Source organism: Lynx rufus, unplaced genomic scaffold (assembly GCF_022079265.1).
Source record: "Lynx rufus isolate CCGP_SWC_20201006 ecotype Redwood Valley unplaced genomic scaffold, mLynRuf1.p SCAF_9, whole genome shotgun sequence".
Taxonomy (NCBI): Eukaryota; Metazoa; Chordata; class Mammalia; order Carnivora; family Felidae; genus Lynx; species Lynx rufus.
This window is the reverse complement of record NW_025814897.1, coordinates 41,984,848-42,129,026: the sequence shown is the minus strand read 5'-3', so window position 1 is coordinate 42,129,026 and position 144,179 is coordinate 41,984,848.

Below are 144,179 nucleotides of genomic sequence, written 5' to 3'. Positions count from 1 at the left end.
AACAGCCAGAGAGAATGTGGAAAAGTGGAAGTAGCTGCAGGGACTGAACAAAAAAGGGAGAAAGGAGAAAGGAAAGGGTTTAAATTCCATTAAGACTCTATAAACAGGGGAAGTGCAGAGTCTGAAACTCCACAGCTCGATACCTGGCGGTGCTCTGATGACAAGGACGAATCCCCAGGAACAGAGTGGGGTTTGGGAGGTCCTTAGGGCACATGGGGAGAAGTGGTTCTACTGCTGGAAGGACATTTGGTAGAGGCTGTGCAGTCACCCAACAGGCAAAGGTCCCAGTGGACCCCAGAGACAACCACATTCCCTGGTGCTGGAACAAGGACATTAAGGGTAAAGCCTGGTGCCAGATGTGTGTTGTGATATTCCATAAACCCTGAAATGCTGCTGCTACACAATTGCGTGAACTCTTTCCGGGGCGGGCTGGCATCCAGCTGCAGTTTCTGGGCATCAGCAGCAGCACAGTCCTGCGAATGCTCCTGGGAGTGGGCGAGCACCCTGCCATTGCTCACTGAGACCCTCCCCTAGAAGGTCTGAGTGAGTCAAAGCCGCAGTCCCTCAGAAGTGAGGGGTTGGGAAACAAAGTCCAGTTTGAGATAAAACTCAGGAGGGAGGTGCCACCTGACAGCCTAATGGCTTAGTCACAGACAGTGTAGAAGCAGGGAGCAGACAGAAGCTGGAGACAAAGGAGGGATATTTGATTGCCAGTCGTGAAGAACAGAGTTCCCGATACTAGAGGAACTAGTAGCTGGATGACGCCAGCTGGGTAGCTGGGTGACGCCATTTTCACCCCTCCAATGTATGCCCATACATGCCTACATGCACCACAGGAATCCACCCCAGTAAGCTAAGCAGCGCCATCTAGTGGAGAAGGGAGCAGTTACACTAAACTCCACCCAACTGGGCCAACAGCGCTCTTGACAAACACAAGTCATTCCACCTGCTTAGTTTACAGACTATAAAGTGCTTCATAGATTGACTTCTACAGGAACTCAGATGTAATTTCAATGGTACTTCATTCTGTTTGCTGGTCCTTTTCAATTTTTTTTCTTTTTCTTTTCTGTTCCTATTCTTGCATACAGAAAGAGAAAATATCTATTTTTTCCATTTTTATTAAAAATTTTCTTTAATTCTTTTCTACTATGCTTTTTACTTTTGTGTAATTTTTTAAAATTCTATTTTATTTTCATCATTTCATTTTATTGTATTCATTTTTTCAAATGTTCAAATGTTTTTCTTTTTGTTTTTTTCTTTTTTTTCCTTTCTTATCTTTCCCTTTTATCTCAAATCTATCTAGCTTCATTCAACAACCAGACCAAAAAATACCTAGGATCTAGCATCCTTTATTTGATTTCTTTGTGTTGTTTTTAATTTTTTAATCAATTTTTTTTTACATTTTTTTATTCTATTTCTTCCTCCAAAATGACCAAACAAAGGAATTCACCCCAAAAGAAAAAAGAGGAAGAAATGGCAGCCAGGGACTTAATCAACACAGATACAAGCAAGATGTCTGAACCAGAATTTAGAATCACAATAATAAGAATACTAGCTGGGGTTGAAAATAGATTAGAATCCATTTCTGTGGGGTTGAAAGAAGTAAAAGCCAGTCAGAATGAAATAAAAAATGCTATAATGGAGATGCAATCTCAAATGGATGCCATGGTGGCAAATATGGATTAGGCACAGCAGCAAATCAGCAATACAGAGGACAAACTTATGGAGAATAATGAAGCAGAGAAAAAGAGGGAGACTAAGGCAAATGAGCATGAAATAAAATTTAGAGAACTCAGTGACTCATTAAAAAGGAATAACATCAGAATGATAGGGGTCCCAGAAGATGAAGAGAGAGAAAGGGGGGTAGAAGGGTTATGTGAGCAAATCATAGCAGAAAACTTTCTTACCTGGGGAAAGACACAGACATCAAAATCCAGGAAGCACAGAGGACTCCCATTAGATTTGACAAAAACTGACCATCACCAATGCATATCATAGTCAAATTCACAAAATACTCAGGCAAGGAAAGAATCATGAAAGCAGCAGTGGAAAAAGTCCTTAACCTACAAGGGAAGACAGATCAGGTCTGCAGCAGACCTAGCCACAGAAACTTGGAAGGGCAGAAAGGAGTGGCAGGATATATCCAATGTACTGAATCAGAAAAATATGCAGCTAAAAATTCTTTGTTGAGCAAGACTGTCATTCAAAATAGAAGGAGAAATTAAAACTTTCCCAGACAAACAAAAATTAAGGAGTTTGTGACCACTAAACCAGCCTTGCAAGAAATTTTAAGGGGGACTCTCTGAGGGTAGAAAAGAAAAAAAAATCAAATAAACAAACAAAAAAACCCATAAGACCAAAAACAACAAAGACTAGGAAGGACCAGAGAACACCACAAGAAACTCTAATACTACAGGCGACATAATGACAATAAATACATTTCTCACAGTACTCACTCTAAATGTGAATGCTCTAAACACTCCAATCAAAAGACATAGGGTAACAGAATGGATAAGAAAACAAGATCCATCTCTATTCTGTTTACAAGAGACCCACTTTAGACCTAAAGACACCTTCAGATTGAAAGTAAGGGGATGGAGAACCATCTATCATGCTAATGGTCACCAAAAGGAAGCTGGAGTAGCCATATTGATAACACACAATCTAGATTTTAAAATAAAGGCTGTAACAAGAGATGAAGAAGGGCATTATATCATAATTAAGGGGTCTAGCCACAAAGAAGATCTAACAATTGTAAACATTTATGCTCCAAACATGGAAGACCCCAAGTATATAAGTCAATTAATCATAAACATAAAAAAAAACTTATTCGTAATAATACCATAGTAGTAGGGGACTTCAATACACCACTTACAACAATGGACAGATCATCCAAGATTTTTTTATTAGCGCTTATTCATTTCTGAGTGACAGAGTGACACGGAGCGCAAATGAGGGAGGGACAGAGAGAAAGGGAGACACAGATTGCAAGGCAATCTAAGCCATTAGCACAGAGCCTGATGCAGGGTTTGAATTCACGAACCATGAGATCACGACCTGAGCCGAAGTCAGACACTCAACCAACTGAGCCACCCAGGCACCCCAATGGACAGATCACCTAAACAGAAAATCAACAAGGAAACAATGTCTTTGAATGACACACTGGACCAGATGGACTTAACAGATATATTCAGAACATTTCATCTTAAAGCAGTGGAATGTACATTCTTCTCCAGTGCACATGGAACATTCTCCAGAATAGATCACATTCTGGGACACAAATCAGCCCTCCACAAGTACAAAAATATCAAGATCACACTGTACATATTTCCAGACCACACTGCTATGAAACTTGAAATCAACCACAAGAAAAAGTTTGGAAAGATAACAAATACTTGGAGACTAAAGAATATCCTACTAAAGAATGAATGGGCTAACCAAAAAATTAAAAAGGAAATTAAAAACTACATGGAATGCAATGAAAATGATAACACCACAACCCAAAACACAACAAAGGTGGTTATAAGAGGAAAGTATATAGCGATCCAGGCCTTCCTGAAAAGGAAGAAAGTCTTCATATACACAATCTAAACTTATACCTAAAAGTGCTGGAAAAAGAACAGAAAATAAAACCCCAAACCAGCAGAATACAGGAAATAATAAAGATTGGAGCAGAAATCAATGCTTTCAGAGAAAAAAAAAAACCAAAAACAAACAAACACAAGTAGAATAGATCAGAGAAACCAGAAGCTGGTTCTTTGAAAGAATTAACAAAATTGATCAAATTAATAGTTTGATCAAAAAGATGAAGAAAAGGACTCAAATAAATAAAATCAAGAATAAAAGAGGAGCGATCACAACCAACACAGCAGAAATAAAAACAATAATAAGAGAATATTATGAGCAATTATACAACCAAAAAATGGGCAATCTGGAAGAAATGGACAAATTCATAGAAACATATAAACTATCAAAACTGAAACAGGAAGAAATAGAAAATTTGAACAGACTCACAACCAGTAAAGAAATCAAATTTGTAATGAAAAATCTCCCAAAAAACCAGAGTCCAGGGCCAGATGGCTTTCCATGGAAATTCTAGCAAACATTTAAGAAAGAATTAACACCTATTCTCTTGAAGCAGTTCAAAAAATAGACATGCAAGGAAAACTTCCAAACTCTTTCTGTAAAGCCAGCATTACCTTGATTCCAAAACCAGACAAAGACCCCCACTAAAAAGGGGAAATATAGACCAATTTCCCTGATGAACGTGGAAGAAAAAATCGTCAACAAGATATTAGCCAACCAGATCCAACAATACATTAAAAAAAAATTATTCACCACAACCAAGTGGGATTTATACCTGGGATCTGGGACTGGTTCTATATCCGCAATACAATCAGTGTGATACATCACATCAATAAAAGAAAGGACAAGAACCATATGATCCTCTCAATAGATGCAGAGAAAGCATTTGACAAAATACAGCAGCCTTTCTAGGTAAAAACCCTCAAGAAAGTAGGGATAGAAGGATCAGACCTCAAGATCATAATATGAAAAACCCAATGCTAACATCGTCCTCAATGAGGAAAAACTGAAAGCTTTCCCCCTAATGTCAGGAACAAGACAGGGATGTCCACTCTTGCCACTGTTATTAAATATAGTATTGGAAGTCTTAGCCTCAGCAATCAGACAACATAAAAGTATAGAAGGTATCCAAAAGGCCAGGAAGAAGTCAAACTTTCACTTTTCGCATATGACACTCCATATGGAAAACCCAAAGATTCTACCAAAAAACTGCTAGAACTGATTCATGAATTCAGCAAAGTCGCAGGATATAAAGTCAATGCACAGAGATGGGTTGCAATTCTATATTCCAATAATGAAGCAACAGAAAGTGAAATCTACATTTTCACTGTAATCCCTATCAAAATAACACCAGCATTTTTCAGAGAGCTAGAACAAACAATCCTAAAATTTGTATGGAACCAGAAAAGACCCCAAATAGCAAAACAATCTTGAAAAAGAAAACTGAAGCTGGAGGCCTCACAATCCCAGACTTCAAGACCTATTACAAAGCTGTAATCATCAAGACAGTATGGTACTGGCACAAGAACAGACACTCAGATTAATGGAACAGAATAGAGAACCCAGAAATGGACCCACAAATGTATGGCCAACTAATCTTTGACAAAGCCGGAAAGAATATCCAATGGAATCAAGACAGTCTCTTCAGCAAGTGGTGCTGAGAAAACTGGACAGCGACACACAGAAGAATGAACCTGGACCACTTTCTTACACCATACACAAAAATAAACTCAAAATGGATGAAACACCTAAATGCAAGACAGGAAGCCATCAAAATCCTCGAGGAGAATGCAAGCAAAAACCTCTTTGACCTCGGTCATAGCAACTTCTTACTCAAGACATCTCCAGAGGCAAGGGAAACAAAAGCAAAAATGAACTACTGGGACCTCATCAAGATAAAAAGCTTCTGCACAGCAAAAGTAACAATCAGCAAAACTGAAAGGCAACTGACAGAATGGATGAAGATATTTGCGAACAACATATCAGATAAAGGGTTAGTATCCAAAATCCATAAAGAATTTATCAAACTAAGCACCCAAAAACCAAATAATCCAGTGAAGATATGGGCAAAAGACATGAATGGACACTTCTCCGAAGAAGACATCCAGATGGAAAGCCTTGACAGAATTTGAAAAACTATCATTTAGCAAACCCTAACGACATAATTCATTTAGGCAAAAGTTATCAATGGATGGTAAGATGAAATGTTGATAGAGAATTTCATAATGAAGGGATAAAGCTGTTACCACCAGAACACACAGACCAATCTTAACCTCACTAATAGTGGGACAACCTGACACTGTGCCTCGTGCTGTGATGCGATCTCAAGTACATGGCCTCATTCATTTGGAAAAAATCCAATCAAGACTTTTAAGCTATTTTCTAATTTACAAAAAATTAAAAAAAAAAAAGAAAGAAAGGAAAAGAAAAAAGGGTGAGAGAGAAAGGAGAAACAAGTGAAAGCACAATGTAGCAGTCAAATTCCTCCTGTGAGGCATTCTACAGCAAAATTACCATATACACTCAGTACATCATTGGTATGGTAAAATATGGAGGTGTCAATAGAGAGAGGCACAGCTCCAAATTAAAGGAGAGTAAAGAGAAATAATGGGGCTCCTGAGTGGCTCTGTCAGTTAAGAGTCTTACTCCTGATTTTGGTTCAGGTCATGATCTTGCAGTTTGAGCCCTGTGTCAGGGTCCACACTAATGGTGCAGAGCCTGCTTGGGATTTTGTCTTTCTCCTCTCTCTCTCTCTGCCCCTCCCCTTTCTCTCTTTCTGTTTCTTTCTCTCGAAATAAATAAACTTTTTTTTTAAAAAAAGAGAGAAATAATAATCAAATACAATGTTTGTAATGGATTTGAATTCTCAGTCCAATATGATAGCTGTAAAAGATCATATTTAAAAAAGGAAGTTTAATAAAAACTAAATAGTACATATACCAAAGAAACACTAACTTTGTTGAGTGGAGTAATAGCTTCTAGAGTTACATACTCAGCAAGGAGAAGTGATATAATACAAGATCTGAGATTTGCATTTATTTCAGCAATAAATAAATAAATAAGCACCCAAAAATGAGATGGGTAGATAGAATTGTAAGCATGGGAGCTTCTTAATACTTATTAAATATGACTGATGGGTATATGAGTGTTCAGTGCACTATCCTCTCCACTTTTATGTGTATTTGGATATTTTCATATAAAATATATAATAAAATTTTAGATTATTAAATATTAGATCCTGTCATCCTCTTCCTTAAAGGCCCCCAATGAGTTTGTGTTAGGATGAAAAGAAATTTAAAGTCCTGGACTGTGGCCTCCTTCCTAAGTTTATCTGCCATACTCCTTTACTCACCAGCCTCTTCAGGTATCCCAGTTTCCGTATTTTCCTTCAAACACAACCGAGCATGGTTTCTTCTTAGGGGAGAAGTTTAATATCAAACATTTGAATAAATTTAAATGAAACTGGTAGATTATTTTTAAAAACAAGAGACACAGGATTTGAAAGAAGAGTCCCAGAAGACCTCAGATCAATTTTGTTCCTTATTTCTTTCCATCTTTCATTGTCTCTCAGCCCCAAAGAGTGATGCTCCTGCTTCTCTTTAAAAACACTGACTTTAAAAAAAGCAGATTTTTTAAAGCACAGACATGGTTAGGAGTAGAAAAGGTGAACAGATTTTTGTCAGTGACACAGAAATAACTATCATCCAAAAATCCAGGTTAACATCTTGAATAATGGGCATAGTTTATTATTGGGTTTTGGGTATTTGAATTAAAAAATTCTGATGTACCTTGAAATATATTTTAAACAAAGATGGTAGCAAATGTTTTGAGCCCATGACCCAGTGCATGTCCCCAGATGTACACCATCCAGAGGCCTAGAGTTATCTATGCCAGTGCATCTGGGAAACTAGACCTACAACATACACTGTTCTCCAAGAAATGAAAATATATGGGAATGAAAATTGTGGGTGACATTTAGAAGTAATCTCTTAAATACTGTGATAACTGTTGAAATGGATAGACTAGAAAGCTTATGTAACAATGAGTGCACAAACATGAGATCTCAGCTCTGACTGCTTGTAAGGTCTGATATTCCATATAGCATTATAATTGCTTTACATTTCTCCTCATTTGCCACATGCCCTAAAAAAAATCAATAGAAGAGATTTGCTGTAACAGGGGTTAAGGAACTTGCTCTTACTGATTGAATTACTCCATGAGAATCTACCTCCTCAAGCTATTATAAAACCAAGTTAATAACATTGACTAAGTGACAACTGTATATGAGGCAACTTTGCGATTCATATTATTATAACCCACTTTTCTTTTGGGAAAAATGTTTTTCAGTTCTTCTTTGATATTATCTGATAAAATAACACATTTTTCTCAAATTAAAATGAGTGAGAGATGTAGCTATGACACTTCTCTCCGATTTTTTTTTAAATTAAATTGCCATATTGCTAAAGTTCTAATTCTCTTTAATTAAATAACCATTAAAAGGATTCAAGTTGACTATTCAAAAAACTCTAACAGATGTGAAACGGATTTGTTAATCTGGAGATCAGCACTAATGGCCATGTCATTACTGTCATTTGTATTCATTTGCCATTTAAAATTAGAGGACTGTCCACTGCAGTTGGATTCCGAGTGGCACATACCCACTTTATAGGCTCCTGTGTAACTGACAGTTGGAACCGCAAAGCAACTGACAATTTTTCTTCTCTTTGACAGCACTCAGCATATGGTGCCCAAAGATTTTTGTGGATTTTTGCTTCAACATCGAAAGTAACAGCAAAGCTATAAAAATATTTATCTGCCCACTACTAAATGTCTGTAATGGAGCCAGAGACCTTACCTGCCATAATTACTGAAAATCTGTCTACGAGCAATCTGTGGACTAGCACGGTACAGGCTTTGAGCCTTCCCCAAAGCCATGCTATTCTTTGTAAATACAACCAAAGTGGATTTATAGAAGGGTTCAGTGTCCCCAGCAAGACTGAACTCTTACCCTTGGCAGCAGTTAAAGGATGGAGAAGGGAAAGACACCCCAAGTTTTATTTAAGTCCTGATTTCTACTAGTCTGTACAAGCTTAGGTAGAGATAGACAGGTGAATCATTTCACTTGGACCACCCAATAAGATGAAAAAGATTTTCAAATTTACTTTTATTGATTGTGGGTAGGTCAGGAGTTTACATGGATGTCCACCTAGACGGTCAATTGAGTTTTTAATCATGAATTGGTGTGGGACTGCTGCTTGCATTGAATCATGGGGATTCCCCTTTTCAAGTTCCCATATGGATTTCATATACAAAATCTAATGGTGTTTGTAAGAGCTAGATTTTAAAGTCAGAACTAGAGTTTGAATCCTAGTTCCACTATTTTCCAGTAGTATATTTTGGGGGCCTTAGCTTCTGCAAGCTCTGTTTTCTCATTTGTAAAATGGGAATGATAAGCACAAATAACTGTATGGTTGCCATAAAAATGAAGTAAAAAATGTATATGAAACTATTAACCTGTGCTTCTTCAATTGTTTAGTTGTTCAATAGAACTGAGTTATTTTTTTTAATCCTCACATACTCATCTAATAAAAGAGAAGAAATCCTGCCTTTTCATCAAAAAGAAGTTCCAAGTCTTCTCCTCAGTAGTATCTTCACTATCTTAGGAATAAAAGAATCTCTTTTATCTGCAGGTATCTCTCAAAGAATATGTCCTTCCTTCTTCTGATAATATCTTAGAGGGTTTGCTCGTTTTGTTTTGTTGTTTAGTTTTGTTTATCTTCTGTACTTGTAGCCAAGCATCTCAGGGATACCCACCTTACTTCCAGCTCTAGAATTTGTCTGTTTAGATTAAAGGTAGAAGAACATGAAGCAATACGGTATAGAGATTGAGTACAGATTCAATTACTTGACCTGGCTGATTCACATGCTCGTTTCCTGACTCTGAGAAAATTACTTAACCTCTCCCTTTCTTCATTTCTTCAGCTTTAAAAAGGTGAGTAATAATAATAGCCATATTGTAGTTAGATTTTGGAGAATTAAACCCATTTGAAGCACACAGAACACTGTCTGCAGCCAGTAAGTGCTCCATGATTGTTGCCAGTGTTACTAGGTAACCCATCTCTCCTACTTACACATGAGTCAGAAGTGGGCACTTGACCCATTTATGGACAACAAAATAAGAAGGAATATCTGTTGGGAAGTCTGAGTGGGAAGTTTCTTCGCTACTGACACTGAATCACATGAAGAAAGAATCCCTTATTTTCCCTCTACACATTGTCACTTGTGGCTATAACACTTGTAGCCATCTTGCTCCTAGTATGAGATTAAAGGCAATTACTGAGGTTCAGGGGTATAAAAAAGCTTGTTACACCTGCCCAGATAGTGCATCTCCTTAGACTTTAACTCCATTTCAGCTGGGGTTTCTATCCTAATTTAAATATAAAGTCTGTGCTATTGTCACAGGCTCTCTTGCATTTTATTGTTTGTGTATAATTTCCACCCCCTCCATTCTCACTCCCACCACCAGTAGCTTGAAAACTCTCTGAAAGAAGGAAGAATGGCCTGGTAAATGTGCACAGGCTTTGGAACCGGATAGCTTTGGGTAGATATTTTGTCTCTACCACTTCTATGCTATAAAAGCTTGAAAGATTTACTTAAGCTTTCTGAACCCCAGTTTCTTCATTTCCATGTTGAGGAAAATAAGATCTACTTTGCAAGGTTTTCTGGTAATGAGATGATGTATATGCAAAATGTCTACAAGTGCTTGCCCCTGATTTGGCACTCAATAAATGTCATTTCTATTTTGCCTTGTCCCTTATAATTTGCATCCTTTTCTGCCTTACTTCTGGTAGGTACTCAACAAATACTATCCCTTGCAGCCAGAGTTGCTGTTTCTAATTTTTGCATTAAGACTGCAATAATAGCATTATCAATTTAGGAGCATCTTTCTGTAACATATGTGAAGCCGGGTATCAATGAGGCCAGTGTAGACAAGAGTGAGGATGCAGTTCCAGACATTTCTTTTTTTCTTTTTTCTTTTTCCTTATTTTTTTCTTTAGAGAGAGAGAGAGAGAGAGAGAGAGAGAGAGAGAGAGAGAGCAGGGGAAAGGGGCAGAAGGAGAGAATCTTAAGCAGACTCCATGCTCAGCACAGAACCTGATGTGGGGCTTGATCCCATGACCCTAGGATCATGACCTGAGCTGAAATCAAGAGCCAGATGTTCAACTGACTGAGGCACCCAGGTGCCCCCCAGACATTTCATAATGTCATGCTCCCTCCTGGCCACATATCTGAATCCTCCCTAGCAATCAAGGCCCACTTCCAATCTTTTCTCCTTGGTGAAACTTTCCCTGGATCTTTGATCCACAATTCCCTCCCCTGGGAATTCTGGAGTTGCTACACTCTCATTTACAACCTAGCAGTTTGTGTCAGTTTATTAGACATCTCTTAACTTGTGTACAACTTATATTCACAACTAGACAAATTTGAAGGCACATTATCACTTTGATTTCTAGCTCCTGATTGTACTTAGTGATAGTTGTTTACTTATTCAGCAAGAATAATTGTCATATGTAGAGAGCTTTCCTAATTAAAGTTACTACTATATCTACTACTGGTGAGGGTTATCACTATTTAGTAAATGAGGAAACAGACTCAGAGGGAATAAGCAACCTGTTTATGATTATACATCTAACTAGAATCCTAGTTGTTCTCCAGGGAACTTGGCCTGGTGGATGGTTCACTGACTTGACTTCAGACATACCACATTCCCATGCACTCTTAATTCCCAATTCAGAGAAGTATGATAGAATGCAAGTTAAAGGGAGTGATGTTGAATCCATTCTAATTATTTTCAGTCAATGATTTACAAACTTCGCTACTTTATTAGTCACAAGAAAGTATTTATGATTTAGCTTGCAAATGATGGCAACATACCGATGCTTCACCACATCTGTTTTGCAAACCATTGCTCTAGAGCACATAGGCTGGGCACAAGAATTTCTGCCTGCGAATTAGGAGGAGAAGCTAATGTCTGGCATCTACAAGAGAAAGCCATGCTTTACTTTTTACTAACTTTGCCATTCTTGGGGATTTCCATCCATTTGATTGATTTTCTTTTGAAAGCCAATTATGCATTGGTGAGAATTCTCCAAATGTCCAGGTGACATTATAAGATAGTAAAAAAATAGTCAAAATTAACCAGGAATTGATGATCAAAAACCCTGTTGATATAATAATCATAAAACACTGCTGGAGCTCAAGCCAAGATTCTGTTTATCTTAATTACTCATGGGTGCGGGATGATGGAGGACCCATTACTACACAAGCTTTTGCGATTGCTGCAGCAGGGGAAGAGGACATGGTAGGTTGCACAGTGGCTCTTTGTGTATTTGCACAAGTGATGTCTACAGTCCTGTTCACATGGAATAGGCCAAAGCAAATCACGAGGCCTCACCTAACTTCAAAGGTTATGCAAAGGCTATTTGTGAACAGCCCTAATGAATATCACAAAGACACGTCCAGTTTCAAAACTCTTTCTATTATAAGCTGTACAGAAATCAAGAAGGCCAACAACCAAAGTTATCATTATAACCTTTAATTATATTATTCAATATTATAATAATATTTAATTATAATATATTTAATAATATAATAATTATAATATTTAACTATATTATAACCTTGGTTATAATAATAACAAATATTTGACATATATGCATTTATATATGAAAACTGGAAGTTATTATATAACTATATATATAGTATACATGTATATATGTATATATATAAAGTTTCTACTTCCCATTCTCTAGATGCTCCAACACACACACACACACACACACACACACACACACACACATTTATTTGCTCTTCAGCTCCTTACAAATGGCATCATTCTCTGCCTCACTTATCTTACATCACTTCTACTTTATTCAGCATTTGTAACCACAGCTACTTTCTTTCAGTTCGTTGGATACATCACGCTACTTTCTGCTTTAGATCCTATACGTCTGATGTTGCCTCACCCAGAATGCTCTTTACACATACATTCATCTAGCTGATCACTGTCCATCTTCAAAGACAAACGTTGAGTTTTTCTCCACAGAAGGTTTTCTTAGCTTCTAAAACTAGATTATGTTGCTCTAACTTTTTCATTGAAATGTTTTTTTGAATGTCACTTTTCACAACAGTGAGTACCTGACAATTATGTGGATAGCTAACATTCTATCTCCTTCTGCACTTAAAAATAATTTGCCACAACATGTCCAGTATCTAGGACAATACCTGGTACAAAATTATGTGTTAAATATTTTGCTGAACTAACCAAGATTTCTTGGCCACCTATGAATGCTCTTTCTTTCAGAATTAAATCTCAGATAGATCTTGGTCCTTCCCTTGGTTTCTGGTCTTATAAAAGAAACTATCTAAGCAATTAGAATGGGGTTTCGGAGATACTGACAGCTAAGTTTCCCCTTGAACCTAGTGACAGGAATTTCAGGTGATTAGGACTTTATATTGTATTTCACCAGAGTAAGTTTCAAATGATTTATACTCTCAAGCCCTCAGGATAGACACAACAGGATTACATTTCCCTGTTCTTTTTTTCATTCTCCCAACATTTGGCAAAAGATTCAGAGTATCACCATAACTACCAACTCCCCCGTCTCTTTCACGGCTGGGCGCGGAATTGCTGTATTCACTTTAAAATCTAATCCCAGGATTTATATAGTCCCTGACCTCTTCCTATGCATTTCATTCCGCTGATCTCACAAAATCCAGCTTGGGGTGGGTTCCTGGGCTTCTTGATTTTCTTCTCTAGAGAATGTCCTTGTTACATTGTAACTCTCAAACCATAGTACAGACAGCTGTGCTTCTCTCTAAATTCTAAATGTATTGAGCAAATTCCTATGCTAAACAAATTCAAAAGCAGCAATATGGCAAGATTTTATTAGATAGCACAGGACAGACTCTTCCCTACTTCCTCCAAAAAAGACAAACAAATGAGAACTGAATTTAATATGTTATGTTCCTGGCATTGATTTGCCCATCTAGTCTACTTCCTTCCATCTTCCTTTTTACTTTGCTGTTTTACTTAATATCACTAAAATAATTTTCTCTGGGTTGAATTTTGTTAACCCAATCACAAACAATGAACCGCAGGAATTTGCCTGTGTATACAAATTAGGTAATGCAAAGCTTCTTGCATCACCTCAAAGTCCAAAATCTAACCTAACATCTCAAGCCCCCAGTTCCAATGACTACTTACCTTTGATCACATAGAACTTGTTCAGAGTGAGTGGTTAGTCACTTGATTGCTCTCTAAAGACCTCATTCCTTTCTCTGTCACTGGCTTGGTTTTCTCTTTGGTCTTTTGATTGTGGCCTTGTCTCAACATCATTTAAAAACAGTCATTTAAAAATGTAGTTGACATTGAGAGATAAGATCTTATATTTGTCGAACATGAGAAAAAGTGTATCCTACAGAGAATATACATCCATCTCCAGTTTGGAGACATGCCTGCCAGGAAGCCAGGAACTGTCCATCGTCAGCCCTTAGGGAGGTCCTGCCAGCTTTGACTCTGTGACTTTCCTCTTTTTGAGCTCCATAACTGCTAACCAACAGTGTTGTCTCTCATGTACCTTCTCTTTTTCATATAATTTAATGCCGTTAGTTTTATGGGAGCCAACGGTGACTATGGCTGTGCATATTTATTCAAAGTGGCCTACATAAAATGATTCATATTTCTTTTTTATAGTTTACTTTATTAGAACTATATTAGTTTTTCACTTCTTAGATCTTCATGGGGAAAGAGGTGATGGTTGAAGTAAAGGTAGATGGGAATAAAATTGGAAAATCTGAGTATTTTATTTTTCTCTTCACGGATATTGTTACAACCTCAATCAACTACCACCTATACTATTGCAACAGCCTCTTAAACTACAGTAACTTCTCTTTACTTTTTACATTTTATTTTATTGTGTAAAGTATGCCACACATGAGATCTAACCTTTTAAGAAAGTTTTAATTGTAAAATATAGTATTGTTAATTAAGGGACAATGCACAGATCTCTAGAACTTATGCATGGTGCATAACTCAGACTTTATGTCCACTGATTAGCTAAAATAGCCTCTCTTGCTAAAGGCTATCCTATAAAAATATTGACCTTTGTAAAGCATCTCCCCGATCTAGTCATTTTGTTGCTCAAAAACCTTTTCTGGATGACTGTTAGCTACTGCAGTGGTTTTCAAATGTTGTTCTTAGACCAATAGCATCAGTATCACCGAGGAATTTGGTAGAAATACAAATTCTCAGATTCTACTCTAGCTCTACTCAATCAGAAACTCAGGGGTGGGGCCCAGCAATCTGTCTCAGCAAGCCCTGTAGATGATTCCAATGCTCACCCAAGTATGAGAACCACTAGACCAAGGCATAATCTAAATTGCTAAAAATGCCATTTAATTCCTAAGTGGCAATGATATCAACCCACATTCGAGCTTCATTCCACAAACCATACGATGCATTTCCCAAGCACTGATAAAATGACAAGACTTTCTACTTCTAACATACGCGGTGTCTTTTCTCCTGTCCTACATTTTGCTTAAACTATTCCTTTGCTACGAGATTTCCTCACCACACCCTCTCTTAAAACCACCAGTAGCAATAACTTTGCTTCTGTACATTTTATTCTTCAAGGCCCTGTCTGAAAAGTGCCCTCCTTTTTAAGACTTTCCTGATGCCCCCTCCATCAAACATGATCTTTTCCTCATTTTCATCTTCAAAATCCCTTTATGGCATGCATTGCACTTTAGATTCTAAAACGTCTTACTTCCATTGTTGTTACCATATCCAGAAGGCTCTGACATGTAGACCTGTATCCTATCCACCTGGATTCTGCTGCAGTGATTTGCACATAGGGCAGATCAGTTGCAAGTATCTTTTTTTTCCTACATAGAATATTTCTCTATAAGCCCGTTTTGACAACTTCAGACCTGGTACTTCCTGCAAACCATGTACTCTCCTCGTGAGTCACATTTTCTAGAACTCTCCATTAAGTTGCAGTGGAATGGAATACACCCTGAGTTTAGATTTTACAGACCTGCTTTCAAATTCCAGACTCATAGCCCCTTGCTGGTGACTTCAGGAAAGTTCCGTACTTCTCTGTATCTCATTTTTTAAAGTTTATATACTTATTTTGAGAGAGAGGAGAGAGAGAGATAGAGAGAGAGAGAGAGAGAGAGAGGGAGAATCTCAAGCAGGTTCTTCCCTGTCAGCACAGAGCCTGATGCAGGGCTGAAACTCACTAACCACGAGATCATGACCTGAGCCAAAATCAAGAGTCAGACACTTAACTAACTCAACTACCCAGACACCCCTCTGCATCTCATTTCTAAAATGGGGCTAATATTACCTACCTCATAGAATTATTGTGAAGATTATATTCCACATAATATACATAAATCATGTAAACAAATAATAGCTACTATTATAAAATGTTCACCTAAAGCCATAGAACCTAATGATTATCGAAGTTCACATAACTGATAAATAACTGAGACAGAATTGGAAATTACATATTACTTTTGTACTTTGTTTCTGTCTTCTGTGTAGAAAAGAAAAGCGGGGGTCGGTGCGGGGGAGGGTGGGGAATAAAATGCAGGCTAAATATTACCTCAGGCTAAAGAGTATCTGAGTCAGAACACAGGCTGCACTAAAGGTGGTTCTTCCAAACATCACTGAATAGTTGATAATTCTCTTAGCCATTCTCATAAATGAACATACACAATAGGACACTTTTCCACGTCTACAAAACCATCATAAGATATACACACCTAGGGGCACCTGGGTGGCTCAGTCAGTTAAGCGTCTGACTTTGGTTCAGGTCATGATCTCATGGTTTGTGAGTTCGAGCCCCGTGTCAGGCTCTGTACTGACAGCTCGGAGCCTAGAGCCTGCTTCAGATTCTGTGTCTCCCTCACTCTGCCTCTCCCCAACTCTCACTCTGTCTCTGTCTCTCAAAAAATAAATAATAAAAATATTAAGGTATATACACCTAAAATGACTTCCTCATGATCAAGTGGCTAACTCTTATCTCCTAGGTTCTCACCTAGGCACTAGCATCCCTGTCCAGCGCTACATACTTACCTTGCTTACTCCAAGATAATGTACTTTCCCTCCCCTCTGAACATGATTTCCATGGCTACCTACCACACTTCAATGAAATAGGCTTTCCAAATAATGTAACAGATAAAACAGACTTTGGAACATGTTACCGACTGCTTTGGTAACTTACTTGACAATAAACATCAATGTTTACTTAAATAAATCTTCAAGGGGAAATGGATCAGTCCTCTGAATGTGTGTGCATGTGTGTTTACATGAAAAGTTTTATCAGAATCTGCAACTGTCAAATTCTAATTTTAATGTCTAATGGAGTTTCTCACTATACTATTATATGGCCTCTGAAAGTCACTAAGAGAAACAATGAGGATCTTCTCCCAATTACATCATGTTACTTGTATTGTGTTCTGTTCTTCTTAATGAAATCAGACATTTCTGAGATGTTGATTAGTTCTGCCTTGTATCATTTTTCCTTCAGTATTTTTTGTCAATGAGATTTTGAATTATATATTTAGAAATTACTTAATTTGCTTCTAACCCTTTTATTCACAGCTAGCTATGGCTATGTTCAGTGACTATAATTGTACATATTTGATTCATCATGTATATATTGTAGTTCAGCTCACTGTTATACAAGTATATTGAAAAGTTAAAATCTATCCTAAAATTGGACTTCTCTTGCATGGCAGATATAAGAATAAGAGGATGGCAGAAGTCTAAAGGATTTCCGTCTTGGTCTGAATATATGTGTGTGTGTATGAGAGAGAGAGAGAGAGAGAGAGAGAGAGAGAGAGAGAAGGAGGGAAGGAAGGAGGGACGGAGGAAGATGGAGAGGGATATCACTATGGTTTCTCCAATTTTGTGACATTGAAGGACTTGAAAGAGAAATGCCAATTAACACTGTAGCAGTAGTTAGCCACTGTTGCATAACAAATCACCCTGAAATTTAGTAGCTGTAAGCAACAATTATTCATTATTATTAATATGTCTACACATTTTGGGGGAGGATGTTGGTTGAGCTAAGCTGGGTTCACCTAAATGGCTTTACTTTAAGCCATAGATCTAGCTGAATTTCGTTTCTTTCAGAAGTTTGGGCTCAGGGTTACTTCATATCTGATCATTTGGGCCCCTGATAAAGAGGCAGAAATCTTCAGTGTGTGACTTTTCATGAAGGTGAAAATCAAGAGTGAAAGCAGAAACACATGAGTCTTTTAAGGTCTGAGCTCAAAGCTGGAACATTGTCATTTCTACCTCATTCTGTTGGTCAAAGCAAGCCTCATGAGAAAATCAAACTCAAGGGATGGGGAGATATTTTCTGCTCCTTTAGTTGGAGGCACTACAAGTTTCATGACAAAGGGCGTGGATAAAGGGAGTGTTAAAGAATTGAGACCAGTAATGCAATCTACCACATGTTCTCTTATATTTACATAATGATGTTAAGTATTTAATTTGCCTAAAATATATCTTTTTCCTAAATATGGTTATTTAGGCCATCCTTAATATGGACTCATTGTTTCATAAACCCAATAGCTGTCCCTGAAAGCTATTTGGTTAAAAAAAATGGCTGCAATCTTCCATTGGTGAAAGGAAGATAAATTACATGGAGCATTTATCCTCCTTCGCTCCCTCAGAGCAGATATCCTATCTTATGCTCTTTTCTAGAAGTATAGCTCTACTAGTGAGGAATTAGAAGCCAGATCTTTTAAATAGCTTGAGGCTTATTTAAATGTATCAGGTAACAACATAGAAGCCTGGTTTCAAATATTGGTCCTGTCACTTACCAATTACGTGACCTTGATTATTTAGACCCTCTGGCTTCAGAGTCTTCATTTATAAAATGTATGTTCTGATACCTACTTGGCAGATTGATATAAGGATTAATGAGATAATTTTATAAAACACCTGGAATAATACCTAATACATAGTAGTATTCAATAAAGATAAATGTTCTTAGGCTGAAGTGAACTTGACCTATCATGAGCAACTATGAAGAGTGTGTACTGATATTAATGTAGCAGGCACAAATTTTGAAGCCATCTTAAGCATATAATGATATAATTTCCTTTTATTTTTATTAATGCCATTGATGTCATTTATTCTATAAATGTATATGGACTGCCTTCTATGTACCATGTACTATGTTCTAAGAATTACAGACACAACAAAGAATGAAATGGACCAAAATATCTTGCCCTCAAAGCGGAAAAGACAGGTAATAAGCAATATATGCATATGTTCATATACATATTTTTATATATATGCATATATCTAACATACACACATAATAATTATATTATTTATTTTACCATTTCCATGTACAAATCAGTACATGATTTGTATGGATACCTGCCAAGATTTGATGAAATATCCCTTCCAAATATTGGAGCAGAGAAAGTAGAACTTGAAACATATTAGTGAATAGATTGCTTTGATAACTTACATGACAAGAAAAAATCAAATTTTTTAACTTAAATAAATCAAGTGTTACAGAAAAAAAATAAAACAGGAAAGGAATATATAGAAAATTTTTGGGTGAGAGGATGTAATTAGATAAAATGACTGGACGAAAATCCTTGAATTTTCTTTCTTAATCAGAGGGTTAGGTTGTTTAAGGTAGGAGCTCTTAATTTGAAGTGCATAAGTTTCTTAGACAGAACATCACTGGTTTTGAATAGCACTGAAACACCTCTGAAGTTAGAAACAGGATTTTGTGTCCCATGACCCTCCTCTCCTAGCCCTAGAGACAGATTCCATGGCTTTCATGAGATATTTAAAAGGCTTGCGGTAAAAACATTTAAGATCCAGTTTCTGTAGTTCAGTAATGTTGCCTATAACCACTAACGCTAAAGCAGTAATCATAATGTGATACTTAAATGTATCAAATTAACATATTTAACACCTTAAACTTCCACAATGTTATATGTCAGTTATATCTCAATTTTTAAAAATTTTATTAAGTAGTATTCATGTAGGCAATAGTCATAGATGCAAATCACTCTTGAGGATGAGCTATATTTAATTCTTACTTTTGTGTGCTGTATCTGATCATATAATAGGCATCTGTGCTGGGCTCCAATCATCCCCTCCCCCCAGGAGGGTTTACACCAAAAACCAAGCAGGAATACAACTCATCTGTAGGGAGGGCTTACTAAATGGAGAGTTCTTGGGACCGAAGAGACCTAAACTCTGCCCTCAAGGAGATACTGACATTCAAAAATAATTAGAATACAATGTAATAAGTGCTAGAGTAATGTAATAAATAAGGAGTTATACATCTTTTCTTTCTTCCATTCAGGAATGCTGGCCCTAAATTTTTCACACAGCTCTTAGGACTTATACAATGTGTATAAGTATTATTTAGCCTCTCTATACAGAGTCCAGATCAGTCTTAGACACAATAACAACTTAATTTTATAATGTATGTTACTGTTTGCAAAGTTTCTTTGGATATATTGCCTTATTTGGGATGAAGAAACAAAGATGCAGAAAAGCTGGCCAAAAGTCACACAATCACGAAAATGTTGTAACCAATGAAATCTCCACAAAAAATATTGTCCAAATCGTAAATTGAAGGAATAAAAAATACCTCTGAGGCTATGCAGTCGGTTGGGTTTATTTTTAAAACAGGGTTACAGGGCACCTGGTTGGCTCAGTCAGTTAAGCGGCAGACTCTTGGTTTCAGCTCAGGTCATGATCCACAGTTTGAGTTTGAGCCGTGAGTCAGGCTCTGTGCTGACAGTGCAAAGCCTGTTTGGGATTCTCTCTCTCCCTCTCTTTTTGTGCCTTCCTCCACTCTCAAAATAAATAAAGAATTTAAAAATAAATAAATAAATAAAAGGTTACTTAGTTACATGTTAGTATTTAGCATTGAAATGTCCTAACATTAAATGGTTACATGTCAGATGAATTCTGCTGCTAGAATGATATGATCAAAACAGTTTTCATATCAATTTACCAAATCCTCTGGGTAAAAATACTATTATTATTTAGGGTACTTCCCTTTTTCTTAAGCTCTTCTCCTCAAATGGCTTTTGTCTATTTCCAGGGTACTTTATCCTGAAATCTGACATCTGAGGTGCCGATTGCTTTTCTTTGATAATTTTCTGAATATTTTCTTCCATCGGACTTGGTTTGTTTTTAAACCTGCTACAATCACCATAAAGAGAGTCTTTAAACACATAATAATTTTTCTTTGAATAGCCAGTTCCATCACCCATTTTAGTATATCATCCTACTTAATGGCACTTAAGGAAGTCTGACAATCTTTCAAGTTTAATATTATTATCAAAATTCAGAGCTTTATTCATCTCAGGCTCCCTTTGGTTTTGTTGGGAAGGGTGGTGGTGGAGAGAAGGCCACTGGTAAGATACCTGTGCCTTCTTCTAATGAGACTTACCAAGTCTCATTTATTGTTCATTTTGAATCCTGACAGGCACAGCAGGTCACATCAGAGGTGAATATTGAATCTCAAGCAAGCCTCAGAAAAATCAAAGAGAAGAGTGAAGATTCTTCTAGTATTAGATGCTTTTGCCAAGTAATTATTGTTTTCTTCCCATATTTTCCTAATTTCAAGGGCAGCATTTATTTTTTGGGCAAGATCCTGGTACCCTTTGAGTTTAATACTGAATTGTGATGTTCAGAAAGATGCCAGACATAAAGATCGATAACACAAAAAAATAATCCATCTAATCCGGTAATAATATCAGCTGATTTTACAGAAATAATAATAATATTCAACAATAATCAGAGCATTCCATATGCCAACCATCGTACTAAATCTGTTCTAATAATGGTATCGGTCATTGCTGTAATGCTTCAACCTCTGGAATTTCAGGCTTTCTAATCTAATCACAATGGATACGTTTTTCATGAAGCCAGAAGAGCTGAAGGTCAGTATACAGAAATTCGAGTCATCAGATACCAGAATATACACCCTAAATATTCCCTGTTAGTTTGTCACCACGACCATGAAATGTCTGATCTCCACTTTTAATTAATTAACTAATTTATTTATTTATTAAATGGTTATTTAGTTATTTATTTTGAGGGGGTGAGGGACAGAGAGAGAGGGAGGGAGAGAATCCCAAGCAGTCTCCATGCTGTCAGTGCAGAGCCCAATGCGGGGCTCCATCTCAGGAACTGTGAGGTCATGACCTAAGCCGAAATCAAGAGTTGGCCACTTAACCAACCGAGCCACCCATGCGACCCTAGTATCTATCTTTTAAATTTCCAGTCAGCCTTCATTCTTAAATTTAAAAGTTTGAAAAAAAAGTTATTTAGTGGTACTAGTGATGTTCATGATATATTGTCAGAGAAAATTTACACTGTATATATGAAGCATTTTAACATAACTATCCCTGAGGTATTGGGATAGTAGAAGGTTTATTTATTTGTATTGCATTTTTTAATTTTTATGTAACAAACATGAATTATTAGTGTAAATTTATTTATTTATTTATTTATTTATTTATTTATTTATTTAAGGAAAAGTATTCTACATAAGCAAAATCTAAGACAAAATAGAGTCAGCACATTGCAGTAGTTACAAGAATGAGTTCTGGAGCCAGACTGCCCAAATTTGAAGTCCAGCTTTGCTGTGTGACATGGGCTATTGCTTTACCTTTCTGTTTCTTGGTTGCTTTATCATTGGGACTAGTGAAACTATCATAGGATTATTATGCAGTTTAAATGAGATAAATTAACTCTGCATAGTGTGTTGTACACAGCAATTGTATTATAAAATCAATTATCATTGTAAGATAAAATAGTGAGTGTGGTATGAATAAAGGTATAAAATGCATTCCTACTTCTTCTTTCCCACCTACCCCCAAAGTAGCATCTTTGCAAGACTGTTAAAATATCTGAGATGTCCATCACTAACGTTGAATTATATTGGTATAAGATGCTAAGTCTCTAAGAGGCTCATATGTACAATGCAAGTATTTGCATTTATGTATGTATGTATGTTTTTATGTATGTATGTATGTTTTTATGTATGTATGTATGTATGTATGTATGTATGTATGTATTTAAATTTTAGTTAGTTACCATGCTGTGAAACATTGATTTCAGAAGAATTCAGTGATTCATCACTTATATACAACATCCAGTGCTCATTGTAACAAGCGCCCTCCTTAATACCCATTGCCAATCCAGCCCCCCAGCCACCTGCCTCCATCAACCCTCAGTTTGTTCTCTACCATTAAGAGTCTCCTTGGTTTGTTTGCCTTTTTTTTCCTTTTTTCCCCCACTTCCCATTATGTTCATCTGTTTTGTTTCTTGAATTCCACATATGACTGAAATCATATGATATTTGTCTTTTTCTGATTGACTTATTTCACTTAACATAATACATTCTAGCTCTACCCATGTCATTGCAAATGGTAAGATTTCATTCTTTTTGATGGCTAACATTCCACCGTATACTACACTTTTATCCATTCATCAGTCAATGGACATTTGGGGTGTCTCCATAGTTTGGCTATTGTTGATAATGCTGCTATAGCAATTGGGGTGCATGTAGCCCTTTGAATCTGTATTTTTGTACCCTTTGGGTAAATATCTATTAATGCAATTGCTGGATCATAGGGAAGTTCTATTTTTAGTTTTTGAGGAACCTCCATACTGTTTTCCAGAGTGGCTGCACCAGTGTGCATTCCCACCAGCAGTGCAAGGGAGTTCTAATGCATGTATTTCTAAAGAAAAAATATTTTACACTTCCCATGGTTTTATGCAGTGCAACTCTACCTGGGCTTAGAAACAGAAGTTTTGGACTTTGGTTCCAAGGCTGCCTTTGTGCAGTTATGACACTGAAAGCAAGTCACTGTCTCATGATGCTTCAGTACTCATCATTCAAGAAAATAATTCTATGTCACAGAGTTATTTTAATATCATTTCATAGGTATTTATAAAGAAAAAAACTTAGAATTTTTAGAAAATATGATATTTTCATGAGTCGAGGAAAGAAAAAGTGTCTTTTAAAAAAAGCACAAACTATAATAGAAAAGATTAATATATCTTGCCATTTGAAAATGAAATATTCTATCTGTCAAAAGACAAGAGAAGTGAAATAAGATATTAAGTTACAGATATGAGATATCACATAGCCAACAAAATAGTTTAATACAACATACAGGAAGATTTCATTAAAATAAATAATGAATAGCTCAGCTTTTAAAAATACACAATATTTGTGAATAAGCATTCTGATAGTAATTCAACTCATCAAAAAAACCACACACAAATCTTATTAGCAATCATAAAGATAACGCAAATGTAAACATTAAAGATTCTCAGTTAGCTTTTTCAAAAATTAAAACCGACAAACTAAATTCTAGTGAGGATATGGGGGAAAGGGATGCTTATTTACTGCTAATGGCAATATCAATTGGTAACCTGGTAGAGCATAGGGGCAGCACAAGAGTTGAAAATGCCCATAAACTTTTCACGTAGCAATTCTACTTGGATGAAAATTATGTGTTAGGAAGCTACAATCAAGGATGTCCATTTTTCTCTATCACAAAAATCCCCTACCTGTCCTCCAATAGAATTGATAAATATCCTATGTCTGATTCCTATGATGGAATATTACACACGAGTTAAAACAAATGAACCATACTACAGATACCAACATGGATAAATCCATAATATTGAATGAAAATAAGCAAATTATAAATAGTAAAATATTGACTTCATGTAAAATTTTACTTCATGTAAAAATTGAACATAAAAACAATATTGTGTCCTGTGTGTGGACACGTATTAATACAGTAGAAGTACAATAACAGACCTAAGAATGATATATGTTAATTTTGTGGTTGTAGATACTTCTGTAGACAACTATGCCAAGTTATCCCTGGCTTGCTAAAAGATTTTTAGTTTTGTTTGCTTTATCATGGTTGGAAATTAAATTTTGTCAGACATACTTTTTGGCAATAATCATGATGATGCCACAGTATTTTTCCCCTCTCCATCACAAATGTTGCAGAATTGTCCTAATATGTTATTTCCCAAGGTGAAGTGGCTCTCACATTGGTATTGATGGTTGCTGCATATGTGTTCAAACGGTTGAACTGTTAGCTTGTTTCTTTGTTACAGGCTTAATATTTTAAGAAGTATCTTATCCATCAAAATTAATAAGCAACAGTGATTATGATTTCCCTTTCTCCAACTGTTCTCATCGAGTTATGTTAACATTTAGGAAGTGTTCCCTTTTTTATTTTTCTACTTTGTGAAACAGTTTATGTAAAATGAGGATTACTTGTGCTTGAATGTTTGATAGCCCTAGCCTATGAAACTGTGGTTAAAAAGAAATAAGCATACACTTTATAATATTTAATTAAATACTACTTAGAGTAAAAAGAAATGAATGATGGATACATGAAATAATATAGATGGATCTCAAATATACTTATGGTGAGTGGAAGGAGTATTCCACAACAGAGTACATACAATGAGACTCCATTTATATAAAGTATTGTATGGTGAGAAAAAAATCAAGAAAGTTGATTTAGAACATGGGTGGCAGGATTCATTGGGAAAAGTCATGAGAGAACTTTCTGAGATAGCAGGGACATAATATTCTATATACTAATAGGGGTGGGGTTTCACAGTTGTATGAATTTGCCAAAAAGATTTAAGATTTATGGATTCTATTGTTTGTAAATTTTACATTGGAGAAACGAAGCTGTAAAACTACTGAACTTTAGTTAATGATATGTATTCTGAAATATGAAGTGTACTGATGTCTGCAATTTACTTCAGCATGAATCAAAAATAAGATGGAATGATGGGTAGGGAGAAAAATTGATGGATGTATATGTGGAAAAACAAGTATTATCAATTTTAATGGCAGAACCAAAGAGGTCGGTAGATGAGGATTTTCTGTTTACCTTTTCCATATGTTCAAAACCTTTCATAATAAAATGTTGAGAACAAAAAACCTTGATATTTTAAAATGTTCCACCACTAAGAGCTTTAGTGCTACTTTACCACTCTGGTTTTGCCTATCTTTTTCCATGTTGGTTCCTGAAAATTCCCCTTTATTTATTCCAAAGACAGTCATATATTTTAAAAGGTCTTTTGGGGTGTCTGAGTGGTTCAGTCAGTTAAGCTACCTATTCTTGATTTCAGTTCAGGTCCTGATCTCACAGTTCATGAGTTCAAGCCCTGCATCAGGCCCTCTGCTGGCAGTGCAGAGCCTGCTTGGGATTCTCTCTCTCTGCCCCTCACCACTTGTTTTTTCTCTCTCTCTCTCTCAAAATAAATAACTAAACTTAAAAAAATAAAAAGATCTTTTAAGCTTTTCAAGCATAGATAAAACATCCACAGTTTGAGGAATTTTCAGAGTATGTCGTACCTTATTTCTCTAGAGAAGGAACAATATTTAATCTGTTAAAATATACTTATTTGGCAATCTCTATTTGATAAATGAACTATATGTTATTGTACTCTTAGAAGTTAATTCAGCCACCCTCCCCCTTTTTAAAATTATGGACTCATCTTTGTAGTGTCCCCTCACCCCTTCCACTGAAGAATTCTCTTGCAGGCTGGATTTTCAATGTTGTGGTGGTTCTAATGTTTGCTCCTTCCAGTCACCAAATGGGTACCTCTGGTGTTTATGTTAACATTTATGATTATCTGGGTCACTTGTGTGGTATAAAACGCATGTGAAAGAATTGCCTTTGATTTTGATTTCTCACCCAAAAGCACTGCTGTGCTGAAGGGTCTATTTTTATCACAAAACTCCTTCCCTGAAATGCAGTTCCTCAAACATGTTAGACTTTTGCGTGTGCTTTGATACCATCTCACCAATACGGGGACCCAAATCCTTGTCCTTGTCTTTTCAATTCAAACTCCTGTGTTACTGGCAATTATTACCTCCCAAAGGACAACATCAGTATCAATTCTCGCCTTGATTATGCTGTGATTCAGTTTTCAGTACATCACTGGTATTTGATTTCTGATCTTTTGGGGAGATCAACTATGCTTTAAAAATAATATTATAAAATATAACTTAAGAAAGTTAGGCATTTCTAATGTTCTTCATGTTACCTTCATCTGTCATCATTTCAGAGCTCCAATTTCCAGGCACCCTTTAGCCAACTGCAACAAAGCCACTACCCCAATCACTCTCTAGGAAATACTGTTTGTTAAGGATACCATGTTGATAGATGCAATAGTCACTCTCTGCACTCCTCTTATTTGACCACTGAGTAGCTTTTGGTGGAGCTGACAACACCAACCGTCTTGAAACACCTTCATCTCTAGGTCTTTGTGACATTCCTTCTCTTTGGTTTTCTTCCATTTAACTCTGGCTGATCTTTCTAAATATCGTTTACTGACTCTTTTTCCCTATTCCATTTCTGAATGTTGAATGGCTCTAGGACTCAAACTGAAGTATTTTATTTTTCTTTGTCTATACCCTCACTGGGTTTTAAAGATGCTAGCTTGCACATCTTATACAGCTTTGATCTCTCCTCTTAGACTCAACTGATAGTAAACCATATAATTTATACATCCAAATTTGCTATAATTACAACTTCAACTTAAAATACCAAAAGCCTATCATTTTACATTCTCACTACAACTTTTAGTGCCTGTGTGCTTCCAATCTCTTCCTATATCACAACCTCTTAGGAGTCATTCTTAATTTTTTATCTTCCTATACTTCACACATCCTATTCACCCACTGCCCTATCATTTTTACCTGCCTTCAAAATATTGTATGTCCATAACCACACACTTTTCCTCATTTCCACAGATATCATACAGGTCTAGGTATCACATCTTTTATCTGAATTATTACAATGGTTTCCTTTAATCAACCAACCACGTAAGAGAAAGAATGAGTATTTTAAATCAGAAAATCGTATTATATTATCTCAACATTTTTATGCCCTTTAATCATTTCCTGAATTTAGATGAAAATACATGACCTACTCAGTACTCTAATTTCATTCCACGCTACACTCCCTCCATCTTCCTTGATGATGCTCCAGTCATACTGGTCTAATGTTCCAAGAATACGCCTGGCTTCTTTCTGCTTTCAGACAGACCCATATACATTTCCAATGATCACCTAGGGAGGCAGCACAGCGTCTGATTGAGAACCAAAGAAATGGCTATTATATTCTATAGGCAAAAATGAATTTCATCTCTCCAAACACCTTGTTATGGTTGATAAAATTATGTATGTGTAAGAAGATACGGAGGCTCAGGAAAAGCAAACGATTTGCCTGATAAGTGGTTAATGAAATATCAAATGGGGATCTTCAGGACTCCAAAACACATACTTCTGAACAAATGCCCATAATATATATGAAACAAAGCAATGTTAACAGCCATAGGTGTTAAAATGAATGAGATAACATCTGATTCTAGGGTTCAGGCAATGCTTCTTAGAAAAAGGGGGATTTAACCTGACACTTGAGAAAGAGTTAAAAGTTTAGAAAATCTAACCAATAGAATGATGTAATTCAGACAGAGGGAATATCACCAGCATATGTGTATGTGTGTGTGTGTGTATACATATATATGTATACATATACATATATACACTATATATAGTGTACATATATATTATATATATATATATATATATATATATATGTAGTAGATTCTAAGAAAATAAACAATCCTATTTAACTATTGCATGCAGGGAAGTACTGGAAGGTTTCTTGGAAACACAGGAGATTAGGACAATATTATGTAAAATCTTAAGGAATTTGTACTTGGGTCATTAGTCCACCATCAATGAGCTAACTGTACAGAACAGAAGAATCAAAGGAGAAAACAATTAGTCAACTCTTGACCACTGATCAGTAAAAGTCCCCAAGGAAACGTCAAGCTTTCCTCCTGCTATAAATGAAGAAGACAAGGGGATTCAGTTTCAGGCAGTCTGTGCTTGAATTCATGTTTACTCAATTTGCTGTGTAGTTTGTGTAACTTGATTTCCTTATATGTATGATGGTTTCGTGAGAATTTTATATTCTGATGGAACATAGAAATCAGCCAATAAACTATAGCTATCGTTATAGATATTATTTAGGTTATTTTTTTTCTTGGAGAGCAAGCTGAGTTTCATGGCAGAATTTATGAATGCTTTTAGATATGTGGTGCACAGGACAACATTTGGTTCTGCATATGAATTCTGTAATGCTATCTCATAGAATAACTAGACACTGCCAACAATTAGACCTAACACCATATATATGTGTGTGTATGTGGACATTTGTGTTGGAGTGCTAGCTATCAGCTCACTGCAGAACATTCTGGCTTTTTTGATGATTTTGAATGATGTTTGAGTTGAAATATACCAACAAAAATTTCACAGTCTCCATTTCAACTAAGAAACAGTCCCAACAGAACATTCTCTACACATTGCCTTCCCTGAACCTTATTGACACCATCAGGAGCTCTAGTGAAATAAAATTAGCTGTTTGGATTTTTTCCATAGCCTTGCTTATTAGGCCAGATGTTTTATGCTAAGCTATTTTAAGACATAAGAAGTAAAGCAGAAGGTTAATAAATTGCCTACAAAACTCAGGCTAAATATTTCTGAAAGCTTTCCTCACCAATCAACTTTAGGGACTGAAATCTCTGGATTATATTGATTATCCAAATTCCACTTGACTTTTGTCCAGTAATCTTGAGCTAGGTTCTCATTTGAATATGAAATAAAGAAAGGATAGTGAATAATTATTAAGCCTCAATTATATAGCCCATTTTGGTTAAATATCTTCATGTCTTTTATGCAGTACTCAAGCATTCCATAGAAACCCAATGAGATTAATTGACAAAATATTTGGAATAAGAATAATAAAAACTACGGTGACTTTATTTGTTCCTAGTTCTGTGTTAAGTGCTTTAGGAGGTCATGAGGCTATTGAGCTCTAGAGCTGTATTTCAAACAGAGATCTGTTTAACCCCACTTGGATTTTCCATTCTTCCTCAAGTGGAATTTCAGTTATGCTCTATTTTAAAATCAAGAGGCAAGTATTTATTGCCCAGTGGATATTTAAAGACTATGTAAGAAAATAAATGCAAACAAAGTAACTACAAGGCCTGACCCATATTAGAAATTCAATAAATGATTGCTTACTTATGCATTTGTTAATTACTAAATACTACACAAATAGAAGATACTGATAATTAGTCCTATGCCTCAAAAATGATCCCTATTTATTAACAGCCAAGAACTAAACCACTACTGATTGAGCACTCACTCACCATGTACCAGGTGCTTGGCCCTTGTTGTGTAAATCCTGAAAGATGAATGTTAATTATCTTTCTTCAGATAAGGAAACTGAGTTTCAGGGAAGAAACTGAGAGCCCTTACACAGAGTAACTGGGGCTTGTCACCAGGTCTATCCACCTGCAAAGTTGCTGTCTTTCCATATCTATTTGACTTCCCTTCTTTTACAACAAAAGCCTAACCTGACAAGCTTATTCAAGGATTTTATACAGGGCTAACTTTGGTACAGCTTGCCTTTCACTGATTTAAGAGCTGCTTTCCTGCCTTGCATTCAGAATCACTGAGTTCTTAATGAAGAACCCACTGAGAACTAAAAATTATAGCAGGAAATATTTCCTTTTTATTATATCAATGAGTTACATATATGGTAGTGGCAATTCATGGAGGGAAATATCCTTAGAAAACAGCGTGATTGCTTCAAGGATTCTGACACTCAGTTGTTTAACAGAAGTGATATCTAATATACAAGTAATTAAGGATGCTTTCCAAAATATTTCTCGAAAAATGACTTTCTGACTCACACATTGTTTTTCTATCTTTCCAGTCCTATATATTCTCACATCCTGAATGGCACAGTGGAGAGAGAGTTAGATTAGCACTCCCTCCTATGCACACTCAGAATACCTTATATTTCTCTCATCACAGCACCAATTTGTCTTCCTACTTGCCTGAAGGAACTTCCACAATTTAAGCTGTGCAAGAACAGTGTCCATGTCTGTCTTATATTATGTTCCTAGGAACTCATGTTTTACAACTCCTCCCTATTTTTGAAATAAATAAGAATAGTCTCACCAATTTCTGAGAACCCCAAATGGTATTGGCATAATGGTATTTCCTGATTCAGACCTACTAAATCCAGGTCATTAATTCTTGTGTTCCTCAAATTATGAGCTAGTTCCACCTGATAAATTATAGCCACATCTAGGATAATTTCAAAGACAGAATTCTATATTCCAATAGTCACATATAATGATGTCACTCTTTTATCTTTTACATCTATGGGGTGAGAGTAATAATCATTCCTAATGCAGTAGACATCAGAGACATCCAGTCAGTTGTGATCTAAGAGGTCTGAATTCACACTAAGAAAATCCCATATCCCTTTAGACTTTCTCAATACAGTGTCCCAGAATTCATCCTTCATGCCACGCAGCAAGAGGGACAGAGTCTGCAAAAGAAACAAAGAAGAGAAAGAGAAAGAGAACTAATAACTTTCTTGAACCTATAGAATAGCCATGCCTGGATCCAGAAAGCCATATGCAGTTTTTTTTTTATACTAGTTATGAGAACAATTATTTTTTCCTAATTAAATCATTTCAATTTGATTTCTATCACTTGAAAGCAGAAAGTATAAACTAAATCTCCTGCCTCTTTCCTTCTGAAAATACCTACAATAAAATGTAGACTAGCTATTCAGACTTGAGCCTGTCTTTTATGGATTCAGTTAAATATGAGCTTCTGTCAAAGATAAAATGCATTTATCAAAGTCTTAGGACTTGAGGCCAAAGAGGATAAAGAAATCAGCAACAATTGCCCCCTATCAACAAGAAACTTCCAATTAGAGAAGAAAGCCAGACTCACATATATAAACCAACCAGAGAAACATGTGAGGAATGTGGGACAGTATTATATATTTTAATGCATTTATTAACAGGAGAAGTGTCCAACGTTCAATGCTCAGGAATAGTGGTGAGCTCCTTATCTTGTAAATACATTTCCATCCCCTCATAATCACATGATAACCATCTATAAGGGATGAAGTCTTCTTTCTAAATAAAAATTCAAAATACCTCAAAAAAAGATGTCACCTAGTTTTAGAATTTAATTGTATTTTGGTGCAAGATTAGGAAATAGGTTTTCTCCTTAGCACTAAATATGAGCAATTGATACATATTGCCTGATGCATCCAATTGAAGAGGATTTTGATGACACAGCCAGCATAAGCGATAAAAATTATCAAGATTGATGATAATGTCTGGAATTGGGTAACAATGGTTAGGATACTATTTATTATTCTTCCCTTAGTGTGAATGTATTTGTCAACTCCTTTCCTGAGAGCAAGTTTTGATTAATGAAGTGGCAAAGAGAGTAAGAAGCCACTCAAGACAGACAGGCCTAGAAGGGAGTAAAAAATAGAGAAAGTTAAAGTATATGAGTAAAGAACAACTTTATTTCATAATTTTCCTTAGGAAAAATACTTGTTCTAATTCAGAAAAGGAAAAAAAATCCTTTAAAAAGAAAAATAAGTTAAAGAAAGAAAGTTATAGTTATATTTATAAATATTTAAAGAAGTTATATAAAAAAGAAGTTATATTTATATTTATTTATATTATAGTTATATTTCCAAGTATAAGAGAAAGCATGTGGTCAACTCCACCATACTGTTTCCTCCCCATTCTTCATGTTCCCATTCTGATTTTTGGCAAGTTTATACCTTCCTCCTCTTTTTTAATTTCTTGTGAGCCTTCTGAAAAAAGCTTAAGTATAAACTGTTCCTGGCCAGAAAAAAATTCCCCCAGCCAACCAGTCTCCCAAAGCAGAAAGCCAGGAATTAGCAAGCTTTAGACTTCAGATATAAAGATAAAGTAACATAGACTAGGAAATATTTCTGAATATATTTATTTCATTGTGGTGCTGCATGCCCTTTCTTTGCCAATAATTTAAATCTTTATAACACCAGTCATGTAGCTTCATCTTTCAATCACAATTCCTTGTTGAGAGAATCATAAAAATTATAAAAGGAAAGTATGATGAATTAATCAAAGCAATTTTTGTAATTAATTTCATAAAGGTAAAATGATTACTCCCAATCAACTTTTTAAGTCAACAATTAATCATCTTATAACCTGTGCATCTTGTCTACCACAAGGTAAAATTTTGGTGAAGATTTTACATCTGTGCAAGACTGTATAAAACTGCTCTTCCTATTATAGAAAACTTATATATATTTTCCAAAGAAATAGTTCTAAGAAATAAGTATAAAAAACAAAACAAAACAAAAATAGAACATGTACATTTTTCTAAGATCCTCTTCTCGTAGCACTCTGACAAAAAAATCACATAATATGAAGTTCTATATTCTCTGTCACATGTATATCTTGCCAGACAAAGCCAACACAAGGCGGCTCATCAGGTCATTCATTCCCAGCCCTCCCTGGTTAAAAAAAAAAAAAAAAAAAAATATATATATATATATATATATATATATATATATAATATATGTAATGTATATTATATATTTATATATTTTATACATTTAAATATATAAAAATATATTTTATATATATATGTGTGTGTATATATATATATATATATATATATATACACACACACTTATGTATATATAAAGAAGGGAGAAGCCAAGATGGCAGAACAGCATGGAAGTTTCTTTTGTGTGTCACGTCCATGAAATACAGCCACATCAACACTAAACCATCCTATACACCTAGAAAACTGATTTGAGGATTAACACAACAATCTGTACAACCTGAACCCCAGAACTCAGCAGGTATGCAGACAGAGAGGTGAACTGGGGGAGAGAGAAGCTGCTGAGGGCAGGAAGCTGTTTTCCTTGAAGAGAGGAAGGACACGGGGGGAGAGTATGGAAAAGGATCCCCCCCAAAAGCAGCTGGAGAGAAAGTGGAAAAGTGGAAACAGCCACAGGGAATGAACTAAAAAGGGAGAAAGGAGAAAGGAGAGGGTTTAAATTCCATTAAGACTCTATAAACAGGGGGAGCTCAGAGTATGAAACTCTGCAGCTCTGATACCTGGTGGTGCTGGGGTGAGAAGGGCGAATCCCCTGGAATAGAGTGAAGTCTGGGGGGGGACTTCAGGCTACACAGGGAGATGTGGTTCCCCTGCTGGGAGGTCATTTGGTAGAGGCTGTGTGCCCCACCTCCACAGGCAAAGGCCCCAGTTGACTTCAGAGAACAACCACATTTGCTGGTGCTGGAACAAAGTCGTTTAAGGTGAAGCCTGGTGCAGGATGTGTGTGGTGATTTTCCATAAACCCTGAAATGTTGCTGTTACACAATCAGGTTAACTTTTTCTGGGGCAGGCTGGCACCCAGCCACAGTCTCAGGGCATCGGCAGTAGGACAGTCCCACGAATGTTCCTGGGTGTGGCTGGCACCCAGCCATTACTCAGTGAGACCTTCCTGCAGAGGGACAGAACAGGTCAAAGCTGCAGTCCCTCATAAGTGAGGGGTCGGAAAAACACAGCTGCATCTAGATTAAACTCAGGAGGGAGGTGCCGCCTGGCAACATGATGGCTTGGTCAAGGATGGTGTAAAAGCAGGGAGTAGACAGAAGCCAGAGAAAAAGGGCAGGTGCATGATTGCTGTTCTGGGAGAACAGAGTTCTGATACTAGAGACTGGGTAGCTGGGTGACACCATTTTCACTGCAATGGCATATGCGCATACACAGCTACAAGCAGCACAACAATACACTCCAGTAAGCTACACAGCGCTATCTAGTGAAGAATGGAGCCGTTACACTAAGCTCCACCCAACAGGACCAACCTCACTCTTCAGGAACACCACAATTCTCTCCACCTGCTTAGTTAACAGACTATAAACTGCTTCATAGTTTGACTTCTAGGAGAAAACGATGTAATTTTCAATTGTATTTCAGTCTCTTCGCTGGCCTATCTATTCAATTTTCTTTTTTTTCTTTTTCATTTCTTTTCTTTATTTTGAATACAGAAAGAGAAAAAATATTTTTATTTTCATTTTTTTAAAAATATTTTTAATTTTTTTCTACTATATTTTTTACTTTTTGTAAATTTTTAAAATTCTATTTTACTTCCATCTTTTCATTTCATTCTATACCACTGTATTCATTTGTTCAAATTTTCAAAGGTTTTCTTTTTCCTCTTTTTTCTATAATCTATCAAATCTCTTTCAACACCCAGACTAAAACACACCAAGGATCAGGCATCATTTATTTGATTTTTTGGAGTGTATGTTGTTTTTAATTTTTTTTTAATTTTTTTACCTTATTGTTTTTCTTCCTTCAAAATGACAAGACAAAGGAATTCACCCCAAAAGAAAGAGCAGGAAAAAAAGACAGCCAGGGATTTAACTAACACAGATACAAGCAAGAAGTCTAAACAAAAATTTAGAATCGTGATGATAAGAATACTAGCTGGAATCGCAAATAAATTAGAATCATTTTCTGCGGAGATAAAAGAAGTAAAAGCTAGTCAGGATGAAATTAAAAAATACTATAATTGACCTGCAATCTCGAATGGTTGCAGCAGCAGCAAGGATGGATGAGGCAGAGCAGCGAATCAGTAATACAGAGGAAAAACTTATGGAGAATAATGAAGCAGAAAAAAATGAAGGAGACTAAGGCAAAAGAGCATGATTTTAGAATTAAAGGAATCAGTGACTCATTAAAAAGAAACAACATCAGCATCATAGGGGTCCCAGAAGATGAAGAGAGAGAAAAGTGGTAGAAGGGTTATGTGAGCAAATCACAGCAGAAAACATTCCTAACCTGGGGAAACATACAGACATCAAAATCCAGGAGGCACAGAGGACTCCCATTAGATTCAACAAAAACCGACCATCACCAACACATATGACAGTCAAATTCACAAAATACTTGGGCAAGGAATGAATCATGAAAGCAGCAAGGGAAACAGGTCCTTAACCTACAAGGGAAGACAGATCAGGTTTACAGCAGACCTATCCACAGAAACTTGGCAGGCCAGAAAGGAGTGGCAGGGTCTATTCAATGTGCTAAATCCAAAAAAAAAAAAAATGCAGTCAAGAATTCTATATTGAGCAAGGCTGTCATTCAAAATGGAAGGAGAGATTAATAGTTTCCCAAACAAAAATTAAAGGAGTTCGTGACCACTAAACCAGCCCTGCAAGAAATTTTAAAGGGCACTCTCTGAGGGGAGAAAAGATGATAAGTAAATACATACATACATACATACATACATACATACATACATACAAAAAGCAACAAAGACTAGAAAGGACCAGAGAATACCACCAGACACTCCAACTTTACAAGAAAAATAATGGCAATAAATTAATATCTTTCAGTATTCACTCTAAATGTCAATGGACTAAATGCTCCAATCAAAAGACATAGGGTAACAGAATGTATAAGAAAACAAGATCTATCTAAATGCTGTTTACAAGAGACCCACTTTAGATCTAAAGACACCTTCAGATTGAAAGTAAGGGGATGGAGAACCATCTATTATGCTAAGCCAGAGTAGCCATACTTATATCAGACAATCTACACTTTAAAATAAAGACTATAACAAGAGATGAAGAAGGGCATTATATCATAATTAAAGGTTCTATCCACCAAGAAGACCTAAATATTGTAAACATTTATGCTTCAAATGTGGATACACCCAGATACATAAGTCAATTAATCACAAACATAAATAAAATCATTGATAACAACAGTATTATAGTAGGGGACTTGAACACCCCACTTACAACAATGGACAGATCATCTAATCAGAAAATTGACAAGGAAATAATGACTTTGAGTGACATGCTGCACCAGATGGACCTCTCATATATATTGAGAACATTTCATCCTAAAGCAACAGAATATACAATTCTTCTCTAATGCACATGGGACATTCTCCATAATAGGTCACATACTTGGACACAAATCAGCCCTCAACAAGTACAAAAAGATCAAGGTCATATCATGCATATTTTCAGACCACAACACTATGAAACACAATCACAGGAAAAATTTGGGAAATGTAACAAATAATTGGAGACTAAAAAACATCCTACTAAAGAATGAATGGGCTAACTAAGAAGTTAAAGAGGAAATTAAAAAGTACATAAAAGCCAATGAAAATGATAACATCACAGCCCTAAACCTCTGGGATGCAGAAAAGGTGGTAATAAAGAGGAAAGTATGTAGCAATCTAGGCCTTCCTAAGAAGGAAGAAAGGTCTCAGATATACAACCTAACCTGACACATTTAAGACCTGGAAAAAGAACAGCAAATAAAACCCCAAACCATCAGAAGACAGGAAATAATAAAGATTAGAGCAGAAACAATGCTATCAAAACCAAAAAATCAGTACAACAGATCAATGAGATCAGAAGCAAGCTCTTTGAAAGAATTAACAAAATTGATAAACCACTAGCCAGTTTGATCAAAAAGTAAAAGGAAAGGACCCAAATAAATAAAATCAAGAATGAAGGAGGGAGATCACAACCAACACAACAGAAATAAAAACCATAACAAGAGATTAATATGAGCAATTATACACCAATAAAATGGGCAATCTTGAAGAAATGGAAAAATTCATGGAAACATATAAAGTACCAAAACTGAAACAGGAAGAAATAGAAAATTTGACCTGACCAACAACCAGTAAAGAAATCAAATTTGTAATAAAAAATCTCCAAAAAACAAGAATCCAGGGCCAGATGGCTTTCCAGGGGAATCTACCAAACATTTAAGGAAGAGTTAACACCTATTCTCTTGAAGCTGTTCTAAAAAAATAGAAATGGAAGGAAAACTTCCAAACTCTTTCTGTAAAGCCAGCATTACCTTGATTCCAAAAACAGGCAAAGACCCCACTAAAAAGGAGAACGATAGGCCAATTTCCCTGATGAACACAGATGCAAAAATCCTCAACAAGATATTAGCCAACTGGATCCAACAATACATTAAAAAAATCATTCACCACGACCAAGTGGGATTTATACCTGGGATGCAGGGCTGGTTCAGTACCTGTAAAACAATCAATGTGATTCATCACATCAATAAAAGAAAGGACAAGAACCACATGATTGTCTCAATAGGTGCAGGGAAAACATTTGACAAAATACAGCATCCTTTCTTTATAAAAACCCTCAAGAAAGTGGGGATAGAAGGATCAGACCTCGAGATCATAAAAGCCATACACAAAAGACCCAATGCTAATATCATCCTCAATGGGGAAAAACTGACAGTTTTCCCCCTAAGGTCAGGAACAAGGCAGGGGTATCCACTCTCACCACTGTTATTGAACATAGTATTGGAAGTCTTAGCCTCAGAAATCATACAAACAAACAAATAGAAGGCATCCAAATCAGCCAGGCAGAGGTCAAACTCTCACTTTTCACAGATGACATGATAGTCTCTATGGAAAATCCAAATGATGCCACCAAACAACTGCGAGAAGTGATCCAAGATTCAATAAGTTTCAGGATATAAAATCAATGCACAGAAATCAGTTGCATTCCTATACATTGACAATGAAGGAACAGAAAGAGAAATCAAGTATAGATCTCATTTACAATTGCATCAAAAACCATAAAATACCTAGGAATAAATCTAACCAAAGAGGTGAAAAATCTATACACTAAAAACTATAGAAAGCGTATGAAAGAAATTGAAGAACACCTAAAAAATGGAAAATTATTCCATGTTCCTGGACAGGAAGAACAAATAATGTTAAAATGTCAATACTACCCAAAACAATCTACATACTCAATGCAATAGCTATTGAAATAAGACCAGCATTCTTCAAAGAGCTAGAACAAACAATCCTAAAATTTGTATAGAAGCAGAAAAGACCCTGAGTAGCCAAAGCAATCTTGAACAAGAAAACCAAAGCAAGAGGCATCACAATCCCAGACTTCAAGCTGTATTACAAAGCTGTAATCATCAAGACAGTATGGTACTGACACAAAAACAGACACTCAGATCAATGGGACAGAATAGAGAACCCAGAATGGACCCACAAATGTATGGCCAACTAATTTTTGACAAAGCAGGAAAAAGTATCCAATGGAATAAAGACAGTCTCTTCAGCAAATGGTGCTAGCAAAACTGGACAGCGACATGCAGAAAAATGAACCTGGACCACTTTCTTACACCATACACAAAAATAAACTCACAGTGGATGAAAGACCTAAATGCAAGACAGGAAGCCATCAAAATCCTAGAGGAGAATGCAACCAAAAACCTCTTTGACCTCTGCCATAGCAACTTCTTACTCAAGACATCTCCAGAGGCAAGGGAAACAAAAGCAAAAATGAACTATTGGGACCTCATCAAAATAAAAAGCTTCTGCACAGCAAAGGAAACAATCAGCAAAACTAAAAGGCAACTGACAGAATGGGAGAAGATATTTGCAAATGACATATCAGATAAAGGGTTAGTATCCAAACAATCAGCAAAACTAAAAGGCAACTGACAGAATGGGAGAAGATATTTGCAAATGACATATCAGATAAAGGGTTAGTATCCAAAATCCATAAAGAATTTATCAAGAACTTATAAAAAATTTATGCAGGTAAGAATGTGGAGAAAGAGGATCCCTTTTGCACTGCTGGTGGGAATGCAAACTGGTGCCGCTACTCTGGAACACTGTATGGAGGCTCTTCAAAAAAATTAAAAACAGAAATACCCTACGACCCAGAAGTTGCACTACTAGGTATTTATCCAAGGGATACAGGTATGCTGTTTCAAAGGGGTACATGCACCCCAATGTGGGTGCATCAACAATAGCCAAAGTATGGGAAGAGCCCAAATGTCCAGTGATGGATGAATAAAGAAGATGTGAGATATATATATATATATATATATATATATATATATATCCATACACACACACACACACATACACACACACACATACACACACACACACATACACACACACACACACACACACACACACACACACACACACCATGGAGTATTACTCGGCAATCAAAAAGAATGAAATCTTGTCATTTGTAACTACGTGGATGGAAGTAGAGGGTATTACACTAAGCGAAATTAGTCAGAGAAAGACAAAAATCATATGACTTCACTCATATGAGGACTTCAAGACACAGAACAGATCAACACAAGGGAAGGGAAGCAAAAATAATATAAAAATAGGGACAGGGACAATACATAAGTGGCTCTTAAATATGGAGAAGAAACAAAGGATTACTGGAGGGATTGTGGGAGGGGGAGATGGGCTAAATGGGTAAGGGGCACTAAGCAATCTAGTCCTGAAATCTGTTGCACTATATGCTAACTAATTTGTATGTAAATTTTAAAAGTAAAAAATAATTTTTTAACGTTTATTTTTGAGACAGAGAGAGACAGAGCATGAACGGGGGAGGGTCAGAGAGAGGGAGACGCAGAATCTGAAACAGGCTCCAGGCTCTGAGCAGTCAGCACAGAGCCCCACGCGGGGCTCGAAGTCACGGACCGCGAGATCTTGACCTGAGCCGAAGTCGGCCACCCAACCGACTGAGCCACCCAGGTGCCCCGTAAAAAATAAATTTTTAAAAAAATTAAGAAAACCACCAAGAGGGTTTCAACTGGAAAATAATAGCAGATTACATAACATGAGTGAATTAAATGTGTCATTAACTTAAAAAAAAGAAAAAGGAAGAGAATATTCAGAGGAAAATTGTTATGAAGGAGAACATAGGCATGAAGCAGTAGTTATAGTGGATGAGGAGTTAAAGGAAACATTTTGTCTTGATTTGTTTTAATGTTGGGTGTTGCTTAAACTTTTTAAATGTTTTATTTATTTTTGAGAGAGCACAACTGGAGGAGGGGCAGAGAGAGGGGGGGAACAGGGGATCTGAAGCAGGCTCTGTGCTAAAAGCAGAGAGCCTGAGGTGGGTCTTGAACTCAGGAACTGTGAGGTCATGACCTGAGCCAAAGTCGATCGCTCAACCAACTGATTGCAATTTTTGCAATGATGGCAGTGACCACATGGAGATAGACCATTGATAAAACAGGAGAGGAGATCATTGGAATAAAGTCTTACCGTAGGTGACAAAGATTAGATCCAGTGAAGAAGGGAAAGATTCGAACTCAACAGGAACAGTTCATCTCTTCTAACAGGGGGGAAAGCAGAATTTGTGGAAACAGTTGCAAGTAGGTTAGCATATTTGGTGGTGACAAGTTAGAGAGATTATCTTCTGACTGCTTGTATTCTTCTCCATGAAAGTAAACAAATAAAGACAAAAAACAAAAACACCTAGATGTGGAGTTGATTAAGAAATTAAAAAATAAAAAAGTTTGAAATGCCAGAAGAAGGTGTAAAACAGCCTTCTCATAAAGTAGATAATAAATTGGCTGGTCAAATGCAATCGTATTTCTAAATAGTGCCCAAGGTGTTCTTCATTTTTTCGGTCATCAGTCTAAAGTGTTATCAATCAGCAAGTATCTATCTTCAGCTTCTCTATGCTCATGAATATAATTGAATGGAACCAGGTTGAGATTTTACAAAGAGAAAACCAAAGGAGAGAGGAACAAGTAAGTTGAGAACTATGCTAGGGAGTAAATATAGTGATAGACTAATTAAGTGTAAGGTACACAAAGTGAAGAGAACATGAATAATAGAAAGCAAAAAAGTGAAAGGGGCCAAGTGAACAGAAGTCAAGTGTGAGTGGAATACTTTCTAGAATTGGAGAACTATAAAGATAGGAGGTAGAGATCAAAGAATGGGGAACTAGAATATCAAGATTTGGGGGCAACAGTACAGCTATTCTTGATGGCCAGGGAGTGCGTGGCTAGGATAGGATGAGCAAAGGGATCATCAGAAATTGGATTTCAAGGAACTGATTATCCAGAGTGTTAGATTAATGCATATTGAGATTAAAATGGATACAGTAATATAGAGGAAACATCAAGTAAAGTATTGAAATTTTCATGAAAGATGGAATGAATATGAGATCATGGGTAACTGAAATCTCTGATAGCATAAACTTTAAAGGAACTAGTATTTTATGTATGTATGTATTTATCTATCTATCTCTAACCGCATCTCTATTTGTTTGTTTGCTTGTTTGGTCATAGAGAGGATTAATTGAAAAGCAGTAAGAAGCAATGTGAATCCCCCACCTCCACTCCAGGCCCTGTGTTGATTTCGGACATGAGGGGGAAAACAAAAACAAAAACATCTCTCTCTCAAGAGGATTCCAGGGAAGGTTTTCTGGGTGTGGCCAAGTTAGAAAAAGATGAAGGGAATATATATGCAATCTTTAATCCCAGGGCTTTAGCTCAATTCCTAAAACTGATTTTTCAAAGCTTGGGAGTTTTCCCACTTTTGAAATTGTCATTCAGTAGACATGGAAAGAGGACATTCTAAATAGTGCATTTTTGCTAAATATATCCTTTTTCCTTTAAGCTGGCAGAATACAGAGGGTGATCCTACCATCAGCCCATTTGTCTTGCTGTGTGATGGAGATTTCTCCCTCTAAAATTGAATTTGTGGGAATCGCTTATAAATGTATCCTGGGAACAATTTTGATTAAATCCAAATAAATGATAAATAGCATGCTTAAGTCCATTTATATTTATTTCTCCTTTGTTAACCATGTTTGGCAACACCTCAAAATTTAGTGCTATCTGCAAATTTCATTAGCAGGCAATTTATTCCCCCCTGGAGATGATTAATAAAGATGGAAAATAAAACCTGACCTCATGCCAAAGCTCCTGCAGCCCCCCTACTAGCCACTTCCTCACAACTGGACGCACTCCCATTTATCACCACCTTTCTTTGTACCGGCTCAGCCAGCACGCCAAATGATGTGACAGTGTGCACATCCAAGCCAACACAAAACAGGTTGGAACACTAACTTTCCTGGGACACTCCACTAAATGCTTCAACTACTGCCCCAATAAAACACAGATTGTATTTCACAATGCTACTAGCTTTGTCCCTCTGCAAACAGACATAATGTTTGGCATTGCTTATTTTTATAAGTCCATCTAGCCATATTATTCAGTCCATTGTTCTCTGGGTGTTTATAGATTTCCTTTCAATATCTGGGACTTAAAGAAAAAACTAAATACTGACATCACACATATCATATCACTCTGATTACTTTCTTCTGTTTGAAGTTTTGCACCCTGTCTGCTTTCCCTCAATTGCCTGGCATTATTCCAGTTTTTAATGATATTTCAAATATTCTTCTAAGGAGCTTAACAAATGTCAGCCCACTTTTCCTGCTTTCAAGTGATTATGAGTTAGACTCTTCTGATATTAATATTCGCTAAGTTCAGCTTAAATGTAGCCATGAGATCAAGTGGATCTGCTTGATTTCTTTATTCCCCCCCCCACACTTATATCTTTTGTTGAGGAATTTTTGCATAATTCATGGAATCAGTTGTGAAATTTGTCTGATTTGACCGTTAAAATTTAGAACATTAGGTTAACCTTTAATTTTTCAAGTTTATTTTCTTATTAAGTAGCATAGTCTGTATTTTTACACAGCAAATCAAAAGTCAATTTGAACTATTCCCTGCAAACCTTATTCAAAAACCAGTTCACCATCAAACGCACTTTAACTTCAGTAACTAGAATGTTGTTTTGCTTTTTGTTTTTGTTTTTGGCTTTGTTTTCCTGTTCATTTTGCTCATTTAACCTAAAACTTCACTATTATATATATATCAGAGAAAATATGTTAGGGCTCCAAACTAGTCTAAGAAAATATTCCAAAATTTGTTAGTTTTATGTAAACACTGAGGCAAACTAAAAATTCCTTCAATTCCTTGTTAATTATTGCTAATAAAGTAATAATTTCTTTAGAATTATTTTGTACAACTCTCTAAAATACCTGCTTTAAGGAAAACATGAATATTGGCAAATAGCTTTTACAACTCTTACTGGTAGCGTATATTTGATCATTTTGATAAGGACAGAAAGAAGTTGAGTATTCTATCACCTCTGAAAATTAAATGTGAACTTTTAAATAAAGAATAATTTATATTTCCCCATAGTACTAGAGCAACATCTTGTTAGACTATTAATACATGTACCAGACATCCCACAGCTTGTTTAAGTATAACTGGATTTTCCTACACGTTTGACAATTTTTGAAGAAATACCAATATAGTTAAAAATAAATGTTTCATTTATAAACGTTGATATATAGATGTTTTAATATTCCCCGTTCATTTTTCTCATAGACTAAAGCAGATAGCATGCTGATGGGAACAAGTATCTGTCTGACCGTTCATCATTCAGATCCTAAGAGTTGCAACATTATCAGGAAAAATAAAAGCCAACAGGACATGAAGAAATTTACTAAATAACTGATTACTTAAAAAAAATTGTTTCTAATATAGGTACCCTCATACTGGAAAGAACACTGATAATTGAGCTGATGTGAAGGTTTGTATTTGTTTTTTAGACTAGGTCTCCTCAAAGTATAAATAATATTTCCATGGTCAGGGTTACATTAGGGACCTGCAAGAAGGGATGAAAATGAGCAAAACAAAATTCCAGGAAATAGGAGTATTTGAGGCTGAAGGGCCAGATCGAAGTATTGTAGTTGAGTCTGTCTGGAACGAAAGTTTGAAAGCCATGTGTGAGGGTGTTGAGTAGCAATCCAAGAAGTTGGTTTTTATGAAGAGAAGTTTGAACCTACTGAAGGATTTAAGCAAAATTATATGAATAGAGTTGAGCTGAAGAACAATTTATTTACCACAGAATGGAGTCTGGCTGAGAAAAGAAAGAGATATGAGGCAGGGAACTAGTTAAATAATTATTGCAAAAGCCCAGGCCCCAAGTAATCATTATACTTTAACAAACATGTACCCAGCCTCTACTGTCTGTCAGAATCACTTCAAGGTGATCAGAATATCAAAGGAAAGAAACAGAACAAAATTCCTGACCTCATAGAGCTTCCATTCCAGCAGCAGGAGGCAGACAATAAACAAAACAACAATAAATGAGTAAATTATATAGTGTGTGAAGAGGTGTTAAGTGGTTTGGGAAAAAATAAACAAGGATAGAGATGATGTATGAGATAGGAAATGGAGGGAATTATTTTAAGTAAGTCACAGTAGGCTTCATAGAGAAGGGAACATTTGAGGAAAACCTTGAGTGAGTAGGTGACAGGGATATCTGGAAACATGTTCCAGGCAGAGGAACAATCTGGGGAGAGAGGTTCAGGCAGAAGGGTACCAGAATATTCAAAGGAGAAACAGGAAGCCAGCATAGCTGGGATAAAGTGATTTAAGAGAAGGAGAAAATGAGATATTGGAGGCAACTTGGTAAGATTGAATAGGGTTTTACAGGGCATTTTAAGCCTACCTTTTGCTCTGAGGGGAATGGGGAGCTATTGGAATGCTTCAGCAGAGGAATAACATAATCTTATTTATGTTTTAAATGAATAAATATATTTTAAAGAAATAGTTGTTTTAAGAAAATAATTATTTTTTTAAAATTTCTTAATGTTTCTTTTTTTCTTATTTTTGAGAGAGAGAGAAAGACTGAGCACAAGCTGGGAAGGGGCAGAGAGAGAGGAAGACACAGAATCTGAAGCAGGCTCCAGGCTCTGAGCTGTCAGCACAGAGCCCGATGTGTCGCTGGAACTTGGAACCACAAGGTCATGACCTGAGCCCACTATTGGATGCTTAACTCACAGAGCCACCCAGGTGCCCCAGAAAATAATTATATTTTAAATAAATCGTTATGTTTTAAGAAAATAACTATGACAAATACTGTGAAGATAGTCTCTCAGGCAGGGCACAAGCAGAAGCCAGGAGACCTATTGCAAAAACAAAGGTTAAAATACAGAGGTGAGTTGGATGAGGCTGTTAGCAGTGGAGAAGGTGAGAAGCAGTAACAAGGACCTGAATTGGGATGGCATCAACATAAATGGCAAGGTCTGAGCTAAATGAAGATTGATAGGGCTTATTAACTGTAAATATGCGATGGGGGTGAGGGAGTATTTTATCTCAACTCTCAGTTTTTCATTCAGAGCTCTGCATCGCCCTTCATAGAAACAGGCAAGGGGGAGAAGGGCTAGTTTGAAGGAAGAACAGCTGGTTTTAATCACACTGAACATGAGAAGTTAGTGAACTCTAGCAGTGTGCAGAACTCAGAGAAGATGGTGAAAAAATATATATTTATGTAATTACGAACAGATCCAGGTGTTGTGGGACCTGAAACATCAATTCAGGGGGAGGCATCTTTAAGAAAAATAGAGGAATTCTGCATATACACAGTTCTGTTTGGGATTTTAAAAGTGACCCACGAAAATGAGAGGTACAGAAACTCAAACATCCACACAATTCCTTCAAGCAATACTGTAGAATGGTTGAAACCTTAAAGGAGTGAATTAGGACTGAATCTTACTTTGGGAGAAAATGAGAGAAGATACTCTCGAAAAGCAAAGAAGGTGGGAAAAGAACGAAATGTCACTGAATTCCAGGTTTTCAATTTCAGGAACTAGAGGTGGCTGGAATGGCCACACATTTATAAATATCTGTATGACAAGATGCTGGGAGCCTGTCACTACAGGACACAGTGATGAGGAGGCTACTTCAGAGGACTCTGGTACAAGGGCAATGAATGATCCAGAAGCCAAAAATGTAGAGAACACTCATTTAAGAGATTTATTCACATCATTACCTGATTTTCTTGTTTCTCATAAGTATAGGCCTATCATAAACTAATTGCTACTTAATGACTGAGTATGAAAGCATACTGACTCTGTAAATACATTAATATTTTTACCCATGAAAGGCAATTTAGCACATGTGAGACCAAGGGTCTCTAATTCTCCCAAAGACTTTTACATGCAGCTGAATCTATGTCTTTGAGTAATTCATTTGAATTTACTGAGAGATAGCCTCTTTTTTTTTTCTTTTTCTTTTTCCAGGCCAGCTTGTTTCCAGGTCACTTAGCTCAAGAAATAAGGGGTAGTGGGGGGGGGGGGGAGTCTTTCATTGTTTCTTATTTACACAATTAAACAAGCTTTATTAAAAGTAAGTTTTATTAATTTCCAAAATTTTCTAATTGTCTAAGCGTTTGGTGTAGGAAAAATCAAATATCCTAAAACTACACTTTTAGTTCATTGTTTGTCTTGTGAATTTTAGTGATCTGATAACTTTACAGACACTTTTGTCTGTGTTGTGCTTTAAGGTAGAACAACCTAATAGTTATTTTAGTATTTATGAGTCAATTAAAATATTACTGAATAATAAAGACTAAATGCAAAGTTTTATTTTTCAGATAGGATATGAATTTGAAAATAGTTTCTGTAACAAACACACACACACACACACACACACACACACACACACACATTCCAAGTCTATGAGAACTGTATTTTGTCTTGCCTGAATTTTTCTAGGGAAGAAAAAAAATGCTTAAAACTTATTAAACCAGAAAACTCTTTTTCTTGAGAGAGAGAGAGAGAGAGAGAGAGCGCGCACAAGAGAGCACACAGGGGAGAAGGGCAGAGGGAAAAACAGAGAGAATCTTAAGCAGGCTCCACGTTGATTATGGAGCCCAACACCAGGCTTGATCTCACAACGCAGGGATGATGATCTGAGCTGATATCAAGAGTTGGACACTCAAGCCACGCAGGAGCTCCAAGAAAACTCCTTTTTAAGAGACGTTTCAGGGGTGCCTGGGTGGCTCAGTCGGTTGAGCGTCCGACTTCACCTCAGGTCACGATCTCGCGGTTCGTGAGTTCGAGCCCCGCATCGGGCTCTGGGCTGATGGCTCAGAGCCTGGAGCCTGCTTCCAATTCTGTCTCTCCCTCTCTCTCTACCCCTCCCTCGTTCATGCTCTGTCTCTCTCTCTCTCTGTCCCAAAAATAAATAAACGTTAAAAAAAATAAATAAATAATAGACATTTCACTTTCCCAATTGCTTATAAAAACAATACATTATCTTAGCTTCTCTATTTTTCAAACTTGATCCCAAAATTCAGGACTAAATCAACAATTATTGTCAGAGTGTATAAAGACTCCTCTAGAAAGTAATATTTTGGTAAGTAATGTGCCCTCATCTTCCTGAGGCTAGAACTGTATTGAAATAATTCAATACCAATAATTCTTTGGTATCACCAACAGAAACTACCTATTTTTGACACTCAGATATAGAAAACAAACTTGTGATAGTAGAAGAAAAGAGTATGCCATTGAGAGGTCTTAGTGTGAATACAGGGCTCTCTACTGACTACCTGGGTGACTTTAGGCATGGCATCTTACCTTCCAGAATCCTGTTCATCCCATCGTTAAAGTAAGCAAAGTGAGAATAACTATGCCTACTTTACAAGAGTTGAGTTCATATATGCCCAATGTTGGCACATAAGTCAAGTAGCATTTTGAAACCAGTATGAATGAAATACTGAGGAAAAATTATAATGCCTTTTTTAAATTTCATAAAATTGTAGGTAAAACTAATATGAATTATTTTGTACTTTTTTCTTCATTTTTTTGTCTTCCCTCTAGGCCTGTGTTGCTACTGAAGTGTCTTCAGGACTCTGTAGGAAGGAATTGTCTTAAACATCTAGTTTATCCATTTTCTAATATTTTCTCCCATTCAGAGGTACTACTTTTTTCATGAACCAAGTAACCTTCTCACCTAACCCAAATTAAAAACTTGATCTATAATAATTATTATGCTAAAGTAGAAATGACTCATATCTTCAAATGCTATCTCTTAGCAGGTCACCAAGATGCAAACTAAATAATAAAATTAAAAATACTGGATTTCAAAAAAGAAACACTCTAGAAGTTATTTATTCTCACAGTCTCTGCTCCCTGATCTGGCAGTCAGGCATGAACTGACTACAATCTGGTGCTCACTGTCAACACTGATATGAAACAACATCTTATTAGTAAATTAGATGACCACTTGTCATTCCTTATTTACATGCCAGGGGAAAATAAATAAATTAATAAATCCTCTTGCCAACTGAATTATGTAATTACAATACAATTAATATTAAAGTTTTGGGAATAAATACGAGCAACTCTTGGTAGACATGCAAATCAGCACTCAATATCCTAGGACCAAGTGAGTCCATTTCCCTAGAATATTAGAGTCTCATAAAAGAATGAGTCTGTTCAGAATATCTTACTGTACATATTTCTATTTTTTCTCTCCTAGTATTTCAGAAGTCTATATTTGTGGTACTTGCTCACGGATCTAAGTACAAGGAATCCACAGAGGTCTAGAAAGGCTAAAGTTATTTAGGTAAGTGGGCAAGAGAAGAAAGCGAAAGTTTTTAAAGGAAAGAAAGGGAAGATGGATTATGGGCGAAGAAATAGGTCAAGAGGAATTTTAGAAGCTGAAATGTGTGAAATAATTTATATATGCCCGACTCAGTGGTCACAGGAGATATTCCATAAAGCTGTTGGCATTTTTCAAGATGTTTTAGAAGAACATGGGCTCTTTCATTATCATTTTTTTTTTAGACTACTTCTTTTCTTTCAAAACAATAAAATTTAATGATAAAGCAATTATAATCAAAAGTTTCACAGCATTTGTTAGAAAACATTTTCCCAAGAATATTGTTCAGTTTCTGGCACTTGTAGCAATAATTAAATTACAAATGATAAATATGACATCATTGGATATGTATTTACCAAAAAGAAGTTGTTACAAAAGCAACTGTATAACTGTATAACTAAAGTCACAGTCTGTGGACAGATAATATCGTATCTTCAGCCTGAAAAAATACTGAACAACAGTTTTGACCCCATTAGACAAAAATACATTCACAAGTGTAATGCTTGGAGGAAAAGTTCAAGATGTAACAGGACATTGGCATGGTTTAAGACTGTGAGAGTTGAGGGGCACCTAGGTGGCTCAGTCAGGCATCTTGACTCCTGATTTCCATTCAGGTCATGATCTCACAGTTCAAACCCTGCATCGGGCTCTGTGCTGACAGCATGGAGCCTGCTCGGGACTCTCTCTCTCTCTCTCTCTCTCTCTCTCTCTCTCTCTCTCTGTCTCTCAAAATCTCTCTCTAAAAATAAATAAATAAACTTTAAAAAAAAGGACTGTGAGAGTTTAAACAATCACCAGTAAGGTGAAGAAGTTCAATCAGTTTAACATCACCACCACCAACAAGCCTTCTATAACTTCCTCTCAATAAATAAGACAAATGAAAAAGTTAACTGGAGTTTAGAAATGAGGTGTGCAGACAGCAAGAGAAAAGGGAGGAAAAGCAGTAAAAAGATTTTTTTAAAAATCTTCAAATTCCAAGACATACTTTCTAATCCTGAGAAAAGGGCATTGCTACTTTTGGATCTTGCCCCAAAACCTTCCCAGACAATTGCAATTATCAAGATGTAACCCCACCTCTTGCCTCAAAACTCCATTTCCGTCTGCTTTGTCTCAGTTTTCTTTTTTCTTTTTTCTTTCCCTTTCTGTAAAATCTTTTTTTTAAATTTAAATCCAAGTGAGTTAACATATAGTGTAATAATAATTTCAGGAATAGAATTTAGTGATTCATCCCTTACATATAACATCACTTACATGCTCATTCCAACAAGTGTTCTCCTTAGTGCCATTGTCCATTTAGCCCATCCCCCCACCCAACACCCCACCAGTAGCCCTCAGTTTGTTCTGTGTATTTAAGAGTCTTTTATGGTTTGTCTACCTCTCTGTTTTTATATTATTTTTGCTTCCCTTCCCGTATGTTCATTTATTTTGTATCTTAAATTCCACATATGAGTGAAATCATATGACATCTCTCTTTCTCTGACTGACTTATTTCATTTAGCATAATACACTCTAGTTCCATCCATGTTGTTGCAAATGGCAAGTTTTATTCTTTTTGATTGCTGAGTAATATTCCATTGCATGTTTTTATATATATATATATATATATGTATATATGTATATACATATATATACCACATATATATATACATATACATATATATATACCATATATATATATATATATGTATATATATATTTATATATATACCACATCTTTATCCATTCATCAGTTGATGGACTTTTGGCTCTTTCCATACTTTGGCTATTGTCAATAGCACTGCTACAAATATTGGTGTGCATGTGCCCCTTCGAATCAGCACTCCTGTATCCACTGGATAAATACCTAGTAGTATAATTGCTGGGTCATGGGGTAATTCTGTTTTTAATTTTTTGAGGAACCTCCATACTGTTTTCCAGAGTGGCTGCACCAGTTTGTATTCCCACCAGCAGTGCAAAAGTGTTCCTCTTTCTCCTCATGCTCACCTGCATCTACTGTTTCCTGAGTTGTTGATTTTAGCCATTCTGATGGGTGTGAGATGGTATCTCATTGTGGTATTGATTTGCATTTCCCTGATGATGAGTGATGTTGAGTATGTTTTCATGTGCCTGTTAGCCATCTGGATGTCTTCTTTGGAGAAGTGTCTATTCATGTCTTTTGCCCATTTCTTCACTGGATTATTTGTTTTCTGGGTGTTGATTTTGATAAGTTCTTTATAGATTTTGGATATTAACCCTTTTTCTGATATGTCATTTGCAAATAACTTCTCTCATTTCATTGGTTGTCTTTCAGTTTGGCTGATTGTTTCTTTTGCTGTGCAGAAGCTTTTTATCTTGATGAGGTTCCAGTAGTTCATTTTTGCTTGTGTTTCCCTTGCCTCTGGAGACATGTTGAGTAAGAAGTTGCTGCTGCCAAGGTAAAAGAGGTTTTTGCCTGCTTTCTCCTCAAGGATTTTGATGGCTTCCTGTCTTACATTTAGGTCTTTTCTCCATTTTGAGTTTATTTTTGTGTATGGTGTAAGAAAGTGGTCCAGGTTCATTCTTTTGCATGTCGCTGTCCAGTTTTCTCAGCACCACTTGCTGAAGAGACTGTCTGTATTCCATTGGAAATTCTTTCCTGTTTTGTTAAAGATTAGTTGGCCATATGTTTCTGGGTCAATTTCTGCATTCTCTATTCTGTTCCATTGTTCTGTGTGTCTGTTTTTGTGCCAGTACATACTGTCTTGATGATTACAGCTTTGTAATACAGCTTGAAGTCTGGGATTCTGATGCCTCTAGCTTTGGTTTTCTTTTTCAGGATTGCTTTGCCTATTCAGGGTCTTTTCTTGTTCCATACAGATTTTGTTGTTGTTGTTATCATTTTAAATGCTAACTTGTCTTAGTTTTATTAAATATATATCTAGTTATCAGCTAAATTTGACTTTACTGAGTATAAACTGGCATAAACATATCACAGTTTCTTTTACATTCAGGTCATTAAAAATGGAATTTGCACTGCCTGGACCACATTCCTTCCTCCTCCATCTGCAATGGTTATTTCTTACTTTTTCCCCAAGGCCCTGACTTAATCTTTGAAAACCCTCCTTAGCAACACCTAGCCTCATAATACACATACACACACACCCTTTGCATCCCAAATCTGGGTTAGGTATCTTCCCTTGTATTCAGAATATCCCGTATCATTGCACCCTCACATATTCATAGCCTTTTTCATAATACATTGTAGTTGCCTGGAAATCTATATATCATGTCTCAATTTATTCTTCCTTTAAAAAAATTCTAAGCTATCCAAGGACAAGGATCAATTTTTATCTTGCATCATTTTGACTAGAACCAAGCATAGTGCCTAACACACATAAGCATTTAGTAAATATTTATTGAATGAATCAATGATTGGCTTAATGAATGAATGACTGGATGAACTGCCCTGCATTTCCCTGCTCACTTCAAGAAACTATGGAGAACTATTTACAACTGGAGAAGTGACATATGTCAAATTTATCCCAAAACATTTCCTCAATACAAAAGTTTGAGAACATTCTTTTTCTACCACAGCACTGGCCATCTCAGAGCATGATTAATTTCCTGAGAGTCAGAGGTCATGAAATTTTTGAAAAGGCGGACCAAATGAGCTACCTGATCTGCTCATTGAGAATCTCTGCTGTATAGGAAAAAATGAGGCACCCATTGTTATCCCAGAGACAGATGGATGGACATCCATATATAAGTGGAGCTATAGTAGCTACTCTCAGACTCTGCCTGAGCAAGTCCAAATGGATCCCCAAAATCAAATGATATTTTACTAAACATGGCTCTTTGCTATAGATAGCTTCCTCAATTTTAGGTTGCATTGGAAGTTATACACATTGGTTTTATTTTGTCGAAGATTTGCTTTACTTGACATTTTACTGTCCACAGGGTTCCTGTCAAAAATGTTCCTGCTACAACTATGATGTGTATTTGCATGATGGCTGAATGTTATTTTTTTGCATTTGAGAAACTAATTAAATATCCTGCTTCTCTGAATTCTGAGTAATTAATGAAGTGTGTAAGAATTAGCAGCTGGAGGTAGCACACTGTGATTTTTTTCCTCTCTCATTGTCCACAGTAAGAGCTTAAAATAAACAGGAGTCATTTATTATTTGCTTTACTTTAAGCTTTAATTTTTTTTTAAATGCAAGAGGAATGGAAAGATAAAGCAACCCAGTTGTTAGTTCAGTTCCCTAGTTCAATGAGGATCAGCACTATCATGAGTGACTCCATGTTGGTGGATAACTGAATAGGTGCTATCACCAGAAAGTGCCACATCAACAGCATGTGCCATAGAGAAGTGAGAAAAGGTGTGCCTTCTTTCGCTGTGAATTTGCAACCAGAAACTGAAATTTTGTATATCTAAGTTGCTGGTTCTCAAAATTCTCTGTATGTGTGGGAAAAAGAGACACTAAAGTCAGAAAGTAAAAGCACTATCCTCAAATAGATATTTGTGGATTATTCTACCCTGTAGGAACCCTGAATTTCCAGTGTGTCCAATAGAAATCAGTGTGTTTAGTGTTATAGCCCCTTTCTTCCTCTGTGCATGTACAGTTCCTACTTATTCCAATTCTCACCTCCTGTCAAGATTCCAAAGCTAGAATCCCAATCCACTCACTTTCTTAAGTGAACCAGTTCTTCCAATCTTTTTCCAAGGAGTCCCTATCCATGTTGCAAGACTTTTTACAGAAATAATTTTAATCTTGCTTCCTATGGTGGGTTAACTATTGATCTCATTCAGAAGAACTTTTTCTCATGAATATTCTCATTGGAAAATTTCACACTAGGAAACAATTCTAAGGGAAATCATGAACAAGGCAATTTTCTATGGTCTTCTCCAAACCAGTTTCAGCCTAGGAGCATTACATTTTCCTGTTAATAATATCAATGTGTTTTGGTTCTTGTGAATTTTAATTGTTCCAAGATATTTCCATAGGAGAGAACACTAAACACTGAAATGTTTCTTTCTTCCAAATGACAGCTGCCTAATTTACCTTCTTATGTATGAGTGAAACAATATAGCAAAAAAAAAAAAAAAGTTGAGTTGAATTGAGTTGAGGAGTGCCCAAAGATACCAGAAGTCTAATAAGACTAGGAAAGTGTTCTGATTTACACAAGGTGCCTAAACGTTTATGTTAATATTAACCTCTTAGAATAAAACCTCAACTCTGCAAATGTCACTGCTTTCTAAGGTTCAGGGAAGTTCAACACAAAAAAAAGTAGATTCTCTGCAGAAATAAAAGGAATTATAAATTAACTCTGATTGAAGAACCTTTTCCCTGCCTTGAAAATTGCTGAAGCTCCTCCCTTCAAGGAACTACAGTGGGCTTCCTGTCCTTCACTTGATGTGATGTTAATTATATACCTGTCAGCCTACCTACTCTATTTAGAAGGCAAGTTGCACATTCTCCAACAACCCACCACTTAGTTCTCTTCCAATTTTTAAATAGTGCTGACTGGTACTTTTTAATTAAGATTTGACAGTTGAAATTTGCATTCCAAAAGCTTATTGAATTCTATGGAACAAGATTGCCTATTTTGTTCTACACGGGTGCATGTACATGCACGCATGCACACACACACACTCACACACACACACACACACACACACAGACACACACAAAATCCAGTCATTCTTAAGCCACTTTGTTGAATGTACAAGTAGGCTTATCCTGCCTGGGTCTTCAATAGCATAAGTTCTGCAGACTGTAGGCAATTTGGCCTTTAAACCTCTGTAAATTGGCATTTGCAATTTGATGTTCTGTGAATATAGTGTAATTTGGAATAGTAGGGAATTTGTGTGTTAAATACTTGTTCTTGTCCTAGTCATTATTAATTTATATTAACTACAAGCGAAGAAATTAGTTGCAGCTTACTGAACTTTACGCTCATAACTCTGCAGCTAATGCTGAGATTTTGATATGTATTAAGTGCTAGAGACTAATAACTAAATAAATAAACTAAACTTTTAATTTACAGAAGGAAACCTATACACTTGGAAAATTATGTTAAAACCAGTTATTATTTTCAATAACTATGTTTTTAAATACCATTTCTTCTAAAAAAAGCTTACTTTATTAACATCAATGAACTTATTTTCTAGATATTTTAATAGATAAAATCAACATCAATTTTCAAATTCACTTCTTGTCATTAATGCTGACAGAAGAAATGAATTTTTCAAAGCCTATAGGATTTTTAAATATTTTCTACTATATAAATTAAAAATATCATATTATATATCATAAGCATTATGCTGGTGCAAATGACAGAATTTAACATATTTTTGAGAAGCACATTTGTGCTATTTACCACAAAAGGAATTGATTTCTAAATTATATATAAATATGTAATTCTACTTACGCTTTAAGGAGTCTATGCATATAAAAATAAAGTAATTAATCAAAACAACTGATTTTGAGAAGTCATTGTGAAGTCTATTCATCTCAAATTATAGAAACTTCCTTTGGTCCCAATCTACTAGATGTCAGCAAGGGGAGGAAAGGTAATTTGGATACAGGAGGAGTCTTTGTTTCCTAAAATATCTATCAACTTCACTTAACCACATCAAGCAAAATTGTATAATATAGGTCAAGACAAGTTTCTTAGGTGCCTTTTTCTAATATAATAATTAAACCTAAGTATGTTCAACATTGAAATTTTTAACATACTACTGAATGATGAAACTCTCTAGAGCATTGTGAAAGGTTTCAAAGCCTACACAACATAATTTCAAAAAGTCCAGAAAACATTATAAAAAAATGTTGACACATGAAGAACCAGAGATATTTTACCAATTCCCTGAAGGAAAGTCAATCAACAGATGCTAACCCTGAGATAATGCAAATGGGGAATTATCAGCATACCAGCCTGCTAAGACTCTCATAACAGCGTGGGCAGACTAAACAGTTTGTTTACTCACAATTCCATAGCCTAGAAGTCCAAGATCAAGGTGCTGTCAAAGTTAGTATCTAGGCATTCTCTTCCTGGCTTGTAGATGGCTGGTTTTCACTGTGTCCCCACGTGGTTTTTCTTCTGTGTGCATGCAGAGACATAGAAATCTCTGGTATCTCTTCCTATTAATTACCAGGACACTAGTCCTATCAGAGTAGGGCCCCCGCCCTTAAGATTTTGTTTAACTTAATTAGTTCCCTAAAGGCCCTATTCCCAAATAAAGTCACATGGGGGAGTTAGGGTTTGAATAGATGGATTTTGAGGAAACTCAATTCAGTCCATAACAATTACACAAAAGTTTAAAGCAACTATAAAAGCTATACTTCATGAAGTAAAGGAAAATACATTTGAAATAATTGGGAAAAATAGAAGTTCTTAAAAGGAATAAAAATTATTTGAAAAAGAACCAATCAGAAATTTTACACTGAAAAGTACAATTTCTTATATAACAAAACAAAAAATTATAATAGTACAGGTTTAAATAACAGAATTGAAATGACAGAGGAAACTCACCATGAAATTGGAAGTAGGATAGAATTGTCCAATCTGAAGAATAGAGAAAATATTAGAAAATAAATAAAGCCAAGGAACTATAGCATTGTATCATTAATGTCCCAGAATGAAAGGAGAAATTGGTGTACATAAAAATGTGTGAATAAATAATGTTTGAAAACATTTCAAACTTAGTGAAAGATCTACATTTAACGATTCAAGAAGCTCAACACATAGTAAGCACAACAAGAAGTAAATTTTTCTCAGATACTTTAAATTCAAACACTGAGGCGCACATATGTGGCTCGGTCATTTAAGCATACATCTCTTGGTTTGGGCTCAGTTTGAGCACAGCATTAGGCTTTGTGCTGACAGTGCAGGGCCTGCTTGGGATTCTCTTTCTCCCTCTCTCTCTGCCTCTCCTCTGCTTGCCCACTGTCTCTCTCTCTCTCTCTCTCTCTCTTTCTCTCTCTCTCTCTCTCTCTCTCTTTCTCTCTCTCTCTCTCTCTCTCTCCAAATAAATAAACTTAAAAAAAATTTATTTTTTATTTTTTTTTTTTTAAATTTTTTTTTTCAACGTTTATTTATTTTTGGGACAGAGAGAGACAGAGCATGAACGGGGGAGGGGCAGAGAGAGAAGGAAACACAGAATCGGAAACAGGCTCCAGGCTCCGAGCCATCAGCCCAGAGCCTGACGCGGGGCTCAAACTCACGGACCGCGAGATCGTGACCTGGCTGAAGTTGGACGCTTAACCAACTGCACCACCCAGGCGCCCCAAAAAATTTTTAAATAAAATAAACTTAAACACTGAAAAACAAATACAAAGACAAATATCTTGAAAGCACTTAGATAAAAGCAATATATTACATATGGGGGAAGACTACTTTAAAACTATGGATTTCTTACCAAGAACTTAGAAGTCATGTAATAACATCTTTAAAGTTCTGGGAAAAAGTTGTCAACCCAGGATTCTGTACTCAAAGATAGTATCTTTTGGGAATGAAGGAAAAAATCAAGACATCCTTGGATGACAGAAAATTGAGAGAACTTTTAACCAGTAGGCCTGCTCTGAAGGAAATGTTAAAGAAAGTTCTTCAGACTGAAACTGAATGATGCAAGAGGGAAACAAAGACTATCAAAAATGAAAGGCAAGCAATAGAAATGCTTAATATCTGAATAAATATTAAAGTCTATTTTCTCCCTTTAATTTCTTTAAAATATGGATGAGTTCAGAATGTATAAATATTAATGCTTTATTATAACATTTTTTAAGTATGTAAGGGGAATACATATGACAACTATAACATGGGGATATTAGGAAACTTACAGGTTATAAGGCATCTATAGTTTATTGATAAAATTGATAAAAATGTTAACTCTAAATAGATTGTGGAAGTTTAAACATGTATATTGTAATTCATCACTCAGTGACAAAAAAATAGATATAGCCAAAACCCAACAAATAAATTAAAATGTACTAAAACACTCAAATTTTCAAAAAGAAGTTAGAAAAAGGAAAACAGAACCATTAAATTTGGAGAAAACAGAAAAGAAGTAAAATTTTAAATTATATCAAAAATTAAATTAGATGTAAGTGTTCTAAATAAAACAATTAAAATAGAGATTGTCAGATTGGATTAAAAACAATATCTATATCTATATATATCTATCTTAAAGAGATAATTAAATAATAAAATAATAAAGTGAATATATCATGAAAACAATATTCAAAAGACAGTTGTAATGGCTAGATGAATATCAAATAAAGCAGACTTCAGCACAGGAATATTACCAGCAATAAAGAGGTACTTTGCATACTGATAAAGGGTTCGGTATAACAAGAAAACACAATAATCCTGAACGTATATGTACCTAACAACAGAGTTTCAAAATACATGAATCCAAAAGAACTCAAAGGAGAAATACACACTTCTCTAGGTAATAGATACAACAAGTTGACAGAACATCAATCAGGATAAAAACACATAAGCAGAATTATCAACCACCTTGTCCTCATTAATACTTATAAAACATTCCACCCACAGATTATACCTTATTTTTAAGTGCACCTGGAATAGTTACCAAATCTGACAATAACTCGGGGCCATAATCCAAACCCGAACAAATTTAAAAGAATTGAAATTATGTAAAGTATATTTCTGATCATGACATAATTTATCTAGAAATCAGTAACATAAAAAATATCTGAACACTTTCCAAGTAGTTAGAAATTAAAACGTACATTCCTTAAAAATCTCATGCATCAAATAGCCTCAAAGGAAATTAGAAAATATATTAAACTGAAAAAAAAAAGAGAGAGAGTAGAACATATCAAAATGGTGGGAAGCAGCCTAAGCAGTGCTTGAAGAGATATGTATAGCATTAATTGCTTGTATTAGAAAAGACAAAAGGTCTCAAATCAATAATTTAAACTTTAGAAAACAGAAGACAAATTAAATGCAAAGCAAGCAGAACTGAAATAATATATAGAAAATAATATAATTAAAAACTAAAAATAAAGAGGGAAAATCAATGAAACCAAACAATATTTTGAAGACATTGATAAAATTCATAAACCTCGAGCCAGACTGTCAAAAAAAAAAAAAAGAGAGAAGACGCCAATTACCAAATTTAGGAATGAAAGAGGAAATGTCAAAAGACATCCCACAGACATTAAAAAGGTGATTAAGAAATACTAAGAAAAATTCCATGATCATTAATTCACACAGATAAACTGAGCCAGTTTCTTGAAGGATAAAACCTATAAAAACTTATTCAGAAAAAGATTTATAATATGAATAATACTACAGATATTAAGTAAAATGAATTTGTACTTAAAAACATTCTGACAAAGAAAATTCCTAGATGATTTTATTTGCAATTCTGCCAAACACTTAAGGAAAAAATAATACCAATTATGCCAAACTCACCCAGAAACCAGAAAAGAGTAAAATATTTACGAATTTATTTTGTGAGGCCAGGATTTTCCTGACACCAAAATCAGCCATAACGTAACAATTAAAGTAAGTGCACCAACTACATACCCAAATCTCTCATGAATAAAAGGGCAAATTTCTTCAACCTAATATTAGCACATGATCCAACAAACATAACTTTAATGTCATGACCAAATGGGGCTTTCCCAGGAAAGCGAGGTTGTTTCAAACTCAATCAATGTAACTCACCTTACAAATAAGTTAATGTATATTTATAATCATTCCATCATACAGAAATATCACTTTATGAAATCCATTCATGATAACACACACACATACACACACACTTAGTAGAATAAGAATGGAAAGAATTTCTTTAATATTTTAAAACACATCCTGAATAATTCAAAAAGTTATATGCACCCTTATGTTTATTGCATTATTTACAATATCCAAACCACAGAAGCAGCCCAAAGTGTCTACTGATAGAGGAATGGATAAAGATGGTGTGGTATGTAGGTATGTATACATATATACACATACACACACAATGGAGTACACACACACACACACACACACACACACACACATAATGAAATCCTGCCATTTGCAACAACATGGGTAGAAGTAGAAGGTATAATGGTAAGTGAAATGAGTCAGCCAGAGAAAGACAAATACCATATGATTTCACTCATATGTGGAATTTAAGAAACAAAACAAGCAAAAAACAAACAAATAAACAAAAAGAGAGAAACCAAAAATCAGACTGTTATCTATAGAGAACAAGCTCTTAGTTACGGGGGGGGGGGATGGGTGAAACACATGAGGATTAAGACTGCACTTATCATGATGAGCACTGAGTAATGTATAGAATCACTGAATCACTATATTGTACACCTGAAGGTAATATAGCACTGTATGTTAACTCTACTGGAATTAAAACACACACACACACACACACACACACACACACACACACATCCACAACATCTAATAGCTAATATGATGTTTAATAGTTAAATGTTGAATTTTATCCCCCTAAAACAAGGAATAAGGCAAAGATACCTGGTTATCTTGTTTGTTTGTTTGTTTGTTTGTTTGTTTGTTTGTTTTGGTCTTTTGTTTTTGTTTTTGAGAGAGAGAGAGAGAGAGAGAGAGAGAGAGAGAGAGCACGTGCAGTGGAGGGACAGAAGGAGAGGGAGAGAGAATCTTAAGCAGGCTTCACACTCAGCATGAAGCCTGATGTGGGGCTCCACATGAAGCCTGGAGCCCCTATGCAGGGCTTGATCTCACAATTGCGAGATCATGACCTGAGCTGAAATCCTGAGTCAGAAGTTTAGGGACTAAGCCACCCAGATGCCCCAGCAAGGTTATCTTTTTTCATCACCTCTAGTCAACATCTCACTGAAAGTCTTAGCCATGCATGAGGACAACAAAAAGAACAAAAATGCAGGCAGTTTCCACAGGGAGAAATAAAAACATCTTTATTTATGGGTCACATGATTATTTATACAGAAAATCCCACGGAATCTACCAAAACAAACAAACAAACAAACAAACAAACAAAAAACAAAAAAAACAAAAAAAACAAAAAAAAAAACCCACCTCATAGAATAATATATCTAGGTTGCAAGATTCAAGACATGTATAGTCTTTCTACATACTAGCAATAAACAATTAGAAATTGAACTTAAAGAAAGCATACCACTGAATATAGTACCAAAACAATGAAATACTGGGCTATGAATCTAACACAATATGTGCCAGATATGAATACTAGAATCAACAAAATTTTAAGACATCATATTTTTAAGATGTTAATTTCCTGTATTAGTCAGTGTTTTCCAAAGAAATCAAACCAGTAATGTGTGTGGGGGGGGGGGTGTGGAGACAGAGAGAGAGAGAGAGAGAGAGAGAGAGAGCACAAGACTTATTTAGGGTAGTTAAACATGAGAAGTTGACTCATGTAATTATAGAGGCTGGCAAATCGACAATCTACCAGGTGGGTAGGTACTCTGGAGATCCAGGGAAAGTTCACTGTTGCAGTTCCAGTCCAAAGACTAAATGCTGGCAGAATTCCTTCTTGCTTAGGGGAATTCATGTTTTTGTTTTACTCAGACCTTTACTTAATCAGATGAGGCCCATCCACTTTGGGAGAACAATTTGCTTTACTCAAAGCCCACCAATTTAAATGTTAATCTCATCCAAAAACATCTTCATCTTCACAGAAACATCCAAAATGATAAATTGATGATTTACAGGGGCACCTGGGTGGCTCAGTCCGTTAAGTGTCCAACTTCAGCTCAGGTCATGATTTCTCAGTTCATGGGTTTGAGCCCTGCATCTGGCTCTGTGCTGACAGCTTGGAGCCTAGAGCCTGCTTCATATTCTGTGTCTCCTTCTCTCTACCCCTCCCTGCTTGCACTCTGCCTGTCTGTCTCTCTCTCTCTCTCTCTCTCTCTCTCTCTCTCAAAAATAAGTAAACGTTAAAAGAAAATTTTTAATGATGTTTGACAAAATATCTGGACATTGTGGCCCAGCCAAGATGACATATATAATTAAGCACCACAGCCCCCAAATTGGTCTATAGATTCAAAATAATTCCAACCATTTTCTAGGGAGTCTTTTATGGGGGAGGGGCATAAAATGATTATAACATTTATTTGGAAAAGTAAAGATCCTAGAGTAGCTAAAATAACTTTAAAAATAAATATTTTGGGGGCGCCTGGGTGGCGCAGTCGGTTAAGCGTCCGACTTCAGCCAGGTCACGATCTCGCGCTCCGTGAGTTCGAGCCCCGCGTCGGGCTCTGGGCTGATGGCTCAGAGCCTGGAGCCTGTTTCCAATTCTGTGTCTCCCTCTCTCTCTGCCCCTCGCCCGTTCATGCTCTGTCTCTCTCTGTCCCAAAAATAAATAAACGTTGAAAAAAAAAAATTTTAAAAAATAAAAAAAATAAAAAAAAAATAAAAAAAAAATAAATATTTTGGAAGGTTTAACTACCCTATTTAAAGACTGAATATGATGATATTCACAATTACAATAGTGTGGTATTTGCAGAAGTCTAGATACATACTGAAACAAGGCAGAACAGACTCCAGTCATAGACTCACACATATAGGGTTAATTGATTGTTAATAAAAGATGATAATTCAATGGGGAGACAGGATAATCTTTTTTGAGAAATTTTGCTGGACCAATTTGAGAGCTATGTGAGAAAGAAAAAAAAAAGAAAGGAAGGAAGGAAGGAAGGAAGGAAGGAAGGAAGGGGAAAGAGAGAAAAAAATGAAAGAAAGAAGGAAAGAAAGAAAGAAAGAAAGAAAGAAAGAAAGAAAGAAAGAAAAAGAAAGAGAAAGAAATAAAGAGAAACAGAAGGAGGGAGGAAGGAAGGAGACAGAAAGGGAGAGAGAGAGAAAGGAGGGGAGGGAGAGAAGGGAGAGAGATAAAGGGGGAGGGAGAAAGAGAGGAAGAAAGGGAGTGAAGAGGGGGAGGGAGTGAAGGAGAGGAAGGAAGAAAGAATAAACAAAAAAGTCAATCCATACTACTCACCTTATAAAAAAATTAACTGAACATTGATTATAGACCAAAGTCTAAAACCGAAAAATCTCAAAAATCTGGAATAAAACACAAGATAAAATACTTGTGACTTTGGATTAGGTAACTATTTCTTGGATATGATACCCAAATCACAATCCATAAAAGGAAAAGAAAATTTATAAGTTGGACTTCATCAAAATTTAAAAAGTACCTGTGAGGAACAAGAAAAGACCCCAAATAGCCAAAGCAATCTTGAAAAAGAAAACCAAAGCAGGAGGCATCCCAATCCCAGACTTCAAGCTATACTACAAAGCTGTAATCATCAAGATAGTATGGTACTGGCACAAGAACAGACACTCAGATCAATGGAACAGAATAGAGAACCCAGAATGGACCCACAAATGTATGGCCAACTAATCTTTGACAAAGCAGGAAAGAATATCCAATGGAATAAAGACAGTCTCTTCAGCAAATGGTGCTAGCAAAACTGGACAGCGCCATGCAGCAGAATGAACCTGGACCACTTTCTTACACCATACACAAAAATAAACTCACAGTGGATGAAAGACCTCAATGTAAGACAGGAAGCCATCAAAATCCTAGAGGAGAAAGCAGGCCAAAACCTCTTTGATCGTGCCTGCAGCAATTTCTTACTCAAGACATCTCCAGAGGCAAGGGAAACAAAAGCAAAAATGAACTACTGGGACCTCCTCAAAATAAAAAGCTTCTGCACAGCAGGGGGAAACAATCAGCAAAACTAAAAGGCAACCAACAGAATGAGAGAAGATACTTGCAATGACATATCAGATAAAGGGTTAGTATCCAAAATCTACAAAGAAGTTATCAAACTCAACACCCAAAAAACAAATAATCCAGTGAAGAAATGGGCACAAGACATGAATAGACACTTCTCCAAAGAAGACATGCAGATGGCCAAACAACCCATGAAAAAACGCTCCACATCACTCATCATCAGGGAAATACAAATCAAAACCACAAAGAGATACCACCTTATACCTGTCAGAATGGCTAACATTAACAACTCAGGCAACAACAGATGTTGGCAAGGATGCGGAGAAAGAGGGTCTCTTTTGCACTGTGGGAATGCAAGCTAGTGCAGCCACTCTGTAAAACAGTATGGAGGTTTCTCAAAAAACTAAAAATAGAACTACCCTGCGACCCAGCAATTGCACTACTAGGCATTTATCCAAGGGATATAGGTGTGCTGTTTTGAAGGGACACATGCACCCCCATGTTTATAGCAGCACTATCAACAATAGCCAAAGTATGGAAAGAGCCCAAATGTCCATCGATGGATGATTGGATAAAGAAAATGTAGTATATATATATATACATATATATATATATATATATATATACATATATATATATACACACATATATATATGTATACACACACACACACACACACACAATGGAGTATTACTCAGCAATCAAAAAGAATGAAATCTTGTCATTTGCAACCACGTGGATGGAACTGGAGGGTATTATGCTAAATGAAATTAGTCAGTCAGAGAAAGACAAAAATCATATGACTTCACTCATATGAGGACTTTAAGAGACAAAACAGATGAACATAAGGGAAGGCAAACAAAAATAACATAAAAACAGGGAGGAGGACAAAACAAAAGAGACTCATAAATATGGAGAACAAACTGAGGGTTGCTGGAGGGGTTGTGGGAGGGGGATGGGATAAATGGGTAAGGGGCATTAAGGAATCTACTGAAATTGTTGCTTCACTATATACTAACTAATTGGATGTAAATTTTTAAAAATAAAAAATAAAGTTAAATCAAAAATAAAAATAAAAAATAAATAAATAAATAAATAAATAAATAAATAAATAAATAAAAAGTACCTGTGAAAACATGATTAAGGAATGAAAAGAGAAGGCTAGCAAATACGAGAAAATATTCACCAAACACATACCTGATAAAGGGCTTTTACACAGTCTCCACATCATTAAGCACTAAGGGAAGGCAACTTATTAGAATGGATAAATTAAAAAGAAAAACGTGACAATACAAAATGCTGAGGAAGAATCTCTCATCATACCAGTGCGAATACAAAATGCTACAGACATTTTGGAAAACAATTTAGCATTGTCATATAATGCTAAGCCTTTTCTTATCATATGATCCAGCAATCCCATGCTATGTATTTACATGAAAGGAATAACTTGTCTATGAATGTTTATCATGGCTTTATTCATAATGACCCCCAAATGAAAACAACCCAAAATATCCTTCATTAATAAATGGATAAAGAAAATGTAGTTGAGTCACACATTCAACAACAAATAGGAAATGACTGATCTATGCCACAATAAGTATGTGTTACTATAAGTAAAAGAGGCTAGACACAAAAGGCTACATACTGCATGATTTCATCATATAACATCTGTAAAAGGCAAATTTGTAGTTACAGAAAATAAATCTGTGGTTGCCAGAGGCTGAAATTTTGGTAGTGGCTGATTTTCAAAGGTTACATCATGAGTGTTTGTGTGAGTAGTTTCACAATTGGATGAATTTGTCAAAACCACAGAACTCTTCATCAAAAAGGTAAATTTTACTCCATTAAAATAAAATGATGAGTTAAATATACTAAAATAAAAAAAATAGATCAGTGATGGACTCTCCCTTTCAGATATTTCATCTTAATTAGTCTGGGTGTAATGCCCAGGCATTTAGTAGTATTTTTAGTAGTTTTTTGTTTGTTTGTTTGTTTGTTTTTTAAACTCTTTTTTCTTATGATTTTTACAAGAATGCAAGGGAAAGTTATTATTTAATTTTCCTTCACAGATGCTGGATTGGGATCCCCAGAGCACATTCAGATGCCAAGAGCACAAAAATCACAGGTATAGACCAGTGATACCTTGGGGCACAAGATAGATCCTGAGCTGGAAGTCAGAGGACCTGTGTTTGTAATTCTAGCTCTGTCACCTACTTGCGGTCTGTTCTTGGCCAAAGTAACATGTCAGCTCAGTGGTGTACTTGCTCTGTATCTAACATGAGGGGTTTGACCTAGAGAGCTCTCCACTCTCTTCCACCTCTGACATCCTACAGTACAGGAGCTCAAGATTTGAGCCCTAGATTGGCCCTTAATTTGATGTGCTTTCAAATAGTCACTTAATTCTTCTGAAGCTCAGATTCTTCATCTGTTGTATTGGAAAAGGGAAATGTGATAAAAGGACAATATAAAAGAGTGGAGGGAAAACTGCACACTTGCTCTCTCTGTGATCCCAGCATCTAGTAAAATAGCAACTTCTATTCTCTTGAAGATAATCAGTAGAAACCACTAACTACCCTCTCCACTTTTCACTGGCTTCTCCCACAGCAGTAAGAATGATGTATCTACTTGCTAAAATGGCAAAAGACTGATAGTCATCCACATTTTTCTATTGTGGGGAGGATAAAATGCTAAAGATCAATTGTAAAGGGGACCCTTCCTCTCATGGGCTCTCTGTTCTCACCTCCATATGCCTCACTTCACCATTCTCTTCTCAGATGGTTGCTGACCCAATTCTCCCCACAGGCAGGTCTCAACTTTTAGGCTGAGGGTGAAAGTAAAGGAGTATGAGAAAGCCCTTTTGGGCCACAAAACATGGTGAACAAATAACTACTTAATAGCTGGATTTCTGGGATGAGGGGAGCTCTGAATTGTAGTATCTTCTAAATCCCACAGAGTAAATAGTCCTGCTGTGGCCAATTTCCAGTTACCAAAATGATGTCACTGAATGTGGAGTTGGGAAGAGATGTATTATTGGTTCTTAGGAACCAATCCCTCTAGCACAGCACTAGCTACAGACCCAAGTCACGTAGTTCAATCAGATTTTACAAGCAATAAAGCTGATACTTGGAAATTACACTGATAACCATTTCTCACTAATCAGATTCCCAAATATGCAAAAGCTTGCAAATATCCTTTGTTTGTGAGGCTGTGTTCCTAATTGTTGCTTTGAGTGCAAAATAGCATGAACCCATGTTGAGGGAACTTTAACAATATCCATGAGGAATACGTAAGTATTCATCCTTAAATAACTAAACTCCTTTACAATGGTAGAAGTTTGTTGGTCAACCGGATATTTATATATTCCAAAGTATTACAGATCATTTTTAAACTGTAAATGGAAAAATTTATCTTTAAAATGGAAAAAAAAATATATATATAATATACACATACATATCAGATATCACTTTAATTAACTGATCAAAATAATATTGCTAGGAATGGAAGAATCTGAAATCATAGGCCTTCTGACATGAGGCGCTGAAAAGAACACATCTACCTATATAGAATTCCTGCTAGAAGGAGATGAGAATAAATTGAATTAGTGCTTTTGATTGTATTTCAACTTTTTTAAGCCATTAAGGATTTTATTTGGACAATTGATATGACTTTTTGAATTGGCTTAATGAATTAATACTTGTGGTCATGTATGAGAATATTCTTTTTTTTTAAGTGTATTGATTCATTTTGAGAAAGAGAGAATCCCCAGCAGGCTCTGTGCTGTCAGTGCAGAGCCCGACATGGAGATCAATCCCACAAACGATGAGATTGTGACCAGAGCTGAGGTCAAGAGCTGGACGCTTCACTGACTGAGCCACCGAGGCACCCTGAGAATATTCTCCTTAGGAGATACACACGGAAATAGTTAGGTGTGAGGTGTCATGTCTGCAACTTACTTTGAAGTAGTTTAGAAAAAAATAGTATGAATACATATACATAACAAAATGAATGAGAGATAAAGCAAACCTAGCAATTTATTAATAATTATTGAACTGAGGTAAAGGGAATACATACTAGTGTACATTGAACTATTCTTTTAAATGCTTTGTAACTTTGATACTTTTCAATATAATTTTTTTTCAAAATAAAAGTTGAGAAGAATATAATTAAACCTGAGATCAAATATACGTATGTACATATGCATATGTTTGTTATAGTGTAATGAAACAAAATGGTGCAAACTCAATTTCAGGATTAGGAACGTGACTGAATGAATTATGATTTCTGTGTGATGGATACAGCAGTTCATCTGATGGTACATTTTTTTATTTACTGTCATGTCCTTTAGGTGTTTGGATTTCAAATAATTTGAATTTTCTTCCTTATCTCTTTTTTCTGTTTTTTTTTTGCCTGAAATGTTTGTTTTGTTGCGAATTTAAAAATTGAAATCTGGGGATTCTGGGAAGATGGCGGCGTAGGAGGACTCTGGGCTCACCGCGCGTCCTGCTGATCACCTAGATTCCACCTACACCTGCCTAAATAACCCAGAAAACCGCCAGAGGATTAGCAGAACAGAGTCACCAGACCCAAGTGCAGACGAGAGGCCCACGGAAGAGGGTAGGAAGGGCGGCGAGGCGGTGCGCGCTCCACGAACTGGCGGGAGGGAGCCGGGGCGGAGGGGCGGCTCGCCGGCCAAGCAGAGCCCCCGAGTCCGGCTTGCAAAAGCGGAGGGGCCTGACGGACTGTGTTCCGACAGCAAGCGCGACTTAGCGTCTGGGAGGTCATAAGTTAACAGCTCTGCTCGGAAAGCGGGAAGGCTGGAGGACAAAGGGAGGGTGAGCTGCGGAGCCCCCGGACGACAGAGCTCAGTTTGGCGGGGAACAAAGGCGCTAGCCAGCGCCATCTCCCCCGCCCATCCCCCAGCCAAAATCCCAAAGGGAACCGGCTCCGGCCAGGGAAATTGCTCGCTCCGCGCGAACACCCAACTCTGTGCTTCTGCGGAGCCAAACCTCCGGCAGCGATCTGACTCCCTCCGGCTGCCACAGGGCCCCTCCTGAAGTGGATCACCTAAGGAGAAGCGAGCTAAGCCTGCCCCCCCTGCCGCCATGCACCTTGCCTTCCCACCCCAGCTAATACGCCAGATCCCCAGCATCACAAGCCTGGCAGTGTGCAAGTAGCCCAGACGGGCCACGCCACCCCACAGTGAATCCCGCCCCTAGGAGAGGGGAAGAGAAGGCACACACCAGTCTGACTGTGGCCCCAGCGGTGGGCTGGGGGCAGACATCAGGTCGGACTGCGGCCCCGCCCACCAACTCCAGTTATACACCACAGCACAGGGGAAGTGCCCTGCAGGCCCTCAACACACCAGGGACTATCCAAAATGACCAAGCGGAAGAATTCCCCTCAGAAGAATCTCCAGGAAATAACAACAGCTAATGAGCTGATCAAAAAGGATTTAAATAATATAACAGAAAGTGAATTTAGAATAATAGTCATAAAATTAATCGCTGGGCTGGAAAACAGCATACAGGACAGCAGAGAATCTCTTGCTACAGAGATCAAGGGACTAAGGAACAGTCACGAGGAGCTGAAAAACGCTTTAAAGGAAATGCAAAACAAAATGCAAACCACCACGGCTCGGATGGAAGAGGCAGAGGAGAGAATAGGTGAACTAGAAGATAAAGTTATGGAAAAAGAGGAAGCTGAGAAAAAGAGAGAGAAAAAACTCCAGGAGTATGAGGGGAAAATTAGAGAACTAAGTGATACACTAAAAAGAAATAATATACGCATAATTGGTATCCCAGAGGAGGAAGAGAGAGGGAAAGGTGCTGAAGGGGTACTTGAAGAAATAATAGCTGAGAACTTCCCTGAACTGGGGAAGGAAAAAGGCATTGAAATCCAAGAGGCACAGAGAACTCCCTTCAGACGTAACTTGAATCGATCTTCTGCACGACATATCATAGTGAAACTGGCAAAATACAAGGATCAAGAGAAAATTCTGAAAGCAGCAAGGGGTAAACGTGCCCTCACATATAAAGGGAGACCTATAAGACTCGTGACTGATCTCTCTTTTGAAACTTGGCAGGCCAGAAAGAATTGGCACGAGATTTTCAGGGTGCTAGACAGCAAAAATATGCAGCCGAGAATCCTTTATCCAGCAAGTCTGTCATTTAGAATAGAAGGAGAGATAAAGGTCTTCCCAAACAAACAAAAACTGAAGGAATTTGTCACCACTAAACCAGCCCTACAAGAGATCCTAAGGGGGACCCTGTGAGACAAAGTACCAGAGACATCACTACAAGCATAAAACATACAGACATCACAATGACTCTAAACCCGTATCTTTCTATAATAACACTGAATGTAAATGGATTAAATGCGCCAACCAAAAGACATAGGGTATCAGAATGGATAAAAAAACAAGACCCATCTATTTGCTGTCTACAAGAGACTCATTTTAGACCTGAGGACACCTTTAGATTGAGAGTGAGGGGATGGAGAACTATTTATCATGCTACTGGAACTCAGAAGAGAACTGGAGTAGCCATACTTATATCAGACAAACTAGACTTTAAATTAAAGGCTGTAACAAGAGATGAAGAAGGACATTATATAATAGTTACAGGGTCTATCCATCAGGAAGAGCTAACAATTATAAATGTCTATGCGCCGAATACCGGAGCCCCCAAATATATAAAACAATTACTCATAAACAGAAGCAACCTTATTGATAAGAATGTGGTAATTGCTGGGGACTTTAACACCCCACTTACAGAAATGGATAGATCATCTAGACACACGGTCAATAAAGAAACAAGGGCCCTGAATGAGACACTGGATCAGATGGACTTGACAGATATATTTAGAACTCTGCATCCCAAAGCAACAGAATATACTTTCTTCTCGAGTGCACATGGAACATTCTCCAAGATAGATCATATACTGGGTCACAAAACAGCCCTTCATAAGTTTACAAGAATTGAAATTATACCATGCATACTTTCAGACCACAATGCTATGAAGCTTGAAATCAACCACAGGAAAAAGGCTGGAAAACCTCCAAAAGCATGGAGGTTAAAGAACACCCTACTAACGAATGAGTGGGTCAACCAGGCAATTAGAGAAGAAATCAAAAAATATATGGAAACAAACGAAAATGAAAATACAACAATCCAAACGCTTTGGGACGCAGCGAAGGCAGTCCTGAGAGGAAAATACATTGCAATCCAGGCCTATCTCAAGAAACAAGAAAAATCCCAAATACAAAATCTAACAGCACACCTAAAGGAAATAGAAGCAGAACAGCAAAGGCAGCCTAAACCCAGCAGAAGAAGAGAAATAATAAAGATCAGAGCAGAAATAAACAATATAGAATCTAAAAAAACTGTAGAGCAGATCAACGAAACCAAGAGTTGGTTTTTTGAAAAAATAAACAAAATTGACAAACCTCTAGCCAGGCTTCTCAAAAAGAAAAGGGAGATGACCCAAATAGATAAAATCATGAATGAAAATGGAATGATTACAACCAATCCCTCAGAGATACAAACAATTATCAGGGAATACTATGAAAAATTATATGCCAACAAATTGGACAACCTGGAAGAAATGGACAAATTCCTGAACACCCACACTCTTCCAAAACTCAATCAGGAGGAAATAGAAAGCTTGAACAGACCCATAACCAGCGAAGAAATTGAATCGGTTATCAAAAATCTCCCAACAAATAAGAGTCCAGGACCAGATGGCTTCCCAGGGGAGTTCTACCAGACGTTTAAAGCAGAGATAATACCTATCCTTCTCAAGCTATTCCAAGAAATAGAAAGGGAAGGAAAACTTCCAGACTCATTCTATGAAGCCAGTATTACTTTGATTCCTAAACCAGACAGAGACCCAGTAAAAAAAGAGAACTACAGGCCAATATCCCTGATGAATATGGATGCCAAAATTCTCAATAAGATACTAGCAAATCGAATTCAACAGCATATAAAAAGCATTATTCACCATGATCAAGTGGGATTCATTCCTGGGATGCAGGGCTGGTTCAACATTCGCAAATCAATCAACGTGATACATCACATTAACAAAAAAAAAGAGAAGAACCATATGATCCTGTCAATCGATGCAGAAAAGGCCTTTGACAAAATCCAGCACCCTTTCTTAATAAAAACCCTTGAGAAAGTCGGGATAGAAGGAACATACTTAAAGATCATAAAAGCCATTTATGAAAAGCCCACAGCTAACATCATCCTCAACGGGGAAAAACTGAGAGCTTTTTCCCTGAGATCAGGAACACGACAGGGATGCCCACTCTCACCGTTGTTGTTTAACATAGTGCTGGAAGTGCTAGCATCAGCAATCAGACAACAAAAGGAAATCAAAGGCATCAAAATTGGCAAAGATGAAGTCAAGCTTTCGCTTTTTGCAGATGACATGATATTATACATGGAAAATCCAATAGACTCCACCAAAAGTCTGCTAGAACTGATACATGAATTCAGCAAAGTTGCAGGATACAAAATCAATGTACAGAAATCAGTTGCATTCTTATACACTAACAACGAAGCAACAGAAAGACAAATAAAGAAACTGATCCCATTCACAATTGCACCAAGAAGCATAAAATACCTAGGAATAAATCTAACCAAAGATGTAAAGGATCTGTATGCTGAAAACTATAGAAAGCTTATGAAGGTAATTGAAGAAGATTTAAAGAAATGGAAAGACATTCCCTGCTCATGGATTGGAAAAATAAATATTGTCAAAATGTCAATACTACCCAAAGCTATCTACACATTCAATGCAATCCCAATCAAAATTGCACCAGCATTCTTCTCGAAACTAGAACAAGCAATCCTAAAATTCATATGGAACCACAAAAGGCCCCGAATAGCCAAAGGAATTTTGAAGAAGAAGACCAAAGCAGGAGGCATCACAATCCCAGACTTTAGCCTCTACTACAAAGCTGTCATCATCAAGACAGCATGGTATTGGCACAAAAACAGACACACAGACCAATGGAATAGAATAGAAACCCCAGAACTAGACCCACAAACGTATGGCCAACTCATCTTTGACAAAGCAGGAAAGAACATCCAATGGAAAAAAGACAGTCTCTTTAACAAATGGTGCTGGGAGAACTGGACAGCAACGTGCAGAAGGTTGAAACTAGACCACTTTCTCACACCATTTACAAAAATAAACTCAAAATGGATAAAGGACCTAAATGTGAGACAGGAAACCATCAAAACCTTAGAGGAGAAAGCAGGAAAAGACCTCTCTGACCTCAGCCGTAGCAATCTCTTACTCGACACATCCCCAAAGGCAAGGGAATTAAAAGCAAAAGTGAATTACTGGGACCTTATGAAGATAAAAAGCTTGTGCACAGCAAAGGAAACAACCAACAAAACTAAAAGGCAACCAACGGAATGGGAAAAGATATTTGCAAATGACATATCGGAAAAAGGGCTAGTATCTAAAATCTATAAAGAGCTCACCAAACTCCACACCCGAAAAACAAATAACCCAGTGAAGAAATGGGCAGAAAACATGAATAGACACTTCTCCAAAGAAGACATCCAGATGGCCAACAGGCACATGAAAAGATGTTCAGCGTCGCTCCTTATCAGGGAAATACAAATCAAAACCACACTCAGGTATCACCTCACGCCAGTCAGAGTGGCCAAAATGAACAAATCAGGAGACTATAGATGCTGGAGAGGATGTGGAGAAACGGGAACCCTCTTGCACTGTTGGTGGGAATGCAAATTGGTGCAGCCGCTCTGGAAAGCAGTGTGGAGGTTCCTCAGAAAATTAAAAATAGACCTACCCTATGACCCAGCAATAGCACTGCTAGGAATTTACCCAAGGGATACAGGAGTACTGATGCATAGGGGCACTTGTACCCCAATGTTCATAGCAGCACTCTCAACAATAGCCAAATTATGGAAAGAGCCTAAATGTCCATCAACTGATGAATGGATAAAGAAATTGTGGTTTATATACACAATGGAGTACTACGTGGCAATGAGAAAAAATGAAATATGGCCTTTTGTAGCAACGTGGATGGAACTGGAGAGTGTGATGCTAAGTGAAATAAGCCATACAGAGAAAGACAGATACCATATGGTTTCACTCTTATGTGGATCCTGAGAAACTTAACAGGAACCCATGGGGGAGGGGAAGGAAAAAAAAAAAAAAAAGGACGTTAGAGTGGGAGAGAGCCAAAGCATAAGAAACTGTTAAAAACTGAGAACAAACTGAGGGTTGATGGGGGGTGGGAGGGAGGGGCGGGTGGGTGATGGGTATTGAGGAGGGCACCGTTTGGGATGAGCACTGGGTGTTGTATGGAAACCAATTTGTCAATAAATTTCATATATAAGAAAAAAAAATAAAAATAAAAATAAAAATTGAAATCTATGAAATACTGCAAACTTCAAAAAATATCTTAAAACAAAATAAGTGTGTTATTCATATCTATTAGATATATCAAAGTATACTTCCTGACTGAAATTTTAGATCTCTTGGAAGAAATTTCCTATAACTTCTACAGTATGAATGCTTCTCGGTATGTGTATTTCTAGGAGTCTAATTTGGATTAATTTTCCTCTCCATAGCCACAATATTTACGTATTTTACATGTAAGTTTCTTATTTTTCATTACTTGCTTTCTACTTATTATATGCACCTACAACCAGGTTTTTAAATACTTGTTTTCTGGAGACATGGTGGTATTTAACTAGTGAAAATAGGATCCAGGTTTTGGTAAAATACAATTATTTTTAATAAATGTGTAAGTGAAATAAAAAATTCAGAATATTTCTTACTTTTTCTTTTTATATCAATAAATTACACTTTCTTCTTTACTGTATCTTTGTACATTGAATCCCAAATGCCTTTGAGAGTTACATATAAAAACAATAATTCTGAAAGTTCTTCACTGGGAGAAAATACAATGATAAATATTAACTGCATAAAAATTACATTGACTACCTTTCTTCAGCAATTCATTCAAACCCACTACATGCACACTTCCTCATTATTCTTATTCTTAATAAGAAAGATTGCCAATTACAATTATTTTTTATTGCAAAAATACCATGAATTTGTTTTATTGCAGATTATTTTACCCAAAACATTAAACTGATACTCACAGCCCTATAGAGACTCAAGACTCTTTTTAAAAGTTTTCTCTTGCTTGTGCTCTCTCTCTCTCTCTTTTAAAATGTAATGATTCTGTGACACCAGACACTTCAAAAATCCCAGCCATAAACTGTCTTTGGTAGATCCAAGTCTGTACTTTTGAGGTGAGAATATGCCCTGACCTCTTGCTGTCTCTTGTGATAAATTGAGGACTTTGTGTACCATACTGTTATCTTGAACACAACTCTGTTTTCAGACTTTCTAAATCCCTGGATTATTTTTAAAGCATCTGGAGGGTCAAAACTCAAAACCTTTGAAATGGTCCTCCGAGGGATAAGTCCTATATACCTTTAGTGCCTCATACAATAATCTCCCTTCTGTTCTTTGGGCTCACTAGAAATAGAATCATCATCATAATAAAGCCTCTGAGATCAGGAGGCACAATGTGGGAAGCGGGGCCATGAATGCAGAGCTCATGGGGCTCACTGACAGCTTTGATAACTCTGTTTCACTGCCCCAAGCTGCAGGATTTGCAACAACTGTTTTACTTCTGCTGGAAGCACCGAATTCCAGCCTGACTCCCAGTGGCATTTTTTTTTTTACAGCACAGTGTGCATGTTTGTGCTTCCTAGTCTGAGCAGAAGGATCATTAAAGCCCACTAGGAGCCAAGAATACAAGATTCCTAGCAGACCAGAATTTCTTCATTGTATATGGAGGATGAAACATCAGAACAAGAATTTGCAAAGGCTTGGCCAATCTAAATGGTACTCTTCAAGGCACTTTTGTTGGTCAGTTTCTTTTAAGAGTTATCAGCACATAGAGGAAAGAACTTTGGGCTTAACTTAAAAAGAGCAAGGGTTAAACTGACTCAGACTCCGGTGACTAGGAAAAATATTTGACACTTTGAAGAGATAATTATAATCTCTAACTGAAAGGTTTGTTGTGAAAATCATAAAAGATAAAAAGAGGCTGGCAAAAACAATCTAATTAAAAAATGGGCCAAAGACTTTAACAGACATATCTACCAACGAAGATATACAGATGGCAAATGAGGATATGAAAAGACACTCTACATCATATGTCATCGGAGAAATGCAAATCAAAACAACAATGAGATACCACTGCACTCCATTAGAATGGCCAAATTCCAGAATGCTGGCAATACCAAATGCTGGCAATGATGTGGAGCCACAAGAAGTCTCATTTACTGCTGGTGGGAAAGCAAAATGGTACAGCTACTCTGCAAGACAGTTTGGCAGTTTCTTATAAAACTAAACATATTTGTACCATAATATCCAGCAGTCACATTCTTTGATATTTTCCCAAGGGAGTTAAAAATTGACATCCACACAAAAATCTGCATGTGGATGTTTACAGCAGCTTTACTTGTAATTACCAAAACTTGGAAGCAACCATGATGTCCTTCGGTAGATGAATGAAGAAATAAACTGTGGCACATCCAGACAATGAATGGCATATCATTCAGCACTACAAAGAAATGAGCTATCAAGCCATGAGAAGACATGGGGGAACCATTAATGCATATTTCTAAGTGAAAGAGGCCATTCTGTAAAGGTATTGATGCGTACTAAGTATGTACCCTAAACTCCGTCAGCATTCACTTCCACAGAGCCCAACATACAGCAACCAACAGTGCTCAAAATATACTTGAAGTATATATTTGGAATTGCCATCACAAGCTGTAAAAGAAAATCTGTTTTATAACTTTACTTCACCTGATTAGAAAAACATAATTTTATTATTCAGGTTGAAAGACAAAGTAGTTTTATATGTAGGTCTTGAGTTATGGTTGCCCATTTTTGATGACAATATTTAATCAAAATGTGTCCATTAAACATTTATTTATCAGAAACTATATTAGACACTGGGGAGGCAAACACAAGTCAAGACTGCTACTGGGGATATAAAAGCAAATAGAGTGAAAAATGAGGCATTTAAAAGCATGTGAAGAACTTAATAAGAGAATTCTGGAGAAGGGGTTTTAAAGAAACCCCCCAATCCCCAATTTGTGGGTTTCAAAGGATTAATAGCAGAGGGGCATCTGGTGGCTCAGTCAGTTAAGCATCCAATTTGGTTTTGGCTGAGGTCATGATCTCATGGTTCGTGAGTTGGAGCCCTGCTCTGGGCTCTTCGCTTATAGCTGCAGAGCCTGCTTGGGATTCTCTGTCTACCTCTCTCTCTGCTCCTCCCACCCCCGCTCTCTGTCTCTTTCTCTCTCTCTCTCTCAAAATAAATAAACATTTTTTTTAAATAAAGGATTAGGAGGAGTGAAATTCATACACACATACATACAAATCTAAAAGATTTTAGCTTAAGCTCTGAATATACTTCTACATTTGAATTTTAAAAATATGTTCCAAACAATGGCAGCATCATTAGAGTAAGTATTTTTTTTGCATATGTACAGTTTTATATATTTAGGGTCCCTTAACACTTCCATTAAAGTATGTGTCATATACTCTAGCTTGTTAACTATTTATATACAATCGTATTAAAATACTATCCTGTCAGTTATATTATACTCTGCTTTGTCTTCTCAAGTAAATAAGGTGAAGTTATTTAGGGCATATCTTAGCTACAAAGAATCATATGTGCAAGGAAGAGAGTTGTATTAAAGGAGACAGGGCCTGGGCTAACTCTCAGTAGTTATTATCACATTCTCCTGTGCTATTCAGAGGTTGGAGAATGACACCATGATCCATTCTACCCATTAGCTACAGTTCCATTTCAAACATAAGTTATTCCAATTCTGTAACAATGACAATAATCTTGCCCTGGCATCATTGCTTCTTCCTTCCTTTCTTCCTTCTTTCCTTCCTTCCTCCCTCCACCCTCCCTTCCTCCCTCCTTCCTCCTTTTCTTCCTCTTTCTTTCTTTCTTTCTTTCTTTCTTTCTTTCTTTCTTTCTTTCTTTCTTTCTTTCTTTCTTTCTTTCCTCCCCCCTTCCCACTCTCTCAATACATGCCCTTCTGGTGAAGGAAGTCTGCTTTTCAAATTACACTTCTTTCAAGTCTGAGGAAAACAGATTGAAATCTCAACTTTGACTCCCCATCTTTTCTACCTCAAAACCCCTCTTCTCAAAGTTATAATTGCATCCTGTGTTCTTGGAAGACTGTACTGACAGTAGTTTTATGACCCAGGATTTTTCAATTTCTTATCCAAAGCCAACCTCATCTCAAGTTCCAAAATTTATGGGCATAGGAGATGACATATGGGATTAAACTCTTGATAGATTTTGAACAGCGACTTGCTTTTGGCAGTAGCCAAGGCTTTCTGTCAGAAGGAAATGTGGGGAAAACATGCTCTTCATTGTGCAGTTGGGTATCTTGCTTCCTTTTCAGGCAGTTCTCTTTGATATATCCTGCCCATTTATCCCTCACCACCCCCACCCAAACCACCACCAACCCTGGAGAAGATTCACTCACCGTTTTGAATAGCCTCAAAATGTTAGAAGTCAGAAAAACATAAAACTCTCATACAGAATTAACACAGTGATCAATATAAAATATTTTGGAAAATTTTGGAATGCTGAACTTGACTTATATGCCTATCTGTTCTCCTGCTTTCTGGGATCTTTGTTGTTCTAGATATCTTATTGTTCAAAGAACTACCTGTATCCATCTCTGCACTCCTCAGCATCTTCTCTAGAATGGTCTCCTGTCAAAGATGAATTGTATTGTGTTTCTTCAATTGGCTTCTCTTGGTTTTATCTTGAGATTGCAATAACCTTTTCCCTTTCCATAGTAAATAATCCTCATTTGGTCCATTTCTTATTATTTGTGATGATCTAAACACACTCACTGCTCAGATTTTGTTCAGGTTTCCTGATTAGCTTCAGGAGAACTTCACTCTTGAAAGAGTGTCAGGAATAGCAAAATCATGTCAACAAATGGTATGTAAACAAATGCATTAATTACAATTTAGGAGATTATTTTATAATTCACTATTCTATTAAGTAAAAAAGTAATATTTTAAGCACTTATAAATATTACCCCAGGTCATATGTTCAAACTCAGAGAATTTCTGAGCCTATCTGTTCACTCAGGACTACAAGGATCAATTCATTACTGTGGGACTCAGAGGCACCTAAAATGTTCACTCAATTTTTTCAAAAACATTTTTCCCTGTAATGATAAATATGGTATACTTTTGAAACAAGTACTGGCCTCATTTATTTCTTTTTGAAGGCAGAAGTACCTATTAATTTATTATAAGATTTGAGGAATTTATTTTTAAACTAGAAACTATTTTCTCTGCTACTGTATCACAGCATTTAACACAGATTCAGGTATTTCATCATTGCTAGCCTGGGATAATTAGAACACCAGAACTACGTCTCGATGTATGTTTAAATCCACAAACATTTCCATGTATGTCTTGGAGGTTGGTTCACATTCAACTTAGCTGGAAATATAAATTTTAGGTCATGCCTCTACCCTCAAACTATGTTTTCTTCTATAATTTAACACTGTAGAGACAAAGTTTTCCCTCTTTGGTAGGTAAAAAGGTTTTTGTTTTGTTTTTTGTTAAATTTTTTTCTTAATTTGTTTTATTTTTGTTGAATGCTTGCAAAATCTCACTTTTTTATAAACCCAGAAATTCAATAATTTCATTTTTGCATATCTAGGTACATGTTGTCTTAGTAAACATTATATAGGCCTATTGGATCTACAGACTCAGGTCCTTCTTTAGTTTAGTTAATGTTTCTACCTACAATGTTTTTGTTCTATTTACTTCTTACTTTCATGCTAGGTGTCAATTTCTAGTTGACTTCTATTTAATCACTTCATTGTCTTTTTTCTCTGAATTGTGTAGAGTTTTTTAATTTTTTTAAATATCTGAGGTTTTATTTTATTATTTTTTTTAATATTACTGATTTGGCTTTATGTAGTCTAGATTCTATTCTTATATTTTAAGTTCTGATGTAGCACAATCTCTTAATTTTCTTCTTTTTAAATTTTTTTTTATGTTAATTCATTTTTGGGAGACAGAGAGAGACAGAGCACAAGCAGGTAGGGGGAGAGAGAGGGAGACATAGAATCTGAAGCAGGTTCCAGACTCTGAGCTGTCAGCACAGAGCCCAACACGGGGCTTGAACTCACAAACTGTGAGATCATGACCTGAGCCACAGTCAGACACTTAACTGACTGAGCCACCCAGGCACCCCTCTTCAATTTTCTTCTTAAATTTGATAGTTAGGTCATGAAATTATGTTATCATATTGTCCTCTTATTTCTCTAATTTTATTTTTTTAATTTATTTTTAATTTGGTAAAAAAAAATTACAACATAAAATTTACCATCTTAACCATTTCTAAGTTTAATAGTATTAAATACAAATGACCCTTGAACACTGCAGGTCTTAGGTATTCCAACCCCTGTGTTGTCAAAAATACATGTATAACTTTTGATTCCTCAAAAACTTAACTACTAATAGCCTACATGTTGACTAAAATCTTTACCAGACTCAAAACCAATTGATTAACATACATTTTGCATATTATATATATTATGTATTATATTCTTGCAATATAGTAAGCTAGGGAAAAGAAAATGTTATTAAGAAAGTCATAAGGAAGACAAAATACATTTACAGTGCTTTACTGTAAGAAATCCACATATAAGTAGAACCACACAGTTCAAATCCATGTCATTCAAACGTCAACTGTTTAATCACATTTTTGTTCAACCAATCTCAAGAACTTTTTTACCTTATAAAGCTGAAACTTCACACCAGTTAAACAATAGCTCCCCATTTCCCACTCCCTCCAGTCCCTAGCAATTACTACTCTACTTTCTGTTTCTATAAATTTGACTCCTTTAGATACCTCATACAAATAGAATCATGCAATATTTGGCTTTTTGTGACTAGCTTATTTCACTTAGCATAATATCCTCAAGATTCTTTCATGGTGTTGCATGTGTCAGACCTTCCTTTTAAAAGATGAATAAAATCCCACAGTGTGCATATACCACATTTGTTTACCCATTTATCCATGATGGATATTTGGGTTGCTTCCACGTCCTGCCTAATGTGAATGGTGCTGCTACGCACATGGGTGTGCTAATTTCATTAATTTTCTTGAGAATGAAAATTGCTTTTTCAAACATTTCTGTTTGCTCTCAATTCAGATGCAACATTTTTTATTGATATTTTTTCCTCTTTACTTATTTTTGAATAGGATATTATCTAATCTGCTCTCTGACTGTATTCTCAGCAGGTCTCGTCCCTATGACATGAAAAATATTTGTCACTTTCTTTAAAAAAGTAAGATGATATAGGTTGGTAGTACCAGTTCAGTCACTCAGTAGTTGAGTTGTTGGCAAGGAAGCAGATAACTTTGTCTCTGTGAACTTTTCCTCTTTACATAAGCAATTAAAAGAGAAACTTGTTTCTCATGTCTTTTTCTCACTTTACCTCCCTGAAGCGTATGATGTAGTTATGTCTATTTTTTTTCCTGTAATTTCTTTCTCTACATTTCAGGGATTGACCTGAACCAATGTATGTAGATATTCTGCAGTTTTAGAATATGCTACTTGTATTGAGGTTAAACAAAATCACATTTTACTCACGTTGTAATTAATCATGTGTCTCCCCAACTGAACAACACAGTTTAGTTCAGTACAAATTCCATTTTTGAAAAATTATACCTAAATATAGAAGCTAGTTTTAACTGCTTAGGATAAAAATGAAGTTCTTGACATAAAATAATTTTATGATAGATAAGCTAGAACCTCCAAGCAATTAAGACCTTCTCTAAATAGTTGGAAATCTTGGAAACTGTTAAGAAATGCTTTACAGCTTTAATGTACAAATACTTCATAATTCCTTATTTTTCAACAAATTAAATTAAAATGGTCCAAGAGCCCAGATGCCAAATTGAGACAAGGCCCTTTGCCACATGGTGTCACTATTGAATGCTGGTCCACTACCATCTGGCCTGCTGGTTGATAGGAGATGCAGCCAAGTCTCCCTGGCCTGGTTCCCAGGAGGCTCCCAGGACACACTGGCACTGCCCTTTATAGAAGGAGACTTCTATATCTATGGAGACTCTGCTCCCTGAGTAGTTGCTCACCCAGCTGTCCCTTCTGCATGCCCCAGGAACTAACCTTTAGTGCCTGCCCCTAGTGAAACACACAGCCATTCTCCTCACAGTCACTGGGTCAGATTAGCTTGAGTGTCTGCCCTTGAAGAACCTACATGGTTTTCCATATTTCCAGACTCTGAAAACTCAACCAGGATACAGTTGACTGCTCTCTTTTATAGGCCCAGGAAATTTAAAGAGATGAAGCCTTTTACATCTAAGTCAAAGTGTTCCTCCAAAGAAGTTCTCCTCCAAGGGAATCTTAAAAGATTGTTTTCCAAGGTAACCAATCCCTTTCCTGTAACCCTTCATCACAAAAGTTTAATGCTGTCCCTCGCTGAAGGGGGTTGGATTACCTCCAACAAGGGTCATTCCCTGGAAAAAAAGTAACTCTTTTTTTCCCCTTTTCTTTTGTTTTTATGGGTGCAGTTGGTGGTAGAAGAATGGGGGGGTAATTTTCATGCCTGAACTGATTTTAGCCAAAGTGACCCCCTGTCACTTTATCAGCTATAGCAGAGAGAAAGAAAAATACTGTTTGGAAAGACAGCATAATGCTTATATACTTAAGATGATCATCTTTAAATGTAAACAAAGTACCACATATGCTATTTGACAGACATGGCAAAATTCTCCTAAGTTTGTCACTAACTGACTAATTAGTGACACTAATTGACTAATTGACTTCCTACAGAATGTTTGTGATCCTTCTACATTATTTAAGGTGGAGTATCGAAAGAGATCTCCTTTATAATGAAGCCACCCTGTGCAAATAGTAGTGGTACCAATGCTAGTAAAACAAAAGTTTTATATTTTTCCTTTGGGGACAATATGAAATAATTGTCTCCAGTGGAACCATGCTCTAGAAGCAAGGAAAAAATGTTTAATACACTAGAATCGATAATGGTGTACCTTGCATGCCTCCAAAAGGAGGCCAAGGCATATTACTTTGACTCAGATCATATATATTCCCAGAATAGGTGAGATTATATAATGTAGTTACAGATATTCTTCATAGATAATCTGATTTAAACATCTCAGTAGTCTTATGGGACGGATAACAGCATATGGAGTCACAGGTTAGGAAAAGGACATTAAGTCACCAAGTCACAAAGACATTAAGTAATTTGCCATGGTTCACACAACTTGCCATTGGTGCAAATAGTGTACAAATACTGGTCAAACTGATCACCAAGTTCATGACTTTCATCATACGCTACATACCAAACCATGAGAAATCTTTCTGTTAATTATAATAACTAAAAATCCTTACTCCTTTATGGTTTATAAATCACTGTCTTACATATCATTACATTTTCACAGCAATTGTATGAGTTACCTCATAATGGCTATTATCTCAATTTCACAGATTAAGGAAAAAATTTTGGGGTACCTGGGTGGCTCAGTCAAGCATTCAATTCTTGGTTTCAGTGCAGGTCATAATCTCACAGTTTTGTGAGTTCGAGCCCCACATCTGGCTCCAAGCTGACTGCAGAGTCCGCTTGAGATTCTCTGTCTCCCTCTCTCTCTGCCCCTCCCCCACTTGTGCTGTCCCTATCTCTCTCAAAATAAATAAATAAACTTAAAAAAATTATAGAAAGAAATTTACAAAAAGAAAAAGTTTTGAAAAATTAATGAGTTTGACTGAGATCCTTAGTTAGCAGAGCGGAAGACCAAAGTCTACCTATTTCCAAAGCCTCTATATCAGCACGTGAACAGACCAAGTGTCCCATGGGACTTCTTGAAAGATGGGTAGCCATGCTCAATAATTAGGTACCTTAATCAAGGGCAATCGGCAGAGGTCAAAGGGTAATTATATGAAATGAAATAGGTGAGAAGTAATTTTGCTCAAAATTTATCTAGTCAATTGTCTAGTTAAACTCACCTTTAAAACTTAGACACATTAAAAAAAAGTAAAAATAAAATAAAATAAAATAAAATAAAAATAGACATGACATGACTAGACCACCAAAGCAACTAAGAAATATTTGGAGACATGAAACAACCAAACTAATTCTTCCAAACAAGAAAAGATAAGACAAAACATGAAATTGTGTCTTTAAGCCTGTAAAAACATAAAAGAATCATAGCTATAAAATATATGCTAGATTTTTCACAACTTTAGTCACAATTGTGGGCCTGCATATTCATTCAACACTATGTTTTAGGGCAGAGACACTGGGACAACATGATGTTATTTCTGACTCAGTTTTGCACATTATCTAAAGGCTTCTACAGAATTATTTTGATTATTTTTTGTTTGTTTGTTTTCTGCAGCTAATTTTGTTTTTGTGACCCTGCCATGCCTTCCAAGCAATGACAAGCCATTCAATGACAAGTGCTCAGGATCTCTTTCCTAGTTTAGAGGGCAGGAGAGTGGATTGTTTTTCTTGCAGTCATATAACATGTTCAGTTAATTTGGAGAATGGTAGCCACTGTAATACTCCTACTCATCTTTCTGGGAAAATAAAGAGAGAAAATGAGGCATACACTTTCCTCTATGGTTAAGAAGTAGTTGCACAAATGAACCATCATAGATATCAGACCTAGAAAAATCCATTTTATCTTTTATTGACATTTAGCAGACATGTAACAAGCTGTGCATCTTTTCCAGCCCACCACTAACATCCTACACACAAAGAGAAAAATCAGTATGTGTGTTTTGACAAATACACATGTATTTAAACGGTAATCAGAAGAGAAAATGTAAAATAAAGATGGTTGATCTTTTAAGATCTATTATCTCAGTCAGGGAATCCATTCTGTAACATTATGAAGACTCTAAGTTTCCTTTCTGATTTACACCCTTCCTCATTTAGAGTCAGAAAGAAATTGCCATGGCTTTAGGACTATTGACTTCCTCCTCTACCATCCATCCAGTCAGCTCCCCATAGTCCATTCCTGACTTCCAAAATCCAGAGTCCAATTAACAGCATCCTGTTCTCTTGCCCTCTTAGTTTCATGCCATTTTCCTGGTTTTCCTTCATTTCATCTAATGGTTAATTATCAGATGGCTTTGCCAGCTGCTCTCACCACAAATAATAAATACTAGAATTACTCAGGATATATTCATGGCCTCAAGTTCTCATTTTCAATCCTAACTCTTTCCTCTAGACTTGGAAATCCATCATTTGCATGTTTCACAGCCCTCTCCAACCAAATTCTCTCATAACCCTTCACCTACTGTTGCTTTCCTATTCTAGTCTTCTCAACTGCATCTATCCACCGCTGAATTCCAAAAGTTGAGTGATTTTCCTAACATATCTTCCTCTTTATATCCCACATTCATTCCATTGTGGGTCTCTTCTTTTAAAATAAAATTTATTTATTTATTTATTTATTTATTTATTTATTTAGAGAGCACGTGTGCACATGCAGAAGCAGGGGTGGAGCAGAAAGTGGGGAAGAGAGAATCCCAAGCAGGCTCTGCACTGTCAGCACAGAGGCCATTTCAGGGCTCTATCCAACTAACCATGAGATCATGACCTGAACCGAAATCAAGTCAGATGCTCAACTGACTGAGCACCCAGGCACTCCATGTCTCTTCAGTTCTACCTGCAAGATATTCCTAGAATCCAATCAGTTGTCTTCATCTCCATTGCACCAATACTCTTATACCTCTAGTCTGGATGATTGAAAAAGCCTCCCACTTATACATACTGCTTAAATTTCTTCTCCATTGGACTACCTGAGATGTCTTTATAAAATATAACCAATATCATCTTCTCTCACATCACAATGGACCTGTGAAGTTATTTTCTCTCCCCATTCTCCTGCAGATAACTCCAGATCACCTTTCCCTTCTCAGATCAAATTTTACAAATCTTACAAATTTCCAGAAACAATTTTGCTAGCCTCATAATATAAGTTAAATCTTTCTCATTATAATATTTCATAGAACCTCTCTGAAACTTAAATATAATATAAAATGATGTTGAATGATATTTACCTTGAAATTTCACTGAAGTCTAATGCTGAGAATAGTAGAACTATACCCCCACATCCTGAAGACAGTTGCAGGACTTATCGAGAGGGGTTCATATTAATTCTTCAACCATCACCCTCATCACCAAACTCTAGGGGTAAAATAGAAAAGGAATAAAATAAATTAAAAAGGGAAAAAATATTTTAAGTCTCACTGAGAAGAGATTCCTTTATTTCTTTATAAAGTAGTAGAATTTCTTCCACAACTCAAGTCAGATAAGGAATGAAAAGACCATTTGACAATTTCCAACATTAATGAGAATTACCACTCTGAAGGCACTAAATACTGAAGTACACCTGGATTATGAATAAAATATATTTAAAGATACTGCTTCTGTCTTAGAATTAAGACATATTTTTATTGGTAAGCAAATTATATAAACACAAAGAATGTGAGCTGAAATCAGGGTTATAGTGTGGTGATTTAAAAACCAAAGTGCAAGTCTATATTTTCATATGAATGCTGGGTCCCGGACAATAAGACTTCAGGTCTCTGGAAGCCAAGAGCTTAAACCTGACACTGTTGACAGGAACAGGGAGCAGGATGCTCAAGAGATCCATGCTGCTTCCTGGAAGAGGGAAACAAAATCTTTGGAGAAAAGCATCTTTATAACAGAGGACCCCAAAGGCTCAGTAATAGCAGTACTAGTCATTGAAGACACTAACCCTGCCCTTCACATTTTCTCTTCTATCACTCAGACCTAGGACGACACAGAGCAGCAGAGTAAATAGAAAAAGACAGGGGAATGAGTAAAGAAAGAGAAATACTACATGGCATTAGAGATTGTATGTGGGGTTTTGAACTAGATTTGAGATTTCGCCTTTCTACTGTCCAAAATACAACTATCCTAGCTTAAAGAGACGGAAAATTTATGGATCTGCCTGAGATGCTATCAGTGACTGTGGAAGAGTGAGTTAACTGAATGTATTTAATGTCAGCAGGATAAGAATGAAACTTTATCCTAGTTATTTCCAGCCAGTCTGTACATTCCATAAGCTTTTACATCTATTTCTAAGTATTTTCTTTTCATATCCAACTTTCTTGTTAGATTACAAATTCCAAAAAGGACAGGTGCCATGTTGACACTGTCATCAACAAATATTGTGTTGTTGACCATTTTTTGAATAATGCTTCTAACTCAGATTCCAAACTGTAGATAAATTTGCCTTAGGAAAACCACCAGGAAAAAAAAGTGTCCTTCAGTAAAGTTCATAGGAAAGTGACCTTTCAAATTTTTGTTTCTCTAACCAGTTAAACAGGCATGACAAAACAGTGATAAAACTTAAAGACAAAGTAACTGAGGCCCAGGTTGGTTTCTTTCTTCATCCATTAAATGTAAAGCCATAATCTTTGCTTACTTGTAGAAGTTATGTCATTTGACCAGAGTTGTAGTTTTAGTTACATATTACTTCATATCAAACTAGCTTTAAGATACTGTGACTTAAAACAACAGTTATTTATTAATGCTCGTGCTTCTGTGCATTTAAATAAGCTCAGCAAGGTAGTTCTGCTGTTCTGTGTGGGGACTCAAATGGTCACAGTCAATGGCAGTGGGGGCTGAACAACCTCATGGTTCCACTATATAACTGCATTGTGCTTCTTTGTGTGTGTGTGTGGGGGGGGTGGCTATTAGAGGGAACAAGCCGAAGTGTTCAAGTGCATCTGAAGACTCTGCTTCTGTCCCATTGGCCAAGGAAAATCACATGAAAAAAACAGAGGTAGTGTAACTAGGAACTACACTAGGATATGAATATCAGAATGCATGTTCGTTGGGGATCTCCAAGGAAACATTGTATCACACTTACACAAAAGTCATAGAGCTCAAATTGAACTCAGGTTTGTCTGATTCCAAGTCACATCACCACAGTACAATGGCATCTCAGTTATTACGTAGTACTTATCCCTTGTAACTTGAAAATCTTGTAATAAGAGATAAGAGAAGGATGAGGGGGAAGAATCCCTATCTTCTACTCTTTCTTTGTTTCTCATAGTTCTGCTTTCTTGACTAGTGGCTTGAACATATTTACTCATACCAAATCTAGCCAAACCAGACTCCAGGGGCATCTTTCCTTAAAATGCTAGTGATTGTGCTCTCTTTCCCTGTGTTTTTATTGCCTGTTTCTATTACCCTAAATTCTGATGCTAGAACAGATGAGAAGCAATATTTCCCTTGGTGTAGACCCTTCTCATTCACATCCTCTACATCACAGAAAGAGAAAAAGAAACTCTCTCTCTCTCTCTCTCTCTCTCTCTCTCTCCAGTGTTTGCTACCCAAAGAACCATTTTATTAGATAATTTATACATTTTCTGACTACATGGTTGTAATATTTCCATGTTACAGAGGCCTTGGAAATGTTAAAATTAATGCCTATAATACTACTGCATAAGGTTATTTCTAAGATTAGACTTAATTAAAGTAGCTTTACTGAAATGACTTAAATGTACTATGTTAACATTTTTGTAAGGGATAGCAAATGTTCCCAAAATGGATCAAAGGAATTTAAAGCCACTCATAAAGTCACCATCTACATATGAAATAATGAATAAAGGAAATGGTATGGGATGAATTTTAGCAAAAGCCAGCAAATGACATGATATATTCTGACAAACTCAAAGTTTAGAAAATGAGGAAATGAGGCAAAGTTCTGGCAAGATCAAGGTAGTATTTAACTTTTTTCAAGTGCCAAAGATATTAAGGGAAACAAAGTATGGACCAATTTCTAAACTTAAAACTTTGAGCTTTATGAATGTGTCACATTAGAAATAGTATCAACTTTGCTCTTATTTCTGTGGACACAGCCTTAGCATCCATTAAAACTATAGGAATATAAAGAGTTTTCTATATTAATTTTCCTTTCTCTAGCATTGATATTCCCTCTGTGTCACTGATTATAATAATTACATAGATTCATAGTTGAATCTATGACCCTTGAATATCAAAGATCATGCAATAGTCTTCTTGAAATAATAATTACATAACATTGAAGTCTAATACAACACACTTAGATTATATGATAGATTGTCATTTCTAATAAAGTAATTAACGTTACAGCTTCTCCCTCATTACATAACATTGAGTTAACAAAACAATTTACCCAGTCTTCAATGTTGCAGATATGAAATTCACATTTGTAAACAGAGTAGCTGCTAGGCAAGGATAATATAGTAATTTCTCTATATCCTCAGTTCTAAGCATGCTCTTGACACTCGTTAGGAAGTTAGAAAAAATAACTGGTATATTTTTGTTGATATTGTTGAAGAATTTATTTAATATCCCTGGAAATAATCAGCTCCCTGCTGGGAAATAAGCAAAAAACCTATGCAGAACTATATAGATGGTCCACTTATGTTTTATATGACATAGAAAATTCCAATTTTTGATAAGGGGATTAAACACCACTTGGTTTTGTTGTTGCCAGAAAGAAAACTAGTCTTTGATTACTTTGAAGCCATTTTGTGGATATCCATTAGATAGCTCATTTGATGTCAGATGATATTCATTATAAATGATACTGCCTAAGTTGTAATTGTGCTAATTGGTCTGTCATCTTCCTTCTAATAGTAAAACTTGGCAAATAAATAAATATGCTACGAGCCTAAATTCCCAAGAAAAAATAACTTGATTAACTGAGAAACTAGTTATAGGCAGAAGGCAATGACTGCCTGTTATAGAAACAATTGAATCTCTTTAGTTAAAAGATTAAGGAAAAAGCCAACAAAACAAAACAAAAACCTCATCAGTCACCTCAAAGAAACTTACATATGTTAGTGACAGACAAGAAAAGGATCATAAAGGTCAGTTGAACTTATCTATCAGTTTACTTATCTCCACGGAAAACCTATTAAAATATCCTATATCTGGAACATACAACTTGAGAAAACTAAGAATTTTCCTGAATTTATTTATTTGTTAGATAGATAGATAGATAGATAGATAGATCTGGCTCCAGATTTCAAATTGACATTCCGACCTAAAAAGAAAAAGCTTTTTCTCTACATTAGATTTTTTTCTAACTACTGATAAGCTGATTGCCTTTATATAAACATACCTATTAAATGTTTCCTTTAAAACTGGTTATTTAAAACAGTATTTCCTGGAGGACTTCCAGTGAAGGTGGTGGAGCAGGAGAATCCTAAACTCACCTCCTTCCACAGATACAACTAGGTAACACTCACATCAATAAAATAACTCAAAAAACAACCCAAAGGCTGGCAGAACAAATTCCATAAATAAATGTAGAGAAGAGGCCTCATCAAAGATGGTAGCAAGGGCAGAGACACCATCTGGAGATAAGTGAACCCTGAGACTGGCCCAGGCAGGCAAGGATGCTGAGGGCATGGAGAGGGAAGAGAAAAAGACAATCACACCAGGGAGCCCACATAGGGAAGATGAATTCCTATAAAATTTGGCTTTGAAAACTAGAGAGGCTGAAGTTTGTAAGTTTTTACAACCAGCAAGACTTAAAATCTAGAAATTGCATAGAAGCAGCAGTTTGAAAAACAGCTAGTACACATGAGAGGGAGAGTTACTTACTAATTGCAGAGCATGTCTGGGGTGGCAAATTTCACTGAGGGACTTATGAACAAAGGAGCTGGCAGGCACTATTATCCTCCCCTACCTACCAGCATAAACACAGGGCCACCTGTGGGAACCAGAGCAAAGCTAGCATTCACTACCTAACTTGCTTATACTATGCTCTGCCCCCTCTAGCCAGGCCTGCCTCAGTCCCAGTACTGTGAATCTGTTCTCAAGAATACCAGCACAATCTTTGTCAATACCAAGACTCCTGACTAGGCATTTTCTATGCTTTCTAGAGCCTAGATCCTGGCAGTGGTGGCTGGTCACCTCCCACAAGGACACATGTACCTTGTTAAAGCTGTGTGTCCCTCCTTCGAGCATGTTATGGAACAGCCCCAGCCAGGCAAGTCTCAGTGGTAGCTGTCCATCCTCTTCTGAAGAGAACTGTGCACAAAACTTGTGGGCACTGCACTCCCCACCCATGCATGCTTTGTGGATCACCTTGGCCAACCCTGGTCTGGGCAGGAAAGATGCACACCCCCTCCCCCAGCAAAGAACCAGCACCACCTTGTTAAAAGTGTGTGCTCCACCCAATACGTTAGAGAGGAGACGTAACTGACTTTCCTAAGACAGAGAAACAGACCCAGAGTTAGACAAAATTAGGAGACAGAGGAATATGTCCCAAATGAAACAACACAAAGTTACAGCAAGAGACCAAAGCAAAACAGAGAGAAGTAATATGCCTGCTAGAGAATTTAAAGTAATGATCATAAACGTACTCACTGGATTTCAGAAAAGAGTGGAGGACACCCTTTTCTGAGATGCTTAACAAATAGGTAAAAAAAGAACCGGTCAGAGATGAAGAACACAATAATTGAAATTAAAAATACAGTAGATGGCTGGGGGGCACCTTGGTGGCTCAGTTGATTAAGCGTCTGACTAGATTTAGGCTTAGGTCATGAACTTGCAGTTTGTGAGTTTGAGCCACACATCAGGCTCTGTGCTGACAGTGTAGAGCCTGCTTGGGATTTTCCTTCTCTCTCTTCCCCTTCCCCACTCATGCTCTCTCTGTCTCTCTCAAACTGAATAAATAAAAAAAAAATTAAAGAAAAAATACAGTAGATGGAATAAACAGCAGACTAGAAGAAGCAAAAGAATTAACAACCTGGAGGACAGAGTAATGGAGTAATCAAGCTGAGCAGGTGAGAGAAAATATGCAAAATGAGAATAGATGTAGGAAACTCAGTGACTATAACAAGTATAATAACATTCACATTCTAGGGATCCCAAAGAAGAGAGGGAAAAGAGGGCAGGAAATTTATTTGAAGAAATAATAGCTGAAAACTTCCCAAATCCGGTGAAGGAAAGAGAAATTCAGATCCAGGAGGCATAGAGATCTCCCAACAAAATCAATCCAAAGAGGTTCACTCCAGGATAAATAGTAATTGAAATGACGAAAACCAGTGATATAGAAAAAAATTTTAAGAGCAGCAAGAGAAAAGATGACAATTCCATTTAAGAGAAACCCCATAAGACTGTCCATGAATTTCTCAGCTGAAACTTTAGAAGCCACAAGGAAGTGGCATGATGTATACAAAATGCTGAGGGAAAAAATCTGAAGCCAAGAAGACTCTATGAAGCAAAGCTATCATTTAAACAGAGTTTCCCAGATTAAAAAAGTAAAAGGACTTCATGAACACTAAACCAACCCTATGAGAAATGTTAAAGAGGATTCTGACTGGAAAGGAAAGACCATAAGTAAGAGTAAGAAAAATAGGAAGCACAAAGGCAGTAAATATAAATTCATCTCTAAAAAATCAAAGGACTCACAAATTAGAAGGATGTAAAAAATGACATGGTATAAAAAGTGAGGAGGAGGAGTAAAGAATGGGCTCAAACTCAAGCGACCATCAACTTAATATAGATAGTCATATGCAAAAATGTTATAGACAAATGTAATGGTAACCACAAATCAAAAACCAATTATAGATATCCAAAAAATAAAGGGAATGGGATCCAAGTATGTCACTAAAGAAAGCCAACTTACGGTGAGAGAAGAGAGCAAGGGAAGAAAGGAAAAGAGAACATCTACAAAAACAACCATTAAACAAATAACAAAATGGCAATAAATACATACCTATGAATAATTACTTTGAATGTAAATGGACCAAATGCTCCAATCAAAAGACAAAGGGTGATGTAATGAATAAGAAAACAAGCCCCATCTATATGCTGCCTATAAGAGACCCACTTCAGACATAAAGACATATGCAGATTGAAAGTGAGGGATGGAGAAATATTCATCATGCAAATGGAGGTGAAAAGAAAGTCAGGGTAGCAATACTTGGAGAAAATAGACTTTAAAACAAAGATTAACAAGAGACAAAGAAGGTCACTATATAAACTAAAGGGGACAATCAAATGAGATGACCTAACAATTGTGAATATTTATGCAAGCAACATGGGAGCACCCAAATACACTAACAGTTAATAACAAATATAAAATAACTAATCAATAGTAATACAATATTAGTAGGAATCTCTAATGTCCTACTTACATCAATGGATAGATCATCTAAACAGAAAATAAAAAAGGAAACAGTGGCTTTGAATGACACATTGGAACAGATGGATTTAATAGTTAAGTTCAGAATATTTCATCCTAAAACAGCAGAATACACATTTTTTTTCAAGTGCACATGGAATTTTCTCCAGAAAGGATCACACATTAGGCTACAAAACAAGTCTCAATAATTTAATAAATATCAAAATTATATCATATATCTTTTCTAACCACAATGCAATTAAATTAGAAATCAACAGTAAGAAATAAAGCTGGAAAGAGCACAAATACATGAAGGTTAAATAACATGATACTAAACAATGAATGAATCAACCAAGAAACAAAAGAGGAAATAAAAATACATGGAGACAAATGAAAACGCAATTGCCCAAAATCTTTGGGATGTAGCAAAAGCAGTTGTAAGAGGTCAGTTTATAGCAAAACTGGACTATCTCAAAAAGCAAGAAAAATCTCACATAAACAACATAACCGTATACCTAGAAAAAAAGAGAACAAAAAACCCCCAAAATCCAGCAGAAGGAAGGAAATATTAAAGATTAGAGCAGAAATAAATGATATAGACACTAAGAAAATAATACAAGAGATCAATGAAACCAAGAGCTGATTCTTTGAAAAGATCAACAAAATTGACAAATCTCTAACTAGACTCACCGAGAGAGAGAGAGAGAGAGAGAGAGAGAGAGAAAGGATTCAACTAAACAAAATCAGAAATGAATTTGTTCCACAGAAATACACCACAGAAATACAAAGGATTGTTTAAAAATATTGTGAAAACTTATGTGCCAACAAACTGGAAAACCTAGAAGTTGATAAATTCCTAGAAACATGAAGATGACACAAAGAAATGGAAAGACATTCTATGCTCAAGGAGTGGAAGAACAAATATTGTTAAAATATCTATACCACCCAAAGCAATCTACACATTCAATGCAATCCCTAGCAAAATACCACCAGCATTTTTCACAAAGCTAGAACAAACAATCCAAAAATTTGTATGGAATCACAAAAGACAGCCAAAGCAATCTTGAAGTAGAAAAGCAAAACTGGAGGCATCACAGTTCTGGACTTTAAGTTATATTACAAAGCTGTTGTCATCAAAACAGTATGGTACTGGTACAAAAATAGACACATAGATTAACAGAGCAGAACAGAAAACCTAGAAATGAACCCATGACTACACAGTCAACTAATCTTTGACAAAGCAGGAAAGAATATCCATTGGGTAAAAGACAGTCTCTTCAACAAATGATGTCAGGAAAACTGGATAGCAACATGCAAACACAAAAATAAATTCAAAATGGATTAAAGACCTAAACATGATGGGGCGCCTGGGTGGCTCAGTCGGTGGGCGGCCGACTTCGGCTCAGGTCATGATCTCGCGGTCCGTGAGTTCGAACCCCGCATCAGGCTCTGTGCTGACAGCTCAGAGCCTGGAGCCTGTTTCAGATTCTGTGTCTCCCTCTCTCTGACCCTCCCCCATTCATGCTCTGTCTCTCTATCTCAAAAATAAATAAGCGTTAAAAAATATTAAAAAAAAAAAAGACCTAAACATGAGACCTGAAACCATAAAAATCCTAGAAGAAAACACAGGCAATAATTTATCTGACATCAACCATAATAATATCTTTCTAGATATATCTCCTGAGGCAAGGGAAACTAAAGCAAAAATAATCTATTGGGATTACATCAAAATAAAAAGCTTCTGCACAGTGAAGGAAGCACCAACAAAACTAAAAGATATATCTATATATAAAAGATATATCTATATCAATATAGATATAATAGAATATTATTCAGCCATAAAGTAGAATGAAATCTTGCCATTTGCAACAACATGGGTATAATGCTAAGCAAGATAAGTCAGTCATGGAAGGAAAATACTATAGGATTTTACTTATATATGGAATTTAAGAAACAAAACAAGCAAACGAAGGGGAAAACAAGAGGCAGAGAGAGAGAGAGAGAGAGAGAGAGAGAGAGAGAGAGAGAGAGAGAGAAACAGACTCTTAACTACAAAGAATAAACTGAGGGTTACCAGAGGGGAGGTAGGTGGGAGGATGGGTGAAATAGATGACAGGTATTAAGAGAACACTTACCTTGAGTATTGAGTAATATATGAAATTATTGAATTGCAATATTGTACAGCTGAAACTAATATAACACTGTATACTAACTACATTGCAATTAAAATATAAAAAGAGTGGGTGGAGCCTGCTTGTTATACTTTCTCCCTCTCTGCCCCTAACACACTCACTCTCTCTTTTTTAAAATAAATAAATAAAGGGGCACCTGGGTGGCTCAGTTGGTTAAGAGGCCGACTTTAGCTCAGGTCATGATCTCGTGGTCTGTGAGTTTAAGCCCCGCATTGGGCTCTGTGCTGACAGCTCGGAGCCTGGAGCCTGCTTCGGATTCTGTGTCTCCCTCTCTCTCTGCCCCTCTCCCACTCATGCTCTGTCTCTCTCGCTCTCAAAAATAAATAAACATAATAAATAAATAAATAAATAAACAAACAAACAAACATTTAAAATCCTTTTTAAAGAGCCAAGGAATAAAATAAAAACTAAAAAAAAAAATTTCCTGAGTGACTGCTTTAAAAAATTCCTGACATCTTGAATCTGTCACAAAAAAAACAGATTTAAAATAGTTTCAAAAATATATTTCATGAGGTGCCTGGGTGGCTCAGTTGTTCAAGCAACCAACTCTTGTTTTCAGTTCAGATCATGATCTCACGTTTCATGAGATCAAGCCCTGTACTGGGCTCTGCACTGACAGTGAGGCGCCTGCTTACGATTTTCTCTCTCTCTCTCTCTCTGTCTGCCCCTCTACTGCCCCTATATGTATAAATACATACATACATACATACATACATACATTTCACTTTTTTACAAACTTGTTAATCTTTCTGACTTCTCAGGGGTAATTTAAGGAAATTTTTTATTTCACCTTCTAAGTTTATTCTCTTTTGCCATTATCAGTAAAGACATGCTGCCATAATATTTTATCATAGTTCATCCAAAGTGTGTTAACATGGCATTGGGACACTGACTTCTAAGTAAACTAAACATTGGTGATAAGATAATTGCTGTCCCACAAACACATGAATAAACTCAATGCAGAACTCTCTTTCACTTCATCCTCTGACCATATTCTTATTCCCTTTTATTTCACGTCTGAAACTGAAATTTCTAGTTTTCACGCTCCAGTGTGTCCTTTAGCATACACTGTCCCTCCTCTTTAGATTTCATCATACCCATTTAAAGTCTACATTTGCTGCTTCACTACAGCATCTACATAGACAGAATAAGTTCCATATTTGTCAATTGCCTAGGGGAACAGATTTTTTTTTAATGTGTTTACTGTCTGTGGCCAACACTTAAGAGAATGGGATAGCACAACAAAAATTTTCCTTGAGAAACTCTTCTTTTATGCTCTCCTCTCTTTCCATCCCTTTTCAGACAATTGGATATGCAAATTAACAAGGCAGATGTGACATCATCTTATTGCTTTTCTCTTCATCTAAAAGCCCAGCTCTCTAGTAGAAGGTGCCTGATAAATGAATTTGACCACCTGACAGTTTAGGATTAATTACACAAAATGCAAAGTTGTTTATTACTAGGCAAACAGGCATCCTCAGGCAACAATTTACTTTATGTTAACTTAGAAAAAACTTGTTTAGACTTTTTAAATAATAGATGGTGAACAAAGGGATAATAATTTACTGTACTAAATGAATGGGCAAAGTTCCCTGAAAATAGTTTCCTAATAGTCTGCTTTCTATGAAATAGTCTTTCTCTAATTGATAACTTGTTGTTTTTATGGCTATTATTTATTTTTGAATAATAAGTAATCATTTCCCAATAGTAATATAATTTCAATGCTTTGAGGAAATCTCTCTATACATCATCATCATTGCTATTTTTTAAATCTTAGTCTTTTGTTTGCTTCTTTGTTTATTTTGAGAGAGAGAAAGACAGAGAGAGGAAAAAAGAGTAGGAGAGGGGCAGAGAGGGAGGGAGACAGAATCCCAAGCAGGTTCCTTACTGTCAGCACAGAGCCCCGATGGGGGGCCAACCCAGAAACTGTGAGATAATGACCTGAGCAGAAATCAAGAGTTGGACACTTAACTGACTGAGCCACCAAGGTACCCCAAAATCTCAGACTTCTTAAAAGGATAGTGGTTTAAATAACTTTACAATTTATTTGGGTCATTTTCTGAACATGCAAATATGATTCTTTATATGCATTTTCAAATGACAGAATTGTTCTCTGATCAGATTATTATATTTCAATTTTAGGAGGATATTGTCCATTTTTTATTCATGTCAGTATTGAGACTTTGAATTCAGATGCAGAAAATAACTAGGTTTCTGATTTGCCATCTAAATACACCGGAGAATGCACCAGAGTAGATATTAGAGGAACACCAGCTTTCCATTCTCTTCCCTTTTTGTTCTACTCTGGAAGAAAAGCCTCTAGACGTAGGTAGCCAGTAGACTTATAATCTTAGTCATTTATATTTGGAGCTCCCCAAAGACCTGCAAGTTATTTCTTTTCTGAGTAGGAGGAACATCAGGTTTCCATAATTTATTCATTTAATTTTGCCACTTACAAAAGGAAACAAATACAACTATGTCAAAATAACTGACCAGTGTTCTTCAAAAGTGTCAAAGTCATGAAAGACATGGGAATCCCGAGAAACTGCACAGATTAGAGGAAATGAATGCAAGACGGGATCCTATAACAGAAAAAAAAAAATTTCAGTAGAGATTTTTACCAGGATAAACTAGTGATATTAGAGTAAATTTTGTGGATAATAGCATTATACAGATGACAGTTCTTGGTTTTGATAATTGTACAATGGCTGTGTAAGTTTTTCACATTAGGAAAAGCTGGGTGAGGGAATATACGAACACTGTATGAGAATACAAAAGCTCTGTCACTTCTGTACAAGTCTAAAATTTATTCAAAATGAAAGGTTAAAAAAATTAAAAATAAAGGGCAGGATCTCCTTTGCCAAAATAGATATTTTCAATCTTATAATAAGATATATATTTTTTTTCAAAAGTCAATCTATGTTTTTCCAAAATGCTAAAAATTGCTACATAAAAATTATTTTACTCTACATACAAATGCTTTATTTACAAGAATGTGTTGGGGCGCCTGGGTGGCTCAGTCAGGTAAGCATCCAACTCTTGATTTCAGCTCAGGTCATGATCACCTGGTCTTGAGATCAAGCACCAAGTTCGGCTCCATGTTCGGCATGGTGATTAAGATTCTCTCTCTTTCTCTGTCCCTCTGCCCCTCCCTCACTCATGTGCATGCTCTCTCTCTCTCTCTCTCTAAAAAATATTAAATAAATATTAAAAAAAAGAATGTTGTTCAGAAGAGGTCTACATTCAACAAAGCAACATAAAGTGATTAGTGATTTCATTATTTTTTTTTAATTTTAGACATTATTGAAAATCTAATTCTGAACATTCTTATTGGTAAACATGTGTAGCAGGATTCTTGCACAGAGTCATGATACCAAGGCTTTTCTTTCCAGGAAGCAACTTTATTCATGCCACCACAGGCTCAGAGGGTTTGGACCTGAAAAACTGAGCCCTGAAAGCAGCATGGTATAGCCTTTTATGCACTTTCTACTTCTTTGTCTCCCATATATGGGTAATGTGTAGACATACAGTCTGATTGGGTGGTCTCATGTCACAGAGTAGTGAGGGTTGTCAGGTACACACATAGGTTGCCTTCCCTTATCTTGAGGTCTTTTCTCAACACATCCATTAGTGAGGGGACTCTACCATACATGGAATAGTCATCCCTTTTTGTTGTGGTGGTTTATTTATTTATTTTGAGAGAGAGAGAGCGAGAGAGAGAGAGAGAGCAAGAAGAGAGTGAGCCGGGGAGGGGCAGAGAGAGAGAGGGAAAGGGAGAATCTTAAGTAGGCTCCCTGCTTTTAGCACAGAGCCTGATGTGGCTCAATCTCACAAACCATGAGATCATGTCCTGAACTGAGATCAAGAGTCAAAGGCTTAAGTGACTGAGCAACCTAGGCACCCCTGGAATCATCATTCTTAAAATTAGTTCGTTCAATATAGAACACACTAGAAACTCAGAGAAGAACAGTAAAAATGACCCTGGCACCCCTGACTGCCTCTTCAAACTTCTCTCAGTAAGACAAAGACAGTGGGTGGTAATGACCGGTTGACCTACCAGCATTTCTCAAGGAAGAAAGCTGGGAGGCATTTCCTACTGATGGACTATCACTGGGTTGGGCTGCTAAGAATTCTTAATTCTTCAAGATGCGCAGTAAGGAAATTACGTAATTAATCTGCCAGACTGGAGAATCAGCACAGACCTGAAGTCCTGAATTTGAGAACCACTAAGACTTTACAGAAGTAAGATAGTCTATTCAGGAGTTAGCAACTTTTTCTGTAAAGAAACAGACAGTATATTTTAGGCTTACAGGCTGTAGAATTTCTGTCACAATTACTCATCTACTGAAAACAGCCATAGGGGGGAAAAAACTAAATAGGCACAGTTGTAGTCCAAAAAAACTTTATTTACAAAAGCGTGTGGCAGACTAGATTTAGCCCTTTAGCTATAGTTAGCTGACCCTTGCTTCATTTCATATTATTTTTGTAAAAAGATTTACTCTACCTAAAACTTCTAAGCTGCAAACCAAAAAAACATTTTGGAGATGCTTAGGGGTCATCACAGCATCTAGAAGAATACTCAGAGACATATTTAGACCAAAGGTCTTGTAAATATTATTTGAGCATTTGTTTGTACCTCCTCCATTATAATGTACCTATGTTACATCATAAATAAGTTTAAAGAATAGTTTTGTAAGAAGCAAAAGCACTGAAATTTGAAACAGGCCAACTTTGACTCCAGTTCTGAGTATCACTTACTAGTTGGAAAAGATCTTAAAATGCTTGAGCTTTAGTTCCCTCATCTATAAAACAAAAATAAGATATATTCCTTAAAGAGTAAAAATTATGGCAATCTATAAGTAGCTTGCATATAAACTAAGGCCTTTCACTTTTTTGGGAATCAACATGAGATAACTTTCAAGGAAGAATATTCTAGCATTTGAAAAGTCATAAAGTGCGATTTTCTATTTGAATTTTCAGAGAAATTTAAGGCAATCCAGTTCAATATATTCAGCAACTATTTTTTTAAACTGAAGTATAAGTGACATACATTATATTAGTTTCATGTGTACAACATACTGATTTAATATATGTATATATTGCAAAACAATCATCATAAGTCTAGCTAATATCCATAACCACACGTAGTCACATAATATTTTTCTTGTGATAAAAACCTTAAAGTATTACTCTCTTGTGTGGATGAGTTTGTTTTTGTTCTTTATTTATTTTTTTTTAGATTCCACATATAAGTGAGATCATACAGCATTAGTCTTTCTTATCTTACTTATTTCACTGAACATAATGCCCTAAAGATCCATCCATGTTGTTGCAAATGACAATATTTCATTTTTATGGCTTAATATTTCATCATATATATTTAAGAAATATACACACACATATACATATATATCACAATTTCCCTTTTTGATCAATAGACATTTAGGCTGTTTCTATATCATAGTATAAATAATGCTGCAATAAACATATCAGTGAATATATCTTTTCAAGTTAGTGGGGTTTTGTTTTGTTTTGTTTTGTTTTTTATTAACAACCAGAATTTGATTTCTGACTCATATGATAGTTCTATTCATAATTTTTTTTTTAATTTTCCTCAGTGGCTGCACCAATTAACTCTCCCAGCAATAGTACATGAGGTTCTCTTTTTGCCCCATCCTTACCATGTTTGTGATTTCTTGTCTTTTTGAGGATAGCCGTGCTAATGGGTGTGAGGTGATAGTCTTATTGTGTGGTTTTGATGTGCATACACTTGATGATTAAGGATGAGTGTCTTTTCATATACCTGTTGGCTATCTGTAATTTTCCCTTGGAAAAATGTCTATTCATACCTTTTGGCCATTTTTTAAATTGGATTGTTTGCTTTTTTGCTATTGAGTTATATGAGTTCTTTATATATTTTGGATATTAACCCTTTATCACATATATGATTCACATATATTTTCTCCCTATCAGGAGGTTGCATTTTCATTTTGTTGATGATTTCCTTTGTTGTGCAGAAGATTTTTAGTTTGATTTAGTTTAGTTTTAGTCTCACTTGCTCATTTTTGCTTTTGTTTTCTTTGCTTTTGGTGTCAAATTGAAAACATCATCACTAAGACCTTTCTCAAGAAAATTACCACCTATGTTTTCTTCTACATGTTTTATGATTTCAAGTTTTACATTCAAGTCTTTAATTCATTTCCAGTTAATTTTTATGTATGGTGTAAGACAGTGGCCCAATTTCTTTCTTTTGCATGTTGCTGTCCAGTTATCAATACCATTTGTTGAAGAAACTGTCCTTTCTTCATTTCATATTCTTGGTTCTTTTGTCATGAATTAATTGATGATATATGCATGGGTTTATTTCTGGGCTCTATAATCTGTTACATTGATCAGTTTTTGTGAGAGTACCATACTGTTTTGATTACTATAGCTTTGTAATATGAAATCAGGGAGTATGATTTCTCCAGTTTTGTACTTTTTTCTCAGGATTTCTTTGGTTACTCAGAATCTTTCATGGTACCATTCAGATTTTAGAAGTGTCTGTTCTAGTTTTGTAAAAATTCCACTGAATTTTTATAGGGATTTTATTCACTCCTCAGACTGTTTCTGGTCCTATGGGCATTTAACAATATTAATTCTTCCAGTCTATGAGTATGGGATATCCTTTGATTTGTTTGTGCCTTCTTTAATTTCTATCATTAGTGTTTTACAGTTTGTAGTGTACAGGTCTTTCACACCCTTGGCTAAATACATTCCTAGATATTATATTCTTTTTGATGCAATTATAAATGGGATTATTTTATTATTTCCTCTTTCTGATAGATCATTTTAGTTCGTAGAAGTTAAACATATTTCTGTATATTGATTTTGCATTCTGAAACTTTACTGAATTCATTCATTAATTCTAAAAGTTTTTTGGTGGAGTATTCAAGGTTTTCTGTATATATAGTATTTTGCCATCCAAAAATAGTGACAATTTTACTTCTTTTCCAATTGAGATGATTTGTATTTCCTTTTTTTGACTAACTCCCCTGGCTAGGACTTCCAATACTATGTTGAATAAAAGTTGTGAGAATGAGCATCTTTGTCTTATTCCCAATCCTAGAGGAAAAACTTTCAAGTGAGTATGATGTTAGCTGTGGGTTTGTCATATATGGCCTTTGTAACACTGAGATGTATTCCCACTGTGCCCACTTTTTTTTTTTTTGTTTTTGTTTTTTTTTTATATGAAGTTTATTGACAAATCGGTTTCCATACAACACCCAGTGCTCATCCCAAAAGGTGCCCTCCTCAATACCCATCACCCACCCGCCCCTCCCTCCCACCCCCCATCCACCCTCAGTTTGTTCTCAGTTTTTAACAGTCTCTTATGCTTTGGCTCTCTCCCACTCTAACGTCCTTTTTTTTTTTTTTTTCCTTCCCCTCCCCCATGGGTTCCTGTTAAGTTTCTCAGGATCCACATAAGAGTGAAACCATATGGTATCTGTCTTTCTCTGTATGGCTTATGCACTGCTAGGAATCTACCCAAGGGATACAGGAGTACTGATGCATAGGGGCACTTGTACCCCAATGTTCATAGCAGCACTCTCAACAATAGCCAAATTATGGAAAGAGCCTAAATGTCCATCAACTGATGAATGGATAAAGAAATTGTGGTTTATATACACAATGGAATACTACGTGGCAATGAGAAAAAATGAAATATGGCCTTTTGTAGCAACGTGGATGGAACTGGAGAGTGTGATGCTAAGTGAAATGTGCCCACTTTTTAAAAGAGTTTTTATCACAAATAGATGTCAATTTTTTTTCAAATGTTTTGTCTGCATCTATTAAAAGGATCATATAATTTTTATCCTTTATTTTGTTAATGTAGGGTATCATGTTGATTGATTTGCAGACGTTGAATCAACCTTGCATCTCTGTAATAAATCCCACTCGACTATGTTGTATGATCCTTTTAATGAACTGTTGAATTTAGTTGGCTAATTTTTGGGGGGTATTTGCATCTATATTCATCAGGGATATTGTCCCATAATTTTGCTTTCTTGCGGTATCCTTGTCTGGTTTTGGTATCAGGGTAAACCTGGCCTCATAAAATAAGTTTGGAGGTATTCTCTCCTCTTTTAATTTTGGAAGAGTTTGGGAAGGATTAAGATGGATATTAATTCTTTGAATATTTGGGAGAAATCACAGTGAAGCTATCTGGTCCTGCATGTCAGTTTATAGGTAGTTTTTAAACTGCTGATTTAATCTTTTTACCAGTAATTGGTCTATTCAGATTTTCTATTTCTTCATGATTCAGTCTTGGAAGGCTGCATGTTTCTAGGAATTTATCCATTTCTTCTATGTTGTTCAATTTGTTGGCATATACTTTTTTTATGGCAGTCTCTTACGATTTTTTATATTTCTGTGATATCAGTTATAACATCTCTTTCTTTTCTGATTTTGTTTGTTTGTTTTTCACTTTTTCTCTTTGATAAGTCTAGCTAGAGGTTTATCAATTTTGTTTATCTTTTCAAAGAACCAGCTCTTGGTTTCATTGATCTTTTCTCATTATCTTTTTAGTCTCTATTTCATTTATTTGTGCTCTGATCTTTGTTATTTTATTCCTTCTACTGACTTTGACTTCATATTCTTTTTCTAGTTACTTGAGGTATAAAGTTTGGTTGTTTATTTGAGATTTTTCTTGTTTCCTGAGGTAGGCATTTATCACTATGAGCTTGCCTCTTAGAACTACATTTGCTGCATCCTATAAGTTTTGGTATGTTATATTTCCATTTTAATTTGTCTCAAGGTATTTTTTTTCACTTTTGATTTATTGTTGACCTATTGGTTATTCAGTAGTATGTTGTTTAGTCTCCACATATTTGTGAATTTTCAGTTTTCTTCTTGCAACTAATTTCTAGTATCATATCATTGTGGTTAAAAAAGGAGCTTGATATGATTTTAACCTTCTTAAATTTGTTCAGATTTATTGTGTGGCCCAACATATGATCTACTCTGGAAAATGTTCCATGTGCAGTTGAGGAGAATGTGCATTCTATTGCTTTTGGATGGAATGTTCAGCAAGTCTTGTTCAGCCTCTTTTCTCTTCTCCACAAATTGCTACATCTCTCAGTAGCTGAAGAGCCTCCCTCATAATAAATCTCCAAGTTCTTCCAAAATATTCTCTTCCCTCCCTCCTTCCCCAACTCTTTATTAAGGATGTTGATGTAACTTTTCTGCCTTTTGTTTATTATGTCTCTGATATACCCAGTTCCTTCCACCATAATATACAATTTACTTATTTTTTAAGATTTTATTTATTATTATTTTTAATTTATTTTTAATTTTATTTGTCTTATTTTAGAGAGAGTGTGTGTGGGGTGGTGGAGAGGGGCAAAGGGAAAAAGAGAGAGAGAGAATCTTAAGCTGGCTCCATGCTCAGTGCAGAGCCCAATGTGGGGCTTGATCCCAAGGCCTTGGGATCATGACGTGAGCCAAAATCAAGAGTAGGACATTCAACAAACTGAACCATCTAGGCACCCCTAAAGATTTTATTTTTAAGTAACTCCACACCTATCTTGGGCTTGAGCTCACAATCCCAAGTTCAAGAGTTGCATGCTCTACCAACGGAGCCAGCCAGGTACCCCTACAATTTATGTTAATTGTTTAGTGTTTGTTTCTCTTTATTGAATAAAAACTCCATAATGGCATGAATGTTTTCTCATTTATTCACTTGGTATGTTTCACATGCCCAGAACAGTGCCTAGCACAGAACATACACTCAATAAATACTTGTTGAGTAAATGTTCCATGTGCAGTTGAGAAGAATGTGTTTATTCTAATTTTATATTACAGAAGTCCTAGGAACAAAACTGGCAAAGATCAGATTCCTCCTCTGTTAGAAGGGGAATAGGAAAGAAGAAAAATTGTGATGGAAAATTCAAATTTATTTTGAGGACAGGGTCACTGAAAGAACTTACATGTTAGGGTATGCTGGTCTCAGCATTATCATACATTAACCTGACATATAGAAGCCTCATTAAGAAGGAATTCATGTGAAGATCTACCCAAGAAAGAAAAACTTGAGGGGATCAAAGGAAACATTTTCCCGAGATCACATATGACTGGTAATAGTGCTTGTTCACCTCAGTCATAGTGGAAAATCACATACTTCATGGGGCTTTGGGTATAGTATTCAGAAAATTTTACCTCAGTAGTGGTAGAAAATTAGCTCTAACTAAATGTTCCTCTGGTCATCCCTAAAACACTAAAAAGCAGGAGCAAAGATCAAACTATTTCCAAGTAACTGAACTATATCCCAGAAAAAAAAAAGTCAATAATATTTATAAGAATACAAAAATACTTAGCATACTAAAATTTAAAATTTACAATATGTGGCATCAATTAAAAATTACCTGGGATTCAAAACAGCATAAAATACAACCCATAATTAGTAGAAAAATCAATCAAATTCTACATGAAAATGACACAGATGTTAGGATTAGTAGAAAAGGACATTAAGATAGTTATTATGACTGTATTTCATTTGTTCAAGAAGACAAATGAAAGATTGAGACATGGAAATACTATATATATATATATAGCATTTATGTATGTAAATATAAATATATAAAAAACAAAAATAAGTATAAAAAAGAGTTCAGGAAATTCAAACTAAAATGTCTGAGATGAAAAATACACTAAGTGCAATTAAGTAGATTAGACATTACAAAAGGAGAGATTAGTGAACAAAAAGATGTAGCAATAAAAATTACCTAACGGAAAGACAGAAATTTAATTTTTTTTAATAAAAAGAGCATCAGTCAGCTGTTGGACAACTTCAAGCATCCTATTATATGTATAAATAGAGTCTCTGAAAGAGAAGAAAGAAGGGGATAAAAATTATGAAAACAAATAATAGGTGGAAATTTCTGAATTTGATGAAAATTATAAAACCCACACATTCAAGAAGTTCAACCAACCCAAAGCACAAGAGAATATGAAGAAAACTACACAAAAGTATATTATAGCCAAATTACTTAGAACCAGAAATCATAAAGCAGCCTTGAAGGTAAGATCCTCTCATATTTACAAAAGCTGAAAAAATTCATCACTGGTAGATTTATACTACAATAGATATTAAAGGAAGTCTTCCGGGCCTAACAGCCTACCTGAAACAGTTCCCAAAGGCCAAAGCTAAAACAAATGGCCACAGTTCCCAATGGCCAAAGCTAAAATAAATGACAGAACTATTGGATTATACCCTTCAAATAAAGATCCATGAGTCTATATTAATCTAAATAAGTAACTGAGGAAAGGAAGAAAAGAAGAAAGGAAGGAAAGGAAGGAAGGAAGGAAGGAAGGAAGGAAGGAAGGAAGGGAGAGAGAGAGAAAGAGACAGCTCTTTCTTATAGCAGAATTCTAATTAAAACATGTGGAAGAATGAGAAAAACAACATCACTGCCACTTGGTAAAGTTAGTGGTCAAGAATTTAAGCAAAAACATGACATTTGCCTAGTTTCAAAGTACCTCTCCCCCAATATTTATTACAAAGGGAAAAATGGTAATTTTACAATGGAAAAAGCCAGCAGATACCACCTTAATCAGTGATCAAGGTCAACATTACCAGTAATAAATATATAGACATCATTCATCTACCACGTAATATGATGCACAGAGAAGGGATATCATTTCTGTGTTGTCTTTTCCAATAATGCATAACTTCAGAAGAAAACATCAGACAAAACCAAACTGAGAGTTTCTTCAAAATAATGGATTACTACTATTCAAAATTATCAAGGTCACAAACAAGGAAACTGAGAAACTGTCACACATTGAAAGAGATTAAGGAGACATGACAACTAATGGAGTTTGGGATTGTGTATTAAATCCTGAAACAGAAAAAGGATGTTACAGGAAAAACCCATAAGATTCAAATAAAATCTGTAGTTTAGTTAATGTAGCCAAAGTGAGTGTCTTAGTTTGGGTAATTGCTTTATTTTTAAGTAGGAGGTTAACATAAGGAAATCTAGTTAAAAGTTATACTAAAACTAATTTTGCAATTTTTCTATAAATCTAAACATCTCAAATTAAAATGATGAATTAAAAATAAATACATGGGAATGCTCAGCACCAACAAAATAAAATAACGTAAAATAAAAAAATAAATAAAATAAAAAATTAAATTAAATTAAAAAATAATGAAATAAAATAAAATAAAATAAAATAAAATAAAATAAAATAAAATAAAATCTCCCAAGCAGAGGAAAATTTAAACCAGGTAGCAATCTGGATCTACACAAAAGAATCAAGAGTGGCAGAGGGGCGCCTGGGTGGCGCAGTCGGTTAAGCGTCCGACTTCAGCCAGGTCACGATCTCGCGGTCCGTGAGTTCGAGCCCCGCGTCAGGCTCTGGGCTGATGGCTCGGAGCCTGGAGTCTGTTTCCGATTCTGTGTCTCCCTCTCTCTCTGCCCCTCCCCTGTTCATGCTCTGTCTCTCTCTGTCCCAAAAATAAATAAACGTTGAAAAAAAAAAAAAAAAAAAAAAAAAGAGTGGCAGAAATGGTTAACTACTGGGTAAACATAAAAGACTATTTAAATTTAAATCTCTTCAGGGCACCTGGGTGGCTGAGTCTGTTAAACATCTGACTTTAGCTTAGGTCATGATCTCACTATCCTTGAGTTCAAGCCCTGTCTCAGGCTCTGTGCCAACAGCTCAGAGCCTGGAGCCTGCTTCGGATTCTGTGTCTTCCTCTCTATCTCTCTGCCCCTTCCCAACTCATACTCTGTGTCTCTCTCTCAAAAATAAAATAAAAACATAAAAAAAAAAAATTTGAATCTCTTCAAACAAAACTTCACCAATGCTTTGTTATTTTGGATTCTGCTTTGTAACATTTCTTTATGTTCTTTTCTACCTATTTTTACTCAGAAAATAACTCAATAGTAAAATTGGTTCAATCCATATAACTAAAAAAATGTCTAGAAAAATGCTTTGTGGATGCATCATGAAAGCAATTTGTTAGCGTGGATACCTGGTTGTTACCCAGCCTGGCTGTCTTTTTTCCAATAAGTACAATTAGCCCATGTTTGTCTTATTAGATTACTTTAGGTTCATGAGTTTCTTCAGAGAATAGCGTTGTCTCTCTCTACTTGTTCTATTACTACCGGTGCTGATTAAACATCCTAAATTAGAGAAACTATGAAACTAATTAACATTCCACTCACCTTCCTCATCCTGATGATAACTGAGGTGGTCATACTGAATCAGACAATACTGTCACCTGAAGTTCTTTCTCTGGGCCCCATCCCCACACTGAGGCTCTCCATTTTTCATTATCTTTCTATTTACGTCCTGAAGACACTTTCATGTCTCTTTGACAGGTTCCACTGAAAGTCAGTTTACATTTTATTTTTAGCATTGTGTTTTGATAAATCAGGGGGAAAAAAGCACAGTATGGAAATAAGACACAAAATCATAGATGAGAGCTGATTTCTAATAAGGCAAACAAGATATTAAGGTCATGGAAATATTAGACTTCCAGCCTCTGAATGATATAAAGTAACTTTTTCAAATTGCCTAAGGCATTAAAATTCTTGGGACTGTATAATTTGCAGTGATCAGCAAAAATAATTGAACAGAGTATTAGCCAAGACCCATATAAAACATTGTTCCAGAGGTATTTTTTTACAGAAAATATTTTTGCATGATTTGTATTTATCACTCATTTAACAAAGCATTTTGAGCACCAACTATGTGTTGGTATTGTTGCTAAACACTACAAATTCTAGCATGAATGGGATATGAATTTTTCTCTAAAAGAGTACACAGTCTTTGGAATAAAATATACAAGTTGGATAATTAAAAGAAATTTGATAAGTTTTATAAGTGCTATTCCATGCACTCACTGATTTGACAAATATCTACTGTGGTGATTTTGGTTCAATTGTATCTCGCCAAATTATTTGTGTTGAAATCCTAATTCTCATAACCTCAGAATGTGACCTTATTTGGAGAAAGGGTCTTTCCAGAAAGTATTCAAACTAAATTACAGTCATTAGGGTTGACGCTAATTCAATACAACTGATGTTTTAACAAAGAAGATGTCTGGGCACAGAGATATTTACAGAGAGAAAATGATATGAAGATACAAGAAAAATACCATGTGAAAACGAACATGGCCATTTACAAGCCATTTTTAGGTAGAGTTTGAATAGATCCCTCACAGTCCTTAGAAGGAACCAAACCTGCCAAGTCCTTGACTTCAATATTCCAGCCTCCAGCACTGTGAGACAATCATTTTTTGTTATTTAAGCCACCCAGTTTGTGGTATGTTGTTATGGTAACCCTAGCAAACTAATACATGTGGGTTATGTACTTTACTATGTGCTAGAGATACCTAAATTGGGAATTGGCAAGACAACTTGCCTTTAGGACCTTTTGACCTCATGGATGAAATAATTGAGAAGTAATCATAATGCAGAATAATACCTGTTATAATAAATCAGCAGAGTGATACCGGACATAGGGTAAACTATATCATGTTAACACCTAACGTGAAATATAAAGAATCATTTGCAGGCAACTAAAAAGGACATAAAACATGGTCTAGAAAAGGGTGCTGTATGCTCAAAGGTACAGAGGCATGAATGAGCAGGGCACATCTGCATATTAATAGAAAAGGCATAGGTGTTCATTTGGTGGTTGGGTCTGTAAATCTTCTCTTCCTTGCTACAAGATTTTTCTCAAATTAAAAAAAAATTACATTTATTTATTTCTGAGAGAGAGAGATGGAGCACAAGTGGGGGTGAGGCAGAGAGAGAATGAGACACAGAATCCAAAGGAGGCTCCAGGCTCTGAGCCATCAGCACCAAGCCTGATGTGGGGCTCAAACTCAGAAACCGTGAGATCATGACCTGAGCCGAAGTCCTGACTGAGCCACGCAGGTGCCCCTCAAATTTTTTAAACTTAGAAATGTATGATAATATGAGTAATCCAGGAACTTGTGGCAAATGAGTTATGTATGCATATTTGTACAGCATCAACCTATCAAATATTACTGATCTACATTATGGCATATGATTTCTACTAAAAACTCATGATGATTTTCTGTGGTCTAATGGTCAACAAAAGTATCAAATTTATATTTTTAAAATTTTAAATTAAATTAATTTTATTAAAATTAGTAGACATTTTATATGTCACCCACCTATATTTTTTTTTACCAGAAATGACACAAAGTTATTTGCTGATAATATTTAAATCTGTTTCAAATATTTTTTAATGACTCATGAAAAGTCTGGATCATTTAAATCACAAGTGGTTCTTCATAAGCAAAGGTATTCTACCCATTTCGGAAACAAAATGGAAGAAAATAATGTACAATATCATTAGCCAAGTTCAATCTGTATGAACTATAGTAATGAGGAAATATACCTCTTATTCTTCAGAGAATAATCTTCGAAGAAAGAATTTCATGGGATTTAGTTTGTGAGAGGTACCAAGTTTTATGACAGAGGATGCTATGCCCAAAGACACATAAAAGAATACTCATATTAGTGAATCAGTCTCCAAAAGAGATCTTTCCATATACATGTATCAGAAGATCTCTTCTTGAAATATTATTTTTTAATTATTTTTATTGTTTGCTCTAAAACACATGTCAAAGCCACCTGAAAATAAGATTAATGAATGTAATCTTGATAAGGTGTCTAATGAGTATTTGTATTAATGTCATAGGGAAAAAAATAAAATAAGACTCAGAATAAAAAAGATATGAAAGTAAATTGTTGGCATAGCTATAATTGATTAAGAAAGTCACTGGATGGTGTGCCTAAGTTGCTCAGTAGGTTAAACATCACTGAATACTTGATAATTCTCTTAGCTATTCTGACAAATGAACATCTGCAATATGACACTCTTCCATGTCTACAAAACCATCATAAGATATATACACCTAGGGGCTCCTGGTTGACTCAGTCAGTTAAGTATCTGACTTCGGCTCAGGTCATGATCTCACAGTTTGTGAGCTCAAGACCCATGTGGGGCTGTGCTGACAGCTCAGAGCCAGAAGCCCACTTTGGATTCTGTCTCCCTCTCTCTCTCTCAGCCCACCCCCCTTGTGCTCTCTCTCTCATAAATTAATTAATTAATTAATTAATTTAAAAAAAGAAAATCACTGGAAGTGGTAAAACTAACAAGAGAAATTTCAGTTTAGGCTTGATATATGTATGTTGTTACAATACTATTCTATTTTTACTTTGTTATTTTCAATATAATGGATCACATAGAAGGTAGATCATTGTTTTATATACTTCCCTTGAATTTATTTAAGGAGAACAAATATAATTGTAGAATAAGGAAATCGACAGACCTTTGCAAGTCTAAATGAGCTCATCAGGACTAGAACTAGGCATTTTGCTCATAGTATGTACTTCATTATTGCTTCTTTTATTGAAACATTTCTACCTGCTTTTCTTGGCCAGCCTTTAAGACTACTGCCATCTGAGAGATGCAAACATCTCTAATAAGTGTCTGTAGAGAAGGCCCAGAATAGTTTAAGTTCTTGCTGGACAAGTGCAAGACAAGTTTTGCTCCCTCTGAGGAATAGGAATAACCATTTATTGCATAATGATAATAAGCATTTCTTGGATAAGTAAATTTCTATGTGATTTCCAGAAGTCTCAGATGGTTCCATAAACCTTTACTGAGTACTCTGTGTGAGTCACTGAGCCAGGTTCCAGAGATACTGAAGGTCAGGAAGCATCCTCCTGGACCTATAGAATTAATTATCCTGTAAGGAAACACACTAAAATTTATATTATGATAAAACCATAATCATGGGAATGGAAATCAACAGTGCTTCACTTCATGTACTTTCTAGTTCTACTTGTGTGAGTGAGTATGAGAACGGCCAGACAGAGTTGAGCCTGAGAGAATAAGAAAAAAACTTAAGCAAGAATTATACAGAAATTTAGCAATATATTTAAAGAGTTTTTACTATTTGATTACTCAAAATATTCTCCAAGGAACTCTGTTCATTTAGAGGGCTGAGAGTGGAAATGACTAAATTCTAAGAAACTAAATTTTCCCTTTTCCTCTTATTCTTGATATAATCATTTTCACTCATGATTAATCCTACTACTATAATTTATATTACAGAATTCATTATGATCCCTTTGTCATTTTATAGAATAAAATGGGGCCAGGTGTTTAAACAGCATTGCTACTTAAGTCATTAAATGGATTTTGGCTTACATTTTATAACAGTTATTGCATTTCCATCCATTGGTGAATCCGCTGTTCCTTGCAATGATGAAAGTGCCCAAAAGTCTCCTAATATTAATGAAAAGAGGGGATGAGTCTTTCTGTAAACATATCTGAAAGTTGTGTCAATTTGCATTTGAATGAAAGTCTGCTTGATTCCAAACCTGCATTTGTATTCATTTGTTATATCAGCTCTTACTGTGTTATACTATCTCCAGGTCAATCACATCAGAAAAAAAATATGAAAAACCAAGTTTTTATCCTTGTATACAAACTTTATACTGCATAATGTGTCTATTATTACTATTTTGTGGTTTAATTTTTACAGAGCCTCACATGGAGCTCGAGCTTACGAACCATGAGATCTGACGTGAGCTGAAATCAAGAGTCAGATGCTTAACCCACTGAGCAATCCAGGCACCCCTTGTGTTTGCCATTCTAATTGCAACACACATTCCTTTAATTTAACATAGCACTATTTGCCTAGCAATTTTCTCACACTTGGTCATTTGAACATTTTTTTTCAGTTTTAAGTTATACATATAATGCAGTTATAAGCATTTTTGCATATTCAGGCTTTTCTCCCTCATGTTAATCCCAAATGGAGATTCTTTTAAAAAGGTATTACTAACTACAATAATATTATATATATTTTTGATTATTTGTGTCATGAGTTGTCAACTTGTTCATCGAAAATATTGCACCAATTTGCAGAACAACCAGTCAAGTAGAAATTTACTCACTCCCAACAACCCTGTGGATGTTAGGTTTCTGCCAATTAAAGAGATTTTTCTTATATAAATCAGACGTTTAACCAACTGAGCCATGCAGGTGCCCCAGTTCCTTTGCCCATTTTAAATTGTTTTGGTTTTCTTTGATTTTGCTGTTCAGTTGTCTGAGTTCTTTATAAATTTTGGATATTAACCCATTATGAGGGATATGATTTGTAAAGTTTTTCTCCCATTTAGTAGATTGCCTTTTCATTGTGTTGATGCTTCACTTTGCTTTGCAGAAGCTTTTTAGCTTGATATAGTCTCATTTATTTATTTTTGCCTTGTTTCCTTTGCTTTTGCTGACAAATCCAAAAAAAATCATTGCTAAGATCAATGTCAAGGATTTTACTCCTATGATTTCTTCTAGGAGTTTTATGGTTTCTGGTCTTATGTTCAAGTCATTAATCTATTTTGAGTTGACTTTTGTGTATTGTGTAAAATAGGGGTACAGCTTTATTTTTTCTTATTGCTTTTAAAATGTTTAGGGGTTCCTGGGTGACTCAGTCAGTTGAGCATCCAACTCTTGACTTTGGCTCAGGTCATGATCTCACAGTTTGTGAGATGGAGCCCTGCATCAGGCTCCATGCTGGCAGCACAGAGTCTGCTTGGGATTCTCTCTCTTGTACTCTCTCTCTCTCTCTCTACCCCTCCCCCCCCACTCTCTCAATAAATAAATAAACTTTTTAAAAAAGTACCTACTTATAAAAATAAATAAAATGTTTATATATTTAGAATACATTAAAAAGTATGAGATCAGATTTCAATTGAATATACATTTTTCATGATAGCCATATTTTTCTAATGTAATTTATTCAATACTTATTTTAAATATTTGTCAAAAACAAACTGACATAATAATTAAAAGTTGAATACCTGTATGGTAAAGAAACATGTCTGTTTTGAACTTCTGTTTCACTCCTTACTAGCTGTGTAACCTTGGATGAGTCATTTAATGTCTGCAAGCCTCATGGAGAAAATGGAGAAAATAATAGTATTTGCTAAATAGAACTGTTATGGAATTAGGGGAGATACCCCAGATGATGTGATTAGTGCAGTGAGTGTCTATAAGAGTTCAGTAATTGCCAGGGGTTATCTTGGTCTTTGTACCATTAGGTAGAACCTCAACCAAGTTCAATAAAGCATTACCTTTTTATGTATTTTTCAATTATATTTCTATCATCTTTTATATGTTTTAACATAATACGGACTGTTTCATGTAACTAGGTTTTGAATTTCTTTTTCATTTTCATTATAACATGAATTTTTTCTGTCATTATTTTTAGAAAATCTCTTTCATACCTGTGTAATAATTGATCTAGATGCCCAATAAATTGCTTAAGCATTACTCCACTGGCAAACATTGAAATTGTCCAGTTGTTCACTGCCATGGATAAATCTTCAGTGATACTCTGTGCATACAGAGCCTTGTCTCTATCTCTTATTATTTCCTGTGGATCAACTGCTACAAGGAAAATTACTGAGTTATATCTCCTTACACATGCTGCATTGCTTTCCATAAAAGTTGATCTAATTTATGATAGAAGCAGCAGTTCCTGTCTCACTACAACCTTGCCAACATCAAGTTTATTTTTAAAATCTTTGTAGCTTGATGATATAAAAATGTGTCTCACTGATGTTTTAATTTGAATTTAACTCCTAGTGAGTATTGACATTCTGATATGCTTAGCCCTTCTAGTTTCCTCTCTGGCAAAGAGTTCCTCTAGGAAACTAGGAGCTCTTTGCTTATTTACCTACACGGGGATTTGTCTTCATTACACTTTTATAACAGTTCTTTGAATAAAAAAAAATATTCTGGAATTTACCTTCAGCTAATTTTATGCTGTTTATTAACATATGGATGTTTTCATTTCTAACATGATCAATCTATCAATGTTTTATCAACTGGTTTATGATTTTAGTGTCCTCTCATAGCCAGAAGTCTTTCAGTTGAGACTTTGCCTGTTTGCTATGTTCAATTTTCTACATTTAAAATTATTGTGGGGCACCTGGGTGGCTCAGTTGGTTAAACGTCCGACTTTGGCTCAGGTCATGATCTCACAGTTAGTGAGTTCAGGCCCCATGTCGGACTCTGTGCTGACAGCTAGGACTCTACAGCCTGTTTCTGATTCTGTGTGTGTGTGTGTGTGTGTGTGTGTGTGTGTGTGTGTGTATCTGCTCCACTCACGCTCTGTCTCTCTCTTTCTCAAAAATAAACACTAAAAATGTTTTTAAAAATTATTTTAAGAGGGCAATTTATTTTTGTATATTATTTAATATAGAGATCAACTTAAATTTTCTCTTGAGCAAACAACTTATTCTACCTGTTATTGACTGAATGCTTCTTTTTCTACTCTTATTTATGATACTTTCATGATTTATAAATTTATTTTGATAACTCTTTCTTGTTAAAAATATGCATTAATCACAACATGTTAATCATAACAATATTGGCAAATACAGTTAGTAACAAAGAACAAAATCTAATTATCAGTAACCTTACAAAACCCAGAGACAGTCTTTCTAACAATGCTGGGACATAGTTTTCTGAAGATATACATGTAATCATAGACCTATTTTATTTAGAAATACAATAAATACTGTACATTTTTAAGCTTTTACTCTTTTTTTAAGTTTTATTTTAAGTTTTCTTAATGATTAAGAAAATTTATTTTTGAGAGATAGAGTGTGAGCAGGGGAGGGGCCAAGAGAGATGGAGACACAGAATCTGAAGCAGGATCCAGGCTCTGAATAGTCAGCACAGAGCCCAATGTGGGGCTCAAACTCACAAACAGCAAGATCATGACCTGAGCCGACATCGGACACTTAACCGACTGAGCCATCCAGGTACCCCTTTTAAATTTTATTTTACAGAAAGAGTGCATGAGCAGGGAAGAGGGGCAGAGAGAGGAAGAGAGAATTTTAAGGAAACTCCAGCCTCAGTGCGGAGCCCAATGCAGGGTTTGATCCCACAACCCTGGGATAATGATCTGAGCCAAAATCAAGAGTCAGATGACTGAGCCACCTGGGAACCCCTAAGTCTTTATTCTTTATTGGACAAATTTTTATTTTTCCCCTAAACTATTTCAGATATTGTGCTAAGTGCTAGGGCTACAATAGTGATGTCAATAGAAGCTGTTCTCATGTAGCTTATTAGTAAAAATCAATAGTAATAAAAAAATAAAATCACATGAGCAGGTCATTATTACATCTCTGATGAAGTGTCACCAAGGAGGAAAAGAGACTGTTTCAAGAGAATGTAACAGAAGGATGTTAGATTTTCTGGGTACACACAGGAAGGTGTCTCCTGTGTTTAAGTCCCAAAGGATGGCCAAAGTTAGACAAGTCCTTCTGTGCTGCAATTGTTTCTCTAAAACTATCAGGAAAAAACAATCTCAATTCAAACTTCTGTCAGACCTCTCGCAGGAAATATTGATCCACTCAGTGGGATTCAAGGTGTCAGTTGTCATTATTAGATTAATTAGAGATATACCCCAAAAATCTGAGTTCTAGGTTATTACACTTGATAAACTACTTGGAAAGACATATTCTATAGTATTTAAATTGTGGAAAAGTATTTGCTTCACAAAAAACATTTTGAGAAATATTTCATTGAAAATAGTTTTATGATCTCTAAGAAGCATTTAAAGTAACCTGCATAGTGGAACACTGATGTATCAATAAAAATAAAAATGTCCTCCATCAACATGTGGCCAGGATTTACATGGCAGTGGAGACCATCATGGCCTTGAAATTAAGTGATCTAGGTTTGAGTCCCTGCCTTGCCATTTACTAGCTAAGTAATCTTCAAGAAGTCATTTTACTTTACTGAATGGATTTCTTATTCTGTAAATTAGCATACTGGCCTAATTCAGAGCACTATTGGTTTTTACATTAAATTTGTGAAAGCAGTTTGGAAAGCATTCAAACTTTGGGGGCACCTGGGTGGCTCAGTGGTTAAGCATCTGACTCTTGATTTTAGCTCAGGTCATGGGTTGTGGGATCGAGGGTTATGGTATCGAACCCCACATGGGGTGTGGGACTCAGTGTGGACTCTGTTTCAGATTCTCTCTTTCCACTCGTGCTCTCTCTCTCTCTCCCCTTCTGCCCCTCCCCCACTCATACTCTCTATCTCAAAAAAAAAAAGCATTCAGCTTTGTATTTTTATGCTCTTCATGGTATGTGAATAACTATAACAGCCATACACTTTATAGCAAAATTAAGTGTTTTGCCAATTATTTGAGAATTTGATTACTCACTTCAGTGAACTAGATAGCTACAAATTGCAAATTCAACACTTACTTTTATGTGCTATAAATAGAATCCAAGTCACCCTTTGATAATTTTTAAATGTTATTGACAACTATGTATACAACTTGGCTCTACTTCAGTAGAAAGGAGACTCTGAAGGCAATTGAACACAATAGGAATTTCCCCCATGGTTCACAATTATAGAAACACCTGGGCCAAAAGAAAAAAGAAAAAGAAACTTTCTGTTGATTCACTATGATAATTCATGAGACTCAAGGGCCCTCCACATATTTCAATCCTTGCCAGAAAGTAGGGTGATGGTCTTCAAGTGACTGCAGAATGAAGCAAGAATGAATTCACTCAAAAAATACCTCTTACAATGATTGTTTAGAAGGAAATACTGCTTATAGTGAACACCTGTGCCACTTGATGTTACAACAATTTTATGTGTCCCATTAAAACACTTTCTCTAGGAGCTGCAAGGTGGAGCTATGAGCATGCTAGGAAACTCAGAGCAGTTTCTGCTAGATTGCTTTTCTATGGTTCTAGGAAATTCTTTTCTTTATAAGGACAAATACCATTACCTTATCACATATCACAATGAAAGTCCATGCTCAGATCTGTATGTTGCTATTTAAAATAAGTTGACTACACAAGTATATAAACTCTCACACATTTATCAAAATTCTAAGTATGTTTAACCCCACAAATAATATGTCATTACTTTTTGCTTATATATATATTAGGTTTCTGGACCATAAGAATTATAGCCTTTATATAGTATGTTACAGGATTTAGACCTCTCAAGATTTAGGAAAAAAAATTGATGTTATTAGTTACTCCTATTTGGGACATTCTTTAAACACAAGATAGAGACTCAACCCCTCAATTCCAGTCTGTTTCCAATTCTGCTTAAAATGTAAATCACGAATGTTAATTTTTTGGAGCTATTACTATGTGTTAGACACTGTTCTGAATGCTTTCATTTAGTGTCTTTTTAATTATTATCACAACCAGGTACAATTAAGATCTTCATTTCACAGATAAAGCGTTAAGTTTTATAAAAGTTAAATAACTTACTCAAGTTGTGAAAATAGGATTCATATTCAGGTATGACTCAAAATCTAAGTTATACTGTCTAGATTTGAGCCTCCAGGAGAGAAATGAGAAGTAGCAATACAATTTCCTAAAGATAGAGAAGAGAATCTCTAACCATTACTGGGAATAGTTGTATTTCAGAGCAATCATTTTACCGATAAGTAAGTAGAGTTTTTCAAAAGGCAGAAGTTATTATTATCAGCTATTATACTTAGAAGATTATGCAGTAGCAATATCTACAGATAAGAAATTGGGTTAATCTGAGATTCTCATTCCCAGTGAAATTATTAGTAGAAAGCACTTAGTTCTGATTACAATCTATATGATAGTTTTACCCTGAACTGTATCATGGGGATTTTATCTTAGTAAATGGTACATATCATGAAAGCTGGTGGAAGATCCCAAAATTGTGTTACCATGAAGATTTTCATTGTCATGGAAGTCACCTAGTGGAGCTTTAGTTTTGCTCTATGAAGAGAGCAGAAGAAGACAAAGCCACGGCCAGAGCATGAAGACTGATTCCAGCCCTAGTTCTGAAGGTTGAAGGATGCCATGCATTGGGACAGCTCACACACTCATCTGCTATCTCACCTTGTTGGTGTTGGATAGCACATGGACATGTATTTTCTCTAGATCTACCAGATCCCTTCCTTGAACTTCTCCAAGTCCTGGGCCAAGTGTGTATGCAGTTCCATGGCAAAGGTTACCAGCTTTTCCTGCACGTCACTTGCAGCATTGAGACTTGAGATCATGAGGGACAGACACCTAGACACAGTCTATCTTAGAAAGGGCCAATTTTTCCAGGATCTCAAATGCTTTGCTTCCCAACTGGAGCTGGGCTGATCTACACTGACTTCAGGCTTAAGGAGCAACAATCTTCATGGATTGACTTCGTGCTTAACACAGATGGTAAGGTCAACAGCCTGCATGGACAGCTCCACCAGCTCCCACAACCATGTAAAGTCTAACCCCTATAAAAAACACCACTCTGTCTATATTACTCATAACAGTAATATTAATAAAATAATTCTTTTTTAAATTTTTAATGTTTATTTATTTTTGAGAGAGAGAGCACGAGCGGGTGAGGAGCAGAGAGAGAGGGAGACACAGAATCCGAAGCAGGTTCCAGGCACCAGCTGTCAGCACAGAGCCCATCATGGCACTTGAATCCACAAACTATGAGATCATGACCTGAGCTGAAGTCAGATGCTTAACCGACTGAGCCACCAGGTACCCCTACTCATAATATATTTCTAGTCAGATCCTGACTTATACATTAGTTATTCCATATATTTCTTTAGCCTCTCAAATCATCTGTCCTAAACTGTGCTACATGAGCAAAGAAACATGAATGTGGACCACATTATAATTGTCCTCCTGCAATTGTTCCCATAGAGTTATATTTAAACACAATGTCATTTGTCATTTGATAGAGATTATAAGAGGTAGCCCTATCAAACTTGTCATCATCATGTTTACAGTAATATATTAGAATATTATTATTTTATATACTGTCTTTATAAGGACAAAAGAGAAATTTCTCCTTGAGTTTGGTAATAGGATTAATTGTACAGTTACTAAACAAATATGTTATTTTTAGTTAACACTGGGCATCTTATGCATAAAGCTCTTTGCCTATTCACATCAACCCCTAGCAAGTTCAGAGTGACATTTGATGCCCACCTAGAACAAGTTGATGGCCTTTTTACTGCATCTCTTTTCCTTTTGCATTTTTTCTTATTCATTTTATTTGAACATTTGTCATTTTTAAGCCATCTGAACACTTTTTTTTTTTAACAGAGCAGGATAAAAATTAAAGTTGGAATTGCCTGAATCATTCAGAATGGAGACCTTTAATTTCATACAAATTTTAACAATTTCTAATTTTTTTCATTATTCCTACTGAAAGTATATAGAATTAAAGGAAATCCACCAGAAAGTCCTGCTGACAATAAAACCTTGTAAGTTTTTTATTAAATTTGATCTCCTCATAGCCCTTCAAAATAGATCTTACGTTAAGTAGACCTAGAATTTAAGAAATCAAAACAGGAGCATCTGGGTGGCTTAGTCAGTCAAGCATTTGACTCTTGATTTGGGGTCAGGTGATGATCACAGAATCATGGCATTAAGCCTGACTCAGGCTGTGTGCTGGGTGGGGAAACTGCTCAAGATTCGTTCTCTCTCCCTCCCCCCCCCCACTCATGCTCTCTCTCTCTAAAAAAAATAAATAGATAAAATTAAAAAAAATTTTTTAAATTTAAAAAAAGAAACCAAAAGCTATTTAACTCATATTATTGAATACCCACATGTTCCAATTATTATTTTAAGCATTTATTGTGTTTTCCATGAGAGAATATTCAAGAACAGAGGGGTTATGTCTTCCTAGCACAGAGTAATTTTCTAATTTGCCCAAGGCCAATAGCTAGGAACTGGCACAGCCAAGAACCAGGATCCATGACACTAGTGTCCACGACACTGCTGGTACTTACAAGATTGTACTACGTCAACAGGGTCTCACAAGTCTTTGCTTCACAGTTTTCATGTATGTGTTTCCAGAATAATACTACCTTCCTATTTATTATATATTTTTATTTACTCAATCTCTTCTTATAAATTTCCCTATTTCTTTTTTTTTCTTTTCTAAGAATACTTGTGAAATTATTTTCTTTTAAAACTTAAGTAACTTATGTAGTTACATACATAACTTATGTAAAAAAAAAACTTATGTAATTCCTAATTTAAAATCTGTGATTATTTTATTGTACATTATGTTATATTGTTATAGATATGAAATTATATACCACATATTTTAATATAAATATTATTCCTTTAAATAATTTATTAATATTTAATGATAAATAGATTTTTATTTTTAAAGGCTAGATTTATTAGAGATGCCTGGGTGGCTCAGTCGGTTAAGCGTCTGACTTTGGCTCAGGTCATGATCTCACAGTTTGCGGGTTCGAGCCCCACATTGGGCTATCAGTTCAGAGCCTGGAGCCTGCTTGAGATTCTGTGTCTGCTTCTCTCTCTGCCCCTCCCCACTCACACTCTATCTATCTCTGTCTTTCAAAAAATGAGTACACGTTAGAAAAAATTTAAAGTCTAGATTTACTCAAGAATTTTGGGAAACATATTTCTAGTATAAAGCAGAGATGATAAATATTTACCTAGGAGGATTTTGATTCAAAGATGTATTTATCTGGCCAGCATATAGTATTTTTTTCTCTAATCAACTTTTTTGAAGTATTATTTACATCTAATAAAAAGTACATATTTTAAGTTCATTGTGCAAGGAGTCGTCACGAACATTTGTACTCCTGTATCCAGCATCTGTTAAGACTTAGAACCTTTCCATGACCACCCCCATCCCCTGCAAAGTTCCATTATTCCTCTTTATAGCCACTGCATCCTCAGCTTCTAGCCCAGATAATTACTGATAAGATTTATATCACTGTAAACTGGTTTTGCAGGTTCTAGAACTTCATATGAATGGAGTGGCACAAAGTGAATTCTTCTGTGTTTGGCTTCTTTCACCTATTATCCCTTTGTTGCATATACCAGCAGTCTGTTTCTTATTGTCTCTGATAATATTCTATTGTATGGCTATAGTAATTTGTCCATTCACCTGTTGACGGACATTTTAGTTGCTTCCAAGTTTTTGGCTAACATGAATAAGGCTTCAACGAACGTTCATGTTCAGTTCTTTGTGTAGACATGTATTCGTCTCTTGGGTAAATACTGTGAGTTGAAATCTGGGCCATCTAGTAAGTACATTAACTTATATAAGGAGCTGCAAAATTGTTTTTCAAGTGATTGTTTTATTTTCACTGTAACCAGAAATATGTAAGCATTTCCACACTCATGTCAACACTTCATATTGTCAGTACTTTTGTTTTGTTTTTGTTTAGCCTTTCCAGCAGGTTAAAGATTTTTTTTAAGTTTATTTATTTATTTTGAGAGAGACAGAGACAGTGTGAGTAGGGGAGGGACAGAGAGAGAAGAAGAGAGAGAGAATGCTAAGCAGGTTCTGCATTGCCAACACAGAGCCTGACATGGTGCTCGAATCCACGAAGCTGTGAGATCATGACTTGAGCCAAAACTGAAAGTTGGATGCTTAACCTACAGAGCCACCCAAGTGCCCTTAAAGATTCTTTATATGTCCTGGATACAAATCCTTTAATATATATAAATAATATATAATATATATAGATAATATATAATATAATATATACACATATATGTACATATATGGGTGTGTGTGTGTATATATATATATATATATATATATATATTATTACTCTATGACTTCTGTTTTTCATGTTCTTAATACCATCTTTCAAAGAACAGGTTTTGGGGCGAATGGGTGGCTCAGTAGGTTAGGCATCTGACTTTGGCTCAGGTCATTATCTCACGGTTTGTACTGTGAAATCTGTACTGACAGCTCAGAGCCTGGAGCCCACTTCAAATTCTGTACCTCCCTATCTCTCTGCCCCTCCCAAAAAAAGTTAAAAAAAGAACAGAAGTTTAGTTTTGATGAAGTCCAATTTATTTTTTTCTACCTATATGATTAGTGCTTTTTGTGCCCCATATAACAAATTTTGTTTACCATAAGTTTCTTAAGAATTTTCTAGGGCCGCCTGGGTGGCTCAGTCAGTTAAGCGTCCAACTTTGGCTCAGGTCATGATCTCGCAGTTCATAAGTTCAAGCCCTGCCTGGGACTCAGAGCTGACAGCTCAGAGACTGGAGCCTGGAGCCTGGAGCCTGCTTCAAATTCTATGCCTCCCTCTCTCTCTGCCCCTCCCCTGCTTGCTTGTGCTTGCGCGCACTCTCTCTCTCTCTCTCTCTCTCTCTCTCTGTCTCTCTCTCCCAAATAAACATTTAAAAAAAGAATTTTCTAGGTAAATAATCATGTCTTAATGGCAGTATTACTTCTTTCCAATATGAATGATACTTCTCTTTTTTTGCCTTTTTTTTACTAGGGCATCGAGTAGAATTTTGAATAGAAATGTTGATACAACATTGATACATCCTTGGGTTTTTTCCAAATATTATGGGAGAAGCAATCAGTTTTCACCATAAAGATGATGTTAACTGTAGCTTTGCCATAGATGTTCTTTATCGGGTAATGAAAATTTAGTACTATTCCTAATTTACTGAGAATATAAAGTTTAAAAAATACTTTCTTATTATCATTTCAATGTCTGTGGAATCTATGGTGATATCTCCTTTTTTATTCTAACATTGATAATTCGTGCTTTCCTCTTTTTTCTGATTAGTCTTGCTAAGCTAATTGATTTTATTAATCCTTTCAAGGTATCAACTTTTGCTTTGCTATATCTATCTGCTATTTGTTTTATATTCATTGATTTTCTGCTCAGATTAAGATAAAATCTTTCTTTCTACTTGCTTTAGTTTAATAGCTTTTTCTAGCCTTTAAAGTGGAAAATTAAATCATTAAATTTAACTTTTTGTTGTTATTATTAATTTCCACTTCTGTCAGAGAGCCGACTGTAGGATTTTGGTGTTTCAGAACTCATTATGAAAAATTATGACCTAAATTAATATTATATATGTGCATTTAATATGTATTTTGAAATTGTTGGAACTAAAGACATGTAAATGTTAGGTATATAATGGTTGATAGTGCTCAGATCTTCTGTATCCTTACTGTTTCTTTTTCTACTTTATCTATTAATGACTGACAAAAGGTCATTAAAATCCTCAAGTATAACTGAGGATTTATTTCTCCTCTCACTTCTGTCAGTGATTTCTTTGTGAATTTTGAAGCTCTATTATTAGGTGTATAAATATTTGCAATTTTTATAACTTTATGGATAAAGTTTCACCTTGTCCCAGTAATAACATGTCCTTCTTTATTTCTTCTAATACTTTTGGTTGAGATCTTTTTTTAGTATAAAATAGCCCTGCCAAGGTTATCGGTTGGGGTGGGGGGGCTGGTTTGCATGTATTTGCACATATTTTTCCATGCTTGAAGATCTAGATTATTTGTATTTTAAAATTTGAAATGCTCCTCTTATTGTAACATATACTGAGACCTTTATTTTTATCTGATAATATGGGCCCTTTAGTTAGAATGTTTTATAGTTTCTGTAATTACTGTTATCTTTGGATTTAAATCCACTAGCTTCTTAGTTGTTTGCTATTTGGTTACTGCTTAAAAATTATGTTTAGAGGAGCCTGGGTGGCTCAGTCAGTTAAGTGTCCAACTCTAGATTTTGACTCTGGTCATGATCTTGCATTGCAGTTCATAGGATCGAGCCCCATGTCAGGCTCCATGCTAACAGTGCAGAGCCTCCTTGGGATCCTCTCTCCCCCTCACTTTCTACCCCTCCCCTGCTCTCTCTCTCTCTCTCAAAATAAATAAGCTTTAAAAAATAAAAAAAAATAAATAAAAGTTATATTTAGCGTTTGCTCTAGAATCAAGTGTTCATTCTAAGCCATTTAATTGAAATCAGAACTTTACCATTTCACTTTTCTTACCTCATGTCTCACACTTCACTTTTTGTACTTTCTACTTCCCACTTTTCACTTCACACCTGATATTTGGAGTTCCCAATTCCAACTCTCCACTTCAAAAATATAATAAACTTAAGGAGTAAATTTCCATTTATAAGTTTCCCCTACTATCCAAGAGTAGAGCTATAAAATTCATATGAAAATCTTGGTATGGACATATATTCTCATTCCCCTGGGTAAATAACCAAGGAATGGAATGATTGGGTCATTTGTGAAGTATATATTTAAATGTTTAAGGGACTTTCAAACTCTTTTCCAAAGATTTTGTGTTATTTCATATTTCTACTAGCAGTATGTGAGAATTCCACTTTGTAACGCTTGCTATAGTCCATTCTACTAGGTGTGTTTTGGTGCCTTAATGTGGCTTAACTTATATTTTCATGATTACTAATAATGTTAAGCATCTTTTCATGTACTTATTGGTTATTATACATTCTTGTAAAGTGCATGTTCAAATCCTTTACCAATTTCTTCATTGGGTTGCATTCTTATTATTGAGTTTTAAAAGTTACATATTCTGAATACAAGTTTTTTGTCTGGTGTATGCATTGTGAATGTTTCTTCCAATCTGTAGCTTGCTTTTAATTCTCTTGATGTTGTCTTTTGAATAGTAAATGTTATTAATCTATCTATATAAATTATATAAATTGATATATAACTTCAGATTTTTATTTTGTAAAAAAAGTTTTTTCCCATATTTTCATGATAGAAGTTCTGTAGTTTTAAAGTTTACTTTTACGTCTATGATCCATTTGAAGTTAGTTTTTGTGTATGTTATGAATTAGGTTTAATACTGAATTTTTGCTGTATGGATGTTCTATCGATCCAGCACCACTTGCTGTAAAGACATTCTTTTCTTCCATTGAATTACCTTGACCTATTTATTGAAAAATAATTGACTGTATATATATGGTTCTATTTCTTTATATTTTGTGCTGTTTCTTTAGTACTAACGTCTATCTTTTTACCCATACCAATTTGTCCCGATTTCTGTATCTATTTGTTAAGTCTTAAAGTTAAGTAAGGTAATTCCTCACTTATTTCTTCCTTTTAAAAATAGTTTAGATTATTCTATAGTACTTTTTTCATATAAATTTTAGAATAAATTTATACAAAAAGCCTGATAAAATATTATTTGGAATTGCTTTGAATCTTTTTGATTCTATAGATTCATTTGGGATAGTTGTCATCTTAATGATAAATATGACTCTTCCAATTCATAAATGTAACATATCACTTCTTTATTTAGATGATTTTAATTATTTTCATATATATATACATATGGATGAATAAATATGAATGGATAAAGAAGATGTGATATATATACATATATATATCATATATATTATATGATATATATATTCATATATATATGAATATTATTAAGACATATAAAAGAATGAAATCTTGCCATTTGCAACAATATGCATGGAGCTAGAGAGTATAATGCTAAGCAAAATAAGTCAGACAGAGAAAGACAAATACCATATGATCTCACTCATATGTGGAATTTAGGAAACAAAACCTGAGCAAAGGAAAAAAAAATGAGACAAACCAGGAAAAAGACTTTTAATTGTAGAGAATTATATCCCCTCTGGTTACCAAAGGATATATGGGTTGGGGGAATGAGGGAAATAAGGGTTGGGGATTAAGGAGTACACTTCCCATACTGAAAAAAAATGAAAAAAATATGCATGATTATTTAAACGAAAATCAAGACATTTTTCTGGTGGGGTGTCCGTGAATGTAGATGTGATAAGACAGAATGAAGATACAGGAAGATCAGCATGCAGGGTAAAGGGACCTACAATGTTTGCAAAATATCTTCATTTTAGAGAATATGGGGCAGTGCACCATTAAGTTTAAGTAGATTGTGGGTGATTACAAATCCATATTGAAATCCACAGAACAATACTAATTAAATAATACAAATAGATCTAACTTAAGCCAAAGTTAAAATGGAGTATTAAAAATGAATATTATCTTCTCTTGCATAGACTTTCAGATTGAGTTATTTTCTTTCAGTATTTTAAAGATATTCTCTATAATTTCTACCTTGTGTATAGGCTGTTTTTCTGTAGGCCTTTTGAATATTTTTTCTTTTGATATTCAGCACTTTGATTATAATATATATAGACATAGTTTTCTTTGAATTTATCCTGTGTGGTGTTTTCTGAGATTCTTGAGCTATAAATTTATGTTTTCCACTAAATTTAGGATTTTTTGTCCATTTTCCTTTAAATACCATTTTGCCCCAATCACACTCTTTCAGTGGTTACCCCCATTGTTCATATTTAAAACTTTTTATATTATACCATAGATTGCTGATTATTCCTTAATTTTTAACAATCTTCCTTTCTCTCTGTTCTTCAGAAAAAATAATTTCTATTTTTCTATCTTAAAGATCACTGATTTTTTTCTTCTGTCATCTCTACCTTCCTATTGCCTCCATTCATAGAGCTTTTAATCTCATATGTATTATTTTTCGGCTCTCAAACTTTTATTTGATTCTTTATGTAAATGATATGCACAACAGGTGTGGAGTACTGTCATGATTCTGTGAAGAATGTTAATGTTGCCGTTTTCACAGGAAAACAACTCAGTTCAATTCAGACCATAAGCTGTGTCTCAGTTCATAAATTAATCTGTTCAGGCTGCCACACAAAATACCATAGACTGGCTAAACAACAGAAACTTATTTCTCAGTAAGCTGGGAAGTCTAAGGTCAAGGTGCAGGCCAATTTGGTCTCTGTTGTCATCTATCTTCCTGGCTGGCAGAGAGCTGCCTTCTTGCTATATCTTCACATAGCCTTTCCTTAGTGCAAGCATAAGGAGTGAGAGTGAGAGCAAGCTCTCTGATGTCTGTTATTATAAGAGCATGAATTCCATCTTGAGGGTCCCTTTTCCATGACCTTATTTGACCCTAATTATTTTCCAAAACTCCCGTCTCCAAATCTCATTGGAGGTTTAGTCTTTAACACATGAATTTGGAGGTTATTCAAATATTCAGTCCACAATATTCCACTCCTGGTTCCCCCAAATTTATATCCTTTTTACATGTAAAATACGTTCATTCCACCCTAACCATCCCCAAATCTGTAATTAATTTAAACATGAACTCTAAAGTCTAAGGTCCAAAATCTCATTAAAATGCCATCTAAATCGGGTATGGGTGAACCTTGAGGTACAATTCATCCTGAGGCTAGTAAACATGTGGAACATTTTCCCAGTAATTCTCAATAAGTTTTAATTTCATTAACAAAAAAGTATAAATGTGTTAGATAAAACTGTCCTAGGAATCCCTTTCATTATTAAACATTTTAATTAAAATTGCTATTTGAATGAGGTAACATGGATATTTTTAATTTGATCATGAATGTATAAATCAGAATAAACACTTTGCAAATTTCTATGAATGTATATCTAAATACCTATTTATGATGTACATATGTATATATATATATGAATTTAACAATGTATATCTAAATATATATGCTAATGATGTATAAATAATAACTATATAGATAAAATAAACAGTATAAGTTATATTATATAAAAAGAATAGGAAATAAAAGATCAGTGCAGCCCTAGAAAACAGCTTAACTGTAGCCTCATTCAAGTCCTTGACCAAGAACTCCCTAGTTAAGCTACTTTCAGATTCCTAACCCACAATAACTGTGAGATTTCAGATGCTTATTGTTTTACGCCAAGAAGTCTGCTGAAATTTGTTACCCAGGACTAGATAACTAGATTTACTCTACTTCATAAGGGCATCTATGAAAAGCACAAGGTAATAGCATACTTAATGGTAAAATATTGAATGCTTCCTCCCCATCCCTCCCCCCATATGAAGAATAAAGAAAGTATGACTGCTCTCACCATTTCTATTCAACTAGAGCTTACAGTCTGTCCAACAAGGTACAAAAAAAGAAATAAAAACATCCAGATCATAAAGGAAAAAGTCAAACTCTACCTGCAGTTTTTATTTTCTATATAGAAATGCTATGGAATCTATCAATAAGTCAGTAAACTTAAGAAGTGAGTTTCACAAGGCTGCAATATACAAGATCAATCCATAAAAGTAAACTATAGGGGCGCATGGGTGGCCCAGTCGGTTAAGCGTCCGGCTTCGGCTCAGGTCATGATCTTGCAGTTTGTGAGTTCGAGCCCCTCGTCAGGCTCTGAGCTGTGAGCTCAGAGCCTGGAGCCTGCTTCAGATTCTGTGTCTCCTCCTCTCTCTCTGCCCCTCCCCTGCTCATGCTCTGTCTCTCTCTATCTCTCAAGAATAAACTTAAAAAAAAAGTAAACTATAGCTCTCTTACTAGAAATAAACAATCAAAAGTTGGTATTTTAAAAGTACCATTTACAAGATCATCAACAATCTAAAATATTTAGGGTTAAATGGAACACAAAATATGCATACTAGTATCCTGGAAACTACAAAATATTACTGAAATTAAATAATACCTAAATAACTGGAAGGATATATAGTGTTCATGGACTGAAAGACCTAATATTGTGAAGATATCAATTCTACCCAAATTGATCTATAAATGCAATGGTTTCCCAGTCAAAATCCCAGCAGATCATTTTTTATACAAATTGAAAGGCTGATTCTAAAATTCATATGGAAATGTAAAGGACCGAGAACATCCAAAACAACTTTGTAAAAGAGGAACAATGATGGAAGACTGCACTATCCAATTACAAGACTTATCAAGAACTACAAAAGTCCAAACAATGTGGCATTGTCATGAAGATAGAAAAGTATATTAATGGAACAGAATAAAGAATCTAAAACCACACATATATACACTCAATGGATTTTGGTAAAGATGCAAAATGAATTCTGCAGAAAATACTCTTTCAAACAAATAGTGTCATAATTATTGTATATCCGCATGCAAAACAGGAACCTACATTCATACCTCACAGTATACACAAAATTAACTCAAAATGGATTAAATACCAAAATGTAAATTCTAAAGCTAAAAAAATTTTATGGGCACTTGGGTGGCTCAGTTGGTTAAGCATCTACCTTTGACTTAGGTCATTATCTTCCGGTTCATGGGTTTGAGCCCTGCATCTGACCCCACACTGTCAGTGCTTGGGATTCTTTATCTTTCCCTCTCTCTCTAACCCTACATCACTCACACTTTATCTCTCTCAAAAATAAGCTTAAGGAAAAAAAAAACTTCTTAAGTAAAACATAAGAGAAAAACTTTGTGACCATGGATTAGGCAATGACTTCTTAGGTAAGACACCATAAACATGATCCACATAAAAAATAAATTATAAGTTAAATTTCAACAGAGCACCTGCACGTCTCAGTTGGTTAAGCATCCAACTTTGGCTAAGGTCATGATCTCACAGTTCAAGGGTTTGATCCCCAGAGCCTGCTTCAGATTCTGTGTCTCCCTCTCTCTCTGCCTCTCCCCCATGCACACACACTCTCTCTCTCTTTCAAAAATAAATAAACTATATATATACATATATATGTGTGTGTGTGTATACACATATATATATATATTGAATTTCATCAAAATCAGAAACTTCTGCTCTTTATCAGATAATGTTAAGAGAATGAAAAGACAAGCTACAAACAAGGAAACAAAAATTGCAAACCTCATATATGATAAAATTCTTATATCCTGAATATTTACAGAGCTATTAAAACTTATTAATAAGGAGATAAACAACCCTATAAAAGATAGCCTATAGTTTTCCACACTTTGCTTAAGAAAATATACAAATGGCCAATATGTACACAAAAAATATTCTCAATATATTTAATTATTAGGGGAATTAAAATTAACACCTTAATGAGAGAATTCTACAAACCTATCAGAATATCTAAAATTAATAAGATTGACAAGACCAAGTGTTGGTAGAAATATAGGGAACTTCAAAATCTCAGACACTGTTGACTGGAATAGATATGGCACAAACACTTGGGGAAACAGTTTATCAGTTTCTTAACTATTGAAACAACACCTACTATGTGATAGACAATCACTTACCAATGCCACGTCTAGATATGTGTACAGTAGAAAAACATACAAAAGGAATATATAACGCTCGTAGCAGCATGAGGCATAAGAGACAAGAAATTGAACCAATTCAAATGTCAAACAGGATGATTGACATGTTGATTATTTAGTAATAAAATAAAGTGACAAATAACAAATGCAACACATAGGTGATTCTCACAACCATAATGTTGAGCAAAATGAAGCAGAAAAAAATGCATATGTTGTATAATTCCATTAACACAAATTTCAAATATAGACATACCTAATACATGGGGTTAAAAATCAAGATATAGCTACCCTTGATGACATGGGGAAAGATAGTAGCTAGAAAAAGGCATGACGGGAGATTCTTTGGCAGAAGAAATAATTTGTGTTTCATCTAGTTATGCATTATGCAGATCCTGTTTATTTTAAGACAAAATAACTTTACTGAAGTGTAATTAGCATATGATAGATAAATGCAAATATTTAAACTGTACAATTATATAAGTTCTGATGTATGAATGACCAATGAAACCATCACAATCAAGTTACAGAACATATTCCTTCTTCATGTTTTTCCCTTCCACATGCCAAATCAGCATCTACTGATCTGCTTTCTGTCACTATAAAAATTAATTCACATTTTCTAGAGTCTTATATAAACATAATCACTCATTATGCTCTTTTTTGTCTTTTTTAAAAAAAGTTTATTTATTTATTTTTGAGACACACAGACAGACAGGGCAGGTGAGGGGCAGAGAGAGAGGGCGAAAGAGAAAATCCCAAGTAGGCTCTGTACCAGTAGTGCTAAGCCCCTTCTGGGGCTCAAACCCACAAACAGTGAGCTCAGGACCTGAGCTGAAACCAAGAGTTGGACGCTTAGCTGACTGAGCCACCTAGGCACCCCTCTTTTTTGTCTTTTTCTACTCAGTGTAATTATTCTTAGATTCATTCATTTTGTTGCATGCATCGATAAATAGTTCACTGTTTTTATTTATGAATAGTATTCTCTTGTATGAATACATCACAAATAGTGTCAATGGACCTCAGAGTAGTTCCCACTTTGTAGCTATCACAAATAAAGCTGCTATGAACATTTGCATACACATCTTTTTACGGATGTATATTTCCTTTGCTCTTGGGTAATTCACATTTTGAAAACTCAACTGGCTAATGCACTTACAATTTGTTCCATTCTGTGTATATTATATTTTAGTTAAAGGTTTACATTTAAAAAATATTTCATGAGAAAGAAATCAGCATATTTAGCACAGAGGCAATAATAAGGACACACTTTACAAACATTTCCAGAATTAGAAAGAAAAAACAAAAATATCTGAGAAAAACTGAAGCTATTATATTTCAATAGAAGTATTCTATGCAAAACAAAAATTATGCTCTTGTTTTTTTTAAAGGGTAGCAAATATTTGAATTGCTATAGAATAGAAAGAATATTCTATAGTTGTCGATCAAAATACACACACACGTGCACACACACACACATATGCACAAAACATGCTGGGGAAGCCACAGTTAGTGCTTCGTTAGACAATCCCAGTTGAGTCTACCTTCCAGTCATCACTACCATGATGCCTGACACGTGAGGGAAGCCGTCCTGAATTCTTCAGACAGGCCCATCTGCCAGTAGAATAACACCAAGTCATGTCTGCAATGCTATGTGTAATAAAGGCTCTCCCTGAATTCTGCCCAAATTCCTAATCCACAGCATCCTACAATAGAATAAGATGATGACTGCTTCAAGACGGTATGCTTTGATATAGCTTATTCCAGTCAGGAACTGAAACAAAACAATTGGATTGAATTTGCATGATAAATAGAGGAGGACATGAAGAGAGGAGAGTAGAAAGAAGGAGTACAGCACTGCGTTAACCTTGGCAGAACACCGTAATCACTTGAGGAAGTTTTTTCGTTGTGTTCTTTGTTTTTTTTAATGTGGATGCCAAGCTTCCACTTTCAAATTCTGATTGAATTGGTATAGAGTGTAGCTTGAGTATTGGGATTTTTAAAAGCGTCTGAGGTGATTCTACTAATCAGTCTAGGTTTACAACCACTAGTATGGAGTATTAATTCCTCATTTTTGAAGAGGAATGAAAATGTACATATTACTGCTTTATTTTGATAATCGGAGAATACAGATTATACGATACCTTAGAAATTTAAAACTAACTCAATATATTTAAATATCACAAAATATACAAAGAAAGCATACTTCTTACAGTAGAAAATATGAGGAAAACTCATAAATATGTAACTAAACTAAAATTAAATATATCCATTAAAACAAAATATTCTCATAAAATGTTTCTGTTAAACCACAAGTGTTCTCAAAATAAATGATGAAGAGCAAAATACATCAAAGAAATACCCAGCATGTGTTTTTCTCAGGCAAATGGAGATAAACAAAAAAGCCAACATTAATTTTTAACAATATTAAAAAATTCACTAACTAGCAAGAAAGGATTATTTATAATAAATAAAAGTAAAAAAAAAGCACGCACACAATGAAATACTGCCCCCCTGAACGAACAAAAAGTAAAAAGCAAGAGATTTGAATACATCTCTTTGATTTTGCCCTAAGAAGTAGACAAAAATTAAATAAGAATGAAGAATTGAAATATTAGGGCTAATAAATTTAAATGTTTAGGTAATACATTAAACTTTATATCCAAATGAATTCAATTTGTCCCTATAAACCTCAAGCCAGATATGTTGAAGTCATCCTTGAAGCCTTCTCCACATCCCATCAACCACTAGGTATAATGAATCTACAACTGCAGCACCTCTCTAATGTACCCACTTCTCTCCACTTCCCAGTTATGAGCCACTGTTGTCCACACCACCATCAGCTCTTGAGTTTACCACTTACTTCCTTTGTCTCTCCTCCCTGGGCCCTCCACATTCTGACTTGTTCTTTGCCAAAATATTCTCTGCACTGAAGCAAAAGCATTTTAAAATATGCTGTCACTTCACTGCTGTTTTCCTATGATGTTGCAAAAGGAAGAAATATGCTTACATATGAGATGTTTGTCTATTTTTTCTGCAAGTGAAAAAAATGGCTAGATGGATTTTCCCCGATTTAAAAAAAAATTTTTTTTTTGATCTCTAACTTGAAAACTAGGCCCCAGGATATATACAAAAGTCGCTGTTGGGATGCCCCTGAGGGTAACTCAAAGAAATAAGCAGTCATGCTCCCCAGCAGCTTGGAGCACTGATCTGCTGTTGAGCTCATGCTGAACACTGTCTTGTGAATACACATGTCTAGTGTCTGAAGCAACAGGTTCATGATTCCACCCAGCAGCATTGCATGTCTGTAAAATACAAATGATACAATTTGAATGGGTGAAAATATCTTCAACGAAAACAAGTGAATAAATATTGATGTTTGAGCTCTAGCATTTATTCATATTACATATACATATATACACACATACATATGTATGTGCATATACATACATGCATTAACATACATACACAATAAACTCATCAAATATTCCAAAAGCCATGCTATGGTTAACAAGAGAGATTAATTCTTGCCTTCATGGGATGTAAAATCTAGGGTTGGAGGCTAATTATATACAAATAATTATACATATGTTTTATCAAATTACAACTGCCAGGAAGATCTATATTTAAATCCTGATTTTCAGTTATATTTTCTTCTAATGAAATCACTGCACGAGAAACTTGTACATGACTATTATTGTTTTTGTTGGTAATGGCTAGGTGGGGTCAAAGGATTCTGGATTTTGTAAAAAGAAGATATCATTATCCCTTCCCAAGAGCTATTATAACTGTTTTATCTCTACATTTGATCCTGCAGTAATGTATATCATGGTATAATTATAATAAAAAGGATACTTAAGAGTACAATTACCCTCCCCCAAAAAAGCCTCATTTCAATTCTTTCCAAGGAAAATTACAGAGAAGTTTACAACTAGAAGGGACATGAACGAACTATCTTTTTTTCCTCTCATGAAGGAAATGAAGCCCAAAGAAGTGAAAAGCTTGCCCAGGATCACTCAGCTGTTCTGTAACAGTGTCTCTCAAGTCCAAGACATCAAAGTAAAATTCACGTGATGTTACTCTTAGGGGGTACATGTATGGAAATAAGATAACTACTTGTAAGATGAATCTGTAAACTAATCTTAATTCTTCAGTCCATTTAAGCAATATGTATTTAATGAGCACCTGCCAGGCAAGGTTCCGTGAAGGCTGAAAGTTGATCAAGACCTGCTCTGTGCTCTTAAGGAGATTGCAATGCAGTGGAAAGGATAAATCAAGTAAGCAAACCATTTTAACAAACTGAGGATTGAGTAATAAACACATTTTATTACAAGTGTGCACTTGGGTTCTTTTCTATTCAGTGGAGGTATGAGAATTAAATGAGATAAAATATTCAAAAGTGCTTGAGATAGTAGGTAATTATCAAATGTCTTTCTTTACAGTTATTAATTGCTATAAAATCATTAAAAGATAAAAAACAACAACAACAAAGTCTTGGGGAAAATAGTACATCAAAGAAGTAGGTACCTTTACATTTTAAATGAAATGCAGAGTCGAGCTTGTTCTCCAGATAATTAAGCAGGGCAACATATAAATCTAAGTGATCTGGTCCATTTCGCTGCCTTTGAGGCAGCTGTTCCCCTATAGAATGGAGTCTCAACACCCCAACATTCATTGTTTACTGATTCAGCTGATGGAGAGGGCCTGAGCTTCCACGGTAATACACTGATTATTATTTGCTTTAGAAATAAATGTGGCTTAACTGGGCTTTATTTATTGATTAGTTGGAATGGGCCCAGACTGCCAATAAAGTCCGCAGGAGGAAACCAAGGAGGCCTGCTGTTGATGCTGAAACAAATTTTTCAATGCCAGGAATGCCTTGGGATGCCCCTTTCATTTTTGTTTAAACCAGACTACAGGGTTGTGACAAGCAGAGAGCAAATAGTACTTGATGCCACACAAATGCGTTCAGCAAACTCTCCCACAACTTCGGAGGCAGGGGGGATGTTGCCGCAGATGGTAAATTGCCTGACATGTATACAAGCTGACAAGGGTTCCAACCTCCAATGACTATACAGAATCATTTTCTCTTTAATGCAGGATTCCCACCCCAGAACTTCACTTTAGATTATTCTTTGCTGTAGGGCGACTGTCAGCTTCAGGGCAGGACTGTTTATGAGACTGCAGTGAGCCATTTAGCCAGAGAGGTTTTCAAAACAGAAGATAAGATAAAAGTGAGGAATAACCTTCACTTGTTCAGGCAAAAGCTGTGGGTGAGTTCAAGAGAAAGAACAACCCAGTGCCACGAAGCATTACAGGTGTCTCTCCATATTGAACTCTCCTGAGTGGACAGCAGACAAAACAATAACAATAGTAATGCTAATCTCTAATACAACGGAAAGTTTTCTAAACATGAAATCTTTATATCGATGATCTCTCATTGTTATTCGACTTAGTCACATAGATAGGGTTATTTCCATTTCAAACAAGAGAAAATTGAGGCTCAGCAGAGTGGTTGGTACCCAGCTAATAAGTGGTTGATCCTAGAAATAAATACATGTCTTGTTCCAAAGCTAATGCTTCTTTCAAAACATCATATTATTATAAACATTTTTCCTATCTCAAAACACATCAAATTCAGTGTAGTAACTATCTCTGGGTAGGAGGACAGAAGGATAGAGGAAACTTCAACTACAATTTATCCATTGTGTTTTACTTCTTTAAGTTTATTTATTTATTTTATGAGACAGAGCGAGTCAGAGAGAAAGAGATTGAGAGTGTGCACAAGCAGGGGAGGGGTAGAGAGGCAGGAGAGACAGAATTCCAAGCAGGCTCTGTGTGGGGCTCACACTCATGAACCCGTGAAATCATGACCTGAGTCAAGATCAAGAGTCAGACACTTAACTGACTGTGCCACCCAAGTACCCCATCATGTTTTATTTCTTAAAGTGTAATATATTAGACAAAATACAGCACAGTGTTAGTATTTAAAATGGCTATTTGTTGTACTGTTTTCAATAGTTTTCTGTGGTCTTGAAGTATTTAAAAAATATTTCTACATGGGTGCCTGAGTGGCTCAGTTGGTTAAGTGTCTGACTTCAGTTCAGGTCATGACCTCACAGTTCATGAGTTTGAGCCCCACGTTGGGCTCTTTGCTGACCGCTTGGAGCCTGAAGCCTGCTTTAGTTTCTGTGTCTCCCTCTCTCTCTGCCCCGCCCCTACTCCCACTCTGTCTCTCTCTCAAAAATAAATAAACATAAAATTTTTTTAAATGTTTCTATTAATAAATGGCAAATCTATGCTTCCTTCTTTGCTAATGGAATTATGTCAGGAATCAAAAACATTATTCATAAAATGAAGATAGGATGGCTCTGATAAGATATGAAACACTTTCTGTCCACTCCCTACGATAGACATTAATGACTGTCATGAATACAGTCAGTCCTTCACAAAGGATAAATATCTTCTTTGACGATAATTATTTAATCCTAGGCAATTCTCACTTTGTATTCTCACTTTGTATAATAATAAGGGATCATAAAAGTAACCATGCAAGCTGAAGCCATGTAAAAGTCTTGTGTGTGTGTGTGTGTGTGCGTGTGTGTTTAATTTATTTATTTAAATTCAGTTAGTTAACATACAGTGTAGTACTGGTTTCAGGAGTAAAACTCAGCGATTAATCACTTACATACAACACCCAGTGCTCATCCCAACAACTGCCCTCATTAATGCCCATCACACATTTAGCCCATCCTCCTTCACCTCCCCCAGGTAAAACAGTCTTAATAATCAATGGGAAAAATTATAATTGCTCTCTGACACTTAAAAGTTTTGTCAAAACACCTAAAACTCTCCTAGTGTGGATTATAAATATATAGAAAATGTTTAAATAAAGTTATAGTTATTTAGTACATTACATTTTGAAATATTAAAAACATTGGGAATTAATGTTTTATTTCTGTATAAAAACTTATCAAAGGTAATTTGAATAGTGCCTGCCTTCTTCTCATTATATAAATTATGATTTGGGGTAAGCATCTTTTCTGTGCCTCGGTGAATTGTCATCATCCATTCTAAGTTTGAATAAGCTTCCAAAATTTGATCTTTTGTATTTTCTTTTCTCTTTTTTTTTAGAAAAAAATTTTAAGTTTATTTATTTATTTTTAGAAAAAGAGAGAGAGAGAGAAAGAGAGTGCACACACAAGTCGGGGAGGGGCAGAAAGAAGGAGAGACAGAATCGCAAGCAGGCTCCATGCCATCAGTGCAGAGCCCGATTCGTGGCTCAAACTCATGAACTGTAAGATCATGACTTAAGCTGAGATCAAGAGTCAGAAGTTTAACAGACTCAGGTTTAACAGACTCAGTACCACCCAGGCCTCTCAATCTTTTGTATTTTTAATGTCATGAAATATCTTCTAGAGTGCCTTTAAAATGAACTTTTTTGCCAGGCTATGTTCTCTGAAATATCTCCATCCTTTGTGTTACTATTATAATTTTTCATTTCAGTGGATAAATTCACATTGACTCAGTTCTTCATGCTGCCTATTTAGACAATAGTAGTTATGTGAACATTCCTACTGTCAGTCATTTCTTCTATACCTCTGTTGATATTAGATTTGAAATTCATTTCCAGATTTACCACCTTTATTTATTTTTTTGATGCACTTTCATCTTTGTTGGTCAGTTTCCTCTTTTAATCATGCATTAAAAATTTTTTTTTAATGTTTATTTTTGGGAGAGAGAGACAGAGTGCAAGCAGGGAAAGGACAGAGAGAGGGAGGGAGACCAGAACCTGAAGCAGGCTCCAGGATCTGAGTGCTCAGCACAGAGCTGGACCCTGAGATCATGACCTGAACTGAAGTCAGATGCTTGACCCACTGAACCACACAGGTGCCCCTGCTTTTTTTTTTTTTTAATTCCACAATGGGTTTATCATTGCAAGAAGAGGAGGCAGTACAACTACATGTGCTGCTGTCTGAGAACTGAGTAACAGATGTGTTATGACCAATCACTGATAGACCTTGAAAGGAGTGATGTGATTGGTCACTGAAAATCTGTGCATCTGCTATATACATAGTGGTTTGTGGACTGGGAAGGTAGCAGTTATGCAATTATTCAGAGTTAATAAACTGTGGCAATTGAAATTTGAACCATGTTGTTCTCGGGCTGGTGTTATTTTACTACATTGTAGTAGCTGACATGTGTGCCTTTCAAAACTGTGCAGTGTGAGGTCTACTTATCTTTGTATTGGCTCCTCCTAAAGAAAGTACTCCTTATGAAACGGTAATGGTATATGTAACATGGGAGCAGTAAGAACATTGCCGGGTAGTGGACGAGTATTTTATTACTGCCAGTGCACAGAATTTCCAACAGGTAGTCATAATAATAATTTAAAAAATGGATTAATCAAAAGTTGTTTGTAAACTATTTAAAGACAATACATCCTTGTGGGAATCTGGGTGGCTCATTTGGTTAAGCGCCAGACTCTTGGTTTTGGCTCAGTTAATGATCCCAGGGTCATGAGATCAAGTCCCGCACTGAGCTCTGTGCTGAGCATGGAGCCTGCTTAAGTATCTCTGTCTTCCCTCTGCCCCTCTCTCTTCCTGTTCACTCACTCTCTCTCTCTCTCTTAAAAAAAAATTTTTTTTTAAATAAAGACAATTACATCATCTTATTTCTTGTACCACTTGTGAGTCACTCCCACTCTGTCTACCATAGTATGCCACTAAGATACAGTAACTCAAAATGTTCACAACGGTTGAAGCCAAAACTTGGGACTGTTTGCACCTGGTCAAGATTGTTATCTTTCCATACATCAACTTCTTCATCTGTAAAATGGAGAAATTAATACCTGTTCATCTTATCTCATGAGATTCCAGGAGGGACTAAATACAATGATGTTTATGAAAGCATTTATTTGAGCTTCCTTAGTGGAAAACAAACAAAAAAAAACATAATCTAGATTCAAGACTCATCCATGGTTTATTTACTGTGCAACTTTGGGGAATCCTCTCAACTTTTATGAGTTCCAACTTATTGTTGTGAAAGAATAGATCTATTATAACTATCAAAATCACATGACTGTGTGCCGAAATATATATCTGATGTGAAAGCATTTTGTAAAAAAGCAAAGCACTAAGCAAAGTTCATTTCTTTCATAGTGTAAATTATCATCATGGGCTCTCCTTCGTGAACATTTACTGTGCTAGTACTTTCTGTCCAATGCTTTCTACTGGAAAGCAGAAGTGCCAGATCAGAATTCTTTGGGACCACTATTTTAAAGTATGATCCCCAGACCAATGGCATCAGAGACACCTGGGAACTATTTAGAAATGAAAATAGTTGGGTTTTGCCTATCTAGATTTCTACCAAGTCTGAAACTCTGGAGGTTGAACCCAGAAATCTGTGTTTTATCAAGCCCTCGCAATGATTCTTACACATGGTAAAAGCATGAGAACCACTGCTTTAGGACAACTGCTGTTCTAAGGATTGGCTGCACACTGGTATCAACTAGAGGGCTTTCAACAATATTGATACTTCAGTTACACTCTCAGATTTTAATTTAAATTGTCAGGTGCAGACTAAATGGAAACACAGAAAACAATAAAACAACACAGCATTAGACTTCAATATTTGCCAGATTGCATAATGATAAACATATCAAGGGTGCAGAGATTATGGGAACAACAAAAAAAAGTTCTTCAGAGAAGCTGAGATTCAACATGACCTACAAGGAAAGACAAACCCTTTAAGTAGGGAGGGATAGCTCTATATAGGGGAGATTCCTCAAACAGAAAGCATCCTCAAAAATACTTAAGCTAGCATCTCACCTATTTATAAAAGCCTGAATGCTTACCCCTTCAATCAAGAACAAAGCAAAGATGTCCCCTTTCACCGCAGCTATTAAACATAGTAATAAAAGTACTAGCCAGCATAATAAGTCAAGAGAACGAAATAAAAGACATACAGAGCAGAAAGAAAGAAATAAAACAGCCCCTATCTGCATATGATATAAATATCTACATGGAAAACCACAAGTAATGTACAATAAACTTACAAAATGTTACCATAAATCCAAGCCAGAATCGTAAGACAAATAAAAGGAAATGAAATGTATATTACTCAGAAATAAAGAAACAAAATGATCTCTATTTGCATAAAATATAATTTCTACAAAAAAATATCAAGGAAATACTTAGTAAAATTTAGAACATTCACCAGTATTTCTGGTAAAAGTTCACTCTTCAAATAATGATGGCATTCTTATTAGTTCATAATAGCCAATGCAATAATAATAATTCCTGTTTACCAAATAACATTACTATGAGATGCCTATGAAAAAAATCTATTGAAAGATGTGAAGATTTTATTCAAGGCATGAACAAATGGAGATATATACCATGGTCATTGAAGAGAGGATTTACTGTCACAAAGATGGAAATGTCTGAGTTAACATATAAAGTGAACATAATTATAATTAATGTTTTCATAGGTTTTTCTACTTTTTTGTATAGCCCCAATCTCAAATTTATATAGAAAGTGAAAAGAAAAATAAAGTACAAATTAGAAGAACAACCAGGCGGTAGGATTAACCCTACTAAATAGCATTTTATAATAATGAACCCTGAAAGAAAGCAACATTTGTATATCAGTTTACTTTAGGACAGTAGTAGCATGACAAGTCAATAGTGGGCCGGGCACCTGGGTGGATCAGTTGGTTAAGCATCAGGCTTCAGCTCAGGTCATGATCTCTCAGTTTGTGAGTTCCAGCCCTACCTTGGACTCTGTGCTGACAGCTCAGAGCATGGAGCCTGTTTCAGATTTTGTGTCTCCCCTTATCTCTGCCCCTCTGGCACTTGCTCTCTCTCTCTCTCTCTCTCTCTCTCTCTGTCTCAAAAATAAACATTAAAAAACACATCAATAGTGGGGTGCCTGGGTGTCTCAGTTGTTTAAGCATCCATCTCTAGATCTCTAGATCTCGGCTCAGGTCATGATCTCACATTTTTGTGAGTTCGAGCCCCACATCAGATTTCACACTGGCAGTGTGAAGCTTGCTTGGGATTCTCTCTCTTTCTCTCCCTCTCTGCCCCTCTCCACTCTCTCCTTCTCTCTCAAAGTACATATACTTTTAAATAATAATAATAAAATAAAAGTCAATAGGAAATTATAGATTACTCCGTTATTTTTGTTGTCATTGTTGGGGAAAAAAAAGCCATACATTTAACATAAAGTATTTCAGATGGGTTTAAATATTTACTTTAATATTTAAATGTTTATATTTAAAATTTTACTAAGTAAGGGTAAGACAATATTTTTATGACCCTAAGAAGGGTAAGTATTTTTTAAAGAATTCATGAATGGCAGGCCCTATAAAGGGAAATAATAAATGTGAGTACATTAAAATTTCTGTGAATAAGAGAAAATACTATAAAGTTTAGAAATCAAGTGATAAAAAGAAAACTATTATAAAGAGCAAGCATCAACAACTTTTTAACTACTTTACAAATTTTAATTAAAAGGTTAGACAATTCAGTGGAAAATTAGCAAGTACTATGAAAAGGCAATTAAAAGGAAACAAGAATAGCCAATAAGTCCATAAAAATATTTTAATTCCACTGATATTCAGGAAAAGCGGGTTAAACAAGGTGAAGTATTTTTTTAATATCCAGCATGCTGACAAAATGTAAAACTCTGAACTTTTCAATTAAGGGTGAAGATATGGAGAAGTAGGATATCATACACATTACTGGTGGGATTGTAAATTAATATAATTTCTTTAGAGAGCAGTGGTCCAGTAAAAGGGAAAATGAAGAGTGTGTATGACCAGACTCTGTACCTCTGGATGTACAGAGAAACCCTAGCACAGTTCTCCATGGAGATATAAACAAGAATATTCATGTGGTTAATAACTTAAATATGGAAACAACTTAGGGGCACCTGGGTGGCACAGTGGTTGAGCGACCGACTGATTTCGGCTCAGATCATGATCCCAGGGTTGTAGGATCAAGCCCTGTGGGCCAGCTCCACGCTGAGCATGGAGCCTGCTTAAGTATCTCTCTCTCTTTCTCTCTGCCCTTCACCCCCACTCATGCTCTCTCTCTCTGTAAAATAACGTAAAAAATGGAAATAATTTAAACCCTCATTAAAAAGAGAATGAATACATAGATAATATTTATCTGTACAGATAATTCCCCATAAACATTATTTAAAATGAAAAACTGGTATCAGTTCTATAAATTTTGCAAACATTCATTCAAAAACAGCTATGAATATGCAACATGGAATATCATATTGTATATTTTTATGGATGTATGAGTACGTAGAAATTATATGTGGTCATAAACATCATCTCTTCCTTTCCATGATGAACCACAAAATGATTTTAAGATATTAAATTTCTGTGAGAAAAACAGGAAACAGGATCAAGGAAGGTGTCTTGGGAGTTTCACTTTGATCTGTTGCTATTTTGGCTTTCTAAATTAATCTGAAGTAAATATGGTGAATGTTAATATCTGAGAGAACTGAATGACAGAAATGTGAGTTTTTGACATATTATACTCAATTCTGTATGTTTTATGTAATGAAAATCTATTAATAAAGAGGAAATAATAATTGCAATCTCCAACACATTTCTTTAAAATGTTTTGCCGCATACACCATCCTCTTTCTTCCTCCTATAAAAGTCTGCGATGATTAGGAAGTTTGAGACTAATGCTGAAAAGCAATTTTTTTTTTCTGGAGGCAATTAAATTTAACACCTGGCCTCCTGTTAATCAAAGCATGGAGCTCACTTATTCCCCTCACAGATCTTTCTTCTTCTACTGGTTTCCCATTTCACACAGCAGGGAATCAGGTTTGCTGAAATCCACAACTGGTTTCCAGAACATAACAGAACTACTTGATGAAAAAGTCACTCATAACAACTTTTTCTAACCCATGACAAAAGAAGAACAAAAAACTTTTCACTCCAGCATTACTGCAAAGATGCATATGAATCAGGTACTTCTACAAATTGTGACCAGCAGATACTTTTATTGAACAAGATAAACATGTATCTCAGCTCTAGGCTTACAATTTTTAGCACTGCACATTGCACTGATCCCAACACTCACCATGTTTT